Genomic DNA, 102,577 nt, shown 5'->3' on the forward strand with positions numbered 1-102,577 from the left:
GTTACGTTTTATGGCAGATTTTAGGCCTAGGTCAAGATCAGCAGCTTTCCCTCAGGTTTTACATTTTTCCTGTATTATCTTTTTCATGCCTCATTTTTTTTTTTTAATTTCTTAGTTGCATCTTATAGTTTTAGTTTAGCTTCCCTAGTATTAGTATGCATGTCCTTTTAAAAGCCTATTGTTAATAATGTGCTCCTCTCTTAGTTTTGTCTTAGTTTAGTTAATTTTATGTAAATATGTACTGAAAGTTGTTGTGTTTTTTATGTTTTAACTTGCTTGCTTCTTTTTTCCTCTTCTAGTGTAGCTGCAGCGCGTGTGGACTGGCCGTACCGCTGGCGTAGCCAGTCGAGGTAAAAATAATATGAATGTGATATAGGGTAGATGACAGATGTGGGTGTGGTGAAGTATATGACCCCTCCAGGCCCTTTTCCCGAATCTACACCTTTCTTTCGGTAGTTTTTTGGGACACTTACTTTGATAGGGTTTTTGTCTTACACTTGCCACAATACCCATATGTCATCTACTTATTTGTAATAAACTGAATTTTACTTTGCTTTTATGTATCCCTCTTTTCTGCATGTATGATTAAACTTAATTTGCTTCGAAAGGGAGTAACAGAGTCAGTAATGTATATGTAGTGTTACAGAGTTACTTCCCTTGCTCGTTTATGACTGTTCTTTTCCTTTACAGCTGTTTTATTTTATTTTGTTATTACTATATCATTTGTTTGTCGGGAATTAGCTTTAAGCTAATGTTAACTGTTAAATTCATATCCGACGTTAAATAAAGTTTCTTGTATCTTGAGACTCCAGTGGGGAAAGACCCCTGGTGTCAAACTATATAGGGAATAACTCAGTTTCGTGAAATAATAACAAAGAAATGTTATATTGTCTGCTTTATTTTCACGAAGAACATGAATTTGCCGGGTGTGCGAAATCGCATACGGGGCAAAACCGGGTACACCGACTATACAGTTACATCCAGCCACCACACATTCATCCGAAAGCGAGGTACACAACGGGGGAAGAAGTTTTCTTTCTATTTCTCTTGCGATAATAAAATACTAAATACTTTAAAATTAGAATAAATCATTTTAGTGTTGGGCAACAAAACTACTAAATATCCTCTATTTGATATGTGCCCTCTGATATTCAATGTCATTTAGGACTTAGTAATAAATGGTTTATCTTTTCAGCACGCACCTGTTCCATGCCTCGATTACTACAGAATATAGGTCAAAATCCATGTTATTACAGCTACGCCGAAAAAAGACGAACAAAAAGTCCAAGATGACAACGATAAAAATCCGGACTTCGGAGAGTAATAGGCTATACCATCGCGTGGGTCGGCCATTTTGCATATAATTTGCGTTGCAGACAGGGTAGTCAATATTTTTGCTAAGTAGGTATTTATGCTGAATCCAGGTTATTTTGAATAATTTTTTGTTGAAGCTTAGAATATGTTCAATTATATTGCAGCACTGAAGTAGAAGTATTAAAACAAGTTTCCCAGGAATCGCTCCCTGGATCTCGACTACTGGGAACAAAGGAATTTGAGTTTTGACCAAAAATTTCATTTGATTACAGAATCGATTAGACTGATTTTTTTTAATGTTGAACAAATGAATTATGTATATATAACGTTATGTTGCTGCCCTGACCACGGGTATAATTTTGAATTACAACAGAAATCCCATGCCTAATTCTTTGGGCAGCCAGAAAGTTTTGCAGGCTACAAAATCCTTTCCGAGCAAATAATTAGCTTCCCTGTGTAGCAGTGTGTATATAATTAGTCTATGATATCGATTGTCCGATTAGCTGGTTCGAGCATCTGACTTGCAAGCTAGGATGAAGCAGTGGCTTAGACAAAAGAATCTGAGTTTGCCTTTAAAAAAAGGAGGGAGGAATGTAGAATGTATATGTTACGCGCATATAGCCAATCTGCGCATTTGGTAAATCGCGCAGCGCAAATAACCAATTTGTTATCTGCGCAACGATTTGTAAATCGGGCAACCTTATATATTTCTTATATGCGCAGGGCAACTGTCTTGCGCGTTTGGTAAATGAGTCTGCGCTTTTAACATATGGATGATATCTCCCGATAAAATTGAATATCATTAGAGTGTTAGACTTGTAGGCTTACATAAAATTGTAAAACTGACGGTGATCAGGCACGCGTAAAGGTGTGAATTTGTAAAGAAAAAGAAAAACATTTTTTAAAGTAAATGAGCGTATTTATGCGGTAATTTCAATGAGATTCTCACGTCCCTGGTAGTTTATGGCCTATAAATTTCTGTTGACGACGGTATTAAGAGTCATTTGTCATAGGTGTTAAAAAACGTTAAAATGATACAAAATATCCCAAGTATATTTAATAACTCAAGTACTTTTTTATTTATTTTTATACTTTTTTTAACTTTTAAACGCCGTAGCCTGTGCGGGATGTCGATCCTGCGCTAATAGAAAATCTGGAAATTACTCTGATAATATGCATATCTGCCATAAACCATGCTAACTTTTACATTGTTTAACAATTACAGACTGATATTGCAAATCTTGGTTTTAAAAATGTGTCATAAATTTATTTCAGCATCATTAAATTCATGGGAGTCGGTCACCTGGTTTCAATACCTGCAATATGATACAATATGCAATAAAACTCAAACATGCGTGAAGGTGTGATTTCCTTCGGATAGCCACATCGTCCTCTCTATTCTTTTTATAACTAAAGTATTTTACTTCATTCGATCACACGCAGTCATTTTATACCGAATATAGAACATAAAAGAGACTTACATAACAGACTGAATTGCCACACACTTACCACATTTCACCATATCGCTTTTCTTTTCATCATATTGAAAAAGCGCAATTCTTTTTACCGACGTGAGCATATCTCTTGACATGGCCAAGATTAAAAATAAAACAAAAATAAGCAGAATTAAAAGACGAACTTACAGATCTTTTATACTTATATAATTGTTTAATGTTTTATAGTGACATAAAAAGAATGAATAACTAATAAAATTCCTCAAAATGTGAACGAAATTTTACATTTTGTAGGTGTGCAAGATGTGTGTCCTGCGCTAATAGAAGTCTGAAAATTACTCCAATAACTTGAATATCTTTTATAAACCATTTTAACTTTTACTTCGTTTTTCGATTACAATCTAAAAATGTAGCTTTTGAAAATCTGAATATAATGTTTCATCCGTAGCCTGCGCGGGATGTTGTTCCTGTGCTAATAGCAATTTCTGAACTGACGTTGATATTTGCAACATATTTCAATTCTACAAGATACTATTTATGTAACTTCTTAAAAAATGTTTTCAGAGTAGAAAATAATTAGAAAGAAAAGGGGTTTTCGTCATAACGAGAACGAAATATTACATTTGTTGTCTACGCAAGAGTTTAAGTTAACATAGTTTATGAGAAACATTCAAGTTATCAGAGTAATTTCCAGATTTATTATTATCGCAGACACACATCTTGCGCGGATAAAAAATGTAATATTTTGTTCTCGTTATGACAGAAATCACTCTTTTTCTATTCATTTTTCTACAGTATTCATTTGAAAGTTACATAAATAATATGTTTTATGAATGAAATATGTCTGAAATACAGTGTAATTTCAAACTTTGCTATTAGCGCAGGACCGACCTGCCACGCAAGTTACAGGTGTAACATTATAGATCCATTTAGATTTGTAAAAAACTATAGTTTTAGTCTGTAATCGTAAATCAAAGTAAAAGTTAATATGATTTATAAAAGATATTCAAGTTATCAGAGTAATTTCCAGATTTATTATTAGCGCAGACACACATCTTGCGCAGATAAAAAATGTAATATTTCGTTCTCGTTATGACAGAAATCACTCTTTTTCTATTAATTTTTCTACAGTATTCATTTGAAAGTTACATAAATAGTATGTTTTATGAATGAAATATATCTGAAATACAGTGTAATTTCAAACTTTGCTATTAGCGCATGACCGACCTGCCACGCAAGTTACAGGTGTAACATTATAGATCCATTTTGATTTGTAAAAAACCCTATAGTTTTAGTCTGTAATCGTAAATCAAAGTAAAAGTTAATATGATTTATAAAAGATATTCAAGTTATCAGAGTAATTTCCAGATTTATTATTAGCGCAGACACACATCTTGCGCAGATAAAAAATGTAATATTTCGTTCTCGTTATGACAGAAATCACTCTTTTTCTATTCATTTTTCTACAGTATTCATTTGAAAGTTACATAAATAGTATGTTTTATGAATGAAATATATCTGAAATACAGTGTAATTTCTAACTTTGCTATTAGCGCAGGACCGACCTGCCAAGCAAGTTACAGGGGTAACATTATAGATCAGGGGCGTAGCGACGATTTTAGCATTGGGACGGCAGAGGGGGTGGGTTTTGGGAGGGGGGTAACCCCCTCCATCAACGGGGTCCGGGTGGCCCCGGGAAAATGTTGCTTATAGCTAAAGTAAATGGTGCAATCTGGCGACTTCTTTGACTGCTTGGTAGCTGTTTTTTGATATGAATGGATTCCGTAATTTAAAACATTTAACACATAACACATTACACATAAGCATCCTGACAGATCTCAAATTCACAGGAGACCTAACATAATCGTATATTTTACAATAATTATTCACCTCATAATAGTGAATCCATGGAAATACGCTGAACCATTGAGGGTTGAATAAGAGGAGTTAATGGTTCTTTTTACCGAATGATCGCTTTGGAAACGCGAAATTGCGAGGCTGATTGGGCTTTTCCATTTTTATGTAGAAGCTTGTTTGATGTTATTAATGTTACTAGATCTGTAAAATCTATGAGGATTTTTCTACATTTGATGTTTGATATCTTTATTTACGTCTCATTCTTGCATACGACATATAATTACAGTGTACAATTACAACAAACTATTGCAAGACCATTCTATTTAAGAATTATAAGAGACTACAAATATAATATAATTTCTGTACATGCGTTGAATCTAATCATTATGATTGGTTTCTATGATGTTTCAAACAATATGTTTAAGTGTCAAAAATATTTAATTGAAAAGACATCTAAAGATGCCGATTTGCGTTAGTGTTTTACTTTGTCGGCAGAATTTGAGACACAACATTAATTGCAAGTGTTTATAATCTTTTCGGTAGTAAGCAATTAAATACGAAAAAAACTTTCATTAATTAATGCAACGCCTATAATCCAAGTCTGTGGGGCGTAAAAATACAGCGACATTGGTCGTTGCGGATTTTGTACAATACCCTGTCACCAAGGAGATCTAGCAAGGTGTCAGCGATATGACAAGATTCTGTGTACATATCAGTCGCCTATGCACTTCATGATAAATTGACAATTGGCAAGGGAAGACCGCTGTATTTATTCTCAATTACATTTTCTAGACTTTTAAAAAATTTACGAGTTCGGCATTTCGCCGCTCCTCGAAACATTGGGGCGGCAGGCGCCGCCTCTGCCGCCCCAGCTCCTACGCCCTTGTAGATCCATTTTGATTTGTAAAAAAACCCTATAGTTTTAGTCTGTAATCGTTAATCAAAGTAAAAGTTAATATGATTTATAAAAGATATTCAAGTTATCAGAGTAATTCCAGATTTATTATTAGCGCAGACACACATCTTGCGCGGATAAAAAATGTAATATTTCGTTCTCGTTATGACAGAAATCACTCTTTTTCTATTCATTTTTCTACAGTATTCATTTGAAAGTTACATAAATAGTATGTTTTATGAATGAAATATATCTGAAATACAGTGTAATTTCAAACTTTGCTATTAGCGCAGGACCGACCTCCCACGTAAGTTACATGTGTAACATTATAGATCCATTTAGATTTGTAAAAAAAAACTATAGTTTTAGTCTGTAATCAAAGGCCTACTCTTTATTCAATCGATTTTGTACTATAAAATAAGAATAATAATAATAATATAGATAAGATCTGTAAGAATTTTCTTTTAATTCTGTGACTTTTTTTATTTCATCTTTTAATCTTAGACATGTTGAGAGATATGCTACCGTTGGTAGAAAGAATATTATTGGGAAATTTCAAGATATTTCAATATAATAAAAACAATATTTTGCTAAGTGTGTGCTCGGGTGAAGTAGAAAATTATAAAAATAGCCTAAAACATACCAGGGGACGACGTGTGCAAGCTGGAGGAAATCACACCTTCACGCATGTTTGGGTTTTATTGCATCTTGTATAAGATTGGAGGTATTGAAACCTGGTGACCGACTGCCGTGAATTTACTGATGTAGAAACAAATTTATGACACCTAATTTAAGTACCGAGATATTCAGCATTTGACATCTATATTTATTAATAAATTGACCAACTGCATGATTTATCAAACACGAAATGCAAATTTCTGATATATAAAGTTACATTTGTTATTTGCGCTGCGCATTTGGTAAATCGGGCAAATTAAATTTATCCTGCGCAACGATTGGTAAATCGTTGCGCATATAACCAACGTACAAAAATTTGTTATATGCGCTGCGCGTTTGGTAAATAGCGCAGATTGGTTATTTGCGCTCAACATATATAATTAGGCTATGATATTGATTGTCCGATTAGCTCAGTTGGTAGAGCATGTGACTTGCAAGCAGAAGGTCGCAGGTTTGAGTCCAGTATCGGGCTGCACATTTTTCTGCTCCTTATATATAAAGAAGGCAGTATGCCAACAAAGTAATGTTGATAGAAATTACCCCAGTTTGGAATTAAAATTTCTATTGGGCTCTAAGCCAAAATGGGCAGTTTAAACCAGTTATGCCATTGTAAAAACCAGGGCTCACCCTGCCGAAAGAAAAGTTGTAGCTAACACTTTAGCCAAACAGAAAAAGTTGTAACCATTTTTCCAACATTGTAACCAACATTGTAGCCATGAAGACTGTTGTAAACACCACATTTCAATTTTGATATAAAACCAAGTAAATGTAAGATTAAACTCTTTTATTCAATTAATTAATAACACATATTATATTCACAATAAAATCTGAAATATAGAAAGCACATAGATAACAGCACTGGAATTAAATAGCACAGCTCATACAAGTTCAATATTTATTTATCAGATCAGTCAGCTTTGTTACACCCTGAAAGAAGAAAAAATAAAAATTATAATAAATTATAAATATTGTTAACTATAAAATATTCTTAACCAGATTGATATAAATGATACTGTTATAACATTATTTCCTCAAATAATATAGCACCAAATTATGTTTTATTGAAACGATTTTTAAATCAAATTTGTAAACAAATATTAGAAACCATAACTTACTTGTTTGATACATAGATTGTTGAGATCTGGAACAATGGAACTCGGAAGGTGCTGCTTAGCAGTAAAGTAAACATTTCTCATGACTGCTGTCACCGCTTCTTCACTCTTACTTGCTGCTTTCACGACCGCAGTCTCTACGGCTTTCCAATGTTTTGAGGCGTCTACGGCATCTTTATGATCTGAAAAAAATAATGTTGATAATGTGCTATTAGTACATGTACATAGACATATCAGCATGCCCACTCATTTTTAAAGTTGAGGGTACATGTACCCTCTGCTTTTGCAAAATAGGGGTACACTTCAAAATTTGGGGGTACACTACATGGCAGATCTGAAAATTTTCTATTTTTTAAACTACTGAAAATTTGTATATTACATGTTTTGTTTTTTGTTTGTTTGTTTTTTTCATACAGAACTCTCGTGGGTGGGGTATAACAGATCAGATAATTTTAGAAAATGTAAAATGTTTTTCCAAAGTTAAGATAAGAAATTCTGAATCAAAAGACCCCTCCCTATATTATACTAAATATAAATAAGTTTTCAGCAAGGTTCATGTATTCCCAATTTCGTGAACGGAACACGATTCGTCCGAAATAACATACAGTCAACTGAAGACTGGTAAAATTCGTCCATCAATAATAAATGCCCAAACTATTACAGATATGCAATGTGTATCTAAGTTGCAGTTAAATATCGAAAAATAAAATACTGTTAACCTTTTGCTGAGTTTATTAAAGCTAAAATGCCTTTTTGCGTTTCGTATCCATTCTTTTTTGCACACGACTCGTGTGACGTCCGACTAAAACATTTACCAAACCCCTCTATACAGCTGACAATTACGCCGAGAATTCGGTGATGGAAACGAAATTATAACGTTCGTGGACCGGATCTGCGTTTTAGACCATACCAAACAATTGGCAAGTGCGCGATGTAATTAACAGCGATTTGGCAGCTGAACTGGAGTTCCGAATCTCTGCGTGCATGTACCCCCAACAAGTGATTTTTATGCGTGCATTTGATATTTTGTGCGTGATTCACATACTGCAGTGCGTGAATGGGCATGCTGCATATGTTGACAAACATTTACTAAGAATCATTTATTTATATATTGACCAACATTTACAAAGATTCATTTATTTATCTAAGATTGATTTTATGTCTGGTGAATGAAATATTGTCTTCCATTAATAACAACTAAAATATATTTTAATCACATTCATATTTTGTCATTACCTTTGCCCTTTGCATGTTTTCCAACGTTGTCTCGTTTCAAAGTACCACACCCGGTGGTAAAACTATTACTTTTCTGACATTTTATACATAGAGTGCAGTACATCAACTGCTAGTTACTATCATATTTGAGCCAAGGAAAATCAATCAGCCATTTATCTTTGAAAGCACGATTTTCAACCTCCTCGATTTTTTGCTTTTTTGGAGCGGGCGAACAGCCCAAATCATTCTCTAGCGTCTTTTGCCAGACATGGTGAATCAGTGAATGTTCAAAACTGATCTATTCGAGATATTTTATACTGTTGGATACATTTAATTACCATAACTGTGAGATCGTCAGCTTACGCAATTAGACAAACTTTCACTTACCATCCTCCTTTAATTGATAGTTGTTTGCGCTTATCCACAGTTTGTTTATTAATCACGCGTGTCAGTTTTTCACACTCTTTATCTGACATATTACTCTTCTTGACCTAATTATAATTGTTAGACTGCGTATTGATTTTTTAGCGATACGCTTAAGCGAGTTTCCGGTAAGATTTGTAAACCGGTCTGAAGGGTTTAAAATCTGGAACATACATTCGGAAAAAAAGTTTTTGCCAACATGTTTCCCCAATTCGTAAAAGTTGTAGCCATTTCTTATTTTCTTTCGCATTTGGCTGCAATGGCGAACGTCAGCGTGAGCCCTGAAAATGCCAGTAAAAACTGGTTACAAAAATACCCAAGCCCCTGTAGAGCTTTTTTTGGCGAAAAAAATGTGAAGTGGTATGGCATTGCCAGGTCTAGGAAAGTGGTTTAATTTTACAGATTATCTGTAAATTTATAGATTTTCAATCTTTAGATTTACAGATAAAGTTTTTGAAAACTGCTTATTTTATATCTAGACAGACTCAAAATTGCAGCTTAAAATTAACTGATCTATGCATAAATAAAGGTCAAATGTAACATTCAATCATTTCTTTTGACTTCGATTTTTTTTTGAAAATGTCAAAATCTCAAACATGTGTCAACTGCAGCAATTTTTTTCCTTCTTTATAAAGTACCCCTAAAAGGACCTTTCCCAATTGAAAAATGCAATCTTTTTTCCCAATTATCATCCAGAAATTCCCAAAATGACCAAATTAATAGGGGTGCGTATCGGTCAAAATGATCGATACGATATTTGTATCGATACAAAATGATCGATATTCGATATATCATATGATATTTTCAGACAGAATAATAATAGAGTACAAGACCATTATAGTAATGCAATATGAACTATAATTACTGGGATCCGGACATTTGCCCCCCAGGACATTTGCCCCCCAATAAAAAAGTGGACTACTGGACATTTGCCCCCTTGTTGAAATGGTAGATAGGACATTTGCCCCCCAGTGCTTATTTATGAAACGGACATTTGCCCCCCAATATTTTTGTCCCCTAGTGAATTTTTAGGAACTTAGTAGAAGATAATTATCATATTGTAGATAACATTGTCTTTGTTTCTTACATATTTCTAGTAGATAAATGCCAAATTAACAAGTTTGAGTGTTAAAAACATTGCAAAAATTAAAAAATTATAACATTGTTATGAACACTTTTATAACTCAATAATAGGCCATTATTTACCTTAACACCTGAATGTAATTAACATATTCATCACATTTTTATCAATAAAATAGTTTTTTTTTTACTGAAAATTGCCTTTTAGAGTAATTTTGATAATGAAACAACATTAAACACAGTATATCTACTGGCACATAGGACAAAAATATTGGGGGGCAAATGTCCATTCTAAAAATAAGAAGTGGGGGGCAAATGTCCTATCTGCCATTTCAACTGGGGGGCATATGTCCGGTAATACATTTTTTCATTGGGGGGCGAATGTCCTGGGGGGCAAATGTCCTACAATCATAATTACTCACTTCTAAGGTCGGTCTATTCTGAGTCAAAATCACAGGACTTGGATACATTTTTCTTTAGGAAACAGAGGCAAGCATATTAGAATTGTTGTTTTACCTTTTTTTAATAAACTATTTTGAAGAAATAACTAACAGCTGATTCAATATTTCAGAATGGTATCTTTCAAAATGACACGAGCTTCTCAATTCAAATGATAACGAAAGGTGTGATAGTCTTTTTGTTATGATCAAATAGCCAGCAATTAGCTGTCACCTCTGTCAATTTTGTTGTTCACAGTTTGATCTCGGTTAAAGAGAATACTCGATCTTTAGTATCATAAATTTTGTGATTTATTAATATTTCTTTAATCAAAATACTTTCAAATTTGTATGAAATTAATTTTGTTTGAAAGAAAATTAAACCATTCGATCTTTTACGGAACGTAACAGCAATCTTATATTTTAGCGGTGACAGTTAGCGCGGAGAGTAGTTTCCCTTTACCAAAATGGCGACCATCGGAAACAAACTTGTTTTGAAGTTGGAAAATCATCTATACCTGTGTATAATCTGCGCGCCCACAATTCGAGGTGGTCCCGGGGGCCAAAAAACTGCGCATTATACATAAGTATCTGCGGTAATGAGACCATTTACCATGTAGTTAGCTTTTGATCGATATTTTGGTCGATACAGGAACGTTCGATCCGATGTATCGATCGAACCCTGAATACCGGTATTCGGTACATATCGAGAACCGGTACGCACCCCTACAAATTAAGTTTACATTTTGATGATTGCAGAAGGAAAACTTAGTTACATTGATTACATTACCATGATTTAACCATTTAAACAGTTTGTTTGATGCTATTTATATGGAATTAAAGGAAGAAGCATTGTAAATGATGTTATTAATTAACTATAAAAATTCCCAATCTGAGTAAAAACCATGCTATTTTTCCCAATTTATCCGGTACCAGACCTTTTCCAAAAAGGGCAAAAAAAAATCACTGCCAAAGTCAACAAAAATGACTGAAACTTACAAATGACCTTTATTTATGTATACTGTAAGGTAAAGGTCTTTTTTATTGTAGTGTCACCCCTATTGAAAGGGCCAGCCAATTTGGCTTGCGAGACACCGTTATTGAGCATACCAATTCAGCGATTTTTTTCCTTCTTTAATAGGGTCCATAAAACGGACCCTTTCCCAATTGAAAATAATGACCATTTTTTCCCAATTTCAGACCAAATTATTCCCAAAAATGACCTACAAACATTTTTGAAACGGCAGCTGTCCCGACATCGTGAAATTCGCCGATTATAGAAAATATGTTCCGAATTTTAATCGAGTGTTTGCTAATTTTGACCAAAGGGCAAATACCCGATTAAAATTCAGAACATGTTCTCTGTCATCACAAGCGCGAATTTAATCAATCGCACCATGTATTGTTTTCGATAATCGGTTTCCACGATCTTTTTCTGTAGAACCAGTGACAAACTGTGCGAACAATGAGTCACAAAAGCAAATATAATGTTCAAAGGCTAACAAAATCCAAGCTTGCTGGCTGCAAATGCCTTGTGGAGTTCAGATTCTCACGGGCATCTTTACAGCCTGTTCTGACTGAGGAAACGTCCGTTGAATCGTCGACACCGGTGTCGTTTTCATGTCAGAGTCAGGAGAACTCTTGTGTAACTCCGGTTGAATTTGTGCCAGAGTGTGTGCCTTTAGAACAACCATTGTTATCTCAGAGTCAGGCCACTGTATCATGTTGTGATGATCAGAACACTAGCTCTAGTGTAACTCAATTAGATCCAGGAAAGGGGTTATTGTAATTTTGTATGTTACACAAAATTCCCAATTAGGATGAAAACGACGCTATTTTTCCCAAATCGTCCGGATGCGGACGCTTTCCCAAAATGGCAAAAAAAATCGCTGCAATTACCTTCCAACTCCTACCACTATGCCAGGTGGATAGAAGTCAGTAACCATTCATTTAATGCCTTAACCACTGGGCCACGGTGACAGGTTACTGTAAATAAACGAATTAATTTTAAAAAACAATGAGTTAATGTCATCTCTTGATTAGCATCGGTGTTGCCTGGTTAAGTTTTATGTTATAAGTCATACATAGAGCGCCCAGTGAGACTTATAATGTAGGATTCGTACCCGAATATTTTTGTCTCTGACTGACAGAAAATTAAGCTTTATACCTACGCCAAATAATGAGGAATATTACAATTTCTTGAAGTAAGAATCAGTTAGAGGAATAAAGCTTTGTTATTTAAATATGTGCTGTTTCCCAGAGCCAAAAACTTTTATTTTCTTTTAAATTATATTTTTCCATCTAGAAAATATTATTTTCCCCTTTAGAATTTTAACAAAATGTTCCATGATATAGTGAATAATTTTATAAAAAGTCAGCGTTTATATATTTTTCAACCCAGTTTACCTCCATCAGTCAGAGGTGTAACTGTTTTCAGTTATGTAACCTATTTCAGTTACTTTTTCAAGCATTTTGTAACCTGTATTAGTTATAAAATATAATTAACTCAGGTAAGTTATTCAAAAAAGTCTTTTTGCATTTCTCATAAGGTGACCTTTAAAATGCAATTAGTAGCAAACTGTGGTTAATTATATTCTCTTTTAGTCTGATCATGACCTGATGAGCATAATGGGATGTTAAGAGTTTTATAGCTTTAAAACTTCTGCGTAAAACTTTATCGGTCTTGCCTAAAAAATTTTATTGCATAGCTGGAAAGATAAAAGTTCAAGGATTGAGGAAATATTGATTGAGACTATTGCATTAGTCTCATTCACAGTAAGGAGTTGGCACAGGAGAGCTTTGTAATATTTCATAATAACTGAAACAAGTTATGAAAGTATGAGCAATAACTCAAATGGGTTATAAACTGCGATAACTTGAAACAGTTACACCCCTGACTGTCCATTTTGCTTCAAATTACATATATAATCAAATTTTATATAATGTCATACTTCACATCAGTTGTGTTTTGTACAACATAAAATTTTGTGTTTTAGTGTCAGTATACTAAAGAAATTAATTTTGCTGTCATTCATGTCTACAAACAGTTTTTAGGAGAACAGTGTATTGTCTGAAAGGTTTTAGGCCATGTAAGACAACTGTCCTGAGAGAATTCAGTCCAATCTGAATCACTGCAAGTATGCACTCTATGTAATATTTGCTCAGAGTGGTTTTAGGCTAAATTAGCCAATGTTTGAATCTCTTGATATGTACCTGCATTTTACTTTTAACTGTTTGGTCAACAAAATTGCCCCTTTGTCATATAAAGCATTTATAATGTAAAGTCTTTTCCTTTAATTTTAGGGTTTCTTTACTTCCCTCATCATGTCATTCCGAGGTGGAAGGGGTGGAGGTCGCGGTGGTGGAAGCGGTGGAAAGAAACCATATACAGTATCAACAAAGCTCTACATTGGCAACATACCAGAAACATGCCGAAGGATGGACTTACAGAAACTGTTTGAGAACTATGGCAAAGTTGTGGAATGTGACATTGTGAAAAACTACGGATTTGTGGTGCGTTATTTTCAGTGGGGAAAGTAAATTAGCATAAGCTGGTTAAAGCCTTGCTCTAGTATTCATGAACTGATTCTTTCGTGTGGCCTTGTTTAAGATCGTATTTTGTGTATGACATTTTCTACTAACTGTCCTTTGTAATTTGATGTATATTAAATTGATTTAAATTATTTTTAAGTTACTTCAGTTTTTGTGTGAAAGAAATACTTACATTATGTCATTGTAAGGTTTCAGATTCATTTAGCTTGTATTTATAATAGTAAATTTGCTTGTCTGTGAATGTTGCATTTGTATGCTTTTAAAAGGGCATTTTGTATGTATGAGAAAAAAGAAATATAATTAATAATTTTTTTGAATGATCTGCTTTGATAAAATTAGTCACTGCCTCTTGTATCCAATCATATGGTAGAACTTGTAGGAGCACCAGCCTTCTTTGTACATATACTAAAACAAGAGTTTAACCTATAGCTTGTCATGAAGTGTAAAGAATTTTGGAAAGTTAACCTTAATAAAGTTGAACAGAAATTTCACCATTGTTATATGTTATTTTAGCATTATGAAGATGAAGACGAGGCAAAACAGGCGACTGCTGAACTGAACAACACTGAATTTCAGGGCTCTATATTGACTGTGGAGGTAGGTGTTCACAGATTGAGGAGTGCAAGTTGTATTTTATATCTGGGTTCATGATGCACTAGATCTTAATATTGGAATTTTTATATAACAGTCCAAGGTTTAAGTGAAGCTATGAAATTATGAAACAATCTGAAAGCTATAGCATATATTTTACAGTAGGTTTCTAATCGTGGGTTTGAGCCTGACTTCGAGCATTGAATTCTTTTTGTGAAGAAGCAATCCATATTGGGTACAAGTTACAAAAGGTCGGTGGTTCTACTCTGGCCGTGGGTGCCAGCCTGTGATGAAATAATGCATGGATGAGTACCTGGGGTCTTCCTCTACTATCAAAGCTGGAACACCGCCATAATATTATATGGCAGTGCGACGTTAAATCCAACAAAAAAATTAATCAGTGTTACTTTGTTAAGTGTAAAAAACTGTGATGTCAACAGTATGTTACCAATATTGTTATTGGCTTTGTGCAAGTTATTAATGAATCAATTGTTCTTGCAGCTGTCGCACAGTAGAGTTAGACATAAACCAGGCATGGGAGGTAAACAAGAATGCTACAGATGTGGAAAGGAGGGTCATTGGTAAGTTTGTTCCCTTGTAAAGCTCGTTTAGCAGGCAGTATTGTCGGCCATTAACTGATTCTTCTATGTTTAAAATGTGTTGAGCTAAATCACAGCAGGTGACAAGGCGCGGACATCTGAGATTCATATAAAAATTGAAAGAATGTGGAGCGTAAATTGCTTAAAATTACTTTGTATTTAACATGTATAACAGTGTTAGATTCAAATTCATAGTTGAAAATATTAGTAAGTATTTATGTAAACATAAGATAACACGTTTATGTGTATAAACTGTGCTGTGTGTTAGGTTAAATTGCTACACATGAGCTAGATGCATAGCTATGCACAATAATAAATGTGTACTACCACTAAAAAGCAGGAAGTTTTTTTAAAAGGACTCGCACAACATTAAATCGTGATGTACAAACATAATTAGTTTATATATTAAGTCAAATTTATCTGATATGGAATTCTACATTTGAAGTTAGTATATAAAAAATAAACTGTTTTACTTAGTGAAAGATGCCCATTTTCAAAAATTGTAACAACATTTAAGCGAAGAATAATCAACATCTTAAAATCTGTCTCCGCTGTTGGAGACATTAAATTTTGGGGTCACTCTGTCAAAGGTCAAGGTCACAGGGGCCTGAACATTGAAAACCATTTCTGATCAATAACTAGAGAACCACTTGACCCAGAATGTTGAAACTTCATAGGATGATTGTACATGCAAAGTAGATGACCCCTATCGATTTTGGGGTCATTCCATTAAAGGTCAAGGTCACAGGGGCCTGAACATTGAAAAACCATTTCCGATCAATAACTTGAGTGCCACTTGACCCAGAATGTTGAAACTTCATAGGATGATTGTACATGCACAGTAGATGACCCCTATCGATTTTGGGGTCACTCTGTTAAATGTCAAGGTCACAGGAGCCTGAACATTGAAAACCATTTCCGGTCAGTAACTTGAGAACCACTTGACCCAGAATGTTGAAACTTAATAGGATGATTGGTCATGCAGAGTAGATGACCCCTAACGATTTTGAGGTCACTCTGTTAAAGATCAAGGTCACAGGGGCCTGAACATGGAAAACCGTTTCCAGTCAATAACTTGAGAACCTCTTGACCCAGAATGTTGAAACTTCATAGGATGATTGTTCATGCATAGTAAATGACCCCTATCAATTTTGGGGTCACTCTGTTAAAGGTTCAAGGTCTCAGGAGCCTGAACATGGAAAACAATTTCCGATCAATAACTTGAGAACCACTTGACCCAGAATGTTGAAACTTCATAGGATGATTGAACATGCAGAGTAGATGACCCCTATTGATTTTAGGGTCAGTCTATTAAAGGTCAAGGTCACAGGGGCCTGGTCATGTAAAATCATTTCTGGAAAATAACTTGAGAACCACTTGACCTAGAATGTTGAAACTTAATAGGATAATTGGACATGCAGAGTAGATGACCCCTTTTATTTTGAGGTCACTTGATCAAAGGTCAAGGTCACAGGAGCCTGAACAGTGACTTGAGAACCACTAGGCCAAGAGTGTTGAAATTTAGCGGGATGACTGGACATGCCAAGTAGATGATTCCTATTGCAGCCAACCATCAGTGTCTCTTTGACTTCCGCTCCTGACCCCTATTGACTTCTTGCCAATAGGACTTTGCATTGGGGGAGACATGCGCTTTTTTACAAAAGCAATTTCTAGTTATTGTTAGATGTTTATAGATTTTAATTTATTTTCAGGTCAAAAGACTGTCCAAAGGGACCGTAAGTATTCAACTGTATTGGGCTTTATTTCTTTGAACTTGTGTCCAGTAAAGCCATAAAATTCTCATTCCCATGTGTATGGAAAAAAATAACATAGGGATGATTTTACTACATCAAGTTTATACTTGCAGGGGACATGCTAGCTGATCGGGTTTTTGAGCCACTTTCTGTCCAAAAGTGACAGGAGTTTAACATAAGAAATAACAGCTAAGGTGTGGCAAATGGTAGAGTTACAGTTAAAATGTCCAGAACCAGTGACATATTGTTTAAAACGTAACAAATCAAACCAAACAATGTCCAAAGTTTTACCTCTCTTCAATTGAAAGAACTTTTTGCAAGGTTAAAAAATGTAATATTTAAACATTGCTGATTTTTAGTTTTGTATAGCTGATTATTCAAATATGTTTGTTCTTCAGAAGCCGGCCAAAGGGCTACTCAGACCGTGGACCAGATCCCTATGACTATTACAGAGACAGGTACCCACCCCCACCTCCCCCAGACCGTTTCAGACCATACCCAGACCCTTATGACAGGAGGCCACCATTGCCAAGAGATCCATATGCAGCTTACCCAAGAGAAAGAGACCCATACGCCAGGCCACCTCCAGAATACTATGGCAGAAGGTAATACTTTTGATTTCTTGCTTATTCTAAAGTGTAACTGAGTGGTTGTTTCTCATAGTTACTGTAACTTACAGCAGTTGGTGTGTATTTGAAGTATTTGCAAGGCTTAAAAGTGTACAGTGATCTGATGATAGGAAGTTAATTCAAACGATTCGCAAGGAAAATATGTTTAAAATGTATTCTAATGAGTGAAAAAATAATTTTGATACTGTATAGAATGGATAGCTGGTTGTTAAATATAAAACATGATTTGAATGTTGTCACTAACTGACAGTAAATGCAACATGGTTGTTATGCCATTGTAGGTGTCGGGAGCACTCTTAAAGAGCTAGTTTCAGGCTTTTTCTGTCATTTCATACATGAAATATTTTTCTGCAAAAGAAATTACAATATATTTCAAAAATTCAGTTACAAGTATTTGTATAAAATGACATGTTTTGAAATTCATGTATGGGACAATAAGTGGGGATCATCCTTGAATGTTGTCATCCAAACTTGCTTTTATAATTATATACATTTTATATTGTATTTTATAATGGACTTTGTTCTGAGTAATAAGTAAAATACTTTATTTTGTAACTAAATATATTTCCTCTGAATGTTGATACATAAAACCCTCCCTAAAGTGGATTGTTTTTATGCCCCAGACATTTAGTGTATTGGATTCCCTATTTTGATTGATTGTGCTTCTTGAGCACCAGTTTGAGTTGCTTAATAATTGAGTCGTGCCATGGGAAAACCAACATAGTGGCTTTGCGACTAGCATGGATCCAGACCAGCCTGCGCATCCGCGCAGTCTGGTCAGGATCCATGCTGTTCGCTTTTAAAGCCTACTGCAATTAGAGAAACCGTTAGCGAACAGCATGGATCCTGACCAGACTGCGCGGATGCGCAGGCTGGTCTGGATCCATGCTGGTCGCAAAGCCACTATGTTGGTTTTCTCATGGCGCGGCTCATATATCTAAATTGGGTATGTCACATAGGATAGAAAACACCATTTAGGCATTATTAAATTCTGGCTTTGTATATAATCATTTTGAAATGTATGGGTATTGCAGATCATGATATCATCTTTCATCAGTCAAATTTGAAATTATGCCTCTGTGGTAAATGCTTTTTACATTTGAAAAAAAAAATTGTATTTCAGAGATCCATATGCTGCCTATGACAGAAGATCAGCGTAAGTTACCTTTACTTAGTAATTTGACAAAAACATTCAGGCTGTTTAGTTGACTGGTACAGAAAATGAGACCGTGGTAGTAAAAGAAAAGTATTTTGTGTCTCATAGAGACTATTAAATTAAAGAGTAATTAAGGCCATGAAAAGTCCTTGAATTTGATGCCTCTCCTTGAAAACTACTTGAATTTTGTAACAGTCAGAATTTAGGATAAAACGTACAAAAGATGGCAAATAGTCCTTAAATTCGTCCGGTGCGAAGTGAAAACGGACAAACATTATAAACGGACCAAAATAAACTAAAAAACAAAACAAAAACCAACCGCTGCCGCCATTAGGGCCTGCCACGGAGTCGGCTATAATACGGTACGGTACTGTACTTTACGGGTTTTATGCTCTTTCAAGTAATTTTCACACTGTGTAATTTATCTGCGATGCGTTGAAGGTAAAACTTGTGTTACATTGTTTAATTTTGTCCTAAATTGGATTTAAATTGGTTATTTCATGTCTCAGCAACAGTGACATTGCGCCCATTTTAGTCCTTGAAAATGGAGGAAAACTACTTGAAAACTCCTTGAAAACTACTTGAATTTTTTTTTTGGAAGGTCTGTATGAACCATGTGTCCATCTCTCAAGATGCTAATACCCTGTACCTTATGACCTTTAGAGGGAGTTTTGAAGCTGGAGGCTGGTTTCTTTTAAGTCACAAAACAAATCCCTGCAAGCAATTAGAAATGAGGATGTCTTATATATTTACAGAGACCCATATCTTGATGACTACTACAGACGACCAGCTGGGTAAGAGCTTGTATTTTATCCTCGATGATTAATGAAATTTAAAAGGCAAAATTTAAACTGTTTAATCTTTTTGGAACAAAATATTTCAAAAAAAATATTGTTCAGCGTGTATTGAAAGGATTTTCACGGTTATGTTGTCGAGAGCGTTGAGTTCGTAAAAAAGTACATGTATTGCTAGCCAAGCTATTCAAATCTGTCAGAAAGACTTTTTAGATATTCGTTTAAATTTTTTGGCTGTTGTCGAATGTTTAATCACTTTATGTTCTTTGTCAACCTTGATGTAACTGGCTAATTTGATTTTCTAACAGCTACTTGCCGCCGCCCCCGGGCACGAATCGATTGTCACCACCACCATCTCGGGCCCGCGTAGCTCCTTATTAAGTTGGAGCGCAGAAGTCGGACGCGAAGATGATCGACATTCAGCACACTTCTTAACTAGATGTATCGTGAAAAAAATGGAGAGAGAACGATCCGAAAGACTTTAAGTCTGAACTCGTGAAAATGAAGACACTTGGTGTTCATATGTTAAACATTGTCATCGTGCTTTTATGTTTTAATTTTATGTCTTAAAGAACAATCATGCGTGGTAACACTAGTTATTTTGTATTTTTAATTTTGTACGGGAATAACTTAATGATGTATTGTTTTATTTGGGATACTCGCTAGGCTGTTCTGCTTCGCTTTGTCATAATTTCATCCACTAGTTCTTGTACATGTAACGTGTTGTTTCTAATAAAATGAGAACCACATAGAAAATACGCTTTTACTTCCTTCGATACGATGTTTTTGCATGTTAGTTCATTTGCAGATTAAAATTTTCATTTACGCTTTGTCTATGGCAGTGTCACAACCGAAAGGTACACATTTCGGCAGGAGTAGAACCTGATTGAAATTTTAATCTGAAATTATATATGCTTCAAGGGAAAGCTTTAGGGATTATGGATATCTGCCTAGACCATATGATTTGTATGGATATGTCAAGCTGACATTTTGTCTGGGAAACCAATTTTGAATATACCACTGGCCTAAGTTGAAGAAATTTGTGATAAGACCTGCATTGTATTAGATGCAGTACTTTGTCATATAAGTACATGAAAAGTAATAAATTGACAGTTTAAAATGAGTTACAAATACATCAAAACTCCGCTAGAATCACTGTAAACATGTTTGTGACTATGACTTCTTGTGGTAGACAGCATTTTCTTTGTCGAGACGTAAAAGAATTACACAAGACATACGAGAATAATGGCAGAGAAGAATTTAGCGAAGATAAAAACAGAAGATCGGTAAGCGTATACTAGTATGTTACAACCAGGAGAGGCGGATTCGTGAGGCATTCGCGATAGATTTGTCGTCGAAATGACTCGTGTGCGTCTGGCGAGAAGTGTAATCAGAACGATTTTAATTGGATAATATAGAAGTTAGATAATATTCTTTAACACAAAAAATTGTTTAGTATTTAAATCAGTTCTCTTATATATTCATTTAATTACTATTCTACGTTAAAATGTCTTTAACAGATTTTGAATAAATACTTCAAAGTAATGCATTTGCAATATCACCTTTAATACATTGCTTAGGTGATAAACTTTTAATTTTATATTTATGAAGGTGATTTTGCATTGGTTGGAAAAGGATAAACACAAATGGAGAAGGGCCGAAACTTGAAAATCCAGTCTCGTCATTTGGTTGTAGAAAAAGGAACCCTGTCCCCAGTGTGAGGTAGGTTACTTCAGTTTGATCGTTTCCTTAGATGATAAAGTTTTTTTACCATTTCTTGAAAGCTGTATTCTAGTTCAATGTTTGCTTGAAGAAGTCTTTTAAAAGGTTTTAACCTTTCTGCATTATTTATTAAAGAGCGGAAATACCATATTTTATAAAAGAGAAAAGCATTTACTTGATACATGTCATATTGACTAGAATTTAAATGTTCTTTTATTGTACCTCATTTGTATTGCCCTATACCAAATTTCAGTACTGCAGTGGTTATAATTCTTAATGTTAGTAACATTTATTTAAAAATGATTAAATGAAGAACAAACAATTAGTGTATGTGATAATAACATGCAATGATTCACAGAGTAATGCTAATGCATCCTATGTAATGCTAATTTAATGCATTATTTTGATAAAAATGAGTAATGCTAATGCTAATTTAATGCCATTTTTTCCCAAATAATGCTGATTTAATGCATTACTTTTGCAAGTAATTATTAACAACTCTGAATGTTACTCCCAGTTCCTAAAATTTAAAGAAACCCTGGGATCTTAATGTTGATTACAAGTGTAAATGCTCCACAGTGTCTAGTTACCACTCGAAAAATAGCACAAGTCTACAGGAGATGCTTGTTCTTCCCAATTATCATTTTGCTTTATCGTTTTCCCTGCTTGCCTTGGTTGGCATCTTGTGACCATATTTCATGTGTTTACAATATACTTAAAATACACTTCTTTATTGGATATTTTAAGATGTCATGTTCTGCTAACAGTTACTGGGTGTATGAGCAGTGGTCATGATGTAAATCCAATACCCAGCTGTATCTACTGAAGGGAAGAAAACCAGGAAACATTATCTGAGAGATGTGTACAGAGCCTGTGACTGAGGTGTTACCAGTCTTGTGCAGTTATCTTTGTGTCCATTGTCATATAAACAACAAAGATGCTGTATCATACATTAGGATGGAGGAGGAGCAGTTTTCTGTTCTGTGAGGTATGTATATTGGTAAGGAGGAAATGTATTTTCAGAATTAATAAAAGTTGCTGTTGGTTGGTTATTTTTGTGTTACTTTAATTTCACATTGTGACCGACGTATCCAGATTTTAAAGAGTCTGCTCGAAGGTCTATACTTTCAGAAATAATATTGCTAGTATTTTGAATTTGTGTGACACAGTGAATATATCAACATTGCAGATACTTTCCATTTATCCTTAATGGGGAGAAAGGAATATATTGTATATTGAGTTGAATACAATCCCATCATGAAGATGACAGAAATTTTAAGGTAAATTCAAAAATTAGATGGGATAAGGGATCTGATATATCATATAACTTGGAAAAGAATAAAAATCAGTTAAGGAAATCTGTAATAAGAAGTTAACAAAACTTGGTAAATGTGATCTGTATTTCAGAAAGTGAAGAGAAGTAGTTACCAATGAAACCTGAATGCTGGAGGTCGGAAAGTCAGACAGCTGGTGGAATGATAGTTGAAGAGAGATGCATTGTAGTGTTGCAGAATTTTAAATAAAATTATCGAAAATCCAACTCGTATTTCTGTAAAAATTCATGATGTACTGGTATATATTACTTTTAAGATATATGATATATATTAATAAAAAAGGTAGTTTCTTGTTTAACATGGGTAGTTAACAAAAGTCCCCCACCTGGAGTGGATTAAACATCTTATTTCCAGCAGAGCCCATAACATGTGTCATACTCCCCAGCGTCCAGTCTTGGTTGATACTGCTGGAGATGGTACCGTTTTAAGTAAATCGCCCAGCACTGAACAGTAGTCTGGATATCAACCACAACTGGGAATCGAACCTGGACCACTGGCATTTTAGTGCAACCTGCTTTAATCGTTTAATGCATAATTTCAACAAGTGGTATCGGAACCATTTACTGCTGATCAGTGTCCAATATGTTGTTTCTTTCTTTCACCCAGAGTCTTTTGCTGCTAAACCAAGCGAGGACTGGCTGTACTTGTGCTAGAGGGTATTCTGTTATTTAATCTGAAGCATTTCTTCCATGAGTACACTTGCAATTCAATAGCTTTTTGGCAATGATGTTGAGGTACATATTAAGCTAATTATGTCTTGTGGTGGGGGGGGAGACTTGTTTTTGCCCAACCCATTCGTACGTCACACTTCATTTCCGATAAATGACTGGAGAACCATTTAACTTAGAACCTTCATAGGGTGGCAGGGCTTATGGAGTAAACAGCCCCTATTGTTTTGGGGTCACTCCATCAAAGGTCAAGGTCTTGGGGGGCCTGTACATGGAAAACCATTTCTGACCAATAACTTTAGAACCACTTGACCCAGAATGTTGAAACCTCATAGGATGATTGGACATGCAGAGTAGATGACCCCCATTGGTTTTGGGATCACTATTAAAGATCAAGGTCACAGTGGACAGAACATGTAAATCCTATTCCGGTCAATTGCTTGAGAACTATTTGACCTAGAGCCTTCAAACTTAATAAGATGATGGGACGTACAGAATCGATGACCCCTATTGTTTTTGGGGTCACTCCATCGAAGGTCAAGGCCACAGAGGGCTGAATGTAGAAAACTCTTTACAATCAATAACTTGAGAACCACTTGACCCAAAATGTTAAAACTTATTAGGATGAATGGACAAGCCGAGTACATGACCCCTATTGATTTTGGGGTCACTGTTAAAGGTCAAGGTCACAGGGACCTAACATGGAAAGTCATTGCCGATCAAAAACTTGAGAATCACTTTATCCAGAATGTTGCAACTTCATAGGATGATTGGACCTGCAGAGTAGATGACCCCTAGGGGGTCACTCTGGTAAAGGTTGTTACAGCGGACAGAACATTGAAATCCATTTCCTGTCTATAATTTGAGAACCATTTGACCTAGAACTTTCAAACTCGATAGCATGATAGGACTTACAGAGTAGACGACCCTTATTGATTTTGGGGTCACTCTATTAAAGGTCAAGGTCACACGTGCCTGAACATGGAAAACCATTTCCAATTGATAGCTTGAGAACCACTTGACCCAGAATGTTGAAACTTCATAGGATATTTGGACATTGAGAGTAGATGACCCATATTGATTTTGTGGTCACTCAGTTAATGGTCAAGGTCACAGTGGACAGAACATGGAAATCCATTTCTGGTCAATAATTTGAGAACCATTTGACCTAGAACCTTCAAACTTCATAGTGTGATGAGACTTGCAGAGTAGATGACCCCTATTGTTTTTTGGGGTCACTCCGTCGAAGGTCAAGGCCACAGAGGGCTGAACGTAGAAAACTCTCTAGTCAGTAACTTGAGAACCACTTAAAATAGAATGTTGAAACTTGTTAGGATGAATGGACATGCTGAGTACATGACCACTACTGATTTTGGGGTCACTTGATCTAAGGTCAAGGTCACAGGAACCTGAACCTGGAAAACCATTTCCAATTCATAACTTGAGAACCACTAGGCTCAAAATGTTGAAACTTAGTGGGATGATTGGACATGCCAAGTAGATGATCCCTATTGATTTTGGGAGCCAACCATCAGTGTCTCTTTTACTTTCGCTCCTGTCCCGTTGACTTCTTGCCTATGACTATGCACTGGGGGAGACATCTTCTAGTTATTGTCAGAAATAAATGTAGGATTTTCTTATTCAGTTTATTTTCGTCCCCTGATATTTAAAGATTGGGAAAGTTGTCTGGTTTCTTTTTGGACATCCTTCTATATAAGGAGTATAGAAAAATAAGTTATTTCGAAGATCGATATAGTAGATGATGGCTTGAAAACAAGTGATGGTAAGAAGGCAAAATTCGTTGAAACCAAAAGGCCCATTCAAATTCTGCAGATGTTGACAAGCTGTAGAAGCTTAAATTTGGACTGGAAAGTACAGGGTACAAATTTTCAAGCATGTAATTTATCAATACATGCTCTCCCTGTATTGCAAGGGTCAAGTAAAAGTTACCTGTACATTTAGCCGAGGTACATGATAGAAATACTCTGGCTAGACATTATTGTATGCAAAGGAAAAACGGAAGTCCAGGATTTGATTCGTTTTTAGCTGAACTTTCTAAAAAAAAGGTTATTGCACTAAGCGTGGCATCTGCATTTGTTGAAGATATTTATGAAGTTCAATTTCTTCTTCATTACTCGTGACATTAATGGAAACTTGCTGTATTTGCTCACTGTGACAATGTTCATAAGTTTAGTAACTCAAAATGCAATATTTCTAAAATTATACATTTTTGTTCCACCCGAATGTTTTTCATGGTGCAATCAAGAGTTGTTCATCCATGGAAATCTCTGAAAGTATTTGACCAAGACTTGTCAACCTCACAGGATTGTCATTCAGCATTTGAAGTTATGCAGTTGGTGTTTTAAAGGGGTTTTGATGCAGTCTGACCAGAGTAATGGCCCTTGACCAAGAAAAAATACACATTAGAAGAAACTAAAAGTCTGTGTGTTGTGTATCTCGAAGTTTTTGAGCTAGGATTATAAAATTATTAATCAGCGTGTCAGGTTGTGCATTTGAAATTTCACTCGACTGGACCTGACTTGGTCCAAAATGGGCATAAAAGTATGTGTGGCAGTTATCTTGAAATGTTTGACGTAGGGTCATGAAACATTTGGGTGGATTGTTTTACAGTGAAGATGTGCACCTGGTGGTCTATTTGGGATTTCACTCTGCTAGATCAGTTAGTTGAAAATGCACAAAGTGCTAAAAAGCTTATGTAACATATCTTAAAAAATATTTCAACTACCTTGTATAGTGACTGGAATGGGGGAGCTGCCAGTGTCCTATAAACAAACGTCTTCTACTTTTATTTACTTTTTAGCTCACCTGAGCCAGAGGCTCATGGTGAGCTATTAGGACCGTAAGTGAGAGGTCTGGTTCAAATCACAATTGGGACTGAAATTTTATCGGCTGTTGCAACAGCATGCAATGAATGACAACTAGGCCTAAGCAAAACTGTTTTCAGTATTGGTCGAACAGTAAACGACCACAAAAGGTATTTAAATATACACACATGCATAAAAAGTTACAGACCAGACAAAAAAAAAATTACCAAAGGTGACATTGGCAAGAGTTAAGAGGTCCCGAGTCTTGCATAAAACAAATCCATTTGTTTTGCCGACTGTTAGTGGCAAGTTACTTGAAGATCCAACCTCCGAGCAAAGTAAAGTTACTGACTAGACTGAAAAACTAAATGCCCACGGGCAACATGTCGAGCTTGCCAGCTGTCAAAATAACTTGCCTCAAAGAGACAGTGTGTCAGGCATTAGTAGTTGAAATGTCAAGGTCACACTTGGGGGTCAAAAGTTTATGCAGTTTCTATTGTCTGGGCTGTAACATGGATGAAGATGTCCTTAAAACTGCACCAAGTTTTGACCTCTAAGTATGACCTTTACCTTTAAATTACCAATCTGGTTGTTGCTCATGACATCATTTTACGGAGGCAAAAATTTATGCTAAAGTATTTCGAGTTACAGTCCGGACAAGCAAAACAGCTTCGAGTTTATACCTTAATGATAACCTTGATCTTTAAGCTACCAATCTGGTTCTTGTACGTGACACACCATGTCGTTGAGGCAAACGTGCCAAAATTATTCAAGAATCCCTTGATTCATGGACAAGTTACAGCCCGGACAGATGCACATACACCAAACTGCCATTGTGTTAACTATGCCAAGCTCAACAATAAAACACCAAATGTCTCCGACCTCTTAGAGTGGCCTTTGAGATGGTGGCACATTGTGTCATTATAGGGAACATTTGTGCAGTGATATTTGTCTGGTGAACTGGACATGAAACTGATGCTTTGTGACATTGACCTTGGAGCTATGGTTCCGGGTCTTGGGCATGACACATCAACTTGTTATAGGAAACATTAAGATTTGTGCAAAGTAATATTAAAATCCCTTGATAAATGGCAGTGTTTTGAACTGGACAAGAAATGGACCATACAAGCCTTCAACCTCTTGAATGTGACCTTGACCTCGGAGCCAGGGGTCTAGGTCTTGCACATGACATGTTGCCGTATTATGGGGAACATTTGTGGTTAAATTATTTCAAAATCCATTCATGGCTGGCAGTTATGGACTGGACACAGTGTGATGGTAGGGCACAGTCTATTTCTATGTCCCCCTTCTTTTCTTTGGAAAAGGTTGAAATCTCTTAACTTTGATAAGTCTTGATGGCATTTTTGGTACAAGGCTTGGTATGCAAATGAAACTGTCACTTGATTAGTGTTCTCAGTTCTATATACAAGACAAAAACTACACCACTGAAATGAGGCATTTGATCTAATAGTAGAGAACACAGAACTCTCAACAGTACAATAAATTTTATTTTAAAACAAAAATTTTAAGATGTGTCCAGCTGTTTTTCTGTTTTCTCAGTTGGTGGCACCAAATGCTCTGGAAACTTCTCGATGCCGTGCTGAAATAAAAGAAGACACTGACGTTTATCCCATATTTATATCTGTCGAAGCCTTCTGAGGTAAAGCCCTTGCCAAAGCATAGTCTGAGGAGTGAGGGTTTTAACAGTCTGAAGGCTTCTGTAGATGCTAATGAAAGAACACTACTGTCTTGTTAACGGCATTTCATCTGATATCCTCTTCTGTTTCTCCTGGGTTATGTTACCTTTCTGATAAAAGTTTGTTTATTCTATTGGAAGAGATAACCAGAAATTATACATCCCAACAATATACACAACTTGGCTTGGTGGAATTCCAACCCGTGTTACAGGAGAAGCAGACATCACAGAATTTCACCAGTGAACGTTTGTAACTATGCTGAAGGTCAGTAAACAGGAATGCAAAACTATGATTCAATCAACAATACAGAAGCTATGTGATATTAAATTCTATGGTTTGTTTTGTTTAACATTGCACTGACACAATGCAGGTCATATGGCGACTTTCCAGCTTTGATGGTGGAAGAAGACCCCCATGTGTCCCTCCGTGTATTATTTCATCACAAGTGGGCCCCTAGGTAGAACCACCGACCTCGCGTAAGCCAGCTGGGTGGTTTCCTTACATGAAGAATTCAATGCCCCAAGCGAGGCTTAAACCAACATTGTTCAGGGGCAAGTGACCTTAACCACTCGGCAAGGGAGGCCCCTTCAACCCAATGGTAAACTAGAAAATGCTTTTGTAAAAAAGCGCATGTCTCCCCCAATGCAAAGTCCTATAGGCAAGAAGTCAATAGGGGTCAGGAGCGAAAGTCAAAGAGACACTGATGGTTGGCTGCAATAGGGATCATCTACTTGGCATGTCCAGTCATCCCGCTAAATTTCAACACTCGTGGCCTAGTGGTTCTCAAGTCACTGTTCAGGCTCCTGTGACCCTGACCTTTGATCAAGTGACCTCAAAATAAATAGGGGTCATGTACTCTGCATGTCCAATCATCCTATTAAGTTTCAACATTGTAAGTCAAGTGGTTCTCAAGTAATTTCCAAAAAATGATTTTACATGAACAGGCCACTGTGACCTTGACCTTTAACAGACTGACCCCAAAATCAATAGGGGTCATCTATTCTGCATGTTCAATCATCCTATGAAGTTTCAACATTCTGGGTCAAGTGGTTCTCAAGTTATTGATCGGAACTGGTTATCAATGTTCAGGCCCCTGTGACCTTGACCTTTAACGGAGTGACTCCAAAAACAATAAGGGTCATTTACTCTGCATGAACAATCATCCTATGAAGTTTCAACATTCTGGGTTGAGAGGTTCTCAAGTTATTGATTGGAAATGGTTTTCCATGTTCAGGCCCCTGTGGCCTTGACCTTTAACAGAGTGACCCTAAAATCGTTAGGGTTCATCTACTCTGCATGACCAATCATCCTACGAAGTTTCATCATTCTGGGTCAAGTGGTTCTCAAGTTACTGACCGGAAATGGATTTCAATGTGCTGGCCCCTGTGACCTTGACCTTTCACAGAGTGACCCCAAAATCGTTAGGGGTCATCTACTCTTTATGACCAATCATCCTATTAAGTTTCAACATTCTGGTCAAGTGGTTCTCAAGTTACTGACCGGAATGGTTTTCAATGTTCAGGCCCTGTGACCTTGACCTTTAATGGAGTGACCCCAAAATCGACAGGGTTATCTACTTTGCATGTACAATCATCCTATGAAGTTTCAACATTCTGGTCAAGTGGTTCTCTAGTTATTGATCAGAAATGGTTTTCAATGTTCAGGCCCCTGTGACCTTGACCTTTGACGGAGTGATCCCATAATCAATAAGGTCATCTACTCTTTATGACCAATCATCCTATCAAGTTTCAACATTCTGGGTCAGGTGGTTCTCTAGTTATTGATTGGAAATGGTTTTCAATGTTCAGGCCCCTGTGACCTTGACCTTTGATGGAGTGACCCCAAAATCAATAGGGGTCATCTACTCTTCATGACCAATCATCCTATGAAGTTTCAACATTCTGGGTCAAGTGGTTCTCTAGTTATTGATCGGAAATGGTTTTCAATGTTCAGGCCCCTGTGACCTTGACCTTTGACAGAGTGACCCCAAAATCAGTAGGGGTCATCTACTCTTCATGACCAATCATCCTATGAAGTTTCAACATTCTGGGTCAAGTGGTTCTCTAGTTATTGATCGGAAATGGTTTTCAATGTTCAGGCCCCTGTGACCTTGACCTTTGATGGAGTGACCCCCAAAAACAATAGGGGTCGTCTACTCCAGCAGCCCTACAACCCTATGAAGTTTGAAGGTTCTAGGTCAAATGGTTCTCCAGTTATTGCTCGGAAATGAAGTGTGACGTACGGACGGACAGACAGACGGACGGACAGGGCAAAAACAATATGTCTCCTGGGGGAGACATAATGACAAGTAGATGTAACACTGAAATACAAAAATCAAGGGCCATAACTCCAAAATCACTGAACCAGAACATGTGAAATACAGTACTAGGATTCACACTGTTGACTCCTGTTAGATTTGGTGGAAATCTGTTCAATGGTGTAAGAGTAGTTGTTGCGATAATAATAAAGGGCCGTAACTTCTAACAAGATGGCCCTAGGTCGCTCACCTGAGAAACACACCATAACAGTGTAAACATGTTTGACCTAGTGATTTCATGGAAACAAATATTCTGGCCAATTTTCATTAGGATTGCACCAAAAATGTGGTCTCTTTGAGTTTAAACAAGTATTTTCTTTGATATGACCTAGTGACCTAGTTCTTGACCCCAGTTGACCCATATTCAAACTTGACCTAGATTTTATCAAGGCAATCACTCTGACCAAATTTCATGAAGATCAATTATTGAAAAATACAGCTTCTACTGCATACATAAGGTTTTTCTGATTTGACCTAGTGACCTAGTTTCTGACCCCAAATGACCCATATACGAACTCGACCTAGATTTCATCAAGGCAATCATTCTGACCAAATTTCATGAAAATCAATTGAAAAATACAGCCTCTATCGCATACACAAGATTACTCTTTGATTTGACCTAGTGACTTACTTTTTGATCCCAGATGACCCATATTCAAACTTGACCTAGATTTCATCAAGGCAATCATTCTGACTTAATTTCATGAAGATCAACTGGAACAAGAAACCCGGCAATGCCACGAAATCAGGTTTTCAACACTTTTCATAAGAATAAACAAGAGTGCCAGAACAATATACGCCCGTCACAGCAAATTTCTTTACTCTAGCACCTGTATTTGCAGATGTAATTTTAATTTTGTGGTTGTTTAGTAATCATTGTAATTCTTTTGTTTTTCTAAGTCCACAAAAAAACTCCTTACGAGGTAGAGATACCTTAAAATACACCTAAAATTAGAAAGTAACAACTATGTTGTACCACAGAAAAGTGGTCTTGGTTTTTCCCTACGGTCAATTATAAAAAAGTTACAATATAAGTTATTTATAGTAACAACTAAGGGAAGTTAATCTTTAAAAAAAAAAAAAAAAAAAATTGTAAGTCAACACAGAAATCCTTACCAGGTAGAGATTGGTCAAAATACACCTCAAAATTGGATGTAACATGCATGTTGTACTACAGAAAAGTGGTCTCGATTTTTCCCTACGTCTAGTAATGAAAAAGTTACAATATAAGCTATTTATAATAACAACAAAGGGAAGTAATTCTAAAAAGGGAACTGCGCAAGACACTTCGTCTCATGATGGTGTATAATTGTGCCAAGTTACATCAAAATCCCTCTATGCATGAAGAAGATGTGCTCCGGACAAAGTTTTCATTCTTGTATCCTTCTCTAAGTGTGACCTTGACCTTAGACCTAGGGACCTGGTTCTTGCGCATGACACTCCGTCTCATGATAGTGAACAATTGTGCCAACTTTCATCAAAATCCCTCCATGCATGTAGAAGATATGCTAACCCTAACCCTAACCTAACCCTATTTTTAGTAACAATGACCTTGACCTTGATCCCAGAAACCCCAAAATCAATCCCAAGCTACAACTTTATATAAGTTTTCTATACACCAAGTTTCATCATGATAGCTCATTCCTAAGTTAAGTTATTGACCGGAAACCCTTTTTCTATTTTAAGTAAAGTGACATTGACCTTAACCCCAGAAACCCCAAAATCAATCCCAGCCTTTGTCTTGATATAAGCTACATACATACCAAGTTTTATTCAAATATCTCTACCGAAACAAAAGGTATTGATCGGAAACACCAGTTTGACGCCGCCATCCACCCGCCCGACCAACGACATACCCCAATCTAATAACTCAAAAAAACCTGGTTAACAAGAGCTGTCCGTAAGACAGCCAAGCTCGACTATTCGAAATATTGTCCCAGAGGCAGGAAAATATTACCTAAAAAGGTTAAATATCAAAAGAGGTTTAAGTTCAAAAGGGGGAATAATTTGACCAAAATGCATTATCAGTTATGGGACTTGCTGCTATCAACTAGTTTTATAACCCCTAAGGCACACGTGAAGTTTCAATTCAATATCTGCATTAGTTTTGGAGACAGAAACTCGCATGTAAAACTTTAACCAGAATTTTTTCAAAGTCCAAAAGGGGGCATAATTTGCCCAAAATACATGCCAGAGTTATGGGTCTTGACCCAGTGAGGTTGGTAATTGATCTAGAAAAAGAAAAAATAAGTTTCAAATCTATATGCCTTTTAGAAATAGCTGTATGTACTTGCACGCAAAACTTTAACCAGAATTTTCTAAGTCCAAAAGGGGGCATAATTTGGCCAAAATAGAGGTCAGAGTTATGGGACTTGCTGCTATCAACTAGTTTTATAAGCCCGAAGACACATGTGAAGTTTCAAATCAAGATCTGCATTAGTTTTGGAGATAGTAACTTGAATGTAAAACTTTAACCAAAATTTTCTAAGTCCAAAAGGGGGCATAATTTGCTCAAAATACATGTCAGAGTTATGGGACTTGACCCAGAGAGGTTGGTAATTGACCTAGAAAAAGAAAAAATAAGTTTCAAAGCTATATGCCTTTAATTGATGGCTGTATGTACTTGCATGCAAAAACTTAACCAAGGTGTGACCCCGACGCCGGCGCCAGGGTGAGTAGAATAGCTAGACTATTCTTCGAATAGTCGAGCTAATAAAAATACAGCTCTATCGCAATCACAAGGTTTTTCTTCGATTTGACCTAGTTTTTGATCCCAGATGATCCATATTCAAACTCGACCTAGATTTCTTCAAGGCAATCATTCTGACCAAATTTCATGAAGATCAAATGAAAAATACAGCCTCTATCACATACACAAGCTAAACGTTGACAGACGACAGAGAGGCGTTGGACATCGAGCGATTGCTCAGGTGAGCTAAAAAAATAACTGAACCTGATTATTCTAGACATGCAAAACTAAGCTTTGCAATGATCACATTTATCAGGTTTGGTGTTCTCCTGGTAGTATCTGAGCACTTGCACAAAGGTAAAATACTACAAATAATGAAAATCACTGGACCATAATACACCGACAATATGCATTATTAGGTCTGTATAAATCATGGCTGTAAGGTCTGGCTAAATGTCCTCAATCATAGAAGCCAAAATATCAGACTTTGTCAAATCTAGGCCCATACCTCCACTGAAAATCATTGAATGGTATATGAAACTAGGGTCAGCAATGATCACTTCTGTGAAGTCTGGTGTAAATCCTGCTTGTGATGTAAGAGGAGTTAGGTACACAAAAAGTTTGTGACATACAGACAACACTAAATCTTGATGTCTCTATGAATTCCTGTTAATGCTTGTTTGCTTCCTTCTCGACACATCTCCTTCAATGAGCTTTTTAGGCAAGAACAAGAGTGTAAATTCTTAGCAAACTATAATAAATCTTAAAGGACTGTCTTACTTTTTTGAAACGATCAATCAACATCTTGTGGAACAAAAGTGAAAAGAATACCTTGATTGTTTTACATGCAAGATCTTTTTTTTCCCTGTTAATAGATTTACTAGAAAATTCTGCATTTAGTGTTCACTGCACAAGATTTTACTCTGTAAACAAGTTCCTTCTATTTTCTGGACTTGTTCTGCATTTCAATCAGTCCTCTACTAGTGATTAACAACTTTCTGACATAAAAAAGGCAGGTAAAAGCTGTCAAATAAATTAGAACTTCAGGCAAAATTTGCATGATTGTTGGTTTTGAATACAATTTCACCAGTAGCCAAAAATTAACAATTTTATTATACTAAAAGTATATCAATTGGTCAAAAAAAATTTCACAAACTAATACACATTTGTCCTAAATCTCAACATTGTCCAATCAAAAAAATACAAAATGTAAACAAATACCCTCGTCACTTTCATGGCTACTCCTTCGGGAAGATTTCTTTGTATATATTCCAGAAGCGTATCTGCTGTGGACCCTGTTAATTTTGGAATCTGAAAAAGTAAAAATTACATCAATGCTTATGAATTAAGTCACTTCTTTATTTGAATATAATTAAGTATATATTAAAACACTGTGCATTAACCATGGTAACTCCTGATGCAGAAATAATGTGATTTTCCCATCTTTGTATTGAACATAATGCTTGAAAGGCTTTGTTCATAATATGGCTGCCGCATTTTTTTGTTACAAACATGAACTAGAGCTGCTTTTGAGAAAAGCGCATCTCTCCCACAACTAACAGTTACTGCCTAACTAAAGGTGTTTTTGTCACAAAACATATGTCTCGGCCCTATGTATACTTTTAGCTCTAGCGGCCATTTTGTGCAGCGAAGCGGAAAGTGTTGGCAACATGCACAACTAGGCTGGGTACTTATCACACCTGTGAAGTTTCGTCGGAATCTGTCCAGCAGTTTGACCTGTGAAAGCCGGACAAGAATTTTCTATTTTTTTATCTCTGGTGGCCATTTTGTGTAGTGAAGCAGAGCGTTTCGTTGAAATCCAGCTAGCAGTTTGACCTGTGAAAGCCGGACAAGATTTTTCTATTTTCAGCTTTGGCGGCCATTTCGTGCAGCGACGCAGAACGTGTCGGCAATATGCACAACTAGGCTTGGTACTGATTACTCCTGTGAAGTTTCGTCGAAATACAGCCAGCAGTTTGATCGGTGAAAGCCGGACAAGATTTTTCTAGTTTTAGCTCTGGCAGCCATTTTGTGCAGTGAAGCGGAACGTGCCGGCGAAATGCATAACTAGGGTTGGTACTGATCACTCCTGTGAAGTTTCGTTGAAATCCAGCCAGCAGTTTAAACTGTGAAAGCCGGACAAGCTTAATGCGGACAGACGGACAGAGGGATGGACGGCAAAGGCAAAACCAATATGTGGGAGACATAATCATCTGAGTCAACCATGCACCGATACATGTATAACTAGCATCTGTGTTCAGAGTGATTTTCCGTAATTCAAGGGCCATAATTCTTAAGTGCCCGGGCCGATTTGACTAGTTATTGAAAATGACTGAGGACTTATTGGCAAACACATTTTGTTCAAGTTTGGTGAAGATCGGATGAGAAATGTTAGACTTAGAGTGTTGACAAGTGTGTAAAGAGCAATTTTCAGTAATTCGAGGGCCATAATTCTGAAGTGCCTGGGCCGATTTGGCTAGTTATCGAACTTGGCTGAGGACTTACTGGCAAACACATTTTCAAGTTTGGTAAGATTGGATGAGAAATGTTTGACAAGACTGCGGACAAGTGTGTACTGAGTGATTTTTTGTATTTTAAGGGCCATAATTCTGAAGTGCCTGGGCCTATTTGGCTAGTTATCAAACTTGGCAGAGAACTTATTGGCAAACAAATGTTGTTCAAGTTTGGTGAAGATCAGATAAGAAACGTTCGAGTTAGAGTGAGGCCAAGATTTATGACAGACAACACTAACACACAGACAGACAAGATTAAATCAATATGTCTCCTACACCACTTGGTGTTAGATATAATAACTATACAATAATTTGTTGTGAAATCAAATTTTCAATAACTGATTTCTCATAGGTTTTAATATTACCAAGCTACTTTTACTGCTCCACTGATCTGATTACCTCCCGTTATTGCTCCAATTGTATAATTCACATGCAATACTGAATATAATATTTTCCTAACCATATAATTTTAAAATTGTCTATTTTGACAGCGGCATTATCTGTTTTAAACATATTTACATGGAGAAGTTTTGTAAAATTTCCAATACAAATACTTTTCAACCAAGTACATGTATTTGCAACAGGCTTGGAAACAGCAATATATATACAAACTTCAACCTAGATTATCCAAGTACAAGAAAATGGATACTTTTGTTAAAACTCGTGTAAGAGTTATGGAGCTTAATGCAGTAACCTTGTCTTATTACCTGAAAGGTAAGTGTGAAGCTTTAACATAGTATCTGCAATCATTAAAACACTGTATTGTATTCTAATTGTATTGTATTCTAGTTTTTGGGCATAACTCTTAAAATACTGTAGGTTGAGTTTCACATCTTGTCACTAACATACAGTTACTATTGATGTGTGTGTGTTCGGGTTTGTCTTTTTCAACAATTTTTTCAGTCATATAAATGACAGTGTCTACTTGTAGCAGTGAGCACAATGCCCAATTTTATAGTGCTGCCTCAATGGAATATCACGCCGTAGAGTAAGTACAGTCATTTTCAATTAAATTTCTTAAATAAAAAGATATTGGAATTTATAAAAATTTTAACCAAAATTTGAAAGTAATTCTGGAAATACCGGTATTGCCGGTCAAATTAAATAACTTGTCTAATCTTCAACCAATGCAGATGCAGTGGTAAGAGCAAAAAGCCTCCCTTAGAATTCTTTGAATAGTCAAGTTAAAAATGCAATCTTTTAACTCAGTTTCAAGATTTACCTCGGCAACTTCAGAATCAACTAATCGCATATTCTGTTTTTTCTGTCTGGTATAATAGCAAAAGTGAATGATCAAAATCTACGTTACTTTTCTTACCTCAAAGACTAAGAAGTGTGTTCTTGTCTCAAGTTGTGTATAGTGCTTCTTAAAGATATGGACAGACTTTTGCACTGAAATCCGATCATAGTCTACTTTAGGTTTTGAGCTGGAATAAAATCAAACATGTTAACCATTATCTGCAATTTGTTGCGAAAATGTTTAGTCTAAATGTTTTTCCTTCGATGGACCTATACAGCTGCTGCATACAAACTCTGTGAGTCTTGTTGACTGGCTATGACTGTTTACATATGTCAAGTCATGCAAAAAAAGTGTATTTTCTCCCCTGTTCACATGGAAAGTAAATGTTGTGAAGCTGCAGTAGAGTGCTTGTTACTCCTACAGCTGCAGTTAAGACAATTTTGTCATTTTATCAATTTCTTTAACCCTTACCCTGCTAAATCTATATAATGAACTTGTCCATCTTTCAATTTGGACAGTACCATTAACTGTTAATTTAAAAAGGGGTGCTTACCAAAAATATACTGACTGAATTGCGAACAGTGCAGATCATGATCAGACTGCATTTATGTGAAGGCTGATCATGATCTACACTGGTCGCAAAGGGAGAATCAATTGTGTCCAGCATGATAAAGGTTAAGAGCCTTTAAAATTTAATCAAATAAATCAATAGCGCTAAAGATAGAAACAAGAGCTGTCTGTTGACAGCGCGCTCGACTATTCGAAGTATTGATAGAAGTATAGTAGGCTCAATATATTACCTGAAATTTTCAGACAAAACAAAAGGAACAGATAAGACAAACAATGTACCTGCATTTGTAGATATGGATAAGTCTTGCACTATATGGCAATGTGTGACCATGTTGGTATTCAAGTGTTCAAAGTTTCAAAGCCATATATCAAACAGTTAATAGACAAATTATCGAATGGTATGCGAAACCTAACTAATTTCTATGTCCAAACAAGGGCCATAACTGATCTAAAGTCCTTGTCCTAGGTAAGTAGTCTATGAAGGTAAACAAGTGGTCAAAGTTTCAAAGCCATATGACAAACAGGTTAGGCAAAATACAGACTGGTACGAAAAGCTTAACTGATTTCCGAGTCCAAAAAGGGCCATAATTTAGCCGAAATAGTTGACAGTTATGTACTCTTGCCACAGATGGGAATCATGATGATAAACAAGTGTTAAAAGTTTCAAAGCCACATGTCAAATAGCTTTGTCAAAACGCTGACTTGTATATAAAACTTAACCAATTTCCAAGTCCAAAAAGGGATATAATTCAGCCAAAATAGTTGACAGAGTTATGTACTCTTGCTGACAGATGGAAATCATGATGATAAACAAGTGTTCAAAGTTTCAAAGCCAAATGTCAAATAGTTTTGACAAAACATGGACTTGTAAGAAAACTGAACCAATTTCCTAGTCAAAAAAGGGCCATAATTCAGCCAAAATAGTTGACAGAGTTATGTACTATTGCCTACAAATATAAATCATAATGATAAACAATTGTTCAAACTTTAAAAGCCACATGTCAGATACCGTATAGCGGGTAAATTCTGCGGGTTTTTATTTCTGCTCATAATGCTTTAAACATCTATTATGTAAAATGCATGACCTCTGAGCTCTTTTTATGTTTTTTTTTTAGATATTAATTTCAAAAGATAAAGTACATTACATTGTAAGAAGTATAACTCAGTAATGAAAAGAAACATAAGGATGTAAGAGTTACTTCCCCTCATTCATTATTCGTTTCCTAACTATCACCATCTTTGTCTTCGCTTGGTAAGGCAATTTGTGTTTTGAAAAATAAATGATGTTAGAATTATTTGTGTAGGATAAACAAAACTTTATTCCTATGAAACACAGAACCAAACTTAGTATATGATACGATCTTGAGTAAATACTGAAAATTTCTCACAGTTAAATTGCGAGTTTATAATTCACGCACTATATTTTATATATAATGCATATTGAATTGTTGACCTTAATGTATATATGCTTTTATTGAAAATAAACGGGGCTACCCTTAAGTGGGGCCTCAAAAAAAAAAAATTCTGTGGGTTTTTATTTCTGCTAAATCTGCGGGTCGAGGCACATTTAAACTATCAGCAGAATTTTTTGACGCAGAAATAAACTTTGATATTTCGCTTAATATAACCTTTATCTCACAAGTTTTTCGTCTGTTGTCAAGTTATTCACACGGTATCGATTGTGGTTGACTGCTTTTGTTATTGTATCAATCTGTTGTCCACGAATGATGGTTACCGTTTCGGGCGTGTAATCTTTACAAGTGTATATCACAAAACACTCTAGTTTTATGAAAAGTTAAACAAACTAATTAATTTGTGTTGTAACTGACTGGACTGTGAACGGACTATGTACTAAATTTTGCATTTGTATATATTTGTAAATAAATCGTAAATTTTTCTACCAGCAGTATTACATTTTATGAAAATGTCTTTCAAAATGAATTACCGGTACTAGACCTACAGTATTTATTTTTAACTCTGATTTTTGATTCATTACCGTGCATGATCAAAAATTGGTGTTAAAAATAAATATTGTAGGTCTAGTACCGGTAATTCATTTTGAAAGACATTTTCATAAAATGTAATACTGCTGGTAGAAAAATTTACGATTTATTTAAAAATATATACAAATGCAAAATCTAGTACATAGTCCGTTCACAGTCAATTCAGTTACAACAGTTACAACACACATTAATTACTTTGTTTAACTTTTCATAAACCTAGAGTGTTTTGTGATATACACTTGTAAAGATTACATGCCCGAAACGGTAACCATCATTCGTGGACAATAGATTGATACAATAACAAAAGCAGTCAACCACAATTGATACCGTGTGAATAACTTGACAACAGACGAAAAACTCGTGAGATAAAGATTATATTAAGCGAAATATCAAAGTTTATTTCTGCGTCAAAAAATTCTGCTGATAGTTTAAATGTGCGGAATTTATTTCTGCATGACATGGCCTTTACACGCTTTAAACAGCCAAAACTGTGTCTATCAATTGTCTATTATTGAAACATAAATCCTTGAAAAACTTACTTAGGAATATGTAAATGAATAGGCCATTAATAGCTTAGAGACTGACTGAACAAGAACTTATGATTTGCATATTTTACTTACATTCTTCCGATCCTGATCTCCAAATGTTTGCATGCTAATTTCACAAACGTTTCATAACTTTGAAGTACTTTCTGATCATGACCCTTCATTTCCACCATAATTTTCTTGTACAATACATCAGGCTCATCCTCCTCTGGCTGCAAATATATTTGTGAAACATCATATTTAAAGGACTATTGTGTAAAATAATGCTAAAGCTTCAATTTATATCTATTGTCAATGTGTCTTAACATTTTGGAAAACTGTCTTTGTTACTCTGAAATAAACAGTATTTCTCAACCACTGAAGGTATGTTGACTAAACCAGGGTTCATTTTAATTTCTTTTATCAATATGTTAGATACTGACTACTAAAACTAAAACACAAGATATCTCCATGATGACCATTTTTGAAGGTAACTGGTTGCAGCGTTTTCAGTCTAAAATAGGCTGTGACCTTGAGAGATCATTTACTGACCATGAACATTCATTGTATGAAGTTTGATGGTAACAGGTCTATGCATTCTCCAGTTAAAAATCATAAATTATTCCATTCTGAAGGTCAATGTGATAACCTGTAACCTTATAACCCCTAAAACAATAGAGGTCATCCATGCTACAGTGGCTATATGCAGAAGCAATCTCAAGCTATTGATCAGAAACATTCTTCAGTCTCAAGGTCACAGTCAAGGACACTGTAACCTTAAACTTTGATCTACTAACCCCAAAATCATTTCAGGCCATCTACTAACTGAGGACAATCATCTGATGAAAATTGATAACCTTAAGTCAAAGCATTCTTCAGCTTTTATTGGAAACAGGTGTCATCTGAAGGCCACTGTAACCCTGACCTTTGACAAACCAACACCTTAATTAATAAGTCACCGTGTGGCCACAGGCAGTCATCCTATGAATTTTACTCAGTTACTGAGTCTCAAGGTCACTGTGACCATTACCTTTTATCTTCTGACTTTCAAATCAATAAGAGTTATTTTACTGACCACAAACAATCATCATTTGAAGTTTGACAGTCCTAGACAAAAGCATTTTCCAGTTACTGACCGACTGATGATCACTGCGACCTTGACCTCTGAGTCCTCAATTATCAGGGATTCATCTACTGACCACAAGCAATCACCCTAATATAGTCTGATGTTACATCTATATAGCCCAGGCACTGATTGGCACAACTTACTCTCAGGCTCACTGTGACCTTCACTTTTATTTTACTGACGCAAAAAACAAAATAGGTTATCCACCGACAAATGGCAACCATCCCATTAAGTTTAACAAATGTAGGCTAACCTGTTTTCTAGCCACTGTTAATGGTCTACTGAACTTGCCTTTAAGTATTACAGAGAAATTATTGTTTTTGTATTAAATTTTCAGCTCTACCCTTACCCAAGGCACTCAAGCAATGTTAAGGATACATTTGACCAAATTTGGTAACAACATTCTATCATATGATTTTTCAAAAGATGTTATTCAAAGGTTTTTCAAGTTTTCACTCTGGTGGCCCTTAAGATCAGTCAAGTAAATACAAACTTGAGGAAGATCAACCAAAGGCTGTGTCTGACCCAGTTCTTTGGTGAACATCTATAAAGCAGTTCATAGGAGGTGGACCCTAAATCGAGAGCAGCAGAACTGTTTGAACAAAAAAGGTCAATGTTTAGCAATCCAGATCACTCTTGAATGTAAAATGAAATACCATGATGATATACAGTAACCCAGAAAATATCCAATTTATTATGTCCCTTTGATGTTTCTGCTCTACATGTCCAAGAAGAGTTACATTTCCTTGGTCACAAAATTTTCTTTTATATGAAAATAGTAAATGCTCATAACTATACATTTCCGGTAAAAATATAAAACAAGAGATCACAGAGTGATCTTGGCGCCCACCAATGTGCCATTTTTGAGTGTTCCAAATTTCAAGACTTATTGACTAGCTCAAGGTCAAATGTCATTTCCATACACAACACTGTGCATGTGGTCCATGCATGTGGTCCAAATTTGAAAGCTGTAGCTTGAGAAATATGAAAGCAGGTCACTAGATCAATTTCAAGGACAAAGTTCTTTGTACCAAAACTACGCATATGCATCAAGTTTGAAGGCTGTAGTTTGAGAAATTTGAAAGTAGGTCACTAGGTCACTCTTAAGGTCAAAGTTTATTTCGGTACACAAAACTATGCAAGTGGTCAAATTTGAAGGCTGTAGCTTGAGAAATATGAAAGTAGGTCATCAGGTCAAAATCAAGGTCAAATTTCACTTCAGAACACAAATCTATGCATGTGGTCTAAATTTGAAGCCTGTACCTTCAAAAATGTGAAAGTAGGTCACTAGGTCAATGTCAAGGTCAAAGTTTTTTTCAGCACACAATCCTATGTATGTGGTCTAAATTTGAAGCCTGTAGCTACAGAAATGTGAAAGTAGGTCACTAGGTCAATCTCAAGGTCAAAGTTTATTTCAGTACACAAAACTATGCAAGTGGTCCAAATTTGAAGGCTGTAGCTAGAAAAATGTGAAAGTAGGTCACTAGGTCAAAATCAAGGTCAAATTTTATTTCAGAACACAGAACTATGCATGTGGTCCAAATTTGAAGCCTGTACCTTCAAAATGTGAAAGTAGGTCACTAGGACAATGTCAAGGTCAAAGTTTGTTTTGGTACACAAAACTATGCATGTGGTCCAAATCTGAAGGCAGCGTAGCTTGAGAAATGTGAAAGTAGGTCACTAGGTCAAAATCAAGGTCAAATTTTATTTCGGAATACAGAACTATGCATGTGGTCCAAATTTGAAGCCTGTACCTTCAAAAATGTGAAAGTAGGTCACTAGGTCAATGTCAAGGTCAAAGATTTTTTTTTGGTGCACAGAACTATGCATGTGGTCCAAATTTGAAGGCTGTAGCTACAGAAATGTGAAAGTAGGTCACTAGGTCAAAATCAAGGTCAACTCATGTCAAGGTTCATCTTGCCACTCAAAACCATACAGTCATGTGGTCAAATTTGAATGTTGTAGGTTATTGACAAGAAGACTTTAAAAGCTTTTCCCTATATAAGTCTATATGAACCATGTGACCCCCAGGGCGGGGCCATATTTGACCCTAGGGGGATAATTTGAACAAACTTGGTAGAGAACCACTAGATGATGCTACATTACAAATATCGAAGCCCTAGGCTTTGTGGTTTGGACAAGAAGATTTTCAAAGTTTTTCCCTACAAAAGTCTATGTAAACCATGTGACCCCCCGGGGCTGGGCCATATTTTACCCTAGGGGGATAATTTGAACAATTTTAGTAGAAGACCACTAGATGATGTCACATACAAAGTATCAAAGCACTAGGCCCAGTGGTTTTGGACAAGAGGTTTTTCAAAGTTTTTCCCTATATAAGTCTATATAAACCATGTGACCCCCGGGGCGGGGCCATATTAGACCCCAGGGAAATAATTTGAATCATCTTGGTAGAGGACCACTAGATGATGCTTCATACCAAATATCAAAGCCCTAGTACGTACTTTCCATGGAACAGTCCGGAAAAATCACCTGTTATATAACATATCCAGAGTGATTGCAAATGTTTTCTACGGATATCTCTGGAAATTACTCTGGACATCTATCAAAATGTTCATGGAATATTCACCGACACTGCGGAAATGTAGCACTCTGAAAAAATTCTGATTATTTAACTCTGGAAAATAACTCTTTAATTTTCTACGGGATTTTAAACACATCAGAAAACAATTAGCATCAGACTGGGAATACCATGTGATCAAGCTCAGCCAATTAGATGAACTGATATTACAGAGGAATTTTCAAAATGTATAACTGGAAGTCTGATGTTAACAAGTTGTGTAAAAATTAGTGAAACTTTATTATGTGAGGTAATTCAGTTCAAAGTTAATATTGAGGATTCTAGAAATTGCTCAAGTAAGATTGTTTACATAATTGACCAATGAAACAATACATACATTTGTAATTATGCTAAATAACACATGTATGTATATTTGTACATCAGTCATTATATAGCATAAAACAATGAATCCTTAAGTATAACCAAAGGCTTCACAAAGATTTTATAAATAATATGCATATATGAAAACAGATATCTTTAGGGACTTTCTTTGAATGATTTCATCATTACTTAAGTGTAACTAATCTTTGTTCGAAACTATGTATATGCTTAAACAAGAGGACCATGATGGTCCTGAATCGCTCACCTCTTCCCACATGATCCAGTTTTGAGTATGACATCGCTTTTTCTATTATTTGACATAGTGACCTAGTTTTTGAGCTCATGTGACCCAGTTTTGAACTTGACCTAGATATTATAAAGACAAAAATTCTGACCAATTTTCATGAAGATCCACTGAAAAATATGGTCTCTAGAGAGGTCACAAGCTTTTTCTATTATTTGACCTATTGACCTAGTTTTTTAAGGCACGTGACCCAGTTTCAAACTTGACCTAGATATCATCAAGGTGAACATTCTGACCAATTTTCATGAAGATCCATTCAAGGGTATGGCCTCTAGAGAGGTCACAAGGTTTTTCTATTTCAAGACCTACTGACCTAGTTTTTGATCGCAGTTGACCCAGTTTCAAACTTGACCTAGATATCATAAAGATAAACATTCAGACCAACTTTCATACAGATCCCATGAAAAATATGGCCTCTAGAGAGGTCACAACGTTTTTTCATTATTTGACCTACTGACCTACTTTTTGAAGGCACGTGACCCACTTTCAAACTTGACTTAGATATTATCAAGGTGAACATTCTGACAAATTTTTATGGAGATCCATTCACAAGTATGGCCTCTAGAGAGGTCACAAGGTTTTTCTATTTTTAGACCTACTGACCCAGTTTCGATTTTGACCTAGATATCATCAAGATGAACATTCAGACCAACTTTCATGAAGATCCATTGAAAAATATGGCCTTTAGAGAGGTCACACGTTTTTTCTATTACTTGACCTACTGACCTAGTTTTTGATGGCACGTGACCCACTTTCAAACTTGACCTAGATATCATCATGATGAACATTCAGACCAACTTTCATACAGATCCCATGGAAAATATGGCCTCTAGTTAGACCACAAGGTTTTCTATTATTTGACCTACTGACCTAGTTTTTGATGGCACGTGACCCACTTTCGAACCTGACTTAGATATCATCATTCTGACAAATTTTCATGAATATTTCATGAAATATATGGCCTCTAGAGAGGTCACAAGGTTTTTCTATTTTTAGACCTACTGACCTAGTTTTTGACCGCATGTGACCAAGTTTCGAACTTGACCTAGATATCATCAAGATGAACATTCAGACCAACTTTCACACAGATCCCATGAAAAATATGGCCTTTAGAGAGGTCACAAGGTTTTTCTATTATTTGACCTACTGACCTAGTTTTTGAAGGCACCTGACCCAGTTTCCAACTTGACCTAGATATCATCAAGGTGAACGTTCTGACCAATTTTCATGAAGATTTTGTGAAATATATGGCCTCTAGAAAGGTCACAAGGTTTTTCTATTTTTAGACCTACTGACCTAGTTTTTGATGGCACGTGACCCAGTTTCGAACTTGTCCTAGATATCATCAAGATGAACAGTCAGACCAACTTTCATACAGATCCCATGAAAAATATGGCCTTTAGAGAGGTCACAAGGTTTTTCTATTATTTGACCTACTGACCTAGTTTTTGAGGGCACGTAACCCAGTTTCACGCTTGACCTAGATATCATCAAGGTGAACGTTCTGACCAACTTTCATGAAGATCTTGTGAAATATATGGCCTCTAGAGAGGTCACAAGGTTTTTCTATTTTTAGACCTACTGACCTAGTTTTTGACCGCATGTGACCCAGTTTCAAAGTTGACCTAGATATCATCAAGGTGAACATTCTGACCAATTTTCATGAAGATCCATTGAAAATTATGGCCTCTAGAGAGGTCACAAGGTTTTTCTATTTTTAGATCTACTGACCTAGTTTTTGATGGCACGTGACCCAGTTTCGAACTTGACCTAGATATCATCAAGGTGAACATTCTGACCAACTTTCATAAAGATCCCATGAAAAATGTGACCTCTAGAGTGGTCACAAGCAAAAGTTTATGGACGCACGCACGGACGGATGACGGACGACGGACACCGCGCGATCACAAAAGCTCACCTTGTCACTTTGTGACAGGTGAGCTAAAAATATTCTAATCAGTCACATTTAACTGGCAAAGATTCATTTTCCTTGTTCATATGTATCATATAGTGTTTGAAACTGCAAAAGTGATCACATGCATTAAAATCATATTGCTTGTACTGAAGTGTTATTGCTCACTATACATGTACTGCAAAAAAGTCTATAAATCACATTTATTGCTATTGAATAATACTGTCAGCAGAACTTCCTGGACGACTGCGGAATAACTCCGGAAAATTGTTTACGGACGTCCGTGGAATCACTCCGGAAAATTGTCCATGGAAAGTTCTCTGGAAATCCCTGGACATTTTTCCGCAGTATTCCATATCAAGCTCCGGAAAGTTGTCCGACTACTCCAGAGTCCGTACTTCCATAGAAATTCAAAGACATTTCATGGAAACTTCTGGAATTTTGACAGCCGGGTAACAAGACAAATGCAAAAGACATGTTTTCTACATTATTATTATAATGATGATATTTCATACAATGCATAAACATATTAAAGTTAAATACAATCAAAAACTCACATTTATTAAATTTTGAAACATTTAAATACTTACCACAGATTCTGCCACTGGTTCCACCACACTTGTTTCCGGCTTTATTCTGAAAAACATGAATAATAGGCAAAACATATAAACATTTAAAAGACAAGAATAAAGTTATTTGAACTTTGACATCCAAGTGTGACATTACCTTAAATGTAATGACCTTGGTCATACATGATTTTTTGTTGTATTATCATGGAGAATATTTGTGTCTACAATTGTTTGAAAATCTATAAAATTGTTTTGGAGGCATGCTTCTGAAAATGATATACAGATGGACAGACAAATTGTGACTCAATTATTGCCCTACCGCCATATACTTTCTACCTCGGGTATAATGAAGCCTTAAGATTGAACTAATTCCTTGAAAAGTGCAAAATGTTCTACGTGTGGTCTTGCAGGTGCACCATATTTGTATCATATGTCTATGCATGCTGTTTGTCATGTACAAATATAATGTGAATTAAAGTTACAGTACTGGTACGGTGTATAGGGGTTTTGTGTACTGTTATTAAACCTACAGGTTTTGACTTTTGCAGTTACAAAGTTTAGGGATGTTCAAAATGAAATATTTTGAGTAAAAGTAGCATTTTCAATTGCATAAATTAATCTTCATTTCAATCTTACATGAAATTCTTTTTTTCTTAAAGTGGAATTAAGTGCATTTTTCAAGTAAAAATCAACCTGAAATAGATGTGTGTGTAAAAAGGGTGGAGGAAATTAAAGCTTTTAACCCAATATACCAAACTCTTCCTGTTACCAGTACGAAAGAATAACTTTCCAAATATGACATTTCTTATTTTGACTGGGGCAGTCTTTTAAATAAAAGTCAAACTGCATGCAGGAGTTGCTTCCCTTCAACTTCAGAAACCTCTACCTATAGGTAAGGGAGATCACTGCGTAGCAGACAGAAGAAAAGAATAACTATTATTTTATTAGTCTGATTTCTTTATTTCTAGTATCAACTTCAAATACTTATGCGGCATTATCGTTAATTTAACACATTTAAATGCACAGCAACCGAAAATTGCTTTTATAAAACATTTACCAAAACACACTTTGTGCAGTAAGATGCGTATAATGCCACTTTAAAGTGGAATTATGCGCATTTTTCAAGTAAAAATCCAGCTGAAATAGATGTGTGTGTAAAAAGGCTGGAGGAAATTATAGCTTTTAACCCAATATACCAAACTCTTCCTGTTACAAGTACGGAATAATAACTTTCCAAATACGACTTTTCTTATTTTGACTGGGACAGTCTTTATAAGAAAAATCAAACTGCATGTAGGAGTTGCTTCCCTTCAACTTCAGAAACCTCTACGGTAAGGGAGATCACTGCGCAGAAGACTGAAGAAAAGTACTATTATTTTATTAGTCTGATTTCTTTATTTTTAAAGCATCAACTTCAAATACTTATGCAGCATTATTGTTAATTTAACACATTTAAATGCACAGCAACCGGAAATTGCTTTTATAAAACATTCACCAAAAACACACTACATGCAGTAAGATGCGCATAATGCCACTTTAAGTCAAATTGGGCATTTTTTTTTCATTTTTGTACAAATTTATATTCCATTTTTTCATTCAAAATATTACTTCAGACTCTCAATCAGCCAAAAAAAAACAACTAAAATCTGAACAACCCGAGAAATCATAGCAACATAGAATCTTATTACAGAAAAAAAACTGTTGTTATTTACACTCGATGATTGTTTCTTGCCAGTACTTGAACTTTATTTTGCTTGTATGATATTGTTTACAACTTTGGGAGATTCCTGATTTCATGCATGTACTGTTACATTTTCATGACAAAACGATTTAAAGGTTGTTAACCCGTATCCTGCTAATTTTTTATAATGAACTCATTAACTTTTAAAAGGGGTGCTTACCAAAAAAGATACTGACTGAACCTCGAACTGCATGGATGTGCGGGCTGGTCATGGATCTACACTGGTCGCAAAGGCATAATCAAACGTATCCTGCATTTCAAGTGTTAATAAGACTTTTGTCAAGTAACAGATTTGATAGATGCTTTAACATCTGATTAGAGTAGCTCCTACTGAGCTGGTCTATATCCTATGTCCAATGATAATTTTAACATCATTTCTCTGTGAAAATCTCTAAAATAGACTGGCTTTTGTCTCTATGAAATGGACTTAGACAAAAAAAGGGAAAAATGTAGAAATATATTTATTATCAGTCTAGTGGCTAGTCTAACATCTACTTTGCTCTTAACACTGGATTTGATTTTCCTGTCCTAGTTGCTCAACCAAAATTCAAGTACATTTGTATACATTTATCAAACACACTTTGCTTAAAGAAAATCTAAATGTAAAACCTACCTACAGTACTATATTTTTAAGGGGCAGACTTGCATATACATTTAGATGCTCAGGTTTAAAAAAATAAATATTACCTCCCATTGCCTTTCATGGTTTTCCAACCAAGATGGACTGGAAGTCAATGGATTCAGAAGCTACATGTATTAACAGTCAGTTTTAAAACTTGCTTTTTGGTTCAGATTGTTAAAATAAATTGATATTTTTCAAATGCAAATTAAAACTAAAGATTATATTGAAATAAAAAGAAATACATGATTTCCCATCCAGTCACATTATACTGACACTGGGCTGACCAGTACTATTTTATACGTCTTTGGTATGACGTTGGGATGGAACTCACGATCTCCCGCACTCAAAGCCGGCACTCTACCACTAGGCTACAGAGGTGTTTAAATGAGCTTGCTGAGAATTGTTAACAAGGTGTCTACACAATATGCTAATGCTTGAGTATCACATTAGTTCTGGTGACTTTTATCATGGGGAGCCAACAAACAATAAAACATACATTTTTCATATACTGATATTATTAAACTCTTATGTAATTCATCTTATTTCTTCATTAGATAAATCTCAAACTGAATACATAAAAAATGAAATGTGTAAAAAAATCTTGCTTAAATGTGATTGTCAACCTTTAAGGTGTATGGCGAGTGTAAGAATAAACAACAAACAAAACAATTAACACAAGAGGGTCATAACTGGTCCCAGATCGCTCACCAGAGGTAGAAGCTAGCCCCTCCAACTATCAGCTGCCTTTTTTGCTGAGTATAATGTTTGTGAAGAATCATCCAAAAAATAACTGCCTTCAATTATTCTAAAACCCGGCCAGCTGTTCCAGAGTTGATTTTCAAAGTTTCAATGACAAAATACATAATAGTGAAAATAAGACTATTGTCCACATATAAAAGTCCCCTACTGGCATTGCTGCCATAATGGAACCGCATTTCAAATTAAGAAACAAGAGCTTGTAGAACACGAAATGCCCCCCATCCCCCGCCCCCTTGATACATTCAGTAAATGCAAAACAAACAGAAATTATTTGGTCACTGTACACGAAAGTTCTACTGTTCTGGGTCAATGTAGCCTTTGACCTCAAAATCAATAGGGGTCGTCTGCTGGTCATGATCAACCTCCCTATTAAGTTTCGAGATCCTAGGCCCAAGCATTCTTGAGATATCATCCGGAAACCGCTTAACTGTTTTGGGTCACTGTGACCTTGATCTTTGACCTACTGACCTCAAAATCAATAGGGGTCATCTGCTGATCATGATCAAATTCCCTATCAAAGTTTCGTGATCCTAGGCCCAAGCGTTCTTAAAATCAGTTTAACTCTTCCGGGTCACTGTGACCTTGACCTATGACCTACTGACCTCAGAATCAATAGGGGTCATCTGCTGGTTATGACCAACCTCCCAATCAACTTTCATGATCCTAGGCCAAGTGTTCTCAAGTAAACGTCCGGAAACGGTTTAAATGTTCTGGGTCACTGTGACCTTGACCTTTGGCCTACTGACTTCAAAATCAATTGGGGTCATCTGCTGGTTACGAACAACCTCCCTGTCAACTTTCATGATCCTAGGCCCAAGCGTTCTTCAGTTATCATCTGGAAAACGTTTAACTGTTCCAGGTCACTGTGACCTTCACCTTTGACCTACTGATGTCAAAATCAATAGGATCATCTCCTGCTCATGACCAACCTCCCTATCAACTTTCATGATCCTAGGCCCAAGCATTCTTGAGTTATCATCCGGAAACCGTTTAACTGTTCAGGGTCACTGTGACCTTGACCTATGACCTACTGATCTCAAAATCAATAGGGGTCATCTGCTGGTCATGACCAACCTCCCTATCAACTTCCATGATCCTAGGCTTAAGCATTCTTGAGTTATCATCCAGAAACCGTTCAATTGTTCTGGGTCACTGTGACCTTGACCTTTGACCTACTGACCTCAAAAGCAATAGGGGTCATCTGCTGGTTATGACCAACCTCCATATCAACTTTCATGATCCTAGGCCTAAGCGTTCTTGAGTTATCATGTGGAAATGAATTGGTCTACAGACAGACCAACTGACATCTGCAAAACAATATACCCTAGCTCCTTCTTTGAAGGTGGGCATTATTATAAATAACTTACAAGCTGTATGCTAGGCGTCATGAAAATTTTTTTCTTGTACTTTGGAAATTAACAAAGGATCTTTCTTTTGAGACTGATGTATGGATAATCAGATGAATGAATAAAATAAAACAATTTGTATATTCTACATATCGCTGTCTATCCCTGATGATCAAGCAGAAAATGTGGCCTCTAAGAGTGGTAACAAGGTTTTTCCATGATCTGCCTTAGTGACCTTGTTTCTGACCTTATGTAACCCAGTTTTGAAATTAATCTAGATTTCATAACAAAATATTTGTACAAAGTTTTTAAAAGATCATACAGAAAATGTGGCCTCCAAAGTTTTCTATGACCATTGATCTTGTGACCTAGTTTCTGACCTCAGGTAATCCAGTTTTGGACTTGACCTAGACTTCACAGAGACAAACATTATGACAACGTTTCAATAAGATCAGATAGAAAATGTGACCTATAGAGTGTTAACAAGGTTTTTACTAAGATTTGGTCAAGTTACCTAGATTTTGACCTCGGGTAATCCATTTTTTGAAAATGTGACCCCTGGAGTGTAAACAAGGGTTTCCTATATATTGACCTAGTGACCTAGTTTTTAATATCAGATGACTAAACTACACGCTTGTCCGAGAGTTTTTGAGGGTAATATTCTGACCAAGTTTCATTCAGATTGAGAGAAAACTGTGACCTATAGTGTTAACAGGCAAATTGTTGACAACAGATGACGACAAACAACAGACAGTACAGGTGATCACAATAGCTCACCTTGAACACTTTAGCAGTTTACAATGTCCAATGGCATTAAATCAAAAATATAACAATATGATGATGTTTGGCACTCGTACTGTATTAGCCATCACCTGAAAATGATCCTTGAGCAAAAATTACCGATAAACTGTTGTATTTTGAACATATATCAAGGAAAATGCCAACTGCTGTATAAGGCATAACGTCATGAAGAAAATCATACCATTTTATCAGTTGTATTTTAGCCTTAAAAGTGACTGGTAATACTCACAGTATTTCTGAACAAAAGGGCAATGAAGGCCCTGTATCACTCACCTGACCTACTGGCCTAGAGATCATCAAGATTAACATTCTGACCAAGTTTCATTAAGATATGGTCATAAATGTGGCCTCTAAACTGTTAAATAGCTTTTCCTTTGATTTGACCCAGTGACCTAGTTTTTGACCAGACATGACCCAGATTTGAACCTGACCTAAAAATCACCAAGATTAACATTCTGACTAAGTTTTGTGAAGATACAATCATAAATGTGGCCTCTAGAGTGTTAACAAGCTTTTCCTTTGATCTGACCTAGTGACCTAGTTTTTGACCCCACCTGGCCCAGATTTAAATTTGACTTATAGATCATCAAGATTAACATTCTGACCAAGTTTCATTAAGATATGGTCATAAATGTGGCCTCTACAGGGTAAACTAGTTTTTCCTTTGATTTGACCCGGTGACCTAGTTTTTGATCCTGCATGACCCATATTCAAACTGGACTTTAAGATCATCAAGATTAACATTCTGACCAAGTTTCATGAAGATACAGTCATAAATCTGGCCTCTACAATGTTAACAAGCTTTTCTTTTGATTTGACCTGGTGACCTAGTTTTTGACCCTGGATGACCCAATATCAAACTCGTCCAAGACTTTATTAAGGGTAAGATTCTGACCAAGTTTCATTAAGATTGGGCCCAAATTGTGACCTCCTGAATGTTAACAAGCATTTCCTTTGATTTGACCTGGTGACCTAGTTTTTGACCACAGATGACCCAAAATCAAACTCGTCCAAGATTTTATTGAAGTTAACATTCTGAACAAGTTTCATGAAGATTAGGCCGACCTCTAGAGTGTTAACAAGCTTTTCCTTCGATTTGACCTGGTGACTTAGTTTTTGACCCCAGATGACCCAATATCAAACACGTCCAAGATTTTATTAAGGGTAACATTCTGACCAAGTTTCATTAAGATTGGGCCAAAATTGTGACCGCTAGAGTGTTAACAAGCATTTCCTTTGATTTGACCTAGTGACCTAGTTTTTGACCCCAGATCACCAAATATCGAACTCGTCCAAGATTTTATTGAGGGTAACATTCTGACCAAGTTTCATTAAGTTTGGGCCAAAATTTTGACCTCTAGAGTGTTAACAGTCAAATTGTTGACGACGGACGACTGACGACGGGCACAGGATGATCACTAAAGCTCACCTTTGAGCACTTCGTGCTCAGGTGAGCTAAAAATAGCATATTAGACATCAGATGTAAGCCTTCATTGGTGTCCCGAAAATGAAAAATGTATTTGACAACAATAAGCATATCAAGGGCTTAGTACGAAGCTTCTTTACTGATATACACATAGGTTAGTTTTGAGTTGAACTGGCACAACCAAGCCATATATTAACCTTTCTGTATAAGTATGATTGATTGCACACCCATCCACTCACTCGTCTGTAAAAGGTGAAAAACAAAAAACATTTTTCAAATGGACATAGAAAAAGAATCAGAAGCTTAAAAATGAGTTAAAGGACAATGGTAAACTAGAAAATGCTTTTGTAAAAAAGCGCATGTCTTCTCCAATGCAAAGTCCTATAGGCAAGAAGTCAATAGGGGTCAGGAGCGAAAGTCAAAGAGACACTGATGGTTGGCTGCAATAGGGATCATCTACTTGGCATGTCCGGTCATCCCGCTAAATTTCAACACTCTTGGCCTTGTGGTTCTCAAGTCACTGTTCAGGCTCCTGTGACCTTCACCTTTGATCAAGTGACCTCAAAATAAATAGGGGTCATCTACTCTGCATGTCCAGTCATCCTATTTAGTTTCAACATTGTAGGTCAAGTGGTTCTCAAGTTATTTCCAAAAAATGATTTTACATGAACAGGCCACTGTAACCTTGACCTTTAATAGACTGTCCCCAAAATCAATAGGGGTCATCTACTCTGCATGTTCAATCATCCTATGAAGTTTCAACATTCTGGGTCAAGTGGTTCTCAAGTTATTGATCGGAACTGGTTATCAATGTTCAGGCCCCTGTGACCCTGACCTTTAATGGAGTGACCCCAGAAAACAATAGGGGTCATTTACTCTGCATGAACAATCATCCTATTAAGTTTCATCATTCTGGGTCAAGTGGTTCTCTAGTTACTGACCGGAAATGGTTTCAATGTTCAGGCCCCTGTGACCTTGACCTTTAATGGAGTGACCCCAAAATCGATAGGGGTCATCTACTCTTCATGACCAATCATCCTATGAAGTTTCAACATTCTGGGTCAAGTGGTTCTCTGGTTATTGATTGGAAATGGTTTTCAATGTTCAGGCCCCTATGACCTTGACCTTTGACGGAGTGACCCCAAAATCAATAGTGGTCATCTACTCTTCATGACCAATCATCCTATGAAGTTTCAACATTCTGGGTCAAGTGGTTCTCAAGTTATTGATCGGAACTGGTTATCAATGTTCAGGCCCCTGTGACCCTGACCTTTAATGGAGTGACCCCAGAAAACAATAGGGGTCATTTACTCTGCATGAACAATCATCCTATTAAGTTTCAACATTCTGGGTCGAGAGGTTCTCAAGCTATTGATTGGAAATGGTTTTGCATGTTCAGGCCCCTGTGACCTTGACCTTTAATGGAGTGACCCCAAAATCGATAGGGGTCATCTACTCTTCATGACCAATCATCCTATGAAGTTTCAACATTCTGGGTCAAGTGGTTCTCTGGTTATTGATTGGAAATGGATTTCAATGTTCAGGCCCCTGTCACCTTGACCTTTGACGGAGTGACCCCAAAATCAATAGGGGTCATCTACTCTTCATGACCAATCATCCTATGAAGTTTCAACATTCTGGGTCAAGTGGTTCTCTAGTTATTGATCGGAAATGGTTTTCAATGTTCAGGCCCCTGTGACCTTGACCTTTAACGGAGTGACCCCAAAATCAATAGGGGTCATCTACTCTTCATGACCAATCATCCTATGAAGTTTCAACATTCTGGGTCAAGTGCTTCTGTAGTTATTGATCGGAAATGGTTTTCCATGTTCAGGCCCCTGTGACCTTGACCTTTGACGCAGTGACCCCAAAATCAATAGGGGTCATCTACTCTTCATGACCAATCATCCTATGAAGTTTCAACATTCTGGGTCAAGTGGTTCTCTAGTTATTGATCGGAAATGGTTTTCCATGTTCAGGCCCCTGTGACCTTGACCTTTGACGGAGTGACCCCAAAAACAATAGGGGTCGTCTACTCCAGCAGCCCTACAACCCTATGAAGTTTGAAGGTTCTAGGTCAAATGGTTCTCCAGGTATTGCTCGGAAATGAAGTGTGACGTACGGACGGACGGACGGACGGACAGGGCAAAAACAATATGTCTCCTGGGGGAGACATAAATAGACATTTAATAGAGGTATAATTATAATCTTCTAATATTTTTTTTTGTACATCAAAATACCAATTTCAACATAAACCCCAATCCCTATGAAGTATCAGGAGTATCATTATTTTTAAAAGCTGGTATCTGATGACATCAAGTATTGATATGCTAAATTTCGCCAATTTCACATGAACTTAAAACTGTTAATAATTAAGAAAATGTTCCCCACTCTTCTCCTTTATGACAAATTAACTGAATTCAGATGCACTTTAGTATATTTCAAATGACTTCATACCCAATTTTCAGACAATAACTGAAAAGAGCCCAATTTTCAGACAATCACCACAATGTGATCCAATTTCTGGATAAAGGAGAGGTCCTGATCTGATTTCCAGACAGACATCAGTAGGAAAGTCATGTAAAAGAAGGAGAGATCTCAATAAAAGACACTGCTTGAAATATTTATCCATTTCTTACCATAATTTAGTGCACAAAGGTTACACTTTACCATTTAATAAGTGAACTAAAGTTTACATGCCTATTGAAGTCAGGGTGATGAGTCATAAATGTTAATTAGAGCAATACTAGGTGTTACAATTGGGACATTTATGTTTTTTGTTGTTGTTTTCTGTAAAATTTGCAAAACATTTGTTATAAAAAATATTGAATGGACTAATGAATCTGGCACAGAAATCTGACAACTGAATTTGTCTGCTTGCACTGATAATGATTCTACTCTAATATAATTCTTTATCATCAGCACAACGGGGGTGGGGGGGGGGGGGGGGGGGGGGAAATGGTGACACACGACAAGAAATAGTAAGAAAAATTAAATTCTGCAAAATGATTTGAAGGAATTTGTTAGAGGGTCACATAAGATAGGCAGTGGAACTAAAAATACAAACTTCAAGTAGAGACAATCTATTTTAGATATATGTGTAGCTTACTGAATCAAATTACACAGTCTGAAAAAATAATTACAAGAGATCACAGAGTGATCTTGGCGCCCACCAATGTGCCATTTTGGAGTGTTCCAAATTTCAAGACTTACTGACTAGCTCAAGGTCAAATTTCATTTCCGTACACAACACTGTGCATGTGGTCCAAATTCGAAAGCTGTAGCTTGAGAAATGTGAAAGTAGGTCACTAGATCAATCTTAAGGTCAAAGTTTAATTTGGTACACAAAACTATGCAAGTGGCCCAAATTTGAAGGCTTAGCTTGAGAAATGTGTAAGTAGGTCACTAGGTCAAAATCAAGGGTCAAATTTCACTTCAGAACACAAATCTATGCATGTGGTCCAAATCTGAAGCCTGTATCTTCAAAAATGTGAAAGTAGGTCACTAGGTCAATGTCAAGGTCAAAGTTTGTTTCGGTACACAATCCTATGCATGTGGTCTAAATTTGAAGCCTGTAGCTACAGAAATGTGAAAGTAGGTCACTAGGTCAATCTTAAGGTCAAAGTTCATTTCGGTACACAAAACTATGCATGTGGTCCGAATTTGAAGGCTGTAGCTTGAGAAATGTGAAAGTAGGTCACTAGGTCAAAATCAAGGTCAAATTTTATTTCAGAATATAGAACTATGCATTTGGTCCAAATTTGAAGCTTGTACCTTCAAAAATGTGAAAGTAGGTCACTAGGTCAATGTAAAGGTCAAAGTTTGTTTCGGTACATAAAACCATGCATGTGGTCCAAATTTGAAGGCTGTAGCTTGAGAAATGAGAAAGTAGGTCACTGGGTCAAAATCAAGGTCAAATTTCATTTCGGAACACAAAACTATGCATGTGGTCCAAATTTGAAGACTGTACCTTCAAAAATGTGAAAGTAGGTCACTAGGTCAAAATCAATGTCAAATTTCATTTTGAAACACGGAACTATGCATATGGCCAAATTTGATACCTGTACCTTCAAAAATGTGAAAGTAGGTCACTAGGTCAAAATCAAGGTCAAAGTTTTTTCAAGTGCACAAAACTATGCATGTGGTCCAAATTTGAAGGCTGTAGCTACAGAAATGTGAAAGTAGGTCACTAGGTCAAAATCAAGGTCAACTCATGTCAAGGTTCATCTTGCCACTCAAAAATATACATGTCCAAATTTTAATGTTGTAGTTATTGACAAGAAGATTTTAAAAGCTTTTCCCTATATAAGTCTATATGAACCATGTGACCCCCGGGGCGGGGCCATATTTGACCCTAGGGGATAATTCGAACAAACTTGGTAGAGAACCACTAGATGATGCTACATTACAAGTATCAAAGCCCTAGGCTTTGTGGTTTGGACAAGAAGATTTTCAAAGTTTTTCCCTATATAAGTCTATGTAAACCATATGACCCCCAGGGTGGGGCCATATTTGACCCTAGGGTATAATTTGAATAATCTTAGTTGAAGACCACTAGATGATGTCACATACAAAATATCAAAGCCCTAGGCCCTGTAGTTTTGGACAAGAGGTTTTTCAAAGTTTTTCCCTATACAAGTCTATATAAATCATGTGACCCCCAGGGCGGGCCATATTTGACCCCAGAGAAATAATTTGTATCATCTTGGTAGAGGACCACTAGATAATGCTTCATACCAAATATCAAAGCCCTAGGCTCTGTGGTTTTGGACAAGAAGGTTTTCAAAGTTTTTCCCTATATAAATCTATGTAAATTATAGAAATAAACAAAGGGCCATAACTCACTCATAAATTGTTGAACCAGTCTGATTTTCAGGGGGACACAACTAGGGTATCAATACATCATTCTGACAAAGTTTGGTCAAAATCCCCCCAGTAGTTTCTGAGGAGATGCGATAACGAGAAATTGTTAACGGACGGACGGACGGACTGACGGACGGACGGACGGAATGACGGACGGACGGACCACGGACGCAGAGTGATTTTAATAGCCCACCATCTGATGATGGTGGGCTAAAAATATCATTTTCTGAAAAAAAGTTATTTCAGCTGAAAAAACAAAGCAGTTGGTAATATTGATGGATGCTCCCCGAAGCAAATATCCAAAAAGGGTGGCAATTCAAACAAGAGCTGTCGTAGGACAGCAACGCTCGACTAATCAACAGCCTTGTCAATTGAATGAATACAAAAGTCGAAAAAGGGGAATAATTTTGAAAAAATGCAAAATAGAGTCATGGAACCTGCATAGTGCATGTCAGATCCTGACAGTGAACAAGTGTGTGAAGTTTCAATCCATTCCAATTAGTGGATATAGAGATACCAGCTTACATACAAAAACTTAACCAAAAACTGCTAAGTCGAAAAAAGGGCATAATTTTGAAAAAATGCGAAGTAGAGTTATGGGACCTGCACAGTGCATGTCAGATCATGACAGTGAACAAGTGTGTGAAGTTTCAATCCATTCCCATTAATGGGTACTGAGATACCAGCTTACATACAAAACCTTAACCAAAAATTTCTAAGTCGAAAAAGGGGCAGAATTTTGTAAAAAAGCAAAATAGGGTTATGGAACCTGTGCAATATAGGTCAGTTTATCACAGTGAACAAGTGTGTGAAGTTTCAATCAATTCCCATTAGTAGTTACTGAGATACCAGCTTACATACAAAAACTTGGGACATGGATGCCGACGCACGGGTGAGTCCAATAGCTCTACTATTTTTTGAATAGTCATGCTAAAAAAGGCTCATACAGAGTTATGGTTCTTAGTTACTGCACTCCCCCTCAATGTGTTCTATAAGAATTTAAAGTTTGAAAAAAGTATCTCTTATATTTAAGGAGAGATGCGCTGGACAAAGTTTTTAACACAAAGATAGGTAATTAATAATGAGGCCAGCTAGAGTTATGGTTCTTGGTTACTGCACTTCCTCTCACTGACCTATATAAATGTGGGGGAGACATAATTACTATATATAAAGATTAGCAGTCTGAAAAGAAAACTATGCAAAGATCAAATCAGTTAATGCCATGGGGTGACATTTTTGTGGTGGAACTTGTCAACAAACAGACGATTTTTTTGAAAAAGTTAAAACCTACAGAATTTCACAAGGTAAATTATGTTGAACAAAAGCGTGCTCGACTATTTTGATGCTGGATAGTGAAACTGGGCACATGTGAGGAAGCTGGAGCTGTCACTGGAGTGTTTAATGACTCCAATGTGGATGAAGATATTGGACAATAGCTTGAGTCTGTGTCAAAAGTATTAGGTAATAAGAGAGATAAAGATAAAGTGTATCAAAACATTAAAAAAGTATAATTCTAAGCAAAAAGGGGGCATAATTCATGAAATATTGGTGCAAGAGTGATGCACCTTGTGTCATAATTGATGTGGGTGATGATATGGAACATCCATTCAGTAATAACTGAGATAGAGTGAAACTGAACCAAAACTTTAACCTGAAATCCTAAGTAAAAAAGGGAGATAATTCATGAAATACTGGTGCTAGAGTTATGGTCCTTTTGTCATATGATGTGAGTGATGATGCTGAACAACTATTTTAAGTTTGAATCAAATCCTCTCTGTAATAACAGAGATATAGTGAAAATGCATCAAAGGTGATAAGGTGGAACAACTGTTTTAAGTTTGAATCAAGATCCATTTAGTAATAACTGAGATAGAGTGAAAGTGCATCAAAACTGAAATTCTAAGTAAAAAGGGGAGCTAATTCATGAAATATTAGTGTGAGAGATGGCCCTTGTGCCATATGATGTGGGTGATGATGATGAATAACTATTTTAAGTTTGAAACTAATCCTTCAAGTAATTACAGAGATAAAGAGAAAGTGTATCAAAACTTTAACCAAGGTGCGGACACGGAAGGACGCTTAACGCCGACTCGAGTAGGACAGCTCTCCATACTTCGTATAGTCGAGCTAAAAAGCTTAGTACTGCTGGATAGAGGACAATACATAAGCGTCAAAGTATCAGAAAAATATCTAGAAATATGTTTAAATCAAAGAAAACAATTTCAGGACTGTTAGATGCATGACTGTGTTATTCTGTATAGCATTTAACACAGTTAGCTTAATGATAGAATCAAGATTTTTTCACAAATGTCAAAATACCTGTAAAATTCAAGAAAAATTCTTGAAAAAAATGATGAAAATTTTTTGAGCAGTTTAAGAATATCAAATTCTTAAAACATTCTTGATGTGTTCTTAAGAAAAAGTCATCTATAATTCATTAAAAGTACTAAAATTCAAAACTTTTTTCTAGTTCAGTACTAGTTCTTGAACTCAGTTAGGAGTTTCTGAACTGTTCATTCATTAAACATAAAACTTGGGTTTCCTTTTACAATAAATGAATAAGTTCATGAATTGTTCATGACTGTTCATGAACATTAAATTCATAATGTCACATGATCAGTTTCCATTATTTTGTTGCATGCTGGGAAATTTTTTGCACATGTGATTCAGCAATTTTCGAGAAGTTTGTGCAGCAAATGAGAAGGAAATATTTATCATACTGCAGTAAGGAATGGTTTAAAAGGAACATGAGTATACTGAATATCAAATAAGTAATTATGGTGTTGTCATCAATTGTTCATTTTAAAAAATTTAAATTCCTTTTAAAATGTCACATGTTTTCATGACCCTGAAACAAAGCTAGTATCTAATCTGAATGTCAATCTTGAGATTAAAGTAAATTATACATCTTTGTATTTTATACAGCAATAATTATTGTTTACTTCTTATTATGCTCCCAATCCCACTCTAGTTTACTGTTTGACTCAACATGTCATTTGTTGAGGGTGGAAAATGTCACTGTCTCAGTGACTCAGCAGAGACTAAAACAATCTCTAGCAACTAACTGAACAACTAACCTACAGGATTTTTTCTTATATCAAGCTATACCAATATTGTTTAAAGAATTCCATTACATGCAGATCTCTCAGGTTTGATAGTGTTACACTCCTACCAGGTTACCTTGACAAGTTAATGAAACTTGTTTTTTTTGTTTTTTGTTTTTTTACAAAAATTGTTCATGAATAAATATTCATGAAAATCAAAACTTATGTTTCATGAATTTCAATACATTATCTAGGCTCTTAATAACAAGTTCATGGATACTACAGGTATTATTTAGTAACTGAAAATATGATGGATTACTGTATCATTTAAGGCAAAGAAGTCCTTTTATAATGTTTTGTATTGTTCATGAAATATTCAAGAAAAGCACAAAATGTCTTCATGAAGTTATAAGAATATTTATTCTTGAAGTGTTCATGGCAAAAACATGAAGTGCAAATGAGACATTGAAATAAAGAACAAAATAATGCATGAATTCTTCATGAAGTATTTTTTTTCATGAATATTTTCATGAATTCTTCATGAAGATTAATAAATACAAATTTCATGAATTCTTCATGAACACAGGCTATGCTTAATTTCATGCATTTTTAATGCATTTACCACTTCATGAATAATTCATGAATCTGTTTTCATGAGCTGCTGATGCAGTTGTCTAATTTGCACTTCATGTTTTTGTCATGAAGACTTCATGAAGTCTCCTCATGAAGAAATCATGAATGCTTCATGAGTACTTCATGAAGTATGAATAAATATTTGACAGGGGAACTAAGATTCCACATTATACATAAGAAACATTGCTGTCAAATTATTTGGGTTTAAAAAGGAGGAGATTTTTATTTTAAGTTTTCAATTTCTTTAAAGAACATACAGTATCCTAATCAAATGATAGAAATAGTCCAAACAATATGAATGATATTCCTGTCTTTTTACTTTGTTCGGTGATTTAAGACCATCAATTATTAATTTAATAAGTTTCATCAATTACCTACCAATGGTTTGAGAGGAGATGTTGTTTAGAAAAAAATGTTGGATGAAGGACAGACGTGCAGCACATTTCTAGCTATCTCCTCCATTTTTCTTTTGAAAAGGTGGGGGCCAATACAAAACACTGAAGTTTCTCTGAGTCAAGATACTTCAACATTTATTCTGCAGTTTAATCAAAATCAAATTTTTTGTTCCAACCTACAATAATTATTGAAAGAATCTGTAAACAAGTTTTTCATACGGTGCAAACCCAGTTAACCTCGTATGTTTTTACAGTAAATGTTGGTAAATTCAAATCTATTCCTATCTATTCCTATCCCTAGATACCAAGTTTTAGGCCTTTTGAGCATATTTTCTACTAAGTCAAGAGTCATAACTCTTGTCTGGCTGAGTCAAATCCTGAACAAAACCCCAGGAGCACATCTTAACATGCTGAATGACATTCCTATGTTTCATGACCAACGGCCAACTACTTTTTGCGACACAACTGTACATGCTGAATAACAATCAAATGATGTTTGATGACTCGAGGACTCTTGAGATATGCACAACACCAATTAGAATGGACAGCTGAATCAGTACCAATTTAAGAAATATCCCAGCACTGAACTCCAGTCGAGGTATCAGTCATGAATGGGAATCAAACTCAGTTCGACCTGCTAACCACTGTGCCATTGTATCCGTTTAAATGACTGTGTAGTTGTACTCTCTTATGATTCAGCTGATTTCATAATAATTCTCCCTCTACAGTGTGAACTGCAAGTGGTTAAAGGGAGCATTATATATATATATACTGAGTGTATCTGTATTTCAATGTAAAAGCAGAATATATGGGCTTTGTTTGCAATGTAGCAGATGAAGTATACAATTTTTCTTTCCTGATACAATTTTTTTCTACTAAGATTTTGTTATTATTCATCAAAAGATTATGCACATTTTTCAAGTAAAAATCCACCTGAAATAGAGGGTGGAGGAAATTAAAGCTTTTAACCCAATATACCAAACTCTTCCTGTTACCAGTATGAAAGAATAACTTTCCAAATATGACATTTCTTATTTTGACTGCGGCAGTCTTTTAAAGAAAAGTCAAACTGCATGCAGGAGTTGCTTCCCTTCAACTTCAGAAATCTCTACCTATAGGTAAGGGAGATCACTGCGTAGAAGATTGAAGAAAAGAACTATTATATTATTAGTCTGATTTCTTTATTTCTCGTATCAACTTCAAATACTTATGCGGCATTATCGTTAATTTAACACATCTAAATGCACAGCAACCGGAAATTGCTTTTATAAAACATTTAACAAAACACACTTTGTACAGTAAGATGCGCATAATGGCACTTTAATAAGGTGCCTCTTATAACAGAAAAACAGACATATGAGCCATGCCAAGGGAAAACCAACATAGTGGGTTTGCGACCAGCATAGATCCAGACTAGCCTGCGCATCCCCGCAGTCTGGTCAGGATCCATGCTGTTCGCTTTCAAAGCCTGTTGCAATTAGAGAAACTGTTAGCGAACAGCACGGATCCTGACCAGACTGCGCGGATGCACCGGCTGGTCTGGATCCATGCTGGTCACAAACCCATTATGTTGGTTTTCTCATGGCGTGGCTCATATGTTTAAACTAGAGCTATCACTGAAGGTGATGAATGTACCCCCGCAAGCACTGACACAGTGCATTGCAATTTGACGCACACAAGATTGCATAATTATGTGGACTGTATGTATATAGTATAGTAACAACAAGAGCTGTCACAGGAAACAGCGCGCTCAACTATTTCGATGCTGGATAGTGAAACTGGGCACATCTGAGGAAACTAGAGCTGTCACTGGAGTGTTTTAAATGACTCCAATTGTGGATAAAGATATTGCACAATAGCCTGAGTCTATATCAAAAATATCAACTTAAAGTAATAAGAGAGGTAAAGATAAAATGTATCAAAACACTATGTAAGTATATCCTAAGCAAAATGGGGCATAATTCATTAAATATTGGTGCCAGAGTTATGCACCTTGTGTTATATGGTGTGGGTGATGATGTTGAACAACTATTTTAAGTTTGAATCAAATCCATTCAGTAATAACAGAGACAGAGTGAAAGTGCATCAAAACTTTAACCTGAAATTCTAAGTAAAAAGGGGGAATAATTAATGAAAAATTGGTAACAGAGTTATGCACCTTGCGTCATATGGTAAGGGTGATGATGTTGAACAACTATTTTAGGTTTGAATCAAATCCATTCAGTAATATCAAAGACAGAGTGAAAGTGCATCAAAACTTTTACCTAAAATTCTAAGTAAAAAGTAGGGGTGACTATTGAGGCCAATTTTGACTATTGCAATCCTATTGATATTGCTTAAAAACTATTGCGTTACTATTCTATTGCAGGTTACTATTGCGATACTATTGCAATAGTTATCGGCCATCATATTTTATACAGTAAAGCTACCAACTGGCATTGTTACACAGTGTAAGAGCAGGGGTCAAATTTAGCAACATTTTCTACTAGCTAAAGGTAGCTAGTGCCCTTTTTGTTTACTAGCTAAAATGAAAAGATACCGGCTAATGTTAAACAATAATATTTAATTACTTTATTAATATTTTACTGGCCAAAATCTACTGTTTAATCTCTGTAAGTAGCCAGTCACAAAAAATTCTATTAGCTTAAAATAGCTAGAGCCATTTTTTCCACTTATAAGCTAAAGTCAAGTCCTTCCATGTTAACTTGATGCCAGCTGCAATCATGCATTTTATCAGAGTTTTGTTGAACAATGCAATATAATTTATAGACATATTAAATGATAACATTCCTTTCATGTAGAAAAATCATTAATGTATACCTGCAGAACAAACTTTATTCAAGCTTTGAAGACATTTGCTTGGTATATTATTGACTAGCTGAAATTAGCTAGTACATTCCAAGCCCACTAGCTAGTCTCAAATTCCACTAGCATTTAGCTTGTATACTTGTCAAAATTTGAACCCCGTAAGAGATGGCACTGTTTATAATTGCTGTTAACACACATTGAGATTTTTGTATAAATAAAATGGACAGAAATAATTCTAACATTAAATATTTCTTGCCTTTCTTGGCTTTGGAACAATAAGTAAAAAAAGTATACTCAAACGAATTGGCCATTTTGTTGCGAATGTCAACATGTTTAATAACCCAAAGCATCGAAAAAGACGAAAATTAACGGATCGGATTAAGGTGTACTAGCACTAAATGAAGGGCCCTACCGAACAGTTTGCTGTATACCGGTAATACAAGTAGCCTTCTTTCTCCATGCCCATAGTACATTTTCTCATCTAAGATTAACAGGTTATTTAAATATATTTAATAAAAGTTTCTAAGAAACTAAATTTATTAATTATCTCCCAGACTTCTCAGTCCTTTATGGTAGTTAAATTCCATGAGGGTAATTATTGTAATGGAGACGTAAACATTTTCCGAGGCGCAAATGAAAGCTGGCTCTGTTTCTTGGTTTATAAATTATAAATTACTTCTGTACTTACTAAAATCTCAAAACTATCGAAACTATCGATTGTTGAAGGAACTATCAGCGACTGTTATTGGATCGTGACTTTCTATCGATGCATGCTATCGGGACACTTAGTATCGCAATGCATCGATAGTTCGATGTATCGTTACACCCCTAGTAAAAAGGGGAAATAATTCATGAAAAATTGGTCCCAGAGTTATGCAACTTGTGACATATGATAAGAGTAATGATGCTGAACAACTGTTTAAGTTTGAATCAAATCCATTCAGTAATAACAGAGATAGAGTGAAAGTGCATAAAACTTTAACCTGAAATTCTAAGTAAAAAGAGGAATAATTCATGAAAAATTGTGCCAGAGTTATGCATCTTGTGTCATATGATGTGGGTGATGATGCTGAACAACTATTTTAAGTTTGAATCAAATCCATTCAGTAATAACAGAGGTAGAGTGAAAGTGCACCAAAACTTTAACCTGAAATTCTAAGTAAAAAGGGGGAATAATTCATGAAAAAATGGTGCCAGAGTTATGCACCTTGTGTCATATGATGTGGGTGATGATGTTGAACAAATATTTTAAGTCTGAATCAAATCCATTCAGTAATTTCAGAGATAGAGTGAAAGTGCATCAAAACTTTAACCTGAAAATCTAAGTGAAAAGGGGGGATAATTCATGAAATATTGGTGCCAGAGTTATGGCCCTTATGTCAGATGATGTGGATGATGATGCGGAATAAGTATTTTAAGTTTGAATCAAATCCATGAAGTAATTACAGAGATAAGTTGAAAAAAGAGAAAGTGTAAAAAAAACTTTAACCAAGGTGGGGACGCGGAAAGACGCCGACGCCGGGGCGAGTAGGATAGCTCTCCTTATACTTCGTATAGTTGAGCTAAAAAAAAAATCCCATAACACTGCAGATTTTTTTTTTCTGAAAGAACCTAACATGCAACATGCACAACTAGGATTGGTACTGGTCACTTGTGTTAGGTTTCACTGAATTCACTGCAAGGGTTCGGGAGATTATGCCCGCACAAGATAGCATATGCAGACTCTATGTATATATAGTATAGTAACAAAAATCGAAGTCCTGTAACTGCCAATTTTTTTCCTGAAAGGACCTAACATGCACCGTGCACAACTACTGTTGTTACTGTTCACTTGTGTGAAGTTTCATTAAATTGTGTCAAGGGGATGAGGAGAGTTGGTGTACACAAGATTGTGTCTACGGACAGACAGACGGACGGACAACCTGAAACTGGTTGGTTTGAGGGGTACAATAATTACATGTACTGTCAAATCATTTAATTTCGTGAGTTCCTGGTTTGCGCCGAAAGACAATTTCGTAGGAGTTTATGCTTTCTTGCAGTTTATTTTGTCAACTGACCCGACCACAAAAATGAGGCCCACACAAATTCAACTATTTTACAGTATGTTTCCACATGAAAATACCCAACATTTTACTATGTTCAGAAAATTATCAATTCCATGCCTTTCATTAAAAATTCTGTAAATACTTTGAGACATTAAAACAACTTACACATCATGCTGTCGGAGTTGTGAATAAGTCACTAGATGTCTGGCCGGTCTTCTTGCATGACTGAGGACTTCAGAATCCTGTAAAATTATAACAAATATATTAAAACACACACACACAAAAAATCGAGTCACTACTAAGGAATCAATTTGTCAACGCATCAGCAGTGCTACTGTAAAACCTGACAGATAGGCTTCCTGTACAATGAAAAATCAGTCAAAACATTGAACCAGCAATAATGGCCCTCGGTCTCTCAACAGACCTTGACCTTAATAATATGACATGACACACTGTTACATAAAACGCAACGATTTATAATATGAAAAAAAACAAACATTCATTATGGAAATATGACTGATATGACCCAGGCAATAATGAAGCAGTCAAGCAGCACCATTTGAACAGACTTGAGAAAAGTCCAAGATTAACCTGAAGTTGAAAAGGGGCATAATTTGGACAAAATAAAAGCAAAGCTAGAGTTTTTAAACTTGTCCTGGAGAGTAATTTCCTGAAGAGTTAAATCTAATGATGCCAAAGACACACAAATCATGTGTGAAGTTTGGAAGCATAAATTTGTCCTGGTAGTTTTTTAGACGCGGACACGGACGCCGATGCCATAGAAAGCTCTACTATTTGAAAAATTTCAGCCGAGCTAAAAATCTTGACAAGAGAATGTGGGATGTCATATACACAAGCAAAACAAGCAATGAATTGATTTATGATGTTTTAATACATGTAACAGCTTGTCTCTCTATTGACTAACTTGCCATTTTAGAGAAGATTCTGCCTTGCATCTAGTTTTAAATTCTACTAATGTTTCACACATCAAACTCTCACAGGATGACCCAGACTGGCATCAGTCATTAAGAGTCCTTTAAAATAAATATCTCTACCATAAAATCCTCTTTAACCATTATCCTGCTAAATTTCTAAAATGGACTGGTCCATCATTCAATTTGGGCGAAACCATTTATTATTCAAAGGGATTCTCACTGAAAATTTACTGACTGAATAGCGAACAGTGCAGACCATGATCAGACTGCACGGATGTGCAGGCTGATCTTGGTCTGCACTGGTCGCAAAGGCAGAATCACTTACCGCCAGTAGGCTAAGGGTTAATAGCACTTCCTGATAAAAAAATACAATATCTCTTATCTATGACTCTTAAGATTTATATGTAAAAGCTTATGCTTAAGATGCAGTTAATACACAGAAACGTCCTGTATTAAGAGTAGTTAACATTTTTTCTGGAAACTTGAACTATAGGTGAAAAAGATTGATGACAACACCAAAAAAATATTGATTATTAATGAGGTAAAGTTTATTAATGAAATCAAACAATAGGCCGGAACAATAACTGACAGTTTACCTCTTCTGATCAGTATTTAGTAATCTTTCATGAAATACTTCTGTCATAGAGCACAATAATCTTTTGCATTGTCAATATACTTTTCAGCCATGCCTGCCTAAGGCAAATTTAATGGTTAAGGTCGCTGACTTTGAGTCACTAGCCCCTCATCATGTTGGGTTTGAAACCCCCCATGGGGTATATAATTCTTTATGCGAGTAAATCATCCAGCTGGTTAATGTGTAAGGTCTGTGGTTCTACCCTGGTACACACCCATGTTTGAAACAATGTCTGGAGGGGAACCTCGGGTCTTCTTCTACCATTTAAAGTTGTATAGTCTGTTAACCCAGAGAAAACTAGAATGTGTCTGAAGGACACAGGGTGTGCCCCCACTGGTGTATTTGTCACAAATAAGGGGCAATAATTCAAATGTCTGCAGTCTTAAGGGGGGTACAGCCTCAACAAACATTTTACATAAAGGATTCATTATTCTAGGCCATATACTTTTTGAGCTATGAGCATCACAAACAAAAAATCCTTTATTTTGGCTATTTCAAGGGCCACAACTCTGTATTTAGTGCAAAAATCTCAAGAAGAATGCCAAGTGTGCAAGTTCACATCATGATAAAGACTCATGCAAGGTTTAATGAATTTACATCAAATACTTTTTGACCTAGGCATGTCATTAGGTGAAAATGTGCATTTTGACTACTTCAGGGGTCATAACTTTGGAAATAAGAGGTGGAGCCAGATGAAATTTATAGGAGGTGGGCAAGTTTATATCATGATAAAGACTCGTGTAAGTTTTCATCAATTTATTTCTAATACTTTTTGAGCTAGGCGCGTCACAAGGTGAAAATGTGCATTTTCTTACTATTTTAGGAGCCATAACTCTGGAAATAGGGGGCAAAGCCAGAGGAAAAATAGGATGTGCGCAAATTCATATCATATTTAAGACTCATGCAAGGTTTCATCAATTTACATCAAATACCTTTTGAGCTAGGCGCGTCACAAGGTGAAAATGTGCATTTTTGACTATTGTCATGGAAGCTCTGAGCTAGCTAGGAGAATGCAGAGTCTGAGTATAACCTGCAAAGTAGCACTTCAGTGGATTCCATCCCATGTTGGACTTGCAGGCAATGAAGAGGCAGACCAACTAGCTAAGCTAGGATCTCAGTCAGAACCACCAACAACACCTGTGAGCTACAAGGAAAAGGTCACCATCATCAAGGCACTAACAAGACCAAGGACAGATGAAGATGCTTTTCATCTCCTTGATTGGTCTGAACAAGTGATGCTGGTCAGGCTTCGCTCAGGGCACAACAAGCTCAATGCTCACATGTACAAGAAATACAGACTGGCACCATCACCAACCTGTACATCATTAGTGGGTACTGAGATACCAGCTTACATACAAAAACTTGACCAAATACTGCTAAGTTAGAAAAGGGGCATAATTTTGTAATAAACCTGTACAATGCATGTCAGATCATAAAAGTGAACAAGTGTGTGAAGTTTCAATCCATTCCCATTAGTGGGTACTGAGATAGCAGCTTACATACAAATCCTTAATCCAAAATTTCTAAATCGAAAAAGGGGCATAATTTTGTAAAAAATCAAAATAGTTATGGAACCTGTACAATGTATATCAGCTCATGACAGTGGACAAGTGTATGAAGTTTCAATTCATTCCCATCAGTGGGTACCGAGATATCAGCTAAAACATACAAAAACTTAACCAAAAACTGCCAAGTCGAAAAAAGGGGCATAATTTTGTAAAAAAGCAAAATAGGGTTATGGAACCTGTGCAATGTATGTCAGTTTATCACTGTGAATAAGTGTGTGAATTTTAAATTCATTCCCACCAGTGGGTACTGAGATACCAGCTTACATACAAAAACTTAACTAAAAACTGCTAAGTCCAAAAAGGGGCATAATTTTGTAATAATGCAAAACAGAGTTGAGGAACATGTGCAATGCATGTCAGGTCATGATAATGAACAAGTGTGTGAAGTTTCAATCCATTCCCATTAAAGGATACTAAGATAGCAGCTTACATACTGGTACAAAACCTTAACCCAAAATTCGAAAAAAAAGGAGCATAATTTTGTAAAAAAGCAAAACAGAGTTATGGAACCTGTGCAATGAATGTCAGTTTATCACTGCGAATAAGTGTGTGAAGATTCAATCCATTCCCACCAGTGGTTACTGAGATACCAGCTTACATACAAAAAATTAACCAAATCGGGAGGCTGACTTGGAATCGGACGCACTTAAATTACGCTGACATATGGGTGAGTCAAATAGTTCTACCTTAGTATCCTTTGAATAGTCAAGCTAAAAATAGATCGTAAAATCTGGATTTTTCTGCCATTCTCCATATGATCGATGATTATCGAGTCAAGTGTACAGTACTGCGATAAGGAACAACTGATAAAGACTGCTGTGTCCCTAAGAAATTATAAGCACGGCTGCTGTCTCCCTAAGAATATATTCGCATGGCTGCCATGTAAATAGGCACTTCGAAAAAGAATATTTCATATGTGTTTTTCCTGTGTATGTAGATTTTAGTTTTATGAATACATGCCTACAGTCAAGGATGCACACATGCTGTCCTGCATATAACACAGAAAGGTGCGGGATCTTGTAAAAACTAGCATGATTTTCACAATCACGCGTCCTAGAATAAACACTGGACAGTCAGGGGTGTAACTGTTTTAAGTTATGTAACCTATTTCAGTTACTTTTTCAAGTATTTTATAACCTGTATTAGTTATAAAATATAGATAACCCAGGTAAGTTATTCAAAAAAAACCTTTTTGCTGTTCTCACAAAGTGACCTTTAAAGTGTAATTAGTAGCAAACTGTGGTTAATCAAATTCTCTTTTAGTCTGATCATGGCCTGATGAGCATAATGGGATGTTAAGAGTTTTATAGCTTTAAAACCATTTGCGTAAGACTTTATCAGCCTTGCGTAAAAGAAATTACTGCATAGCTGGAAAGATAAAAGACCAAGGATTCAGGAAATGATTGCATTAGTCACATTCACAATAAGGAATTGACACAAGAGGGCTTTGTAATATTTGATGATAACTGAAACAAGTTATGAAAGTAAACGCAATAACTCAAATGGGTTATAAAAAGTGATAACTTGAAACAGTTACACCCCTGACTGCTGGAGTAAGAACAGTTTTTCATGACACTAAATTCAAGCCCTTTTTTTTAAAAAGTGGATAGTTTCTCGCAGGTTAACTCTTTAACTCTTTTTTGAGAGAAGAATAATTTTGTTGTAACATTTTTTTTTTTGAGTACTGAATAGTTCCATCAGGTCTAAGAAAGTGGTATATTTACAGATTATCTGTTAATTTACAGATAATCTATAAATTTACAGATTTTTTAATCTATAAATTTACAGATCAAGTGTTTGAAAACTGCTTTTTCTGAAAATGCAAAAACTCAAAGTCAACAAAAATGGCTGAAACTCACAAAATTATTAATGACCTTAATTTATGTGCATGGCAATACTTACCAAAAGAAGTTTGTTTTGTTTTGTGGGTTAAACGCCGTTTTTCAACAGTATTTCAGTCATGTAACGGTGGGCAGTTAACCTAACCAGTGTTCCTGGATTCTGTACCAGTACAAACCTGTTCTCCGCAAGTAACTGCCAACTTCCCCACATGAATCAGAGGTGGAGAACTAATGATTTCAGACACAATGTCGTTTATGATTATCAAATAGTCACGGAGAACATGCGCCCCGCCCGAGGATCGAACTCGCGACCCCGCGATCTGTAGACCAACGCTCTTACCTACTGAGCTAAGCGAGCGGGCTACTTACCAAAAGAACTTACCAAAAGAAACAATGTGAATTTTGGCAGCTATATGCATAGAAATAAACTTCCGGTTCCCTAGTGTACTTTAGCTGGAGAACCGATTTCAGACGAATAATATCGCTGTCTAGGGAACCGGTTCCGGTTCTCTAGCCAAGTGCTGCCTTAATGCATACTGTAAATAAACCAATTACCCAAACAAAAAATTTTCCTAATAAACACTATCAAAACACCTTATAAACACTGTCAAAACCAATTTTATGGTGTTTGTTAGTGTCTTAATTCCATTAGCGATTCATGGAAAGAATCAATAAATGGTTGCAATGGATCGCTAACGGAACATGTTCCATAAAATGGACCGCGATTTTGAAGCAAGTTATTAACTTCACAGTGTCATTCAGAAGGCTTTTACCTCTTTTATCATAACATATGGTTTTAATCCCTTTAATTTATCATTCACAGCATATCTTCTAGTTGCCATAGTTATGTTATGTAATCTCATCTTTGGAATAATATAGATTAGTGCATTTTGTAGGTAATTAGAATAGAGGATGGACAGGCTTGGGGTAATCAAATACAGTATTGTAATCACCTGTAATTGATTACTCAAATACAAGTATTCAAATGCATTTGATTACTCACCTCAATCTGATAACATGTATTGTAATGTTATTCGAACTTCGTTAATTCAAACTCGACGGGATCAGCAAAATTTGTTCCAGTGATCGGTTGTTCAAGTTATCGAACAAAATTCATTATACAGGGATTTTTCCAGGACAAGACAATGAGTTATAGAGAAGGGTGGTGTACGAAAAAGGGGCATAATTTTGTAAAAATGCAAAGTAGAGTTATGGAACCTGTGCAATGCATGTCAGATCATCACAGTGAACAAGTGTGTGAAGTTTCAATCCATTCCCATTAGTGGGTACTGAGATATACCAGCTTACAATTATAAAACCTTAACCAAAAATTTCTAAGTCGAAAAAGGGGCATAATTTTGTAAAAAAGCAAAATAGAGTTATGGAACCTGTGCGCTGTAAGTCAGTTTATCACAATGAATAAATGTGTGAAGTTTCAATACATTCCCATTAGTGGTTACTGAGATACCAGCTTACATACAAAAATTTAACCAAATCGGGACGCTGACGCAGACGCCGACGCATGGGGGAGTCCAATAGCTCTACTTATTCTTTGAATAGTTGAGCTAATATCAGATCATAAAATGTCATCCCAATAAGCCAAATGATTAAGGCTATTTTCATACATACAATCTGTAAATTTATAGATTGAAAAATCCGTAAATTTATACAGGAAAACCGAAGGTTTTTCTGTCTATAGATAATGTATACGTGTATATGTCAAAGTAAACCTATATACCGTTCGATTTGGGAATATTTTCTATACCATCACCGTTTTGTTGTTGTTGTTTTCTACCCATGATTCCCGGAACTGCTGTCGCGAAGTTCGCAGTAAATAATTTTCAAGACGGCATACGATAAAATAAAACTGCTTAGGCCTAAATTGTTCAATCAATCATAAGCAGAGCTACCGGTGCCGCATTACCATTATAGACATGTGAAAAAGAAAACAGATTATTCTTATTCTATCGTATTCTAACGAGTTGAAAATCTGCAGTATTAATGGAATCGGTGTTATTCGGGTTTCTTCATACTGGTACATGAGTTTACGGATGATTCAAGCGTCCCTCTTATTGTTTTCAATATTGATCAATAATGTACATTAGTGTTTGAATAACAAAATCATCGCCATTTTATTTTTTTATGTAGAAAAGCCGGTAATTAAATAAATGTCAATGTGAAACGAATCTCGTCACACACTAGTACTGCCGTAACAAAATTTATTTATATACAACATAATTTTGTCTTCATTACGTGGACCAAAAGTTAGTGTACCTGCGTTTAACATGCACGAGATCTGGAGTTCGATCCCCGCCAGATGCTTCTTTTTTTTGACCAGTTTTATTTATTTGGAACAGAAATCATTAATGTGTATAGTTAACCAGTGCTCTACCTGTAACTTGAATGGCATGGAAAAGCATATGTTGCTTACCTCCCCTCCCTTCCACAGTATTTCACATACATTGCAACTTTCTCAAAAAATCATTGACTAATACTTTACTCTTGGAAGAAAAAATGTTGGCTATAAACTTGAGAATGATAATTCAAAAGGCTCCAACTATGATCCCTATAGAGCTAAGAAATTAACCTTAATCATATTCAAAAAGGCCCTAGACTGTTAGGAGTTTGGTAAATGGAATTGGATTTCTTGAATTTCGACCAACAGTGTTTGTCTCTGGATAAAATTCTGGTCAAGAACTTTTTAGAATGAATTTGAAATAAAAATTTTACATGTAAATGGTTGTTTGTCATTCTCCCATACAAGAGGTTTACCATAGCTGTAATAGTGAGCCAAAATTTGGCCCCATTCTTTCCTAAAAGAGCGTCATTTAACAACAATAATGACATTTAAAAGAATTTCAATAGTCCGTGTTTAGAATAACAGGATTATGTAACTTCTGGTATCCATATACATTGGAATTTACACTTGGATTACAAAAGTTTATTAGAAGAACATGAAATACAAATGTATCTACATTAAATCACTATTTTCAAATATTCACCCGAAAAGAGACAAATTTCTGTTTAACTGGTTTCTATGATCATAATTTGATTAATTAAACGAAAATATTTTAGTTATATAATTAATTCTCCCCATCTTTGTGCTGTGGTAGACATTTTTCTTTTTCTTTAGAATACAAATTTTGCCAAATTTTCACTTGTTGAGTTTTAATTTTAATGCAGTCTAAGATTCGTAACAAACTGATATTGCATTCAGGAATTATAGATTATCATTAATGCAAATAATTGTGTTCATAAACTTAATAGAACATTAAACTTCATAAAAAGAATCCGTAATACTAGCTATTGCCATTACGGTAACACCACTTCTTTAATTTTTTATGGGGCATTGTTGATTTATCAAGAGAGCTCTGCCATTAGATAGCACCAAATTTCATACTGGTTTCCTATTAATTGTGATGTCCATTTTCTCTTTAAAAAGAGAAGTTTTAAAAGAAAATTTTAAGTTTGCTATTGAGCATGTATATTATCACGTTTGACTTGATGTTGCACCAACATCATCCAAATGCACTGATGCCATGAGGTTGAGCGTGACGTTACGCAGGCTTAATGAAGTTAATGTGTAAACTATTGTTGTTGTTTTTTGTGTTGTTTTTTTTAACTATTGGTAACACATGAAATGAAAAGAAACTTTGCATTCCCGCATTCAGAAATTTGTATTAGAGAAAGAAATTGACAGCAAAGTCATGATCATCAAAGCGCATAGCGCCGAGTGTAGGTATGTACCAAAGGGGGTATCCTAGACAGTTTTAAATATTAGTATGTAAATGTTGGCCTCTGGTGCATTTTTGGAACTAGATTCTGAGCACCAAAATATTACTTTTATCTTTAACTCATGCACACTATTTTCCATCGTCAGTCTAGCCTTGTCAGATTTGAAGAAATGATTAAATCTAGACAGTCAGGGGTGTAACTGTTTCAAGTTATCACTTTTTATAACCCATTTGAGTTATTGCGTTTACTTTCATAACTTGTTTCAGTTATCATCAAATATTACAAAGCCCTCTTGTGTCAATTCCTTATTGTGAATGTGACTAATGCAATCATTTCCTGAATCCTTGGTCTTTTATCTTTCCAGCTATGCAGTAATTTCTTTTACGCAAGGCTGATAAAGTCTTACGCAAATGGTTTTAAAGCTATAAAACTCTTAACATCCCATTATGCTCATCAGGCCATGATCAGACTAAAAGAGAATTTGATTAACCACAGTTTGCTACTAATTACACTTTAAAGGTCACTTTGTGAGAACAGCAAAAAGGCTTTTTTTGAATAACTTACCTGGGTTATCTATATTTTATAACTAATACAGGTTATAAAATACTTGAAAAAGTAACTGAAATAGGTTACATAACTTAAAACAGTTACACCCCTGACTGCTAGATCTACGTTCATTTAAACTGACACATTTTAAAACATTTGCCTTTGTTCCTAATTTTCATAACTAGAGCAAAACTGTCAGGCTAACTGAAAATATCAGACAGATCAATTTATCAAGGGTGGAAGTATGGAATATTGAAAATCCTGAAAAATTTGCTGGGGGCCGCTAGGGGCCCTGGTGGGCTTCGAAGCTCCTGAGAATTAGTGATTTTGATGGCTAAGAACAGCCCTATTCTAGCCTTATAAGTGTGCCAATAATTTACTAATTATAATGCACAAAATGCATGCTTTTCAGTTATCAGTAACAACAAATTTTGACGCACGGGAACTTTCGGCGCATGTAAAATTTATGAAAAACGTGACAGTAGTTTTCATTGGAGTACAGCGCCTACGCGAACCAATCAAAATTGTCGTTATATATTGCAATATGCGAGATGCGCTGCAAACGGCATATGTGATTCGAATGTGTTTGTCGGTGATCATTTGATTTTTCACGCTTTTTTGAATGATGACAACCTAACCCCCACGCCCCTCCAAATTTCAAGCCAGATTTAGACGATTTGGAAACAGAAGCCGTATGACTAGCCTAGGTTTTCCCGTTGGTTAGGCAGCACCTAATTTCATATAAGATTATCTGTAAATATGCTCGGGAGCCCATGAGCCGTTCCGTTAATGATTTCCAGCAAAAATGCATTTAAAATCTTTAACACTTTCAGAAAATTTTAATCTTACCTTAATAAATGTTCCTATTCCTTTCAATCCATGCAATATTTTCAGAATAGTTTTCCAAGTTATAAAAAGAAACTAACAGAAAAACAGCACTTGTCAGTTAGATATCGGCCATTTTGGGAATGCCCTTGTGACGTCACACCAAGTTATTTGTCACATCACGTGACTTTCATTGAGGAAATGTAAACAAAGCATACGTAAATTTTATCCTGAAAAATAATTTTTTATTACAAAGAATCTTTGATGAATCTTTTGAGGATGGGAATAAAAAGTAAGTTTTAGTTGATTCAAAATGAAATTATGCTGATAATTCATGTTTTCACTGCATAATTCATCAACTTCTTCCAAGAAAAATTTAAAATGAAAGTAAGAAGTTTTTCCACAGGCACAGTTTGCACATGTGCGATGAGAGATCTCGCTAGATAGAAGTCAAAACTAAACATGGTTACGGGTCAAGGGAAGGGACGGCTCAAGAGCTTCCGACGATATACCACTTTCTTAGACCTGTGACTGTCCATTGTAACAATTAATGCCGCTTATTATTAATGGTACGAATAGTTTCAAGTACAAATCATGTATCTATTTCAGTTCTTACGCTGTTATTTGCTAAATGACAGCGAAAACAATATTTACTAGAAATTTAACTTACTTGTTGTGATAAAAGTGGTGTTATGTTACAGCAGCATGCAATTCTTGCAGCACTTAATCTACAAGAAATTAAATTCAGTGTTTTGGGCAAAGTTTTGGTCAAGGAGGCTGCCATTTTTTATCTGCGGGACAGCATAACGCAATTAATCGATTTTTTAAAATAAAAACAAACAACCAGATATGAAATTTTTCGTGAAATAAAAATTTCGATACAATTTTTTCTAAATTCAAAGATACATTTTGAGAAAAAAATTGATGCAGTGAATGTGTTGCTACAACAAGTTCCCAAGTTTCGACCATGGTTTGTATAAAAGTGTGTTTAATGCTCTTTGACATTAAATTGAGATACTCAGATAGATGCGTTGGTATAAAAATCTGTGTTTTCATTTCTTTACAGGCCAAGGCAACGACAATCAAAGAAGCGATTACCAGATTTGTAAGTAATAATCAACATATTGGTCCATTCGTACCTAATATTTGTCGTACGTATAATCTTTGAGCAACATATGCATATTTGGCATTTAGGAAAAAACGCTATGCCAATAGGTATTCTCTAGGATTATGTATTCATAATCCTGAAACAGATTACAGGTCTGTAAATTAATCCTAAAATAGTTGGATATTTCTACATAAAATCTGGATGGAGTTTTCGCTTGAATTATACGATTTATAGTCAGCTCATCCCCCAGTCAACTCATTCCTGATTTGGTTATTTCGCCCCCCTCGGCAATTTCAAATTGGTCATTTCGTCCCCCTTTTTTGGTCCCCGTTTTTAAATATTTTTTGGAAAAAAATTCAGGATATGATAAATTAAGTTGTATTTTGTTTTCAAATAAGTATATTTAACAGGTCCCAGAAAAGTCACAAATTAGCTATATAGTTAAATCTAACTATATATAGCTAGAATTAGCTATGAAACCAATAGCTGCAATAATGAAAAATATGTAAAAATCAAATGCAAATTGGTCATAATTGACTTCCAATGGTTTACAAGATGAAAGACAATATACAAATCCTAGATCTTTGCAGTCACATTTTCAATAAATGCAGCAATATTTTGTGATAAATCATTGAAGTATTTGTCACTTGTGAGAATCATCATTGCATAAGACAAATTTTGTTATGACTTATCGCAGAAATTCGCAACATGTATTGAAACTAAGTCTGAAACTGCATAGACCTCTGTTTTTTTGCGATTGTCTTTTGTCTCAGTAACCATTTGGATGGAATAATAACTGTTTTATATTTGATATCGACATATATTGAACAATTGTTACTGGTTTTATAGCTATTTAAAGCTATATATAGCTAGATTTAGCTATATAGCTAATTTGTGACTTTTCTGGGACCTGTTTAATGCTAAAAATATACACAAGTTTTTGTTTGTTTTAAGAACTTTTTTGCTTCGATTTAGCAAAGAGGATTTTCTGTCTTTTTTTTCTGTTTTTTTTCTTAAGTCTGCTACAACATGATTGCTTTTTTATGTTCGTATTTAATGCAGCTTATTTTCAAACTTATGAATAAGATTAAACTTTTTTTTTATAATTTCCTCAATCAAATGAACTTATATATAATTAACACATTTCATTCAGCCAATCAACAACTTCTCATGCAATTAAATACCATTAACACCTTCCAATCAGCGCAATCAACGACTTTTAATGCGATTAATAACCTTTAACACCGTTCGTTTGTACTGGGTGCCGACCAGTCACCGTACGGAAATCAGAGTTTTTCCTTTGCCATTTTATGACAAATGAACACAAAAAATGAAATTTACCTCGATAAAACTTCAGCTCATTTGTCATCCGAAAATGTAAATAACTCAAACAATTGGATGTAAAACATTGGATATTTTGAGGTTCAAAAGGGGTAATGAAACGCACTACATCAAACAACAAGGTGGAATAGTCACTGGACAAATATTTTGAAGACTGATTATTACTATTTGACGATGACAATTGTACCGGAAAAAAGCTGATATTCTCCATCTGTCTTCTGCGCCTTCTAAAAACATGTTTTCATGCATATTCAAAGGGTTAAACTATACTCGGGGTCGAACTACATAAAAGCAGTGTTTTACCCGTGTTACCATTTTAATGCACAGAAAATATCTTGGAGCTTATATGCCACCATACAGAGCCAACAAAATCAGATCTATTTCAGTTTGTGATATTTTCCGAAAACCAATAAATCTATAAATATATTTTTATACAAATGAGGCTCAAAGTGGGGTAAATATATATAATAAAGTAACAGCAAATTGTTTTATTGCAGTATTTAACACATGACAGACGTTGATTTATTCTGTAAAAACAGTATTTTTACCAATATATGAACCAACTTTTCTTTTGCCTGTGAGGAATGAATCAAAAAGAAAACTGGCATCTGCAGATCCATGGGTCTGTGCTATGATTGTTTGAGTCCCACTTGGTTACAGTGATTCAAACTCAAAGTAGTTGTTCCACATAAGGTCCATAACTCTGGTGCTAATATTAAAGGTGGAATAATCAGATTTTGGCCATGTAACGGATTTGTTCGAAACTTTAGCATCTGATCATTTACACTCATTTATTTTCACTTAACACTTAATACAGATTAGATTTTCACTGGAGGTATTTTTAAAATTTCATTTTCCTATCCTGGTTGCCCAACCAAGATAGAGTTATTTTATCATAAGTATAAATTTGATAAACATACTTTGCCTAAGGAAATGTATAAATATTAGACATATTGTAATATATTTGTAAAATATTTGCGTTAAAAATTATGTATTTAGATGGAATTCATTAGAAACGCAAGTTTGAAAAATTATTATTACCTCCCTTTGCCTATCTTGGTTGCGCAACCAAGATAGATTGGAAATAAATTAATTCAGAAGCTACACACAGCTTTTAAACTTGCATTTTGGTTCAGATTGTTCAATAGTTGATATGTCTATCAAATGCAAATGTAAAACTAGACATTGTATCGAAATAAAAAGAAATACCCAGCTTTTTATATATTTTCATATTAAAGGGGAGTAATTACAAAATTTTATAAAAATAATAAGATATACATTTTAAATAGGAATCTAACTATATGTAATCGGTCTTTTTGTTCCTTAAATAATTCTCTACCAGAATATACAAAAAGTAAAAAATGTCATTAAATGTTGTTTAAATGTGATTGACCACCTTTAAATGAATTATCCCCCCTTTTACTTAAAATTTCTGGTTAAAGTTTTGATGCACTTTCACTCTATCTCAGTTATTACTAAATCGATTTGATTCAAACTGAAAGTAGTTGTTCCACATCATCTCCCACATCATATGACACAAAGTCCATAACTCTGGTACCAATACTAAATGAATTATCCCCCCTTTTACTTAAAATTTCATGTTAAAGTTTTGATGTACTTTCACTCTATCTCAGTTTTTACTAAATGGATTTGATTCAGACTTAAAATAGTTGTTCAACATCATCACTCACATCATATGACACAAGGTGCATAACTCTGGCACCTATTTTTGACACAAGGGCCATAACTCTTGCACCAGTATTTCATAAATTATCCCCCCTTTTTACTTAGAATTTCAGGTTAAAGTTTTGATGCACTTTCACTGTATCTCAGTTATTAATAAATGGATTTAGTTCAAACTTAAAATAGTTGTTCAACATCATCACTCACATCATATGACACAAGGGCCATAACTCTTGCACCAATATTTAATGAATTATCCCCCCTTTTTACTTAGAATTTCAGGTTAAAGTTTTGATGCACTTTCACTGTATCTCATTTATTACTAAATGGATCTGATTCAAACTATATTTGTTCCACCTTATCACCCACATCATATGACACATGGTGCATAACTCTGGCACCTATTTTTTATGAATTATGCCCCCTTTTACTTAGGAATTTAAGGTTAATTTTGATACATTTTCACTATATCTCAGTTATTACTAAATGGATTTGATTCAAACTTTAAGTATTTTTGACACAGACTCAAGCTATTGTGCAATATCTTCATCCACCATTGGAGTCATTAAACACTCCAGTGACAGCTCCAGCTTCCTCAGATGTGCCCAGTTTCACTATCCAGCATCAAAATAGTCGAGCGCGCTGTCTCCTGTGACAGCTCTTGTTTATTGTATTTCTAATTAAAACTTTCTTTTATTATGACCAGGGATAAAGATTTATTGCTTTTTCTTTTCTTACTATGATTCTTAAAAAGTTAATTGTTATATAATATTTTTATTACTAAAGGCATTGTATTTATTTTTTAAATTTTATTTCAGTTAATTGTCTTACAATACATTTTCAGTATATTTCTTTTATTATATTAAAGTGAAATTAAAAACATTTTTCAAGTAACAATCAACCTGAAATAGATGTGTGTGTAAAAAGGGTGGAGGAAATTAAAGCTTTTAACCCAATATACCAAACTCTTCCTGTTACCAGTACGAAAGAATAACTTTCTAAATATGACATTTCTTATTTTGACTGGGGCAGTCTTTTAAAGAAAAGTCAAACTGCATGCAGGAGTTGCTTCCCTTCAACTTCAGAAATCTCTACCTATAGGTAAGGGAGATCACTGCGTAGCAGACAGAAGAAAAGAATTACTATTATTTTATTAGTCTGATTTCTTTATTTCTAGTATCAACTTCAAATACTTATGCGGCATTATCGTTAATTTAACACATTTAAATGACAGCAACAGAAAATTGCTTTTATAAAACATTTACCAAAACACACTTTATGCAGTAAGATGCATATAATGCCACTTTAACTAACCTAATTATTTAAAGTTAACAATTTCCAATATATATAACTCCTTCAAAACTCACTTTTTTGAATACCAATTTTCAAAGTCAAAGATATCATAAAAAAGAAAAAAATGCCTCATATATTTAGAGGGACAAAATTACCAAAAGGGGGAAGAATTGACCAAAAGGGGGGGACAAGATGACCAAATTTTATCATGAGGGGGACGAAATGACCAATTTTGGGGGACAAAATAACCAAATTAGGGACGAGTTCACTGGGGGACGAATTGACTTGACACCAGTTATACAGTTTTATCAAGGAAATGGCTAGGGGTCCGGTAACTGGACCTCTAGACCCGGAGTCTAGAGGTCCGGTAATCAATATATTACATGTACTGTTATTTGTACTATATTCCTAGTGTATAAGGCAATTGCTGTTAAAAGTTATAATAAGTTGTCATAAAGTTGCTGTTATTGCATTTTTAAAAAAATATTTTATTTATAATTAATCTCACTCGGGTTTGAGGCATATCTATTGAATATGGAATTTTAACAGCGATTTCAGGTAATCACCGTTATATATATTGATTTACTCAAGCAGTAAAATGAATTCAACAATTCATGAGCACAATCCATGTCTTAAATAGGCCTACTAAAGAAAACAATAAGTTTATTATTTAAATTCATCAGTCCCGAGAAAAACAAGAATTTGATAAAAGCTTCCGATTACGGTGTACAAATTGCTATTTATTATTTATCCAATTTGAGATCGTATTTTTCTCGGAAATAGGTTCTGCTTGTTTCCTATCACAGTGTATTTTAAAACGATGAGAAAAATATGAGAGCAAACATTTGAAATCATCTCCCGGTTTTAAAGTTGAAATATAGTCTCCTCTTTGTAAATACCGTTCTCAGTACTCATATTGATTACCTGACCTCTAGCCAGCCCTGTAGGGGTTGTCTAGAGGTCTGGTAACCGGACCTCTAGACTCTGGGTTTGCATATAAGTAAAGCTTGAAATTCGCATATTGAATTTTATCAAAGTGAAGAAAAAAAAAAGTTAACAACTGCAGAAAACTTATTAGAGTAATGATTATATTGTTTGCCCCTCACCAGTGTGGGTTCGAGCCTCACCCAGGCATTGGATTCTTTGTGTGAAGAAGTCATCCAACTGGCTTATGGAAGTTTGATGGTTCTACCCAGGTGCCCGCACATGATGAAATAATGCACTGAGGGGCACCTGGGGTCTTTCTCCACCATCAAAAGCTTGAATGTCACCATATGACCAATAATTGTGTTGGTGTGATATGTTTAACACAACAAAAAAGTAATGTATTATATACAGATTAGATATCTGAGGTCAGGTTAGCATAATATGTCATATATATGATTTGAAACTGATATATTTATGTAGGAGGAGGCAGAGAAATGTAAAGCAAATGATTCAAAGAAGGTAATGCTGTATGGACAGATTCCTCCCATAGAAAAGATGGATGCATCACTGTCAACACTTGGTAACTGCGAGTAAGTAGTGGAAGGCAAAAATTTGTTTGTTTTAAAGGTTAAAATAAAAACATGCAATTTTGAAATCAGCAATGATATTTACCACTGTGGTATTTACTTTGAAAGGAAAACCTAACCACATGTTAATGCCAGTTTAATTTTGTTTATTTTTAAAAGTATTTACAGACTTTGCAGAAAAATTAAAATCACTATCATAATGGATGTTAAAAATGAGGAAGTCTCGGAATGATTTGTTTAGTTGCTTTTTTCATCACACTTCACTTACATGTAGCATTCTTGTTTTTCATTCTTTTAAATGATTTTCATATCAAGTATCTTAAAGGTCTTTGGGCAAACATTCTCAAGGATTGTTTATTCAAAGAATAGGAGAGATTTTATTCTTGTGTCAGTGTCCTTGTGCATTTCAGACTAAGGTTTTATGACATGCTACTTATTTTCACTTTATCTCCCTAAGCTCTGCCCATAAAAAACCATAAAATCATTGAAAAAGTCACTAAACCTTGCATAATATTGTTTGGTCTTAGTAAGGTTAGTCTGTCTGTCAGTCCTTCAGTCTGTTTGGTTTCCAGTCAGTTATAACGAAAGAATGCGTGGTAACAAACTGGTAAGGATGATTATCCGAAATATAGTAGATTAACTGTATTGTTTTTGAGGTCAGTAGTTCAAAAGGTCACAATGACTGAGAACTGTTTCTGCTCAATAACTAAAAAACCTTTTGGCGTCAAACTTCATAGGATGATTGCCTGTGGCCAGTAGATGACCAAAATTATTTTAGGGGTCAGATGTCAAGTTACTTATAGACTGAAAATGGTTTCTGCTCAATAATTAAAGAAAGCTTTGGCTGTCAATTTTCATATGGTGATTACCTGTAGTCAGTATGGTTTTTGAGGTAATTTGGTCAAAGGTCAAGGTCATAGCATACAAAATTACATACCCTCTTGCATCTGACAGGTCATGGGCGGGAATATGACTTTTACAAACAGCTCGTTTGTATACATTTTTCACACTAAATAATTATATCTTGAATCTCATATGTTGTATCTTACTTTCCTTCATGACCTCTCCTACAACTTCTAAGTCCTCTCCATCCCATTTTTAGCTCACCTGAGCACAAAGTGCTCAAGGTGAGCTATTGTTACCGGTCGTTGTCCGTCGTCCGTCAACATTTGCCTTGATAACACTCTAGAGGCCACAGTTTTGACCCAATCTTTATGAACTCAGAATGTTTGTCTTGATCTCTAGGTCAAGTTTGAAACTGGGTCATGTGGGGTCAAAAACTAGGTCAGTAGGCCAGATCAAAGGAAAATCATGTTAACACTCTTAAGAGTCCAGAGTTTAAGTTTGAAACTCGTGAGAATTAGTCAGAATGTTTGCTTGATGACTTCTAGGTCAAGTTCAGATCTTATTCATGTTGGGTCAAAAACTAGGTCACCCAGTCAGATCAAAGGAAAAGCTTGTTAACACTCTAGAGGCCACAATTATGACCCTATCTTTATGAAACTTAGAATGTTTATCTTGATGATCTTTAGGCCAAGTTCAAAACTGGGTCATGCTGGTTCATAAACTAGGTCACTAGGCCAGATCAAAGGGAAATCTTGTTAACACTCTAGAGACCACATTTTATGTTTGAAACTCATGAGAATTGGTCAGAATGTTTGTCTTGATGACCTCTAGGTCAAGTTAGAATCTGGGTCATGTTGGGTCAAAAATTAGGTCATTCAATAAAATCAAAGGAAAAGCTTGTTAACACTAGGCCATATTTATGACCCTATCTTCATGAGACTTGGTCAGAATGTTTTTCTTGATGAACTTTAGGTCAAGTTATTATCTTGATCACGTGGCCTCAAAACTAGGTCACCTGATCAAATCAAAGGAAATGTTTGTTAACACTGTAGAGGCCACATTAATGACCTTATCTTCATGAAACTTGGTCAGAATGTTTATCTAAATGATCTTTAGGCCAAGTTCAAAACTGGGTCATGTTGGGTCAAAAACTAGGTCACCAGCTCAAATCAAAAGAAAAGCTTATTAACACTGTAGAGGCCACATTTCTGACCCTATCTTCATGAAACTTGGTCAGAATGTTTATCTTGATGATTCCAGGACCAAGTTTGAATCTGGCTGATGTTGATTCAAAAACTAGGTCACTCGCTGAAATCAAAGGAAAAGCTTGTTAACTCTCTAGAGGCCACATTTATGACCCTATCTTCATGAAATTGGTCAGAATGTTTCTCTTGATGATCCCTAGGACAAGTTTGAAACTTGGTCATGTGGGGTCAAAAACTAGGTCACCCACTCGATTCAAAGGAACACTTGTTAACACTCTAGAGACCATATTTATGACCCTACCTTCATGAAAGTTGATCAGAATTTTTTTTCTTGATGATCCTTTGGTCAAGTTCGAATCTGGGTCATGTGGAGTCAAAATCTAGGTCACATGCAGAAGTCACATGAAAAGCTTGTAAACACTGTAGAGGCCACATTTATGATCCTATCTTCATGAAACATGGGCAGAATGTTTATCTTGATGATCTCTACGCCATGTTCGAATCTGGGTCTTGTGGGGTCAAAAGCTAGGTCACCCGGTCAAATCAAAGGAAAAGCCCGTTAACACTAGAGGCTGTAGGCCCAATTACTCAGGTGAGCGATCCAGGGTCATCATGACCCTCTTGTTCTACTTTTTTCACTCTAAACATGTTTCACAGATTTACATCTTCACAACTTATAGATCTATATCTGATTTAAGATATCTAAGTTAGTGTGATGATGTAAACCTTAAAAATGTTATCACATTGTTTCTTAATATCTATTATACCCCCACCCCAATTTTTATGCTCTTTTCAAAATTTAGAACATTTTTCTTAGTATTTTAGTATCCACATTTACCCATATTTAAGTATGTTTTCTATTTTTCATGTTACCCTTTTTTAGCTCGACTATTCGAAGAATAGGGGAGCTATCCTACTCGCGTCGGCGTCAGCGTTAGTGTTAGCGTGAGAGTCACACAAATGTTAAAGTTTGCGTACCACCCCAAATAAGTCCATTGAGATATTGCTTTCATATTTTGCATACTTGTTTACCATCATGACCCCAGTCTGTAAAAAGGAGGAGGCAACTCTATCAAGCATTTTGACTGAATTATGGCCCCTTTTCGACTTAGAATATGCTTATTGTAATGTTAAAGTTTTACTCATAGCTTATATTATACTATCAAGCACTGAGAATAGTCGAGCGCGCTGTCCACTGACAGCTCTTGTTATGTTACTCCACAGGGCTTGACAAATCAACTTGTCAAGTAGAAATCTGGGCGAGTGGAACTTGCAGAAGTACTCATTCTGCAGGATATTTAGTGCGATTTCTGACCAAACATTCAATAAATCCAATGAAAGTGGAGCTTTCTTATTCAGTTTCTGGCTGCTTGTGTTTCAGTACCATTTATCTCCACCCCTCCCCAAACCTTTCCCACACTGACACAAAGGTAAAAACATCTCTGTACAATTTTTCTTTTGCATTCATTCTGTCATTTTCACTTCTCTATTTGCAAACATTTTTGAATAGTCAAGCACACTGTCCTTCTGACAGCACTTGTTTTTCCTGTTTAAATTCTCGACAGTGAATATGATAATATTTATTAGTCTGACTCTGCTATTGGTGTTTCAGACAACTTGCTCTCTCTACAAATGTTATAGAAAAGATTGCAAACCTGAATGGTTTGAGTAAGTTGTGTGCTGAGATATTGTCTCACAAGTTGTGGAATATAAGGTCAGCAAAAGTGGTTTAGATGAATATCAGACAAAATCCTGTCTGACAAATTCCTCTTTGCTCAGTTTGACTTTGTTAGATAAAAACTTCAGATTTAACCCTTACCCTGCTAAATTTCTATAATGAACTTGTCCATCTTTCAATTTGGACAGTACCATTAACTGTTAAAAGGGGTGCATACCAAAAATATACTGACTGAATGGCGAACAGTGCAGATCATGATCAGACTGCATGGATGTGCAGGCTAATCATTATCTACACTGGTCGCAAAGGCAGAACCAATCGTGTCAGCATGATAAGGGTTAAAAAAATATCTACATGAATTGAAAAACAAAATGTAACAATTTATTTGTTAATTGAAAACTGAAAGAGACCAGCAGTAACTGGAGGAGCAACAAAAACAACATTGGGGCAACAGTTTTATGTTGCCGTTCCCTGGGAGTGGGAGCGTAATTGTTTTCTTCTAAACCAGTTTAGCTTGACACTTATTTTTTTGTCATTCTGAAACAGAAAACAGAAGCTTTAATATTGGTTTTATTGCTTAATCTATTAGTTAAATGCCTTTGATGAAAAATAATGAATAATTTTGTTGTAACTTAAATTTGATGTATATGCTGTGAAGTAATCTGTTAAAGGCACTGGCCTCCAGAACGCACAACAACAACAACAAAAAGAGAGAAAAAAATTAGGTATCAGGTAATTAATGCCATATTTCGTAAGAAAGCTTTGCAACTTAATTACTGACAGACTGTATGTTATGGAAACACATGAGAATTAGTTGTAAATTTTACTAATTTTCACACTGAAAATCGAAAAGCGTTTGTATCGCCTTACACAAGGTAAACTGCCTTAATTATAAATATCTATATAATTAACGCAATGTACACATATTTCTCCGTGGCGGTATTAGTAAAGGCAGCGGAAAAGTTTATATTGCCACCGCGTCCCGGGTTCAATTCCCGATGCGGGCATAAAGGCCAAAATCTGGAGGTCAGTGCCTTTAATGTTTGCTGTAAAATCAGAAATTCTCACAAGACATTTATGTTTATTTTTGTTTCTTCAAAATGAAATGTCGCTGTAGATCCACATACTGTTTGAAAATGAAAGTGCAGTTATTGTCGTTAATAGTCCAGTATATTGCACAAGTTGCTCATATATCACAAATATGCTACTGTATGCAGCATTTCAAATTTATACATCAAGTGAACTTTTATCCTCGTGAAAATATCTTATTTTGCGGTATATGTTCTTTTAAAAATGTTTTACTAAACATGTGGAGCAGGTACATGTTTACAGTGTATAGTATTACCTACATTTGATAGACATAGATTCAAAAAATGTCAAATTCTCAATAAGACTGACTTTAGAAAGGCTCTGAGGTTTCTACTTGATAACTGGAGTTTAGTTTGAGTAAGAGATTATAACTCATATTTAGTATGTTGTTACAAATACACATTATGTTGACATAATCTATAGATAGGCAATATAACAATTAAAAATGGCTTAAAAGATCATATGTGTTCTGTTTATATATAAGTGTGTTTCAGTGGTGGTTGTATTATGCTTTGCATGAGGAAAATGAGAAATATTAAATGAGCCGTGCCATGAGAAAACCAACATAATGGCTTTGCGCCCAGCATGGATCCAGACCAGCCTGCGCATCCGCACAGTCTGGTCAGGATCCATGCTGTTCGCTTTCAAAGTCTATTGCAATTACAGAAACTGTTAACGAACTGGTCGCAAAGCCACTATGTTGGTTTTCTCATGGCATGGCTCAAATGGTAATACTATCAACATTGTTTTGATAGTTACAAATTGATGGAAATTTAGAGGGACCATGTAATGGTTGGTGTTTAGATTTATATTACATTACAAAAAACAGTATTCAGTACTCAACAAACAGTAGGTGATAACAGTAAATTGTATAGAAAATAAAGACAAGCCTGAAATTGTCTAGGGGCATTACTAGTATAACTGCATTAGCAGAGACATTCCCAAAGGCAAAAAGTAGGTCATCCTGGGTGTTCAAGGTAGTAGGACCGTAATGGCAGTTGATAATTCCCGTGCGATTACATTTTCTGGTATGGCGTTTTTGCATTCCAGCTGATATGAGACTATGGGCTTTCTGTTTGTAGAATGCTGAAATTCCATATGGAGAATAACCCTTATCCTGCTAAATTTCTAAAATGGAATGGTCCATTATTCAATTTGGATAGTACCATATATTATTTGAAGGGGTGTCCAACGAAAATTTACTGACTGAACAGCGAACAGTGCAGACCATGATCAGCCTGCACGGATGTGAAGGCTGATCTCTGTCTGCACTGGTCGCAAAGGCAGAATCAGTTGCCGCTAGCAGGCTAAAGGATAAATTATCGATAGTCATTACGGGTTGTCTACCTTAAATCAGAATTCGGAATTAAGAAGGACCTAATGTTATATTTACATTTCGTTGTTCTGTGAATATTTGGAGAGCATTGATTCACTTCTTGCCTCTATTTATTTACACAATAAAATTTTCTGGTAATGGTTTATATTTGATCAAAGATCGGCAAGAGTACTTGTCTTGTTTGCTAATTGATTTTAACTTAATATAGCTCGCTCATATTAATATTAACACATGTATGTGGATTTTGAAACGATGCTTTTATTTGCTGATGTGTTAAATCTTCTTTTATAACTTCTAGATCATCTAATGAATTACTCATAGAACTTAGGTTATTAAATTCAAAGCAAGTTTTAAAGGGGCTTATTGCCACATAGGTACCTGTAATTATCCAAATATGAATGTGTAGAATTGCACACATATAATTGAATATCTACATCTCTTTATGCCTTTAAATGAATAAGTCATGCTGCTTTGTTTATCTCTTTAATTACTGTTTAGCTTTTATTATAGAATATTACTTTGATATATTTGATATTATGTTCTTAGAAAAACAAAGGATTAAATTTTACTTTAACCAACTTTTTCTTTTACTTTACAGAAAATTTGAAAATCCTGTCATTGGCTAGGAACAGTATCAAATCATTAACAGGTTTGGTATGTATGTTTTGTTGCTGTTACTGGTGTAGAAGTGTACAAACACACATAAAAATTGTTTTAATTAGTTATATTATGTTACACTACTGTAATAGTTGCAGTTATTCAGTAATACAGTCAGCAACTTTTTGCTTAATTTAATTGGTTAGTGTAATCAACTCATCTGAAAGCAATACAAGTTTGGATTGCTTCAACAAATCTAACTAGTATCCAGTCTATTCTTGTCAGAAAAATGAACTTCGTTTTGAAAATTTCTTTTCCCAGATTTCATCGACACCTAAATAGCCATATTATTACTATTATTTGATAAAGAATATATCGTATCGGCCTGCTTCTCATTAGGGAGAGCACAGATCTATGGATCACAGAATTGTGAGTTTGATCCCGGGCGAGGCTTGTGTTAAGTTCTTGTGTTCTCTTTGACGATTTGATAAAAGATGTATCTTAACCCTTTACTCAACGGAAGCACCTCTCGATGCCTTTTACCGTTACCCCATAGAATTGCCTCTCAACGCCTCTATCGATTGCTCCATGCAAGCGCCATACGATGCCTTGGCATTATTTCCATGCAAGCGCTTCTGGACGCCTCCATTTTCAACAAAAAATAAACATGTTTCTAAACTATCTGGGATTCCCAAAGTTGTTAAAATGGAAACAAGAGAATCTTGGGAAACAAACCCGGATGATTTCGTCTTCCACCTCTGATTCATATGGAGAAGTTAGTTGTTACTTGCAGAGAATAGGCTAATTCTGGTACAGAATTCAGGAACACTGAACCGTCAAGTTAATTGCCTGCCATTGCATAACTAAAATACTGTTGAAAAATGGCTGTAAACCCAAAATAAAGCAAAAAAATGATTATGAACACAAGTCACATAATTTTGATAAATCATTTACTGTTCCATACTGTAAATGATAAATCATTCCCTGCTAAGTAACCTTAATATGTTAAAATTTAATGGGAGATGGATGTTACTTTGAAATTTGTCACAAAACTAGCGACCAGTTATTTATTGGAATATTGTGGATTTATGAATTTGTCATTGGACTACAGAATAAGGAAATGGGTGTTCAGTTTCTGGACCAAATGGCACTTTGACATGTAAAATTGAACCAAGCATTATTTTAAGTTGGCTGTGGATGAGTACACAATTGCAACTGTGCCTTGGCAGCAATATTTTTCATGACATACAGTTTTAAGTTTAGTCTGCATGAGTCGAAGTTTACTTTCAGGAATCAGTAATGTGTTTCTGTCCTCTTTTGTGGTTCACTTTAATGAATAAAAAAGGTACTTTTTTAAGAAAAAAATCTACATTTTATTAATAAATAGTCATTTTACAACTAGAAGATGCTTTTGTAGAAAAGTGCATGTCTCCCTCAAAGCATAGTAGTAATAGGCAAAAAGTCAATATGGGACAGGAGCGAATGTCAAAGAGACACTGATGGTTGGCTGCAACAGGGACCATCTACTCGGCTTGTCCAATCATCCCATGAAGTTTCAACATTCTGGGTCTAGTGGTTCTTGAGTTATGGATTGGAAATGGTTTTCTGTGTTCTGGCCCCTGTGACCTTGACCTTTGATCAAGTGATCCTAAAATTAATAGGGGTCATCTGCTATGCATGTCCAATCATCCTATGACGTTTCAACATTCTGGGTCAAGTGGTTCTCAAGTTACTGATTGGAAGGAATTTTCCATGTTCAGGCCCCTGTGACCTTGACCTTTATTCGAGTGACCCAAAAAACAATAGGGGTAATCTTCTCTGTAAGTCATAGAGTTTGAAGGTTCTGGTTCAAATGGTTCTCAAGTTACTGATAAACGGTTTTCCATGTTCTGGCCCCTGTGACCTAGTGACCCCAAAATCAATAAGGGTTGTCTACTCTGCATGTCCAATCGTCCTACGAAGTTTCAACATTCTGGGGTAAGTGGTTCTCAAGTTACAGATTGGAAACGGTTTTCCATGTGCAGGCCCCTGTGACCTTGACCTTTGATTGAGTAATCCCAGAAACATTAGGGGTCATCTACTCCGTAAGCCCTATCATCCTATGAAGTTTGAAAGATTCTGGGTCAAATGGTTCTCAAGTTATTGATCAGAAATAGTTTTACATGTTCTGGCCCCTTTGACCTTGACCTTTAATAGAGTGACCCCAAAATCAATAGGGGTCATCTACTCTGCATGTCCAATCATCCTATGAAGTTTCAACATTCTGGGTCAGGTTGTTCTCAAGTTATTAATCAGAAATGGTTTTCCATGTTCTGGCCCCTTTGACCATGACCTTTTATAGAGTGACCCCAAAATCAATAGGGGTCATCTACTCTGCATGTCCAATCATCCTATGAAGTTTCAACATTCTGAGTCAAATGGTTCTCAAGTTATTGATCAGAAATGGTTTTCCATGTTCTGGCCCCTTTGACCTTGACCTTTAATAGAGTGACCCCAAAATCAATAGGTGTCATCTACTCTGCATGTCCAATCATCCTACGAAGTTTCAACATACATAAAAGCTTACGGAATGAATGAAATCAAAGAAAAAGTACTGTTACCTAATGATTGTTCCTATAGCCACCTAAGTATGCACATGTAAGCTCGAACTGACTGATGGACGGACGGACAGGGAAAAAACAGTACATCTCCCCAGTGGGGGGAGACATAATTATTTTAGTTCATGTTGACTTAATTTGTCCTTTGCTAATCATATTGGCCTAATGGCCTCAGCCAGTACAGCAGTCTGACACGTGAGATTTCAAAGCCACTATAAAATCACCTAATTGATAACAGTATATTAATATTTGTTCGAAAGTTGAAACTGTAGTAGAAGTTATGATAATGTGGTTTCATGTTGATGTTTAATGTGGATTTTTAATGCCGATTTTCAGTATTTAATTTACGTAACAGTTACGTTCCTAGCCTGTGTTCCTGGATTCTGTATCATTTCTAAATTGTTCTTCACAAGTAACTGACAACTTTTCCACATGAATCAGAGGAGGTGGACAAATGAAATCAGACACTGTCTTCTGTCAAATCATCTTATCTTTTGTCAAATCATCACAGATGAAGTGTTATATACGGTATGTTGTACATGGGGACAAAACTCGCAACCTCTCAGTCCTTAGTCTTGTGCCCTACCAAAAGTACTAAGCTAAATTTGCAGGTGGTTTCCTCTTGTGTGTGTATGTGATGTACCAGTTAAAATTGTCAAATTGAATTAGGACATTTATTCTATGTAAGGTATAAAAGATTCAGAGTGTTTAAATAAATTCAAACATGCTTCTGCCTATATGCTATTTCATTTCGAAAAATTTACTGTATACTGTATGTTAATGTCTATTACAGGAAGCAGTAGGAGATACCCTGGAAGAGTTGTGGATTTCATACAACAACATAGAGAAGCTGAAAGGGATAAATGTTCTCAAGAAATTGAAGGTGATTACAGTTGAACTAGAATTATTCAACAGGGATTATTTTTATATGTCATATGATAAGGCTAAAAAAAAAATTGTTTCCGGTAACATGCTAAATAAGAGGGACTTTTTGGAAATTATTTTTGTATCAAAAAATGAATACAAATAATCCTCTTATGCCTTTAGGGCAACAATAAGTTGATTTCTAACATCACTGACTATGCTTAAAGTATAAAAAGTGCAGTTTTGCAACTTCCTGCTAAAAAAATGGGGGAAAAAAGTCTCCAAGGCCATAAGAACATTTAGGGTCAGGCCAAAAATTTAGGGTAGTCAGGATACCGGAAACAAACTTTTTTTTTAGGCCTTATAACATTTTTGGTTTAAACATTTTTATTTAGCAATATATATTTACAAGTAGCGGATACGTCTAGAATAGGGTCCTTGACAAAGTGAAAAATACACATTAAGTACTTAAAAGTTTGTGTTGCATATATCTTAGAAAAATACTAAACAGAGAGTCAGGAGTATGATTCAGCATGTGAATATGTGCACGTGAGGTTCTATTTAGGATTTCACTCGGCCAGACCAGAGTTATTGTCCTTGACTTAGTTAAAAATAAACATGAAGATGCTTTATATGTTTATCTTAAAAAATACGTCACCCAGAGTCATGAAACCATGTACAGTTTCAGGAAGGTGGTGCACCAGTGTTCTGTGGACACAGATCTAGTCTTTCTTATAAAATCATTTTATAGAGCATTGTTAAATCAAACATTTTTATGAAGGATTCATTTTCTCTGTATTCACTATTTGTTCTAATAAATACAAATACTTGCGAAAGTGCTATAGGTAGTGAGTACTCTACTAGGTGCACCAGCTCAAGCTTTAAGAATAGCAAACTTTTATCCTCTCAGATCTCATTTTACAGTGTGTGTGTGTGTTCGGGTTTAACGTCTTTTCTCAATAGTTTTTCAGTCATATGAACAACGGTGTCTACTTGTAGCAGTGAGCACAATGCCCAACTTCAAGTGCTGCCTCACTGGAATATCGCGCCGTAGACACATGACATGATACCCCACCCAGTCACATTATACTGACACCGGGCTGACCAGTCCTAGTACTATCCTCTTAATGCTGAGCGTCAAGCGAGGAAGCTACTAGTACCATTTTTCACGTCTTTGGTATGACGCGACCAGGGATCGAACCCACGACCTCCCGCACTCTCATTTTACAGTACAGTAAGCAATATTATAGAGTACTATATTTTCTTCAGGTTCTCTACATCAGACAGAACAATGTTAAAGATATGGGAGAATTTATGAAACTGGTAAGTATCTATTTTCTAATTTGTATTGAAGGATAAATTTACTATAATAATTTTATTTGAACATTTCAAGATATCCTGTCCATAACAAGCAATATTTAGAGATTTTTTGCCCGACTATTCATAGAATAGTAGAGCTATTGGACTTGCCCATGCGTCGGCGTCTGCGTCCCGATTTCGTTAAGTTTTTGTATGTAAGCTGGTATCTCAGCAACCACTTGTGGGAATGGATTGAAACTTCACACACTTATTCACTGTGATAAACTGACTTACATTGCACAGGTTCCATTACTCTGTTTTGCTTTTTTACAAAATTATGCCCCTTTTTTGACTTAGAAATTTTTGGTTAAAGTTTTGTATGTAAGCTGGTATCTCAGTAACCACTTGTGGGAATGGATTGAAACTTCACACACTTATTTACTGTGATAAACTAACTTACATTGCACAGGTTCCATAACTATTTTGCTTTTTTACAAAATTATGCCCCTTTTTCGACTTAGAATTTTTTGGTTAAGGTTTTGTATGTAAGCTGGTATCTCAGTACTCACTAATGGGAATGGTTTGAAATTTCACACACTTGTTCACTGTCATGATCTGACATGCACAAAGCAGGTCCCATAACTTTATTTTGCTTTTTTACAAAATTATGCCCCTTTTTCAACATAGAAATTTCTGGTTAAGTTTTTATATGTAAGCTGGTATCTCAGTATCCACTAATGGGAAAGGATTGAAACTTCGCACACTAGTTCACTGTCATGATATGACATGCAGTGCAAAGGGTCAATAACGCAACTTCGCATTTTACAAAATTATGCCCCTTTTTCAACTTAGGAGTTTTGGGTTAAATTCTTATATGTAAGCTGGTATCTCAGTACCCACTAATGGGAATGGATTGAAACTTCATACACTTGTCCACTGTCATGAGCTGATAAGCACTATGCAAGTTCCATAACCCTGTTTTACATTTTTACTAAATTATGCCCCTTTTTCGACTTTCGTATTCATTCAAGCGACAAGGCTGTTGAATAGTCGAGCGTTGCTGTCCTCCGTCAGCTCTTAATTTACAAAGTATTTATACCGTATTGGTTACAGTTTTGATGCATTTTCACATTTTCTCTGTTATTACTAAACTTAAAATATTTGCTTTTACATCACAACCCACATCATATGAGACAATGTCCAAAACTCTGACACCAATATTTTTTAAATAAAGCCCCTTTTATACTTAGAATTTACTAGGTTGAAGGTTTTTGATGTACTATCTACAGTCAGACTTTGTTTGCTCAAACTCAACGGTACTGGAAAAATTAGTTTGAATTGTCGATAGTTCAAGCCATCGAACAATATACATTATACAGGGACTTTGCCGGGACCCGACGATGAGTTCAAGCGAGGGGCGGTGTACGAATTATCCAAGTTCGAGTGAACAAAGTTTGACTGTATCTCTTTTATCATTAAATGGATTTGATTTAAAGTTCTTTCTTATTATCACCCTCACCATTTGAGACAAGGTCCGTAATTCTCACACAAATATCTCTTGAATTATATGCGCCCTCTGATCACACTTGTTTCATTTTGTCATCTATATAAATATAGATTTTACATGCGTAACTATTATGTGGGTGTTAACTGAATAACACCTCGGGTTTTCTGAGTTTTACATCTTTCACACAAAGACATATGATATTTATATAATGGCAGTCCACTAAACTAAAATTGAGATTATTTTTAAGTGACATATCAGATATTGAATTTTAGCAAAATCTTTGTCTTTTTGTCTAGCATGCACAAGATGTCTGATGTAATGATTTGTGAAAAATATATATATAGCTACTTACATTGCGCAAATGTAAATTGGTCACAGATATGGAAAAATATGCAAGGAAATAAGCTTGAGAAGAGTTCCATATTAAATATATAAATATTATCTGTAAATTGAAAGTCAAAGAACAAAGAGAAATAAGAAATAACTTGCATACTTGCATATATTGTTGCATTTACAGGCAGATTTGCCCTGTATGATAGAGCTGGGATTTATTGGCAACCCTCTAGGAGATTCTCTGTCAGAGGCAAGTCAAGAAAATTACACAGACACCATTACAAAGAAACTACCAAAGTTGAAACGTCTGGATGGTAGGTTTTTATTATGTATCCCAAAATATTAGAGGGGAGTTGTGTTGTTTTTTGGTCTGGCAATCTGTCTGTCTGTTTATCACAGAATTGATCCTCTCTGTGTTTTTATGCCCTTGAAGGTGGGCATATTAAAATCGCACTGTCCGTGCGTGTGTCCGAATTCTTGTCCAAGCTGTAACTCTGCCATCCATAAAGTGATCTTGAGCTTGGCATAAATGTTCACCATTATGAGACAACGTGTCATGAGCAAGACCCAGGCCCCTAGCTCCAAGGTCAATGTCACACTTAGAGGTCAAAGGTTAACAGGGTCTGTTTCATGTCTGGTCCATAACTCTGCCATCCATGAAGGTATTTTGTAATAACTTCGCATAAATGTTTACCATAATGAGATGATATGTCTTGCGCAAGATCCAGACCCCTAGCTCCAAGGTCAAGGTCACACTTAGAAGTCAAAGGGTAACAGGGTCTGTTTCGTGTCTGGTTCATAACTCCGGCATTCTTCAAGGGATTTTGAAATTACTTGCCATAAATGTTCCCTATAATGAGACAACGTGTCATGCACAAGATCCAGACCCCTAGATCTAAGGTCAAGGTCACACTTAGAGGTTAAAGGTTAACATGGTCTGTTTTTTTGTCTGGTCTATAACTCTGCCATCGATGAAGGGATTTTAAAATTACTTGGCATAAATGTTCCCTATATTGAGATGACGTGTCCTAGCTCCAAGGTCAAGGTCACACTTAGAAGTCAAAGGTTAACATGGTCTGTTTCTTATCTGGTCCATAACTCTGCCATTTATCAAGGGATTTTAAAATTACTTGGCACAAATGTTAACCATAATGAGGTGTGTCACGCTAATGACTCAGGTCAAAACTATTCTGGCATATTTTGCGCAGACAGCAGTAGCATTCTTGGGCACGCTTTGGGGACATTTGTCACTAATAGTGACAGCTCGTTTTAACCCCTAGGATTTTCAAATAACTTGCCACAAATATTGAGTAAAATGAGATGACATGCCAAATGCAACATTTGGTCATGTTGGTTCAAGGTCAAGGTTGCACCTTGAGATCAAAGGTCAAAATATAAAAGTGAGTATTTAGTGTCTGCTCTATTTCATCACTAGTTATGTGCCACAAAAGTTAACCATTCTTAAGTGACAAATTTCTTTCTTTCTTTCAAGTCTTTTAAGGTTAAGGGCACACATTGAAAGGTCAGATCTATAGGTATTATTTTGTGTCCACTCTCTTGTCTATTTACCCTTTGGAAGAGTTACTGTCCACAAATGAAGCCAAAGAACAGGACGTTCCGACATGTTGGGTCTTGGTCGCGCAAACAGATCAGAGGTCAGATAGGTATTACTTTGTGACTGCTATTTATTATAATACATTTGAAAGTGATCATGTAATTAAGTCATCTTTCTGTACTGGTCTGGTAATAGATCCTTGATCTTTCACATTGGCCTGAGACCTTTGTTTGGGCCTTAAAGTTTTTCAGTTAAAAGATATATCTAAAAAGTTCAATAAAAGAACCAAATTTATTTGTTTTGGTCAATTTAATATTTATTAACATGGAGATAATGCACCTGTCAATATTTTGCCCGCCCTGGGGGGCGGCGGGCTGACCCAGGGGAATTTGACATTTCAAAAAAATTGTCTAAATCCCCACCCTAGAGACAACCTTTTTTGTCTAAATCCCACCCTAGAGCCGTGTTGGTACATCAAATGTTTGTCTAATTCCCGCCTGTCGGGAATGGCCTTCTGTCTAAAGTCCCGTGTATGCCCGCCGCTCCCCCCTGCGGGCAAAATATTGACAGGTGCATAAATGTCAGTACGAATGTATTTCTAATCAATATTCAGTACATGACATTCTCGTTAATATTCAGTATGTCTCATCGACATTAACAAGGTATATGACAATCTTCTTTATTATACCTCACTTTTGTCTACAATGATAAAATCCCATTACCCAAGAAAGAGATATTTTGACTATCAAAAACATTTTCAACCTTTTTGACATGTGACCAAGCGAAAGTGACTGTCAGGTCATGTGACTGCGCTGATATTTTGAATGTCGTATAAGGGCAATTAACTGCTTCAGTTTAGCCAAATGATTGCCTCCCTTGTACACGTATAGTAGTGAGATAACTATTCAGTGTGTACACACTATTCAATGTGTACACAGCTAGGCGATTACCGCGCTAAAGAGGAAACTGTTGAATTACGTTCTTTTAACTCTTTTATGTACTATATTTTGTTCGGTATAATAAAATAAATATCATATGGCAGCGTGTGTGACATTGATATTGTCAACCCTCGAAACAGAATGTCACCACTCGGCTTTCGCCTTGGGTGACATTCTGCCCTCGGGTTGACAATATCAATGTCACACACGCTGCCATATGATATTTATATAATGTCAGTATTCTGTATGAATATCTTATTAATATTCGGTATGTCTCATCATTATTCCGTAAATGACAATCTCATCAATATTCAGTGTAGGACAAATAAACTTATAACTTAAATTTTTTTAAATTTACAGGCTTCACAGTTATCCGCGAGGAGCAGGAGGAGGAAGATTAGACATTGTGACTTGTATATTAATACTCAAATACACTGTGCCTAATGTCACCTGACGCTAATTCTGCTGTGCCATTGGACATATCAGTTTCATTGCATTTGGAAAAACACAATTATAGTTTCTGAAGATGACTGAACAAAATTTTGTTAAGTTTTCAAAACCTGAACACCTTTGGATCATTCTTTATTTTTAACAGTATAGACTTGATTTAACCTGGATTTTTCAAAGCATCGTGGTTAGTGAGAAAATTCAGCCAGTATCAGGGTCATGTGTTTTATTTTTTGCTGAACTCATTTGAAACAAATGTACATCAAGCAAGTTTTCATAATGGGAGTATGGGAAAATCACAACTACGATGTTATTTTTACATGTACCGGTAGACAGCATCCTACAATGTAATTTAAGCTATACTGTTTTAAAAAAAAAAAAAATCCTGTCACATAGTGAAATGAAATTTAAAGGGCCAGTTTTTGGGGATTTTTAAGAGAAACTTTTAGTTCAAGCTGATTGTATGACATTGTTTGGAATTACTTTTTAAGCAAATATTTCTGTTACTGTATTTGATTCTTCAAATGATAGCAAATCGCTAATTTTATCAGATTCGGCTAAAATACTGATTTACATTAATTTGTAAGATGTTTTACTTTTTTGTATGCCAGACCAAGGTCCTGTCCTAGTTTTCAGGTGTAACAGATGTGCAGAACAACCTTAAAAATAGTGATATCTACCTTGAAACATTCCAGTTTTCATTCCTTTTGATTATACTGCGCTTTTAAAAGTAAAAAAGATAAAAACAAGGAGTAAATAGTATAAGTTTGTTTCAGTAGAATTTGTTTTAATCATCAGTGGATTCAGTTTCGTTGTAATAAAGTATGTTTATTTTATGTTTTCCAGTGAATTATAGAGTTTTCTCAGTAAAATAAAAGTGATAATCCACAGTTTTGAAACAGTAGATTATCATTTTTATTTTTCACTGTTTTTGCTGAACTAGTTCCGGTCCTCCGTCGCGACTGAAGTCAAATTGTATACCGAGCGTTATGAATACCGGGGACTATATAACGACGATGACGTCGTTGAAATGACTTCGTGTTATGCTTTCTGTTGATCTTTCCCGCGATTTTCGACATTTTATAAATTACGCAACAAAAGTAGAGTTTTACACATGAAATAAAAAGAAAATTTGTTTGTGTCAGTGAAATATAAATTTTATTTCACTCGTGAGCACCAAAAAAAGTCATTTTCACTGGAGGCTACGCCACTCATGAAAATATCAGTTTTTAATGCTCACTTGTGAAATAAAATTGATATTTCACTGAAACAAACAAATATCCTCTATATTATCTCATTTTTAGCTCACATGAGCACTAAGTGCTCAAGCTGAGCTGTTGTGATACCTGTGTCTGTCATTGTAGGAATTCTTTCAAAAATTGGAATCCACAAATTTGTATCGTAATAAACTAGTAGTTTTTTTCTAGTATCACAAACTTTCAATGCCTACATATTTTTTTTTCACTGCTGGAACTCGGTCTGTATTTGTCAACACTCGATCTGAAATTTAGATATTAAAGCTCATTACGCTGTAATATGGCTAAAGTGCCAAGCTGTGTATACTGGCCTATAGAAATAGAGATGGTCTGTGCTGCTGTGATGTGGTAGTAGAGATACACCTTAATCATGTGGGGGTAGTTTGTTTGAACCTAAGCAATGGCGGTAATCACAAACCACAGAATCATTGTTAAAGGGGGAGAAGTATGATTTTTTTTTGCGAACAAGTCAATCCATGAAATTCAATGCCTTAATACAAGTAAAATTCCCATTCATTTCATGTTCAGAAATTGAATTCCGCAAATATAGACCTTTTTTCTCTCGTTGCTGTGGATTTCATCTGGTACGAGTAACAAAATTGGGTTACACAAATAAATATATTGAATAAATAAATAGAATTAGTGTAATTATGAATTCTACTAAACCTGAAAGGAACATTAGCACTTGGTTCTTTACCTGTCTGTGATGAACGATTAAAACTCATTTTTAAGAATCAGTCTTTAGTTACAGCCTTGTCCATACCCAAATCCTCGTCTGTATCACTCCACAAGTGTTAATGGCATTTGGCAAGAACACACAGAAATATATTGCTATGAAGTTGATTTGTGCATATTGTCAGGACATAAATGTAGAATTCCCATTTTATGAGTTATGGCCTGTTTAAAGTTATTTTGGTTTGACGCCGTTTTTCAGTTATATATACAGACTGGCAGTTAACCAGTGCTCCTCGATTTTGTACCCAAGTTGGCAGGCCGAGTGGTCAAGTTCATCGACTTTAAATCACTTGCCCCTCACAGATGTGGGTTAACTCGACTTTGGTGTTGAATTCTT

General features: G+C 35.7%; 3 protein-coding genes across 6 annotated transcripts; 2 read left to right on the top strand and 1 right to left on the bottom strand.

Annotated features, from left to right (window-relative positions):
* The first annotated feature begins 1,263 nt into the window (after positions 1 to 1,263).
* On the top strand, positions 1,264 to 22,802 carry LOC123533828 (RNA-binding protein lark-like). 3 transcript variants are annotated; one of them, XR_008372347.1, is made up of 11 exons: positions 1,264 to 1,401; positions 13,769 to 13,978; positions 14,531 to 14,614; positions 15,110 to 15,189; positions 16,920 to 16,943; positions 17,360 to 17,566; positions 18,714 to 18,746; positions 19,502 to 19,540; positions 21,152 to 21,262; positions 22,030 to 22,250; positions 22,670 to 22,802. XR_008372347.1 is itself a non-coding variant. In XM_045315742.2 (9 exons), the coding sequence occupies exons 2-9, from the start codon at positions 13,790 to 13,792 to the stop codon at positions 19,919 to 19,921; spliced, it is 729 nt and encodes a 242-aa protein (XP_045171677.1). In that variant the 5' UTR covers positions 1,265 to 1,401; positions 13,769 to 13,789; the 3' UTR covers positions 19,922 to 20,296. The 3 variants fall into 3 exon arrangements, 1 of the variants encoding a protein (XP_045171677.1); XR_008372348.1 differs by having other exon boundaries at positions 22,049 to 22,250; XM_045315742.2 differs by lacking the exons at positions 21,152 to 21,262; positions 22,030 to 22,250; positions 22,670 to 22,802 and adding an exon at positions 19,849 to 20,296 and having other exon boundaries at positions 1,265 to 1,401.
* Positions 22,803 to 27,579: 4,777 nt separating this feature from the next.
* On the bottom strand, positions 27,580 to 77,844 carry LOC123533825 (28S ribosomal protein S10, mitochondrial-like). Its single transcript, XM_053551016.1, has 7 exons — positions 77,690 to 77,844; positions 67,101 to 67,177; positions 46,474 to 46,519; positions 39,739 to 39,875; positions 36,624 to 36,732; positions 34,014 to 34,103; positions 27,580 to 27,689 (listed from the first exon to the last, which is right to left on the bottom strand). Exons 1-7 carry the CDS (start codon positions 77,801 to 77,803, stop codon positions 27,615 to 27,617), a joined length of 648 nt encoding a protein of 215 aa, XP_053406991.1. The 5' UTR covers positions 77,804 to 77,844; the 3' UTR covers positions 27,580 to 27,614.
* LOC123533819 (dynein axonemal light chain 1-like) lies at positions 43,537 to 101,085 on the top strand. 2 transcript variants are annotated; one of them, XM_053551024.1, is made up of 9 exons: positions 43,537 to 43,596; positions 78,086 to 78,124; positions 83,852 to 83,961; positions 87,622 to 87,677; positions 90,711 to 90,766; positions 94,100 to 94,189; positions 95,440 to 95,493; positions 97,494 to 97,623; positions 100,163 to 101,085. In XM_053551024.1, exons 1-9 carry the CDS (start codon positions 43,552 to 43,554, stop codon positions 100,201 to 100,203), a joined length of 621 nt encoding a protein of 206 aa, XP_053406999.1. In that variant the 5' UTR covers positions 43,537 to 43,551; the 3' UTR covers positions 100,204 to 101,085. The 2 variants fall into 2 exon arrangements, with proteins under 2 accessions (XP_053406999.1, XP_045171654.1); XM_045315719.2 differs by lacking the exon at positions 43,537 to 43,596 and adding an exon at positions 77,870 to 77,989.
* Positions 101,086 to 102,577: the final 1,492 nt, after the last annotated feature.

This window comes from Mercenaria mercenaria, chromosome 1, assembly GCF_021730395.1.
Source record: "Mercenaria mercenaria strain notata chromosome 1, MADL_Memer_1, whole genome shotgun sequence".
NCBI classification, from domain to species: domain Eukaryota; kingdom Metazoa; phylum Mollusca; class Bivalvia; order Venerida; family Veneridae; genus Mercenaria; species Mercenaria mercenaria.

Bases quoted from the DNA above. Each gene is read 5' to 3' on its own strand.
- LOC123533828 (XM_045315742.2), top strand. From the start codon at position 13,790: ATGTCATTCCGAGGTGGAAGGGGTGGAGGTCGCGGTGGTGGAAGCGGT. The intron at 13,979-14,530 runs GTGCGTTATTTT...ATGTTATTTTAG, and splicing joins TGAAAAACTACGGATTTGTG to CATTATGAAGATGAAGACGA. The intron at 15,190-16,919 runs GTAAGTTTGTTC...ATTTATTTTCAG, and splicing joins TGTGGAAAGGAGGGTCATTG to GTCAAAAGACTGTCCAAAGG.
- LOC123533819 (XM_053551024.1), top strand. From the start codon at position 43,552: ATGTTAACAAGTTGTGTAAAAATTAGTGAAACTTTATTATGTGAG. The intron at 87,678-90,710 runs GTAAGTTGTGTG...TTTACTTTACAG, and splicing joins TGCAAACCTGAATGGTTTGA to AAAATTTGAAAATCCTGTCA. The intron at 95,494-97,493 runs GTAAGTATCTAT...TTGCATTTACAG, and splicing joins TGGGAGAATTTATGAAACTG to GCAGATTTGCCCTGTATGAT.
- LOC123533825 (XM_053551016.1), bottom strand. From the start codon at position 77,803: ATGGCAGCCTCCTTGACCAAAACTTTGCCCAAAACACTGAATTTAATT. The intron at 67,178-77,689 runs GTAAGTTAAATT...ATAATTTTACAG, and splicing joins CACCACTTTTATCACAACAA to GATTCTGAAGTCCTCAGTCA. The intron at 27,690-34,013 runs GTATTTGTTTAC...CTTTTATTTCAG, and splicing joins TAGCCATGAAAGTGACGAGG to CACGGCATCGAGAAGTTTCC.